The sequence below is a fragment of the Callospermophilus lateralis genome, unplaced genomic scaffold (assembly GCF_048772815.1).
Source record: "Callospermophilus lateralis isolate mCalLat2 unplaced genomic scaffold, mCalLat2.hap1 Scaffold_281, whole genome shotgun sequence".
Taxonomy (NCBI): Eukaryota; Metazoa; Chordata; class Mammalia; order Rodentia; family Sciuridae; genus Callospermophilus; species Callospermophilus lateralis.
The window spans coordinates 8227-152405 of record NW_027513510.1 but is presented as its reverse complement, the minus strand read 5'-3'; the positions used below and the strand labels follow the sequence as shown (position 1 = coordinate 152405).

The 144179-nt window shown below is 40.5% G+C and overlaps 1 protein-coding gene across 1 annotated transcript; it reads left to right on the top strand.

The window, feature by feature from the left end:
* Positions 1-81082: 81082 nt before the first annotated feature.
* Positions 81083-83277, top strand: LOC143640452 (uncharacterized). Its single transcript, XM_077108254.1, has 2 exons — positions 81083-81392; positions 82931-83277. The coding sequence occupies exons 1-2, from the start codon at positions 81090-81092 to the stop codon at positions 82973-82975; spliced, it is 348 nt and encodes a 115-aa protein (XP_076964369.1). The 5' UTR covers positions 81083-81089; the 3' UTR covers positions 82976-83277.
* Positions 83278-144179: the final 60902 nt, after the last annotated feature.

Genomic DNA, 144179 nt, shown 5'->3' with positions numbered 1-144179 from the left:
CATGTAATTTCATATGCACATATAGATTCCTACCTGGTATCACATGTACATTCTTTTGAGATGGCTGATTTGGCAGATACAAATTGTTAGCAGAGATCACTCCTACTAAACGCTGTTGGAACTGAAAATTCAAACTATTCGTGAATTTCCTAGTTGAACAACATTATACATAAATCATGTTGAGTAAAATAAATATATTTGGACCTGTGGATGATATATATTTCACAACAAATTTCGATTGTCATATATATTGCTACTTTTTAATGTCTGTGTGTTATATGTATATCCAAATATATGTGGATGATATATATTTCACAACAAATTTTGATTGTCATATGTATTGCTACTTTTTAATGTCTCTGTGTTATATGTATATATATATACATATATATACACACACACACACTCCAGATTTTTCAAAATATAAAATATATGTGTCTTACTGTACACTCTATCAATTCATTGATGCTCATGTATGTGGATTTATAATCAATATTTCACAAGATTATTCTCAAAAATATTCATCAACCCGAAATACATATTGTTTCCTAGTACTGACAACTAATTTCAGTGAATGGTGCATACAAATCCTAATATTTCTACAGTAACTCATCCTGTTTAACATCAATGCAAGTAGATTCCTATGGGATATGATGTGACTTTTGACATTCATTTTTATTTAACACTGGTACTTTACAATTTCTTCAGTTTATGCACATCATAGGATATATATTTCATCCACAAGTTCGCAAATTATAGGCATTTGTTTCACTTTCAATCACTTCCTGTTTTAGAACACATGTATTCCTCCAGGTTTCTTGACGGGTCTTTCAGTGAGACTTCTTTCCAAACACTTTATTTTCGATTTCCATAATCACTTTTGAAGCAAAACTCACACACCCTTCATGATAATCCATAACCCTAATGTTAACATTAGATGTACAACTGGTTGAAATGAATGAATGTATATCAATATAAGATTTCGTATATATTTTCAGATATTAATTCAATCCATTATTTAAAGTGGAATCAGTTATATTATTTATTCACAGTATCGTCTATTCATGCATTATCTCTATATTCATAGACACAGGATACACCTCATTGAACTCCAGTACTAATTAATACATCTTCAACATATTGCTCCCAGAAATGGTGGAAGAAATACCCATGTCACCTGATCTACATATACATTTTATCACAGTAATATTCAGGACACAAAAAACACAAACGTCACACTTATGATTGTACCAAACCTAAACGGAAATTGAACATGGATTACTAAAAACATCCATGTCCAGGTTGCCTAATGTGCTCAAATGAAAATCCTATTGGTGATTACATATTTGTTTTTTCCTAAGATTATATATTCAAACTCAAGCCTGTTGAAAATGTCTAATCCTATTACTCACTTTATACTTTGTCTCATTTCGTAATGTCTCTATTGATATCTGTTTTCCTACATATTTTCCCCAGCTCATTATTGTAACTCATTCTTTACATGTGCTTACATTGACATTCACTTTCTAACTAAAACCCTATTGCTAAAAATATTTTGGTCCGAATCCTATACTCACGCTTTTTTCTAAACCTACTGACTATCTTCTTAATCCTACCTACTGTCCCTTTTTGACTGGATGTTCTCTTCGACATTCAATCATCCAAGAAAAAAGGTCCTATGCCATTTTATATCGATTCAGCTGAGGCATGTGTGCAGAACATAATGCAAAACTAAGTCTCCCAATCAAGGGCCCAATGCCCTTCTGAGCTTCAAATCTTACCAGGATTCCTGTTTTCATACTTATATTTCACCTATATATTCTTGTAAATATCGCAGGTTTCCAATACCATTAATCATCCCGCAGAATTATTCCTAACACAAATCGAACATGTTTTTAACCCTAACCATACACTGTTCCCTCAATCTAACATTGCAGAAGAGCAGGGAAAGTGTTGGTCTTACAATACAGTAATGTAGAGGATCTTCCACCTGCTGAGAACCTCAAAGATACATGCAGAAATAATCCCTGGAGAAGATGTATGCAGCTATGAAGGACTTTTGAAAGTGAAAGTCATCTTCCATAGCAAACAACCTGGTCAGGATACAGGTTTGTGTCTGAATCAGCCTCTCTCTTTTTAATGTAGAGAAGATGGACCAAACCAGGCCTTTGTCGAGAGCTCTTCCCAGGTGCCTATGGTTTATATACCATTCTAACTTGTGAAAGTGTCACATGAAGTAGGGGCAGCCTCCATCTCAAGGGACTATAAGAAGAAACTGTTAGCACAAAGTGGTTGCCAAGTCAGTGACCTCATTCATTTCAGGAGGAAGTGACCTCACCTCACTTCCTTGTTTTTGGAAGTCTCTGAACTTGGAATCCAGGAAGGCAGGCACCCAGATCCAGTCCCAGTCCCACTCCCAGTGGTCTCACTTGTTTGGATTTACCAAGGTGAGAATCGGTCTTTCTTGGTGCCTACTAATGTGAAGATGACCAAATGCCAGAAGAGCTCAGAAGAGGGGCCTTTCCTGAGAAAGCCGGTAATGGCTCACTGCTGGCTCCTGTCAGCTTCATACAGTTGGCCAAGGATACTAGATCTGAGACAAGATAGTCCAATTCCGTGAAACATAGAATGGCCCACCAGTCAGAGAACACTCTGTATAGTCACAGACCTCCTTGGGGGAAGGAGGTGCCTTTCTGGGTGTGGGTGTGTGTTTGTGGTTTTGTCTCATGTTCTGAGAATAGGTAGGAAAGGCAGTTTGTTTGGTTTGGTGTGAACTGTTTTTGGTAAGTCATTTGACAAGGCGATTGTTTCTATTTCTGTGTATCCCACTGTGTCTGTGGTTGTAGAAATTAGAAAAGAGAATGCATCAATGGATGTTTCCTGTCTAGGAGAAAGCTTCCCAGGATTCATCTTGCCCCAGATATGTACAACCTCCAAGATCTTTGACAAGGCCATGTACTGGACAGCTGAATGGAATGGGAGCATCTCAGAAAACTCAGATATCAGTGTTACCAGGAAAGTCTCAGTGGAGAAACCCTGCAATGGGCCTTTTGCTTGCCTATTGTTATGTTGGCCTGAATGTCAGGAAGGTCTTTGCCTCAGGCCACCCCTTTGTGAAGCCTGAAGAAAACAGTTTTCAAATGGAAATGAGTGGACATCACCTGTGATTCTTTCCTTAATTGCTTTGGAAAGGGATGTGTCTGAATCAGGATTTTGGCCCTGTGTAAGGCTGTGGCTTAGATTCTCAGCACGTGATGGATCTAAAGAAAGATCCCTTGTGTGCATCCAAAACCAACATCTCCAAAAGAGCACTCATTGTGGATGAAGTCTAACCAACTCCACTAACCAACTCACAGTTATAGTAAATAACTTTTGAAGTTGAAGGGACCCCAGTAAACTTTGAAGTAGATACAGGGGCATTATACTCAGCCTTTAAGGCCCCATTGGACCCTCTATCAAATAAAAGGTCTCTAGTTCAAGGGGCTAATGGCAGTAAATATCCGGCTTGGACAACTAAGAGGTACATGGACCTGTGGAAAGGAAAAATCCATCACTCCTTCCTAGTAATCCCAGAGTTCCCGGCCCCATTGATGGGTGGAGATCTGCTCACCAAACTCTGGGCCATAATGACTTTTAACCCTGAAGGCCCCCAAGTGGAATTTCTAAATCCTTCAGTAAAAACTCCTATAGTCATGGCTTTAACAATGTCAGTAGAAAATGTACATCAACTCACTCACCTTGGTTCAAAGAAATTGCAGGCATTCCTGAAAGATCAAGAACAGAGTTTTCTACTAACCGACTCACAGCGAAAGGAAATAACTGAATGGGTATCAAAAGCGTCTCAGGTCAATCAATTGGTTAATGCTTACCCTTTTAAGCTTCCTGTAGGAAAACACCTTCGAAGAACCAGACCAGAAAAATTTTCAGAAGTGAACTTTACTGAAATTAAGCCAGCAAGGTATGGACTTAAATATCTCCTAGTCTTTGTAGATACATTTTCAGGATGGAATGAAACCTTCCCCCCCCCAAAAAAAAAAAAAAAAACAATGGCTCAAATCGTGGTCAAGATGATACTGAAGGATATTTTTCCAAGATACGGCCTGCCTAAGGTAATAGGGTCTGACAATGCACTGGTGTTCATGGCCCAGGTAAGTCATGGGTTAACCTGTACCCTGGTGATTAATTGGTAGTTACATTATGCTTATAGATCCCAGAGCTCAGGACAGGTAGAAAAAATAAATAGAACCATTAAAGAGACCTTAATGAAATTAAGCTTAGAAACCAGCTAAAAGATTGGACTATACTCCTGCCTTATGCACTGTATCATCTAAAAAATACTCCCTCTGTTTCTTTGTGTAACCTCTCCCCCTGTGAAATTCTCTATGTTGCCCCTCCTCCAGTAAGGGACCTAACCCCAACTCTAAGACCTAAGGATCCCTTCCACACCCCCTTGCTTGACACACTTAAAGCTCTTGAAAGAACTCAGCGATACCTTTTAAAACAGCTGGCCACGGCCTACCAACCTGGGGACAAGGAGACTCCACATCGATATCAAGTAAGAGACTTCATCTACATAAGATGACATCAGGTGTCATCCCTGGAACCCCGCTGGAAAGGAAATACCACGTGCTACTTATAACACCTACAGCAGTAAATGTAGACGGAATCCTTTCCTGTATCCATGCCTTCCATCTCAAGCCTGCGCCCTGTCCAGACTCTGGCTGGAAACTGGAAATGACTGGTAACCCTTTCAAATTGTGTATTTGGCATGTGTATAAGGCTATAGACTCTCCCCTTGGCAACCACTAGTCCTAACCCTCATCAGCGAATTCAGCAGCAATGGCTGATCACAAATCCTCATAGACCAGAAGAATGGTCTATCTCGCTTACAGCCCACATAGGAACCTGTTGGTCATCTCAACATTTGTCAGCTGTCTATAGGTTTTTCCTATTGGGATATCCCTGATAAAGCAGATCCCACTAAAATTTCATTAAATCCCTTTCGTATCATAGATAATGAAAACAAATATTATGGATGTAGGGACACGTGAGCCAGATGCAGGTTGGCTAGCCTAGATTACTATGTTTGCCTGGAAGACTATCAAAGCCACAAACAGCCACGGCTGTGTGGGGGGAAAGCCGACTTCTTCTGTAAGTCATGGGGATGTTAGCATACAGGGACTGCCTGGTGGAACCCAAACTGCTCATCAAATTCAATACACAGAATTGGCCATATTACCAATTAGACAACCAAAACCTGTGACCCCCAGAGGGGTCTCCAGATCCTCACATTCTGCATGACCTTTTTAACTTCTGCAAGTGCTCAAAAGGGTTAAAGGAGATTCCCCTATGTGGAGGTTTTTTCCCTCCTTTGCTCACATCCTGAACTATACTTCTCCAATAGTTCCTCAAACTCAGCCTTCTGCTCCAGACTCTCTGCTGGCACTCCCACCTCAGCAACCTGATTTCTCCCCTCCAATTACTAGATCAAAAATCAAAACCTCTGCCGGTTCTCAGACAATTGCCCCCTTGCTGAGGTATCCGGTACTGAGGTACCCCTCCACACACTCACTCCTCTCTTCTCCTGTCAGTGCCCACACTGCATCCCATAAGGTCCTCTTACCAGCTAACCCAAAGCTCAAACCAGCTGAGGAGATCCCTCAGACCCCTATCCAGGATGTAATTAAAATGGCCTTTAAAGTTGCTTTGTCATCACTGTAAACATGTGACTAAGAATTTAAAATACCTCACATGCTTTTTGGGATACTCACTCCCGTCGTCCCCTCTGCTCTACCTGTTCTACTGCTCAAGTTTTTGTTGCTAGGAAAATCCCAAACCCCTTTTCCAATATTCTTTTACATTTCTACTTCCTCATTCTCAGATCCATGAAACTGCTCTCAGCCTTGCCTTCCACGTCTTCCCCCTCTCTACGAGGCCCACAGAAAAGTCTTAAATGACCTTCTCCAGAAGTCTTCACCATGGCTGACTTTAGGACTTTCAGCAAAAGAGTTCCTTTAAAAGAGTTCACTGTAGATAAACTTCTTCTTTTCGTGTTGCCCTGGTCTACTTGGCAACTGGCGAAAAAAAATCAGCACTCCTGAGCTAGACACACCCATACTAATTTTTCACAAAATATGTGAACAAGGCCTCTGGCCTTGAGTGGGGGCTTCACAGAGATGGCTACATTTCTAAGATAAAGTAGTTACCAACTAGGCTCCATGGTAACAGCTGGCAGGGCGAAAAAAAAAGAGAAAAAATCTCTCCCCCTTTCAGGTGTCCTTGAAAAGTTAACTTGCCCAGAACAGAGGATAAAATAAAAGATAGAAAAACAGCTTTTTGTGAACTTCTGCCGACTTTGAACTTCTGAGCCCCTTCCCTTACATGTTGGGTACAAATTATGAAACTACCTAAACTTGGGGTTCAGGGGATTAATTGATTACAACAGAAGCAATGCCCTCTAAATCCGTTTGCAACCAAATAGGACTTTTTCCCTGTCTTCAGTGCTATCTTAGGTGCTTTGCCTCGTCCGTCCCTATAACAGAAAGATTCTATATACTTAAACATTGTTTATGTTTTCATGAAATAGTCAACAGATGTGATTAATTATGTAATGGTGCAGATGTTTCCCAGAGTGCTCTATGATGAGGCAGGTCCATTTAAAGATCAAATAGGAGGGCATGCAACTCAGTTCCGCTGGGAACCTGTATCTCTCACTTTAGCCATCCTATTAGGAATAGGAGTTGCTGCATGAGTGGGCACAGGAATCAATGCCCTAGTCCAAAGGACACAACCAATGCCCTAATTAGAAGCAGCAATAGACCAAAACTTAAAGATAATAAAACCTCCATCACAGCTTTACAGGAATGTTTAACCTCTGTCTATGAATCTGTTTTACAGAACAGGCGAGCGATAAAACCTCCTCTTCATGAGAGAAGGGGGAATTTGTAGTGCATTGAGGGAAGAATGATGTTTTTGTGCTGGCCACACTGGAGTTGAAAAGAATCTATGAGTAAATAATGAAAACGCATTGAAGAGCGTCAACGAGAAAGAGAGGCCCAAAAAGGGTGGTTTGAGTCTTGGTTCACACAGTCCGTCTGGTTAACTATGCTTTCATCAGCCCTGGCTGGTCCATTAATAATCCTCATATTATTGCGAACTGTAGGACCCTGTTGGCTAAACCATGGAGTTTCCTTTCTCCAAGCTCAAATTGGACTAGTTAAACTTATGGTAATCAGACAACAATATACCACACTAGAAGACATAAAATGTAACACCCATCAGTGATGACTTTTATGATTAAAAGTAACCAGAAAAAGAAGTGGGGAATGAAAGGTTAATGAAATAGGTACTTGTCACTTCCTGTTTTTCTGTACACTTAACAAAACACTGTTGAAATCTTGAGAACTGTTTGCTAATCTTGTTCCCAGAATGTGCTGTCCCCAACTGCCAAACTGCAGAATGTGCTCAGTCACGCAGTTGAAAGCAAACGGCCTACTCGCCCTGACCCATCAATAAACTTCCATCCCTGCCTTCTCCAAGAAAAGTACATAAGCTCTGCTTAAGCTGTTCTCAGGGCTCTCTGCTCTATTCAACTGAGCTCTGAGCCCCAGCATGCTGGACCCACAATGAACCCTTTGTAGTTGCATGAGACAGTCTCTTGGTCATCTCTTCCTCCTATACTCGCCTGACCATTACAATATTTCACCTCTATATTCTTAAAAATATCTCAGGTTCCCAACACCATTATTCATCCAGCAGAATGATTCCTAACACAAATCAAACATGTTATTAATCCTAACCATACCATCTACCCTCAATCTAACTTTACAGAAGAGCAGGCACAGAGTTGGTCTTACAATACAGGAATATAGGGGATCTTTCACCTCCTGAGAAATTCAAAGGTCTATGCAGAAATGATCCCTGGAGAAGATGTAGGCACCTATGAAGGACCTGAGAGAGCAGAAGTCATCTTCCATGGCAAACAACCTGGTCAGGATGAAGGGTTGTGTCTGAATCAGCCTCTCTCTTCTTAATGTAGAGAAGATGGACCAAACCAGGCCTGTGTGGAGAGTTGTTTCCTGGTGCCTATGGTTGATATACTATTCTAACTTGTGAAACTGTCACAGGTAGTAGGAGCAGCCTGCATCTGAAGGGACCCTTGGAAGCAACTGTTAGGACAAAGTGGTTGCCAAGGAAGTGACCTCATTCAGTTCCTGAATGAAGTGACCTCACCTCACTTCCTTGTTGATGGAACTCTCTGAACTTGGGATCCAGGAAGCCAGGCACACAGAGCCAGTCCCAGTCCCAGTCCCAGTGTTCTCACTTGTTTGGATGTACCAAGGACAGAATCAGTCTTTCTTGGTACCTACTGATGTGAGGAAGGCCAAATGCCAAGAGAGTTCTGAAGACGGGCCTTTCCTGGGAAAAAAGGTAGTTGCTCACAGCTTGCTCTTGACAACTTCACAGAGTTGGATAAGAAGAGGAGATCTGAGACAGGACATGCCATTTTGAGGGAACATAATATGGCCCACCAGTCAGAGGACACTCCAGATAGTCTCAGAATTACTTGGGGTAAGGAGGTGCCTCTGTGGGTGTGGTTGTAGGTTTGTGATTTTCCCTTGTTCTGAAAATAGGTAGGAAAAGTGGTTTGTTTGGATTTAGTGAACATTTTCTAGAAAGTCCCTTGACAAGACGAGTGTTTCTGTGTCTGTGTATCCCACTGTGTCCATAGTTGTAGACATTAGAAAAGAGAATGCATAAATGGATGTGTCCTGTCTAGTAGAAAGCTTCACAGCATTCATTTTGCCCAATTTATGAATGGACTGCGGCTTGCCTGATCGATGGGCTACAACTGATATCTTCCTAAGTTCCTGTTTTCTTCCTGAATTCTGGAGACTCTCCAGAATAGGCTCATGGTTTTTTGTCCAAGTTATTTACCACCTCCAAGTTCTTTGACATGGCCATGTACTGGATAGCTGAAGGGAATGGCGAGCATCTCAGAAAACTCAGAAATCACTGGGACCAGGAAAGTCTCAGTGGAGAAACCCTGCTTTGGGCCTTATGCTTACCTATTGTTCTGTTGCCCTGAATTTCAGGAAGGCCTTTGCCTCAGGCCACACCTTTTTGAAGCCTGAAAAGAAGAGTTTTGCAATGGAAATAAATGGGCATTACCTGTGGCTCTTTGCTTAATTTCTTTGAAAAGAATGTGTCTTATTCAGACTCTTGAGCCTGTGTGAGGTGGTGGCTTAGAGTCTCAGCACCTGATGGATCTAAAGAAAGATTCCATGTGTACATCCAAAACCAAAATGGCCAAAGAGCAGTCCTTGTGGATGAAGTCTCTCACCTTGCTCTGTAACTTTCTTGACCTCCATCAAGTGAGAATAGGGATTCTTTGGGTCAAATAAGTTCCTCAAACCCTGCAGAGGCTAGCCCATAGGTGCTTAGATTTTCTCATGACTCCAATTCACATAAAGAATCTAAAACCCACAGTCAGTAGGCCTCAAATTTGAGAAGCAGAGCAGTATTAATGGCAGGCCTTTTTGATCATTCCTGGTTCACAGGAAGGGTGTACAGGCCACCCTGACTTTAGGCAAATGAGATGCAAGGGAGATTTTTTGGACACTGTCTTGGGGTGAACACCTCATGGAAACCTCCAGCCAGAAGTTATGATGAGTGTCTAAATGGAAGAAGATGAGGTCATGTGGGATTGTTTTGGTTTGAATCGTGGTCATTTGTGTGGCGGTTGGAAGAGACGACTGGGTCCACCTTGGCTTGAACTCTGGTGTGATTACCCTAAGAGACTGCATTCTGGAACTGACGTCATCGAAGTATTTCCATGAATTGTGTTGGAATTTTAGGAGGCCACGCATGAGATTTGCCCTTGGAAACTGAGATCTAGGCCCAGGGTGGCTTTCCGCAGAGCACTGGGAATCTCAGCCAAGATATCACATGATTTTATTCTGAACGACTTGGCAGCCATAGTTGAGAGTCAAAACACACATGGACCTCACGTTGTAGACCTCAATGCACCTTGCATCATGTGACCTTTTGGCTACTCTTTGGGAAGACTTGCCTCTGAGAGTTCTCCAAAGCTTTTATGGAAATGAGCATCCTCAACATTTAATTGTTCCTGAATGAATTGAAACCCACATTGCCTCCAACTTCATGCTTGAAAAATGGCTCGATAAATACCATGAAATTTTTTTTAAATTTTCATGAACAGGTGGCACTGGAGGACCTTTGGATATCCTGTTGATGATTATGAGTATACCAGACAGTGCCTTGATTGACTGGGTTTCAAGAAAATGGTGTAGAACAGAGATGCCAGTAAGCTGGAGTCTGCTGACTAGTGGGCTTATAGCCGTGGTGGGCAGGTGTGTGATGGAATATCTGTGGTGGGGCCATGTGGATCTGCCATTGGCTTCCAAATGGCTTGTGGCTGACATGGTGCAGCCAACAGACCCTTACAAGTAAAGGGACCTTGTTATATGGAGAGGTTTCAGGGGAATGTTCAGAATCAGGTTGCTATGGTCAAGGGGCAAGCTATGAGGGATAGAACCTTGGTTGGTGCATTCTCCTACAGACCCTGACCCACCACATATGACAGAACTCCCTTGAGCACTGTTTTTCAGTTGAACTCCTTGTATTTCGTGAAGCAAATACTAAACACCCAGTGCAGCAGCAATAAACACCATAAAATGTGGAGGATGACCCAATGACTTCACAGTCCACAAGGGGAGACACTTAGCCCCCAGTGACCCCAGTTTACCGACTAGGATTGAATTCAGCACTGCTACAGCATGTTCATTGGAAAATATTAAACCATGTCCTCCAGGTAACATAGATGCAGACCCAGCTGTAATGGTCTCACTACAAGGAAGGTAAAGCTCCTGACAACAACATATATTTCAAGTGCTCAAACTCAGAGGCAGTTTCTCAAGAAGTCTTTATGCCAGCACAGCTCCATGTTTGTGGAGTGTTTACCCTGTCCCTTACTTTTGGAAACTACTCTACCACCTCCCAGGTTGTAAACTTTTGAGCATATTCCATTCCAGATATTTATTCCCAGATTTTCTAACTCTTGACTTTTAATGATGTATTACTTGGGACGAGGGTAATGTCAAGGCATTGTTCTGGATGAGAGTGGGAAAATTTTTGTGTAGCATATATTTGCATACACATTTGGTCCATTTTCCAATTTTCCATTCGAAATACTGAATACCGAACACTGACACCTAATCTACTAGACTCTGACTACTAATCCTAATAAGATGGAGAAAAACAACCCAAACAGAATAGAATTACAAGCATTTCAGAGGAGGCATGGTGTATAGTTGGACTTGCATTTTGCATTATATAAGGTAGGATTTATACATCTAGTCAATTTTGTGTTGAAATAGTTCCCCATGTGTTTTTCTTTCGATTATTTTATTTTATTTTATTTTATTAGTTGGTTGTTCAAAACATAACAAAGCTCTTGACATATCGTATTTTATACATTAGATTCAAGTGGGTTATGAACTCCCATTTTTACCCCAAATATGGATTGCAGAATCACATCGGTTACACATCCACATTTTACATAATGCCCTATTAGTAACTTGTATTCTGGTACTTTTCCTATCCTCTACTATCCCTGCTCCCCTCCACTCCCATCTTCTCTCTCTACCGAATCTACTGTAATTCATTTCTCTCTTTGTTTATTTTCCAATTCCCCTCACAACCTCTTATATGTAATTTTGTGTAACAATGAGGGTCTCCCTCCATTACCATGAAATTTACCTTTTTTCTACCTCCCCCCCCAACTCACGTCTCTGTTTAATGTTAATCTTTTCTTCCTGCTCTTCCTCCCTGCTCTGTTCTTAGTTGCTCTCATTATATCAAATAAGACATTTGGTATTTGTTTTCTACGATTGGCTAGCTTCACTAAGCATTATCTGCTCTAGTGCCATCCATTTCCCTGCAAATTCCATTTTTTTGTCATTTTTTAGTGCTGCATATTACTCCATGGTGTATAAATGCCACATTTTTTTAATCCATTCATCTATTGTAGGGCATCTGGGTTGGTTCCACAGTCTAGCAATTGTGAATTGTGCTGCTATGAACATCGATGTGGCAGTATCACTGTAATACGCTCTTTTAAGATTCAGGGAATAGTCCGAGAAGGGCAATAGCTTGGTCAAATGGTGCTTCCATTCCCAGCTTTCCCAGGATTCTCCATACTGCTTTCCAAATTGGCCGCACCAGTTTGCAGTCCCACCAGCAATGTACAAGAGTACCCTTTTCCCCACATCCTCAGCAGCACTTGTTGTTGTTTGACTTCCTAAAGGCTGTCAATCTTACTGGAGTGAGATGGTATCTTAGGGTGGTTTTGATTTGCATTTCTCTGACTGCTAGAGATGGTGAGCATTTTTTCATGTACTTATTGATTGACTGTATGTCCTCCTTTGAGAAGTGTCTTTTCAGGTCCTTGGCCCATTTGTTGATTGGGTTATTTGTTATCTTATTGTCTAATTGTTTGAGTTTTTTGTATACTCTGGATATTAGGGCTCTATCTGAAGTGTGATGAGTAAAAATTTGTTCCCATAATGTAGGCTTCCTATTTACCTCTCTTATTGTTTCTTTTGCTGAGAAAAAACTTTTTAATTTAAGTAAGTCCCATTTGTTGATTCTTGTTATTAACTCTTGTGCTATGGGTGTCCTATTAAGGAATTTGGAGCCCGACCCCACAATATGTAGACCAGAGCCAACTTTTTCTTCTAACACATGCAGAGTCTCTGATTTGATATCTAGCTCCATGATCCACTTTGAGCTAACTCTCTTGTGCATGGCGAGAGGAGGGGATTAAGTTCCATTTTGTTGCATATGGATTTTCAGTTTACCCAACACCATTTGTTGAAGATGCTATCCTTCCTCCATTGCATGCTTTTAGCTCCTTTATCAAATATAACATAGTTGTAGCTTTGTGGATTAGTCTCTTGTGTCCTGTATACCGTACCACTGGTCTACCCGCCTGTTTTGGTACCAGTACCATGCTATTTTTGTTACTATTGCTCTGTAATATAGTTTGAAATCTGGTATCACTATACCGCCTGATTCACACTTCCTGCTTAGAATTGCTTTTGTATTTCTGGGTCTTATATTTTTCCATATGAATTTCATGATTGCTTTCTCTATTTCTACAAGAAATGCCATTGGGATTTTGATTGGCATTGCATTAAACCTATAGATAACTTTTGGTAATATCGCCATTTTGATGATGTTAGTTCTGCCTATCCATGAACAGGGTATATTTTTCCATCTTCTAATATCTTCTTCTACTTCTTTTTTTAGGGTTCTATTGATTTATTGTATAAATCTTTCACCTCTTTTGTTAGGTTGATTCCCATGTATTTAATTTTTTTGAGGATGTTTTGAATGAACTGCTTTTCCTCATTTCCGTTTCAGAAGATTTGTTGCTGATATACAGAAAGGCCTTCGATTTATGCGTGTTGATTTTAGATCCTGCTACTTTGCTGAATTCATTTATTAGTTCTAGTAGTTTTTTTTGTAGACCCTTTTGGGTCTTCTATGATTCTATAGAATCATGTCACCAGCACATAGTGATAATTTACGTTCTTCTTTTCCTATTTTTATGGCTTTGATTTCTTTCGTCTAATTTCTCTGGCCAGTGTTTTGAGAACTATATTGAATTGAAGTGTGGATAGAGGGCATCCTTGTCTTGTTCCAGATTTTAGAGTGAATGCCTTCAATTTTTCTCCATTCAGAATGATCCTAGCCTGAGGCTTAGCATAGATAGCTTTTACAATGTCGAGGTAAGTTCCTGTTATCCCTAGTTTTTCTAATGTTTTGAACATAAAGGGATGCTGTACTTTGTCAACTGCTCTTTCTGCATCTATCAAGATGATCATATGGTTCTTATCTTTAAGTCAATTGATGTGGTGAATAATATTTATTGATTTCCATATATTAAAACATCCTTGCATCCCAGGGATGAATCCTACTTGATCGTGGTGCACAATTATTTTTTATGTGCCTTTCAATACGATTCTCCAGAATTTTACTGAGGATTCTTGCATCTAGCTTCATCAGAGATATTGGTCTGTACTTTTCTTTCTTTGAGGTGTCTTTGTCTTGTTTCAGAATAAGGGTGATGTTGGCCTCATAGAATGAATTTGGCAGAGCTCCCTCTTTATCTGTTTCTCGAAATAACTTGAAAAGTATTGGTATTAATTCTTCTTTAAAGGTTTTGTAAAATTCTGCTGTATACCCATCTGGTCCTGGGCTTTTCTTCGTTGGTAGTCTTTTGATTGCTTCCTCTAAATCATCCATTGATATTGGTATGTTTAAATTGTGTGTATCCTCCTGACTCAGTCTGGGCAAATCATGTAACTTAAGAAATTTACCGATGTCTTCATATTTTCTATTTTATTAGAATATAGGTTTTCAAAATAATTTCTAATTGTCTTCTGTATTTCTGTAGCATCTGTTGTGATATTGCCTTTTGCATCCTGTATGTTTGTAATTTGAGTTCTCTCTCTTCTTCTCTTCATTAGCATGGCTAAGAGTCTGTTGATCTTATTTATTTTTTCGAAGAACCAACTTTTATTTTTGTTAGTTTTTTCAATAGTTTCTTTTGTTTCAATTTCATTGGTTTCCACTCTGATTTTAATTATTTCTTGCCTTCTGCTACATTTGCTGTTGTTTTGCTCTTCCTTTTCTAGGGCTTTTAGATGAAGTGTGAGCTCATTTATTTGTTGGTTTTTGCTTTTTTTGATGAATGACCTCCAGGTGATGAATTTCCCTCTTAAAATTGCTTTCATTGTGTCCCATAGATTCCGAAATGTTGTGTCTGTATTTTCATTTATCTCTAAGAATTTTTTGATTCCCTCCTTTATGTCTTCTGTAACCCATGGATTATTCAGTAACATATTGTTTATTTTCCTAGTGATGTAGGATTTTTCCTTCCTTCTTTTATCATTGATTTACAGTTTCATTCCATTATGATCAGATAAAATGCATGGTATTATCTCCACCTCTTTATATTTACTGAGTGTTGCCCTATTGCATAATATATGCTCTATTTTTGAGAGGGATCCATGTGCTGCTGAAAAAAAAGTATATCCACTTGATGATGGTTGATATATTCTATATATGTCAGTTAAGTCTAGGATATTGATTGTGATATTGAGTTCTATATTTTCTTTATTCAACTTTTGTTTGGAGGATCTGTCTAATGGTGAGAGAGGTGTGTTGAAGTCACCCATAATTATTAGGTTGTGGTCTATTTGATTCTTGAACTTGAGAAGAATTTGTTTTATGAACATTGCAACACCATTATTTGGTGCATAAATATTGATAATTGTTATGTCTTGTTGGTGAATGGTTTCTTTTAACAGTATATAATGTCCTTCTTATCCCTTTTGATTAACTTAGTCTTGACTTCGATTTTATTCTATATGAGGATGGCCACCCCTGCTTGCTTACGAGGACCGTGTGCATGGTATAAATTTTCCCAACTTTTCACCTTCAGCCTGTGTATGTCTTTTCCATTCAGATGTGTCTCCTGGAGGCAACATATTGTTGGATTTGTTTTATTAATCCAAGTTACCAGCCTATGTTGCTTTATTGGAGATTTTAAGCCATAAACGTTTAGAGCTACTATTGATGTATGGTTTGTACTTCCAGCCATGTTTAATTATTTATCTTTGTTTTTAATTTACTTTGTTTCTCCATGATTAGCTTTCCCCCTGCACTCTGTCATTACCCAGTCACTTCCCACTGATGGTTTTGGTTGTTGTTTTTTATTTCTTCCTCATGTAGTGTTTTTCTCAAGATGCTTTGCAATGCTGGTTTTCTGGCTGCAAATTCTTTTAGCTTTTGTTAATCATGAAAGATTTTTATTTCATTTTCGTACCTGAAGGTTAATTTTGCTGGATTCAGAATTCTTGGTTGGCATCCATTGTCATTCAGTGTTTAAAATACGTTGTTCCAAGATCTTCTCGCTTTCATCAACTGTGATGAAACATCCTTTGTTAACCTTATTGATTTACCCCTGAATGTAGTCTGCCTCCTTTTTCTTGTAGCTTTTAATATTTTCTCTTTGTTCTGTATATTAGATATGTTTATAACAAATGTCTTGGTGTTGGTCTACTGTGATTTTTTGTGCTCAGTGTCCTCTAAGAATCTACAAATTTATATCCATTTCTTTTTTTATTTCTGGAAAGTTTTCAGTAATTATTTCATTCAGTAGGTTACTCATTCCCGTGGTTTGAATCTCTGGACCTTCCTCTATCCAGATGACTCATAAATTTGGTTTTGATATGTTATCCCATATCTCTTGGATGATTTTCTCGTGATTTTTTACCAGCCTTTCTGAGTTGGCTAGACTCTTTTCAAGATGATATATTTTGTCTTCATTATGTGACATTCTGTCTTCTACTTGCTCCACTCTTTTAGTAATTCTCTCAATTGAGTTTTTAATTTGGTTTATCGTTTCCTTCATTTCTAGAATTATTGTATGATTTTTTTTATTATCTCTATCTCCATATAAAGATGCTTAACTTCTTTTTTTTAATCTGTTCATGTAATTCATTTTCAATGTGTTCTTTCACTGTTTGGATTTGCTGTCTCATATCTTCTTTAAGGTTCCATTCGATCTGTCTAAGGTATTCCTTGAGTTCTTTATTTGATCATTTTTCTGATGACTCTAGGTCCTCCTGAGTATTTAGGCTGTCCTTCATTGTTTGTACTCTTTTTCTTTCTTGCTTTCTTATGCTGCTCATGTTACTTCTTGTTCTGTTTGAGTGCTGAGTTACTGATTAGTCTTATAAATTTATTTCATGCTTGGGAGGAAAGATATTAGAAGGGAAGGGAAGAAGTCAATAAGAGAATGAGAGTAGGCAGGTAGAATTCAAGGAAGGGGGAAAAAGAAAATTGAAAAGAAATGAAAAGACAAAAGAAAAAAACAGAAAATAAAGAATGAAAGAAAAATTAAAAAAATAATAATGATAATAAAAAAATGAAAATTACAATTTAATAATAATAATAATAATTAATAATAAAATAAAGAAATTTAAAAACTTAAAAACATTAAAAAAGTTAAAGAAAAACAACAACAACAAGAATGAAAATGAAAGAAAAAGAAAAAAAAAAAAACCCCAAATTTAAAAAATAAATAAATAATGATAATAATAAATGCAGTCATAGAGTTTGATTAACTTCTCTTCCAATAGGTGGTGCTGTGCCCACTGGGCCGAGGTTCTCCTCTCAGTAGGTGGGAACCAATCACTATGCAGCTGCTCTTCCTTCCAGACTGGGCGGGTGTCCAATCCTGACACCCTAGGGCCTTCTCTTGTGTTTCCTCAAGCCATGCCCTGCTCACCTGCGACGCTCACCACAATACTGGCAACACGCCAGGTCTGCTGCTCCTGGGAGACCTGTTTTTATGAATACCTGGGCACACTCTCCCGGTTTGCTTCCCTCAGACCCTAAGTTTGTAGAGCTTGGGGCTGAGATCCCCAAGCGAATTTGTTTGCCCTCCGGGAGCCACGCCCCAGTAGCTGGTGCAAGAGACCTCAGTTGTCAGCACTGGTGGGAGCGGTAGCCTGGAGTTCTGTGCCACAAGTCCCGCGCCACTCCTGATTTTCTCGGTCTGGCTATCGCGCTCATGGTAGAGCTGAGAGGGACCCTTACGGGAGAGCTGGGAGGGGCCCTTAAGGATTCCCTGCTGTGTGGAGAGAGATGGCTAGGGAATTACAAACCTGTCGCGCTGGTTTCAATGAAGTTATCTCCTCCATCCTTGACGTCAGTTCTATGCCATGGTGGTATCCCATGCAAATGGTGATCATTCGTTCCCTTTGCCGGGTGACCGATGCAACTGGTGGGTCCTGACTGTCTCTCCCATGCCCCGTTTCAATCCTTTGGCCACTGCCTATGAAGGCTAGGTTGGCTTCTACCTCTGTAAGTTCAGAAGGGCAGACCAGTTATTTCAGCTGGATCGTTAGTGCTGAGTCACGAAACGCAGGCAAACCAGAGGTTGAATGCAACCGATCCGGGCTCGGTGTGTGTTCTGCGTGGCCCAGACTGTTCACCCCAGATTCATGTCAGTGCATCATTGCCTAGTGATCCTGAGCAAACAGTATTTAGACAGTTTATGACTCCCTATTCCAGCGCAGCTGAAGAGGTCAGAGACTTGATCTCTCCATACCCGCCGCCATTTTGGATATCTCTCCATGTGTTTTAAAGTTAACAAATATGTGAATTCCTATCTCCCTTTCTCTGTAGCCTATTCAGCAGATGTGTTTTGATATGCACATATAGAATCCTAACTTGTATCACATGTACATTCTTGTGAGGTGGCTGACTTGGCAGACACAAATTGTGGGAAGAGATCACTATCCTAAACACTGCTGGAACTAAAAATTCAACCAATGGGTGAGCTTCCTAGTTGAACAACATTATACATAAATCCATGTTCAGTAAATTGAATATTTTTGGATCTGTGGATGATATATATATCTCGATCAATTACGATTGGCATATCTATTGCTACTTTTGAATGTCTGTGTGTGTGTTTTGTTATATATATATATATATATATATATATATATATATATATATATATATATATATACAATCTCCAGATTTTTAAAATATGAAATATATGTGTCTTATATACACTCCCTAAATTCATTCATGTTCACGTATGTGGATTTATAATCAACTTTTCACAATATTATTCTCAGAAATATTCATCCACCTGAAATACATATTTGTTTTCTAGTACTGAAAACTAACTTCAGTGAATGGTACATACATATCCTAATATTTCTAGAGTTACTGTCCCAGTTTAACATCAAGGCAAGTAGATTCCTATGGTACATGATTTGTATTTTTACGTTCATTTTTATTCAAAACTGGTACATTACTATTTCTTAAGTTTATGCACATCATAGGATATATATTTTATCCACAAGTTCGCAAATTTATACGAATTTGTTTCACTTTCAATCACTTCCTGCTTCAGGACACATGTATTCTTCCATCTTTCTTGACTGGTCTCTTCCTGAGACCTCTTTCAAAACACATTATTTTCGATTTCCATAATCACTTTTGAAGCAAAACTCACATCCCCTTCATGATAAATTATAACTCTGATATTTCCAATGGATGTATAACTGGTTGGAATGAATGATGGTATACCAATATCAGATTTCTTATATATTTTCAGATATCAATTCAATCCATTATTTAGAGTAAAACCAGTTATATTATTTATTCACAGTATGGTCTATGCATGCTTTTTCTTTATATTCATAGACACAGTGTACACCTCTTTGTACCCCCAATACTAATTTATATGTCTTCAAAATATTGCTCCCAGAAATGGTGGAAGAAATACGCATGTCACCTTATCTACATATACATTTTATCACAGAAATATTCTGGACACAAAATGCAAAGATCACACTTATGATTGTACCAAAGCCTAAATGGAAAGTAAATATGGATTACTAAAATCATCCATGTCCAAGTTGCCTAATGCTCTCAAATGTCAATCCTATTGGTGACTACGTATTTGTTTCCTCTTAAGATTATATATTCAAACTCAACCCAATTGAAAATGTTTAATCCTATCCCTCACTTTATACATTGCCTGATTTCATAATGTCTCTATTGCCATCTGCTTTCTTACATATTTTCCACAGTTCACCACTGTGACTGAACCTTCACATGTGCTGACATTTGCTTTCACACTCTAATTGATAACTTATTGCTGAAGAACTTTTTTTCCAAATCCTATACTCACTCTTCTTCCTAAACCTACTGACTATCTTCCTAATCCTACTGACTATCCCTTTTTGACTGGATATTCTCTTCTACATTCAATCATCCAACGTACAAGGTCTTATGCCATTGTATATCGATTTATCTGAGACATCTGTGAGAACGTAATTCAATGGTAAGTATCCCAATCAAGGGCCCAATGATTTTCTGAGCTTCAAATCTTACTTAGATTTATTTTTTCATACATGTATTTCACCTCTATATTCTTATAAATATCGCATGTTCCCAATACCATTAATCATCCAGCAGAATGATTCCTAAGCCAAATGGAAAATGTTATTCACCCTAACCATACACTGTTCCCTCAATCTCATTTTACAGAAGAGCAGGGACAGTGTTGGTCTTACAATACAGAAATGTAGTGGATCTTCCATCTGCTGAGAACCTCAAAGCTCCATGCAGAAATGATCCCTGGAGAAGATGTAGGCAGCTATGAAAGACCTGAGAGAGCAAAAATCATCTTCCATGGCAAACAACCTGGTCAGGATGAAGGGTTGCATCAGAATCAGCCAATCTCCCTTAATGTAGAGAAGATGGACAAAACCATGCCTGTGTGGAGAGCTGTTACCATTTGCCTACAGGTGATATACCATTCTACCATGTGAAAGTGTGACAGGAAGTAGGGGCAGCCTCCATCTCATGGTACCGTTGGAAGCAATTGTTATGATAAAGTGGTTGCTAAGGCAGTGATCTCATTCAGTTCCTGAAGAAAGTGATCTCATCTCACTTCCTTGGTGATGGAACTCTCTGAACTTGGGATACAGAAAGCCAGGCACCCAGAGCAAGTCCCAGTCCTAGTCCCAGTGGTCTCACTTTTTTGGATTAACCAAGGACAGAGTCAGTCTTTCTTGGTACCTACTGATGTGAGGATGGCCAAATGCCAGGAAAGCTCGGAAGAGGGGCTCTTCCTGAGAAAGCAGGTAGTGGCTCAATCCTGGCTCCTGACAACTTCACAGAGTTGGCCAAGAAGACCAGATCTGAGACAGGACAGGCCATTTTGGGGGATCATAGTATGACCCATCAGTCAGAGCACACACCGGACAGTCACAGACCTATTTGAGGGAAGGAGGTGCCATTGTGGGTGTGGGTGTGGGTTTGTGGTTTTGTCTCATGTTCTGAGAATAGGTAAGAAAGGCGGTTTGTTTGATTTGGAGTGAACAGTTTCTAGTAAGTCGTTTGACAGTGCAAGTGTTTCTATGTCTGTGTATCCCACTGTGTTTGTACTTGTACACATTAGAAAAGAGAATGCATTAATTGATGTGTCCTGTCTCGTAGAAAGCTTCCCAGCATTCATCCAGCCCAATTTATGAATTGACTATGGCTTGCCTTATTGATGGGCAATAACTGCTACCTTCCTAAGTTGCTGTTTTCTTCCTGAATTATGGCCACTTTCCAGAATAGGCTCATGGTTTTGTGTCCAAGATATGTACTACCTCCAAGCTCGGTGACATGGCCATGTACTGGATAGCTGAAGGGAATGGCGAGCATCTCAGAAAACTCAGATATCAGTGTGACCAGTAAAGTCTCAGTGGAGAATCCCTGCTTTGGGCCATTTGCTTACCTATTGTTCTGTTGCCCTGAGAGTCAGGAAGGTTTTTGTCTCAGGCCACAGCTTTTTGAATCCTGAAGAAAAAATTTTTCAAATGGAAATTAATAGGATTCACCTTTGGCTCTTTTCTTAATTGATTTGGAAAGAGGTGTGTCTGAATCAGCCTCTTGGCCCAGTGTGATTCTTTGACTTAGATACTCAGCACCTGATGGATCTAAAGAAAGATCCCATGTGTGCATCCAAATCCAAAATGGCAAAAAAGAGCAGTCATTGTGGATGAAGTCTTTTGCCTTCCTCTGTAAGGTTTCTGAATTCCATCAAGTGAGAATAGGGATCATTTGGGTCAAATGATTTCTTCAAATTAATTCAGAAGCTTTCCAATAGGTGCTTGGGTTTTCTCATCTCTCCAATTTACATAAAGAATGTGTACCCGACACTCGGTAGGCCTCAAATTGGTGAAGCAGAGCAATATTAAGGTCAGGCCTATTTGATCACTCCTGGTACACAGGAAGGATGTACAGGCCACCGGGAATTTAGGCAAATGAGGGCAACGGAGCTTATTTTGGACACTGTCTTGGGCTATGCTAATGCTCTCAAATGTCAATCCTATTGTTGACTTCATCTTTGTTTCTTCCTAAGCTCATACATTCAACCTCAACCCTGTAGAAAATATCTAATCCCATAACTCACTTTATTCTTTTCCTGATTTCCTAATGTCTCTATTGATATCTGCTTTTCTACATATTTTCCCCTGTTCATCATTGTGACTGACTCTTCACTTGTGTTGATATTTACATTGACTCTCTAACCAAAACCCTATTGGCAAAGAACTTTTGTTCCAAATCCTATACTCACTTTTCTTCCTAAACCTACCAACTATCTTCCTAATCCTACTGACTATAACTTTTTGAATAGATGTTCTCTTCTACATTCAATCATCCAAGTAAAGTTTGGGCGAGTGCCGGAGAAAGAGACCACCAAGAGACTATCTCATGCAACAGCAAAGGTTTTATTGGGGGTCCAGCATGCTGGGGCTCAGAGCTCACTTGAATAGAGCAGAGAGACCTGACAACAGCTTAAGCAGAGCTTATATACTTTCCTTGCAGAGGGCAGGGATGGAAGTTCATTGATGGGTCAGGGAGAGTGGATGGTTTGTATTCAACTGGGTGAGGGAGTACATTCTGCAGTTTGGTAATTGGGGACAGCATATTCTGGGAACAAGATTAGCAAACAGTTCTCAAGATTTCAACAGTGTTTTGTTACGCATACAGAAAAACAGGAAGTGACAAGTACATATTTTATTAACCTTTCATTCCCCACTTCTTCTTCTGGCTACTTTTAATCATAAAAGTGATCATTGTGGGGTGTCACATTCTATGTCTGCTAGTGGGGTATTACCATAAGTTTAATTTGTCCAATTTGAGCTTGGAGAAAAGAAATTACACGGTTGATAAAACAGGGTTTTATAGTTAGCAATAATATGAGGATTATTATTGGACTGGCTAGGGTTGATAAAACGTAGTTAACCAGGGGGACTGTGTAAAAAAAGACTCAAACTACCATTCTTGGGCCTCTCTCTCTCTCGTTGTCGCTCTTCAAGGCATCTTTTTAATTTACTCATAGATTTTTTTTACAACTCCAGTATTGTAGACATAAAAACAACATTCTTCCCTCAATGAAGCACAAAGGCCCCCTTCTCTCATGAAAAGGAGGTCCAACCCTCGACTGTTCTGTAAAACAACTTCAGAGAGAGAGGTTAAAGATTCGTTCAAAGCTGTGATGGAGGTTTCTAATATCTTTAATTTTTGATCTATTGCTGCTTTGGGTCATTTGTTGTGTCCCATGGGGCAGAGCAATGGTTCCCGTGCCCTACCCTGCAGTAACTACTATTCGTAATAGAATGGCTAAGGTGAGGGACATATGTTTTCAGCAGAACCGTGTTCTATGCCCCCCTCTTTGATCTTCAAATGAACCTGCATCATGATAGAGCACTCTGGGAAACATCTGCACCATTACACAATTAATCACATCTGTTGACCATTTCATGAAAACATAAACAGTGTTTAAGTATATAGAATTATACTGTTGTAGGGACGGACAAGGCAAGGCACCTAAGATAGCACCAAAGACAGGAAAACAGTCTTTTTTGGTTGCAACCAGATTCAGGGGGCATTGCTTCTGTTGTAATCAATTAATCCCCTGAAACCCAAGTTTAGGTAGTTTCAGAATTTTGTACACAACACGTAAGGAAAGGGGCTCAGAAGTTCACAGTCTGCAGAAGTTCGCAAAAAGCAGTTTTCGTTTCTGTTTTTTCCTCAGTTTGGGGCAAGTTAACTTTTCAAGGACACCTATGTGGGGGAGAGCTTTTTCTTCCCTTTCTTTTTTTTCAACCTGCCAGCTGTTTCCATGCAGCCCAGTTTGTAACTTCTTTATCTTAGAAATGTAGCCATCTCTGTGAAGCCCCAGCTCAAGGCCAGAGGCCTTTTTTTCACATATTTTGTGAAAAACTATTAAGGGTGTGTCTAGATTAGGAGTGCTGGGTTTTTTTAGCCATTTTCCAAGGAGACCAGGGCAACACGAAAATAGGAAGTTTATCTACAGTGATCTCTTTTATAGGGACTCTTTTGCTGAAAGTCGTAAATCAGCCATGGTGAAGACTTCTGGAGAAGGTTAATTAAGACTTTTCTGTGGACCTGGTACAGAGGGGGACGACTTGGAAGGCAGGGATGAGAGCAACTTCCGTGGATCTGAGAATGAGGAAGGAGAGATGTAAAAGAATATTGGGAGAGGGCTTTGGGATCTTAATAGCAAGAAAAATTTGAGCAGTAGAACAGATAGAACAGAGGGGGAAACGGGAGTGAGTATCCCAAAAAGCCTGTGAGGGACTTTAAATTTTTAGTAACCTGTTTTCAGTGATGACAAAGCAACATTAAAGGCCATTTTCATTACATTTTGGATAAGGGTCTGAGGGTTCTCCTCAGTGGGTTTGAGCTTTGCATTAGCTGGTAAGAGGACCTGGAGGGACCCAGTGCGGGCACTGACAGGAGAAGAGAGTAGTGAGTGAGTGGAGTGGTACCTCAGTACCTGCTACCTCAGCAAGGGGGCAATGGTCTGAGAACTGGCGGAGATTTGGGTTTTTGATCTAGATATTGGAGGGCAGAAATCAAGTTGCTGAGGTGGGAGTGACAGCAGAGAGTCTGGAGCAGAAGGCTGAGGGTAAGCATCTATTGGAGAAGCATAGTTCAGGATGTGAGCAAAGGAGGGAGAAGGCCTCCACATAGGGGAATCTCCTTTTACTCTTTTGAGCACTTTCAGAAGTTTAAAAGGTCACGCAGAATTTGAGGATATAGAGACCCCTCTTGGGGCCATCGGTTTTGGTTATCTAATTGGTAATATGGCCAATGCTGTTTACAGAATTTCATGAGGAGTTTGGGTTCCATCTGGCAGTCCCTGTATGCTCACAGCCCCATGACTTACAGAAGAAGTCTGCTCTCCCCCCCGCACAGCCGTGACTGTTTGTGGCTTTGATACTCCGCAGGGCAAACATAGTAATCTAGGCTAGCCAACCTGCATCTGGCTCACGTGTCCCTACATCCATAATGTTTGTTTCCATTTTCTATGGTACCGAAGGGATTTAATGGAATTTTAGTGGGATCCTCTTCATCAGGGATATCTCAATAGGAAAGACCTATAGCCAGCTGACAAATGTCTGGGTGGAGAGATGGCCACCAGGTCCATAAGGGGGCTGTATGTGAGATAGACCATACTTCTTTTCCAGTAGGATTTGTGATCAGCCATCGCTGCTTAAGGGGCTGATGAGGGTTAAGACTACTGGTCGTCAAGGGGAGAATAAATGTCTTCCAGGATCTTCTTGACAACCATTTGCTCTGTTTCTTTTTTTTTCCTTTTCTCTTTCTTTTTTTTTGTGGGGAAGGCTTCAATCCGTCCTGAAAATGTATCTTCAAAGACTAGAAGATATTTAAGTCCATAGCTTGCTGGCTTAATTTCAGTAAAGTCCACTTCCCAGAATTTTCCTGGTATGGTTCCTCGTAGGTGCTTTCCTGCAGGAAGCTTGGAAGGGTAAGTATTAACCAATTGATGGACCTGGCAGGCTTTAGTTACCCATTCAGTTATTTTCTTTCACTGTGAGTCGGTTAGTGGAAAACTCTGTTCTTGATCTTTCAGGAATGAATGCAGTTTCTTTGAACAAAGATGAGTGAGTTGATGAACATTTGCTACTGACATAGTTAGAGCCATGATTATAGGAGTATTTACTGAAGGATTTAGAAATTCCACTTGGGGGCCTTCAGGGTTAAAATTTATTTTGGCCCAGAGCTTGGTGAGCAGATCTCTGCCCATCAATGGGGCCGGGCATTCTGGGATTACTAGGAAGGAGTGATGGATTTATCCTTTCCCCTGGTCCATGGTCCCCTTAGTTGTCAAAGTCTGATATTTACTGCATTTAGACCCTGGAATTAGAGACCTTTTATTTGATAGAGGGCCCAATGGGGCCTTAAGGGCTGAGTATATTGCCCCTGTATCTACTTCAAAGTTTACTGGGGTCCCCTCCACTTCAAAAGTTACCCTGAGGTCGGGGAGAGGATCTGAGCCCCGACTTTCTTAGTCATCCTCCAGAGTCAGAATGTCTGGCTGGCGTGGCTGTCTCTTTCTAGGGCACTCTTTGGCCCAGTGTCCTTTTTCTTTAGAGTAGGCACATTGATCTGAGGCCAGGGGTGGCCTCTAGTGTGGGCCCAGGTATCCCTTTCTGTCTCTCTGTTTCTTAATTTCTGGCCTGTTTGTTGTTGTGACCAGGGCCTTAGTCAATGCCTTAGTCTGTCTTTTGCTTCTCTCATCCTCCCTTTGCTCCCTTCTCTTCCTCAGTTTCACTCTTATAGTATACCTTGTTGGCTTCTCTAACTAAATCTCTCAAAATCATATCTTGTAATCCATCTAAGCATTTTAACTTTCTTTTAATATCTAGGGCAGCTTGCCCAATAAAGGCCATTGTGACAGATGCCTTTTGATCCTCTGCCTGAGGATCGAAAGTAGTATATCTCCTATATGCCTCCATAGTTCTCTCTAGGAACATAGAGGTAGATTCACCAGGCCCTTGAATAATCTCTCTTACCTTGGCCAAATTAGTTGGTCGCCTAGCGGCCACTAAGATACCCACTATTAGAGCCCGGTGATAAGTGGACAGATGCTCCCTACCTTCAAATGTGTTGGGGTCCCACTTGGGTCGTTTCAAGAGAAAGCCGGCTTTGATTATGTTGGGAAGTTGTGTTGGTCACCCATCTAGTCCGAGGATATTGTTTTCTAGCATCCAGGAGGATTCTCTTTTGTTCCTCTGTCATGAAGAGAGTCCCTATGAGTTGTTGGCAGTCATCCCAAGTAGGCTGGTGTGAAAACATCAATGACTCAACCAGACCTGAGAGCCAGGTTGGGTCCTCGGTAAAAGGAGGATTGTTATTTTTCCATTTATATAGGTCTGAAGAGGAGAAGGCCAATACTGGTAGGCTTGCATTTTTCCTCCATGGCCGTTGTCAATCATTGGCCCATAGGAATGGAGGGGGAGCAACACGGGAGTTTCAGGGTTTTAAATCATTTGACGCTGTCGAGTTCCTTTAGCCAGGCCAGCTTCCTCCAGGGGAGGAGGGGCTGTGTGTGCTGCAGGGGAGTTATCTGGAGTGCGCTGGGCTGGCTTATCTTTCTCCAATGGCGGAGAGGCTGAGTCAGCAGCAGGGGAATCACTTAGAGGGTGTTGGGGGTTGTGGGATGAGGGTAGAAGATAAGGAGGGGGATGAGAGTCCAGTAGAGTCAAATCTTGTGACTCAGGGAGAACAGAGGGTGGAGGAGGAGGATGAGCAGAGGGTTTGAGAGATCGTGGGGAAAAGAGTAGGAGCGGGGACATGGCAAGGAAAGGCTTCACCCATGGAGGAGGAGATTTGCAGAGGTCCTGCCAAGTTAAGATATATGGCTGTTGATCGGGATGGCTATGTGGCCCTGGCTGTAAGACAATATCTCTCTCTTATTAAATTAGTGCGAAGTAGAAAGATCCTTCTAGGGGCCATCCGAATGCAAAGGTGGGCCATTCTGAGGCACAGAGAGTCTGCCAGGTCCAGCGTTTTACTGAAAAAGAAAGATTCTGAGCCCTTAAGCGGACTTTGGTCCAGTGATCAAGGTCAGAGACAGAGGCATTGAAGTGACCTGTCCCATAATGAAAGATACACAAACAGTAAAAGCAACTCTCACGACACAGACAAGACAAGATAATAAAGACAGGCAATGAACGTCCAACACTGAGACCAAGACTGAGCAGCCGGCAAAACCCAATGGGCTGGCAATACCGAATCTGAAACAAAACATCACTGAGTCGAGGAGACTATTGTTCCTTGATTCCCGAGTCCTCTGTGGCGTCCCCCAGAGCCTGTGGCTCTGTGACACATCTGCCAGCCACCGTCAAAGAGAGCTCATGCAACTTCATCAACAGCCATTTTGCCAAGCCCTAACCTGAAACCTGAAACCAGAAAGAGGTGCCTTACTTTCCCTGAGAGTAGCCCATTGAGGTCTCTCTTCCGCCCCTGCCGGATCTCGAAGGAACCTCCATATATAAAGGTCGGGAGAGCGTTGGGGGAAGAGACCACCAAAAGACTCTCTCATGCAAAACCAAAGGGTTTATTGGGGGTCCAGCATGCTGGGGCTCAGAGCTAATTTGAATAGAGCAGAGCTCATATACTTTCCTTGAAGTGGGCAGGGAGGGAAGTTTATTGATGAGTCTGGGCGAGTGAGCAGTTTGCGTGCAACTGGGTGAGAGAGTACATTCTGCAGTTTGGCAGTTGGGGACAGCACATTCTGGGAAAAAGATTAGAAAACAGTTCTCAAGATTTCAACAGTGTTTTATTAAGCATACAGAAAAACAGGAAGTGACAAGTACCTATTTTATTAACATTTCACAACCAACTATACTTTGCCAGATTTCCTAAAGTCTCTATTGATATCTGCATTCCTACATATTTTCCCCAGTTCTGCATTGTGACTGATTCTTCACATGTTCTGACATTTACATTCACTGTATACCCGAAACCCTATAGCTAAAGAACTTTTGGTCCAAATCCTATACTCACTCTCCTATATAAACCTACCGACTATCTTCCTAATACTACCGATTACTCCTTTTTGACTGGAAGTTCTCTTTTACAATCAATCATCCAAGTTACAAGGTCCTATGCAATTATATATCAATTTATCTGAGACATCTTTGCAGAACATAATTCAAAGCAAAGTATCCCATCTGTGCAGAAAATAAATCAAAGCTTAATACCGAAATCAAGGGCTCAATGCTTTTCTGGACTTCAAATCTTACCTAGATTTCTGTTTTCATACTCATATATTTCACCTATATATTCTTGTAAATATTGCAGGTTTCCAATACCATTATTCATCCAGCAGAATGATTTCTATTCAAAATCGAACCTGTTATTAACCCTAACCATACACAGTTCCCTCAATCTAACATAAGAGAAGAGCAAGGACAGAGTTGGTCTTAAAATACAGGAATGAAGGAAATCTTCCAACTGCTGAGAAACTAAAAGGTCCATGCACAAATGATCTCTAGAGAAGATGTAGGTAGCTATGAAGTAACTGAGAGAGCAAAAGTCATCTTCCTTTGCAAACAACATGGTCAGCATGAAGTGATGTGTCTGAATCAGCCTCTCTCTTCTTTATGTAGAGAAGAAGGACCAAACCAGGCCTGTGTGGAGAGCTGTTCCCAGTTACCAATGGTTGATATACCATCCTAACTTGTGAAAGTGTCACATAAAGTAGGGGAAGCCTCCATTTCATGGGACCTTTGGAAGTAAATGTTAAGACAATGTGGTTGCCAAGGCAGTGACCTCATTCTTTTCCTGAAGGAAGTGACCTCACCTCACATCCTTGGTGATGGAACTCTCTGAACTTGGGATCTAGGAAGCCAGGCACACAAATCTAGTCCCAGTCCCAGTCCCAGTGGTCTCACTTCTTTTGATTTACCAAGGACAGAGTCAGTCTTTCTTGCTACCTACTGATGTGAGGATAGCCAAATGACAGGAAAGATCTTAAGAGTGGCCTTTCCTGAGAAAGCAGTAAGTGGCTCACCGCTGTCTCCTGACAACTTCACAGAGTTGGCCACGGAAACCAGATCTGAGACAAGACAGGCCATTTGATGGGAACATAGTATGGCCCAGCAGTCAGAGGACACACACGATAGTCAGAGACCTACTTTGAGGAAAGAGGTGCCTTTGTGGGTGTGGGTGTGTGTTTGTGATTTTGTCTAATGTTCTGAGAATAGGTAGGAAAGGCGGTTTGTTTGGTTTGGAGTGGACGGTTTCTAATAAGGGTTTTGACAAGGCGAAGGTTTCTATGTCTGTGTATCCCACTGTGTCCATGGTTGTAGACATTAGAAAAAAGGAATGCAGCAATTGATGTGTCCAGTCTAGTAGAAAGCTTACCAGCATTCTTCCTTCCCAATTTATGAATGGAATGCGGCTTGCCGTATGGATGGGTAACACCTGCTATCTTCCTAAGTTCCTGATTTCTTCCTGAATTCAGGCCACTCTCCAGAATTGGCTCATGGTTTTGTGTCCAAGATATGTACCACCTCCAAGCTCTGTGACATGGCCATGTACAGGATAGCTGAAGGGAATGGCGAGCATCTCAGAAAACTCAGATATCAGTGTGACCAGGAAAGTCTCAGTGGAGAAACCCTGCTTTTGGCCTATTGCTAACCTATTGTTCTGTTGCCCTGAATGTCAGGAAGGTCTTTGCCTCATGCCACCCCTTTGTGAAGACTGAAGAAAAAGTTTTCAAATGGAAATGAATGGGCATCTCCTGTGGCTCTTTGCTTAATTGCTTTGGAAAGGGATGTGTCTGAATCAGCCTCTTGGCCCTATGTGAGGTTGTGGCTCAGATTCTCAGCACCTGATGGATGTAAAGAGAGATCCCATGTGTGCATCCAAAACCAAATTGGTCAAAAGAGCAGTCATTGTGGATGAAGTCTCTCGCCTTTATCTTTAAAGTTCTTGAACTCGATCAAGTGAGAATAGGGATCCTTTGGGTCAAATGAGTTCTTCAAAGACCTGCAGAGGTGCTTGTGTTTTCTCATGACGGCAAATCACATAAAACTATATACCTGATACTCAGTTTTCCACAAATTGGAGAAGCATAGAAGTATTAACGTCTAGCATATTTGATCAATCCTGGTTCACATGAAGGGTGTCCAGACCACCCTGATGTTACACCAATGAGGGCAAGGGAGTTATTTTGGCCACTCTCCTGGACTCCGTCACTCATGGAAACCTACAGCCAGAGGTTATGATTAGTGTCTATATGGAAGAAGATGAGGGCCATATGGGAGTGTTTTGGTTTTAATTTTGGTCATTTGTGTCCGGTTGGAAGACATGACTGAGAAAACCTGGGCTTGAACTCTGGTGTGATTCCCCTTATAGACTGAGTTCTGGAACTGACTTCAGAGAAGTATTGCCATGAATTTTGTTGGGATTTTAGGAGGCCACCTATGAGAATCACCCTTGGAAACAGAGATCTAGGCCCAGGGTGGCTTTCCAAAGAGCCCGGGAAATATCAGCCAGGATATCACATGATTTTATTCTGAAAGACTTGGCATCCATAGTTGAGAGTCACAACACCCATGGACGTCACATTGTAGACCTCAATGGGCCTGGCTTCATGTGACCTTTTGGCCACTCTTTGGGAAGCCTTGCCTGTGAGAGTTCTCCAGAGCATTCATTGAAATGAGCTTCCTCACCATTTAATGGTTCCTGAATGAATTGAAACCCACAGTGCCTCCAACGTCATCTTTGAAAAATGCCTTGATAAATACCATGAAATTTTTGAAATTTCCATGACCAGGTGGCACTGGAGAACCTTTGGATGTTGCTGATCATGAGTGTACCAGACAGTGCCTTGATTGACTGGGCTTCATGAAAATGGTGTAGAACAGAGATGCCAGTAAGTTGGAACCTGCTGAGTAATGTGCCGAGAGCAGTGGTGGGAAGGTGTGTGATAAAAAATTTTATTTTGGGCCATGTGGATCTGCCATTGGCTTCCAAATGGCTTGTGACTGACATGGTGCAGCCAGCAGACCCTTACATGAAAAGGCATCTTGTTATATGGAGATGTTTCCGGGCAATGTTCAGAATCAGGTTGCTATGGACATGGGGCCAAGCTATGTGCGTTAGAAGCCTGGTTGGTGCATTCTCCTGCAGACGCTGACTCACCACACATGACAGATTTGCCTCCAGAACTGTGTCCCAGTTGAACTCCTTTAATTTCATGAAGCAATTGCCAAAGTCCCAGTGCAGCAGCAAGAAACACCACGAAAATAGAAGATGACCAAATGGCTTCACAGTCCACATGAAAAGACACTTATCCCCCAATGGTCACCGTTTACTTACAAAGAGAGAATTCAGCACTGCTGCCTCATGTTTCTTTGGAAAATAAGAAACCATTTCCTCCAGGTCACATAGATGCAGACACAGATTTGATGGTCTCACTAGAAAGCAGCTAAAGCTCCTGACAACAACATATATTTCAAGTGCCCAACCTCAGAGGCAGTTTCTCAAGAAGTATTTAGGCCAGCAGAGCTCCATGTTTATGGAGTTTTTACCCTGTCCCATACTTTTGGAAACTCCTCTACCACTGCCAAGGTTGTAAACCCCTGAGCATATTCCATTCCATATATATATTCACAGATTTTCTAACTCTTCTCCTCTAATTGTGTCTTACTTTGGGCGAAGGTAATGTCAAGGAATTGTTCTGGATGAGAGTGGGAAGATTTTGTTTAGCACATATTTGTATACACATTGGATTCCTTTTTCTATTTTACATTTGAAATACTGAATCCCTGACACTAACACATACCCTAATAGATTCTGAGTACTAATCATAATATGATGGAGAAAAATAACCGAAACAGAATAGAAATACAAGCAGTTCAGAGGAGGCATGTTGTATTTTTGGACTTGCGTTTTGCATTATATAGGGTAGGAGTTATAAATCTAGTCCATTTTTAATTGAAATAGTTCTCCATGTTCTTTTAATGTTAACAAATATGTGAATTCCTGTCTCCCTTTCTCTGTAGTCTATTCAGCACATGTATTTTTATATGCACATATAGAATCCTACCTGGTATCACACGCAAATTTTCATGAGTTACATGACTTGGCAGATACAAACTGTGAGAAGAGATCACTCCTCCTAAACGATGTAGGAACTGAAAATTCAACCTATGGGGGAGCTTCCTAGTTAAAAAAAGTTATACATAAATCCATATCGGCTAAAATGAATATTTTTGGATCTGTGGATGATATATATTTCACTGTGTAATTAGATTGGCATATATATATATATATATATATATATATATATATATATATATATATATATACACTCTCCAGATATTTCATAATATTTAACATATGTGTCTTATTATACACTCCCTAAATTTATTCTTGTTCATATATGTGGATTTATAATCAAATTTTCACAAGATTATTCTCAGAAATATTCATTCACCTGAAATACATATTTGTTTCCTAGTATTGAAAACTAACTTCAGTGAATAGTGCATATAAATCCTAATATTTCTACAGTAACTAACCCAGTTTAATATCAATGCAAGTAGATTCCTATGGGACATGACATTTATTTTGAAGTTCATTTTTATTCAACACTGGTACATTTCTATTTCTTGAGTTTATGCACATTATAGCATATATATTTCATCCACACGTTCACAAATTTATAGGCATTTATTTCACTTTCAATCACTTTCTGCTTCAGAAACATGTATTCCTCCATGTGTCTGACTGGTCTTTTCATGAGACTTCTTTCCAAACACATTATTTTCGATTTCCATAATCACTTTTGAAGCAAAACTCACACACTCTTCATGATAAACCATAACACTAAGATTACAATTAGACGTATAACTAGTTGTTATGAATGATTCTATATCAATATATGATTTCTTATATATTTTCAGATATCAATTCAATCCATTATTTAAAGTGGAACCAGTTATATTATTTATTAACTGTATGATCTATTCATGCATTATCTCTATATTTATAGACACAGGGTACACCTCGTTGTACCCCCAATACTAATTTATACATATTTTAAATATTGCTGCCAGAAATGGTCGAAGAAATACTCATGTCATCTGATCTACATATACATTTTATCACAGTAATATTCTGGACCAAAAAAGCAAAGGTCACTCTTAAGATTGTACCAAAGCCTAAATGAAAAGTGAGCATGGATTACTAAAACCTTCCATGTCCAGGTTTCCTAATGCTCTGAAATGTCAATCGTATTGGTGACTACATATTTGTTTCTTCCTAAGATTATATATTCAACCTCAAGCCTGTTGAAAATGTCTAATCCTATCACTCACTTTATACTTTGCCTGATTTAGTAATGTCTCTATTTATGTCTGTATTCCTACATATTTTCCCCTGTTCATCATTGTGACTGACTCTTCACATATGCTGACTTTTACATTCACTGTCTACCCGAAACCCTATTGCTTAAGATCTTTTGGTCTAAATCCTATACTCACTCTTCTTTCTAAACCTACCGACTATCTTCCTAATCCTACCGACTATCTCTTTTTGAGTGGATGTTCTCTTCGACATTCAATCATCCAAGGTACAAGCTCCTATGCCATTGTATATAGATTTATCTGAGACATTTTTGCAGAACATCATTCAAAGCTATGTGTACCAATTAAGGGTCCAATGCCCTTCTGGGCTACATATCTTCCCTAGATTTCTATTTTTATACTTATATTTCACCTATAAATTTTTGTAAATATCATAGTTTCCCAATACCATTATTTGTCATGCAGAAATATTCCTAACCCAAATTGAACATGTTATTATACCAAACCATACACTGTTCTCTCAATCAAACTTTACAGAAGAGCAGGGACAGGGTTAGTTTTACAATACAGGAATGTAGGGCATCTTCCACCTGTTGAGAACATCAAAGGTCCATGCAGAAATGATCTTTTGAGAAGATGTAGGCAGCTATGAAAGACTGAGAGAGAAAAGTCATCTTCTATGGCAAACAACCTCGTCAGCATGAAGGGATGTGTATGAATCAGCCTCTCTCTTCTTAATGTAGAGAAGATGGACCAAACCAGTCCTAGGTGGAGAGCAGTTCCCGAGTGCCCATGGTTTATATACCATTCTAAGTTATGAAAATGTCACAGGAAGTAGGGGCAGCCTCCATCTCATGGGACCCTTGAAAGCAACTGTTCGTACAAAGTGGTTTTCAAGGCAGTGACCTCATTCAGTTCCTGAAGAAGTGATCTACCTCACTTTCTTGGTGATGGAACTCTCTGAACTTCGGATCCAGGAAGCCAGGCACCTGGAGCCAGTCCAGTCCAATACCCATTGGCTCATTTTTTTGGATTTACCAAGGAGAGTGTCAGTCTTTCTTGGTACCTACAGATGTGAGGATGGCCAAATACCAGGAGAGCTCTGAATAGGGTCCTTTCCTGAGAAAGCAGGTGGTGGTTCACTGCTGGCTCCTGACAACTTCACAGAGTTGGCCAAGGAGACCAGATCTGAGATAGGACAGGCCATTTTTGGGGAACATAGTTTGGCCCACCACTCAAAGGACACTCCGAATAGTCACAGAGTTACATGGGGGAAGGATGTGCCTTTGTGGGTGTGATTCAGGTTTTGTCTCATGATCTGAGAATAGGTAGGAAAGGTGGTTTGTTTGATTTGGAGTGGACTTCTTCTAGTAAGTAGTTTGACAAGGCGAGTGTTTCTATGTCTGTGTATCCACTGTGTCCGTGGTTGTAGATATTAGAAAAGAGAATGCAACAATTGATGTGTCCTGTATAGTAGAAAGATTCCCAGCATTCATCTTGCCCAACTTATGAATGAACTGAGGCTTGCCTTATCCATGGGCAACATCTGCTATCTTCCTAAGTTTCTGTTTCCTTCCGGAATTCTAGCCACTCTCCAGAATAGGCTCATGGTTTTGTGTCCAAGATATGTACCACCTCCAAGATCTGTGACATGGCCATGTACTGGATAGCTGAAGTGAATGGCGAGCATCTCAGAAAACTCAGATATCAGTGTGACCAAGAAAGTCTCAGTGGAGAAACCCTGCTTTGGGCCTTTTGCTTATCAATTGTTCTGTTGCCCTGAATGTCAGGAAGGTCTTTGCCTAAGGCCACCCCATTGTGAAGCCTGAAGAAAACAGTTTTCAAATGCAAATAAATGGGCATCACCTGTTGCTCTTTGCTTAATTGCTTTGGAAAGGAATGTGTCTGAATAAACCTCGTGGCCCTGTGTGAGGTTGTGGCTTAGATTCTCAGCACCTGATTTATGTAAAGAGATATGCCATGAGTGCACCCAAAACCACAATGGCCAAAAGAGCAGTTATTGTGAATGAAGTTTCTCACATTCATTTGTAAGTTTCCTGACCCCCATCAAGTGTTAATAGGGATCCTTTGGGTCAAATTATTTATTCAAAGCCCTGCAGAGGCTAGCCCATAGGTTTTTGGGTTTTCTCATGACTCCAAATCATATAAAGAATCTATACCTGACAGTCAGTAGGCCTCAAATTGGAGATGCAGAGCAGTATTAACACCTGGCCTATTTGATAACTCCTGGTTCACAGGATGGGTGTCCAGGCCACCGTGAATTTAGGCAAATGAGGGGCAAGAGAGCTTATTTTTGAGACTGTCTTGGGCTGCACCCCTCATGGAAAACTCCAGCCAGAGTTTATGATTAGTGTCTATATGGAAGAAGATGATGGCCATGTGGGAGTGTTTTGGTTTTAATTGTGGTCATTTGTGTAGCGGTTGAAAGAGATGACTGGATCCACCTGGGCTTGAACTCTGGTGTGATTCCTCTTAGAGACTGAGTTCTGAAACTGACCTCAGAGAAGTATTGCCATGAAATGTGTTGGGATTTTAGGAGGCCACGCATGAGAATCGCCCTTGGAAACTGAGGTCGAGGGCCAGGATGGCTTTCCAGATTGCACTGGGAATCTCAGCCAGGATATCACATGATTTTATTCTGAAAGACTTGGCAGCCATAGTTGAGAGTCTAAACACACATGGAACTCACATTGTAGACCTCAATGATCCTGGCTTCATGTGACCTTTTGGCCACTCTTTGGGAAGGCTTGCCTGTGAGTGTTCTCCAGAGATTTCATTGAAATGAGCTTCCTTACCATATAATGGTTCCTGCATGAATTGAAACCCACAGTGCCTCCAACATCATCCTTCAAAAATGGCTAAATAAATACCAAAAAATTTCTGAAATTTCCATGACCAGGTGGCACTGGAGAACCTTTGGATGTCATGTTGCTGATCATGAGTGAAATAATTCCCCACGCAAAGACACTTCAAAGGGAGAATTCCAATTTTATTGCAAAAAAGCTGTGTGATTTTATAGAACTAAGGGGGAGATGGTAGGGCTTAGATAAATGGCAGCAACCCGTTTATTGAAAGCAAGTTCTTTCAGATATCATCTCCAGAACCCAGGAATTAGTTCTCATTGGGGCTAAGGTTCTCCACCAGTGATATTTGAAATTGGCGCTGGCGGGAGAGTTCACAAGGGCGGGAACTTTTCGCACCACTGCAGAAATGAAGAAGGTAGGAAGAAGAAGTCCTTAGGCACCATGTTGGGGTTTTTCTCTGGGGTATGGCTGCCATTTATACTTTTCCCAACATTCCTCCCTTTTTGTTTTCTTAGGAAGTGGGGCGTCGTTTTTAGATCCGGCTGCTTCCTGCTGTATGGGGGTGCTGTGAGGCCTAGAAAGGGAAGGGGAGGAATGCTCGGGGGGCAGGTCTGGGAATATCATGGCAGCAAGAAATAAAACCCAGTGGCTATAGACAGCTACTTCCGTAGGGGTGAAGTCAATGAAAGTTCCCTGAAGCCACAAGTTGTCGATGGCATGGAACCAGTCCCGGATGGAGGAGATTGTTGGTATCAGCCACTGGTCCTGTAACAGAGACTCTAGAAAATACTGGAAGCGTTGCCTGGACAAGGTGCCACAGGACCTGAAGAAGATCAGAGTGAATAAAAACAGAATGAAGATAAAAATTAAAGCAAAGGTCAATTTTTGGCAGAAGTTCCATGTTGGGGGAGTGACATAGAAGAGGCCAAGGGCCATGAGGAAGCTTAGAAGGTCATAAAGATTCAAGAATCCAGGATGGCAGATTAAGAGGTTTTCCGAGCTTGTTGTCTCCCACTGTCTGATGTCCATTGCATTCCATCGTGCCTGGTAGTGAGCTTCATCACGGAGTGAACTGTTCTCTTGGAGATGTTGGGGGTTCGTCGGTCATCAGAGGCTGGTAGTGCCTAAGCAAAAGCTGGTTGAAAGTTTGATTACGAATTTTTTGCAGTTGGGTTTGAAGGAACTTCATTATGCAGGGCAAGAGAGCACAAAAAAGGAGCATCCCAATAAGGGGCCCAGAGAGAGGTAGTAAGTACATGGCAAGATAGGATTGGAAGAACCTCGTTATGGGATTGGAGGAGGTAGGTTTGAGCAATTCGGTCGATAATTCCTGCAATTTAACAACTTTTTTTTTTATTAGCCCAGATTCATTAACATAATAGCAACATTCTCTCTGAGGAATAGGCATGTACCCCCTTTTTCTGCAGTGAGAAGATCAATTGCCCTTCGGTTCTGTAAAGCCACTTGTGCCAATGAAGTAACCTGCCACTGCAAGGAGCCAAGAGACTCAGCAGTGGTATCGAGTGCTTCCTGCAGTTTTTGTTGCACGTCATTGGATGCCCATAGAGCATGACCTATAGCTCCACCAGAGAGACCGAGACTCGCCACTGAGGTTGTTAAAGTGAGGCCTACCAGAACCGGCAGAAAGACTGCCCTACGGGTGCGGGAAGGTAGGGCCAACTGTCGGAATTCAGTGGGAGTATACAAAGAAAGCAGAGGAACTACAGTAACCAAGATACAGGTGCCAGAGACATTGATCGTTGAGGTACTTAAAGACCAATTACACCAGATGAAATGTCCAGGTTGCATAAATGCAGGGCTCTATGGGGTGCTATAGCTCAAGGAACAAATGGGTAAAGGATTCATTATTGGCAGGTGGATACAGATGAAAGGAAATAAAGTATTGTTGGAATAACTTTCCCACAGTGGGATATGTGTCACATGTAGGGGTTGTCCTTACTTAGAGAAATTGTAGGTTTTTGCTGAAATATTTCCTGCCGCTAATGGGACCGCTGCTAGAAGTGGACGACTAAGTGAAGCACAGAGAAAGCACTGAGAAGTAGGCACCAAAAGAATGGAGGAGTTTAATAATCGAAGAGTTTGGTGTAGCAAACTGAGCCATGTGGAAGGGGGACCTTAGGGGGTTGAAGGCTCTGAATCCTCTTTGGATGAGCTATGGATAAGATCTCGAAGTTTTGATTCTGACTCCTTAATGTGTTCGACTACCTGGATGGTTGCCTTAGGTGGCGTAATCAGGGTGCGGCCAACAGTCATCCACCATGTGGGTCTGGCTGAGGTTGTCCGAGCATAGACAGGAAACTCAACATAGCCCCAACGTTTGGCCTTGGGGTCAGGTGTATCTGAAGTATATGATCCATTGTTATCGGATGAAGAGCCTTTATGCCACTTTAGGTAACTAGAAGTCCACCCTTCAGGGTAGCCAAGTGAGTGGTAAGAACAGCTACCACGTTCATCATGGAACCTGCATGACCAATAGGGACACCCATTATATATCTCAGGCCACCAATGACAATAGTCTTTGGTTTGATTAAAAAGGAAGTAAATGAAAGGCCAGTTCCAGCTACCAGGGACGAAGGTCTTTGAAGGTGACAATTTTAGGGGAATAGAGGTGCAGTTGTGGATGAAGCAAGTAGTTGCATCCACTGCGCGGACCTTCTGCATGCCATGTTCTGAGTATCGTTCCCGAAGAGTGAATAAATACATGGTAGGTTAGGAGGGTAAAGACAAGTCCCAACAGCGCACAGAAAAGAAGCAGAGCACAAAAAACAAGCAGTTAGAGAAGACTAGGGTGTTGGGAGAGCTCATTGTGCCTTCTTTAAGAGGAATTGGGCTGCAGGGAACACCGTGTGAGCCGCAACTTAAATGGGTGAGATGGGTGTGGAAAGCAGGAGTAAAGGGGAGGTTCAGGAGGTGATTCTTGGAGTTCCTCTGGGGTGGTCCTGTCGTCAGCAGGTGGGGCCTCCTGGTGATATGGCTTCAACCTAGAAATGGGAATCCAGGGAGTGAGATGGTTGTCTGATAAGGAGAGTTTGGCGGCGGTGGGGTTACAGAGAATGACAGGATAGGGGCCTTCCCATTTTGGTGCAAGAGTCCCTTTCTCCTCTGGGGTATTATAATAGACTAGACTCCCAGGTGTTAAGGGAGGAGTGTTTCGAGAGGAGACTGGGTCTGGAAGAAGCCAGTACTGATATTTCCAGTGTTCCGAGCGGAGATGAAACAAGAGAGGCAAAGACAAATCTCGGGTGAGAGGTCCTTGTGAAATGACCAACCCAGGGGGTATAAGAGGTCTTCCATACATTATCTCAAAGGGAGACAGTAAAGATGGTTTCTTAGGGAGAGCTCTGATTCGAAGCAAAGCCAAGGGAAGGATTTTGACCCAGTCTAAGTTTAATTCCATTGTCAATTTGGTAAGGACTTCCTTTAGAGTACGATTTACCCTTTACACTTTCCCTGAAGCCTGGGGTAATATGGACAGTGGAAATGCCACTTGAAAGAGAGGGCTTGAGAGGCCTTTTTTGTGATCCTAGAAATAATCTCAGGGCCATTGTCATATTGTAGGGAAGTCGGCATACAAAACCTGGGGATGATGTCTGTCAGTTAGATTGAAGCTACAGTGGAAGCCTTTTTATTGGAAGTGGGAAATGCCTCAACCCAAACAGAGAAAGTGTCCACAAAGACAAGGAGGTATTTAGTGTGCCATACTGTGGGCATGTTGGTGAAGTCTACTTGCCAGTCAGCAGCGGGAATGTGTCTCCGGGCTTGGTGGAAAGGGAAAGGTTTGGGCCTTAAAGGAGTATGAGGGTTGGTCCGCTGACATATCTGACAATTAGAGGCTATATTCTCTAGCATGGCTATGTCTGAAGGGTTGAGGGAGAAGAAGCTCTGTAAAAAAAGGGTCAAAGACTGAGAATTGGAATGGTGTAGAGTATGAAGGAACTTGAAAATATTTTTGTTCTTACTGGAAGAAGTAGGGGCTTCAGATGAGCTGTCTAAAGTGGCCATAATATGTCCCCCATGGGGGCCATAATTGGAAGTGGTAGCAGCCATTCGTGCCGCCTGGTCAGCTTTGGCATTGCCCTCAGTGATAAGAGAGCCGTCCTTCTGATGTGACCTACAATGGACAACTCCCAACTGGGTGGGTAAGTGGGAGGCCTCTATCAGATTGGTTAAAAGAGCCGAATTAGTGATCGCATTACCTTTGGTGGTAAGTAGGCCTCGCTCCTTTCATATTGAAGCATGGGATAATAAGATCTGGAAGACATATTTTGAATCAGTATAGAGGGTGAGGGATTTGCCTTGTGCTAGTAGGCAGGCACGAGTGGCTGCTATAAGTTCAATCTGCTGGTTGGTAGTTCCTGAAGGCATAGCTTTGGCCTCTATAATCTCAATGGCTGAAACTACAGCGTATCCAGAGTAATGAGTGCCGTTCTGCCTAAAGGAACTGCTGTCAGTAAACCAGATAAGGTCAGGCTTGGTGAGTGGTTCCTCAGAAATGGAACAATGACAGCGGAGGAAATCATCTAAGGTTTCCAAGCAATTATGAGTTGGTGTGTTAGACGTGAGAGTCATTGGGAGCAGTGAGGCAGGGTTCAGTGCAGAGCATGGGAGGAAAGTAATATTAGGGTTTTCCTGAAAGAAAGTGAGGAACGACAGAACTCTGGATGGAGGAAGGGTTTGAAGGCCCTTATAAGCTGAAAGATCTTTCAAGTGATGTGGGGAGTGGATAGTTCAAGGTGCCCCAAAAGTCAGCTTAGAGGCTTCTTTGTGTAAAATTTGTCCAGCAACCAGAGCTCTTAAGCAAGGGGCCCACCCACGAATGGTAGAGTCTAGTTTCTTGGAAAATATGCCACAGGTGCAAATGTAGGCCCATAGTTTTGACCTAAGACCCTAAGTGCTTGCCCCCCTTTTTCATGGACATATAGATGAAATGGTCTTGAAAGATCAGGAAGGTGAAGGGCAGGTGCCTTTAAGAGGAGTTGCTGAAGCCTGTGGAAGTGGTAGATGGGGGAGAAGACAAGAGATTCACTAGGGGGTCCATTTGCTAGGTCATACAGGGGTTTGGATAGAAGAGAATAATTTGGGATCCAGGCCCTAAAATAACCTGCTACTTCTAGGAATTATAGTATTTTGGCTTTCATATGGGGCACTGGAAGATCAGAGAGGAGTTGCCTCCTATCCAGTGTTATTTCCTTTTTCCCGTGTGTAAGGCAAAAACCAAGAGATGTGACAGAAGACTGGGAAACCTGTGCCTTGTGGGGAGACTCCCTATATCCCTTGTCTGCTAGGAAATTAAGAAGCTGAGCGGTGTGGGATTGAGAGTGTTCCCAGAGGGACTACATAGAAGAAGGTCATTGACATATTGAAGGAGAATAGAGTCAGGACAGGTCGGGTGAAAGGATGTGAGGTCCTGGGCAAGAACTTGGCAAAAGAGATGGGGGCTGAATCCCCGTGGGAGGACAGTCCAGGAAAGCTGATGAGAATGGTGGATGTGAGAGTCAGTCCACATAAAAGCAAAGATATTCTGAGATTCTGAGAACAAGGGAATAGAAAAGAATGCATCTTTTAAATCTAGGACCGAGAAGTGGGTAGTAGTGGCAGGAATCTGAGAGAGGAGGGTGTAAGGGTTGGGCACTAGTGGGTGGATGGGGACCACAGAGGAGTTGACAAGGAGAAGGTCTTGAACCAGCCTGTAGGACACGTTAGGTTTCTTAAGTGACAAAATGGGGGTGTTGAAAGGAGAGTGTGTAGGCCTATGATACCCCTTTCGTAATAAATCCTGGATGATGGGTTCTAATTCGAGGAGGGCTGTGGTTGTGAGTGGATATTGTGGTTGACTAATATATCTTGAAGGGTCCCGTAAGACAATATGAATAGGACTGCATTTAGCCATAAAGGGTGTAGTTGTGTCCCAAACCTCAGGCTTAACTAGTTTAGAGAGTCATGGAGGAGTGCATGAAGGAGGTGTATCTGCCCCTAGGAACATCATGAGGAAATGAGAGGTAGGAGAGGTATGGGGTGATATGTGAATGGTGACTTTTCATAGTGAGAGTATGTCCCTTCCCAGAAGGGGAATGGGGCAATGGCTCATAACGAAAAAGAAGTGAGTGAAGGACAAAAGGGATCCCTGCATATAACATGATGGGGGGGTTTGAGGGAAAATCTGTTTAACTCCTACCCTGACAATAGGAGTTTTTGAGGGTGTGGTAGAACCCCAATACTCCCTTAAGACTGATAAAGCGGCACCAGTATCCAAGAGGAAGGTAATGAAGCATCCATCCACCAGGAAGGTAACCCTAGGCTCTTGATTCTTGATGGTAATAGTCTGGAGGGAAAGCCCAGGACTCCGTCAATCCTCCTCTGCCAAGCCCAAGAGAGGCTGTGGTTGCCGGGCGGCTGACCAATCTCCCTTTTGGGTTGTTGGGCAGTCTGCCCCCCAGTGTCCCCTTAGATGGCATTTTGGGCAGGGGTTGTACGGTGTCCTCAGTGAAGGACAATCCCTGGCCCAATGTCTCTCCTTACCACATTTGAAGCAAGCTCCCGGGGGTGTCATATTGGGATGGCGTGGTGATGGCCTTCTCTGAATGACCTGGGCCAACGTTTGGAATTTGGCATTTTCAGCCCTCTGCCTACGGCATTCACTTTCATCCTCTCTATCATAAAAAACCTTGAAAATGAAGATTTTGGTCTAAGGAGTAGCAGGGCCCTGTTCAAGCTTTTTAAGCTTGGCTTTAATGTCAAGGTAGCTTTGGGCCAGAACATATGTCATTAAGACATGACGGCCATCAGGGGTTTCTGGGTTGAGGTTTGTGTACTGTTGAAGGGCCTTGGTTAGTCTATCCAGGAATTCTGAAGGTGTTTCCTCCTTCCTTTGAATGACCTCCTGCACCTTTTTAAAGTTAACAGCCTTACGGATGGCCTTTTTCAGGCCCGCCAAGAGGCAGGATGTAAAAAGGTCACGAGACTGTAAGCCTTCAGGGGTGTTGTAATCCCATAGAGAATCCTGCTCTGGGACAGCATGAGGGCCTGTGGGGTGGTTAGGATTGGTCCTATGATTTTCATCAGCATGGGCTTGGGCTAGCTCCCAGACCCATTGCCTTTCCTCAGGGAGAAGTGTATTGGCCAAGAGCATGTAGATGTCATGTTGAGTGAGGCTATATGCTTGCAGGACCCATTGAAACTCGTGAATGTAAGTGGTGGGGTCAGTGGTGAATGAGCCTAACTTCCTCTCTAGCTGAGTAATGTCCGACATGGAGAAGGGCACGTGGACTCTGATGACACCCTCAGGACCAGCTACCTCACGAAGGGGTGCGATGGTCTTGGGGGTGGGAAGGAGTCCCTTAGACCTGGTAACAGGAGGACTGAAAGAGGCAGGAGGCGGACAGGAAGGAGAGGGAGGGGAAGGGAGTGTCTCTTTGGAAGAGGAGGAGGTGGAGCAGGCAGAAGAGGGCGGAGGGGAGGAGGATGAAATGGAAGGCTGAGGATCCTTGGAATCAGGCAGAGGAAGAGGAGGGTATAGCGGGAGAGAAGGGGCAGATAGGACTGGGGGATAAGGTGGGGGTTAATCTGCTGGGCTGAATGAGGAAGAATCTGTGAAGTCAGGAGTAGAAGTAGGGGAAGAGAAGGGTTTGCAAACAAGGAGGACCTGAGAGGGAGGGCAGGAGGAGCAGCGACAGGGTGCTGTGTGAGAAGGCTAAAACCTTAAATGCAGGGAATCTCACTCCACTTTTTCAGATGCTGGCAGTAGTTAAAAAGATCCCAGAGAAGGTTTGGATGTAAGGAGCCTTCTGGAGGCCAATGATTTCCATTATCCAGTGGATATGTAGGCCAATCTTGGGTACAGAATTTGATTAGAAGTTTGGGCTTGATGTCTGGTGTGAGGGAGAGTGTGGCCAGATTTTTTATTAAACATTTGAGAGGTGAGGCTTCAGGTACAGATGAAGAGGTGCCCATTGTCACAGGGAGAGAAGGAAGAGAGAGAGAGAGAGAGAGAGAGAGAGAGAGAGAGAGAGAGAGAGAGAGAGAGAGAGAATAAGAGTAAGCGAGAGAGACAAAGAGAAAACCCGGGCTGGAACGGCTTCCAGGAAGCTCAGGGTGAATGGTGGTCAGGTGGGCGTCCCCAAAATGACCAGCCGTCATGAGGAAATACAGAGGGCACTACCTGGTCGTCACCAGTGAAGTGCGATCTGTGAGACCCAATGGGTTCGGAGCCACGGGCAACCTGACGTCAGGAAAGTTTTCGAACGCAGCAGAAAAAGTCAGTAATGAAAACAGAACTCTGGTTCCGGCAGAATGCAGTTCCAGGACGGGAGTTCAGTTTTCCCCGAGCAGAGAGGCAGCTTCAGCCAACACAGCAGCCCTGCAGCAAACATCAACTCTAGCCAGCAGCGGCAGCGGCAGCAGAGGAGAAAAACCAAAGAGCCTCTCATGTAAACTGAGAAGCCTCACGCCCCAAAGGAAAACGGATCACCAGAGGGTCCACTGCGACCAGTAAAGGTCTTAGTGGCAGGAATTTCCTGCCCCCTACAGGGCGTCTAGAGTGTGCCAGATGATCACGGTCACAAAACCAGCGGTAGCCTGAAGGGAGTTGGAGAGCCAGGGTCAGGGGAGGCTTACATATATCAGATCTGTTGTGAGTGCAGGAAGCCGGCATCTGAAAAGAGTGGACCAGGGCGGAGTGTCTTGGCGGGGCAGGGGACAGGGCTCTTGTTAGAAACAGCTCACCCATATTCTCACACGGGGCAACAGAATGAAAGAACTTCCCACGCAAAGGCACTTTGCTGGGAGAATTCCAATTTTATTGCAAAAAGCTGTGTGCTTATATAGAACTAAGGGGAAGATGGAAGGGCTTAGATAAATGGCAGGCAAAACGTTTATTGGTAAGTTCTTTCAGATATCAGCTCTGGAGCCCAGGAATTAGTTCTTATTGGGGCTAAGGTTTCCCACCAGCGAGATTTCAAATTGGCGCCAGCAAGAGAGTTCACACGGGTGGAAACATTTCGCACCACTGCAGAAAAAAGAAGGTAGGAAGAAGAAGTCCTTAGGCACCATGTTGGGGTTTTTTTCTGGGGTATGGCTGCCGTTTATACTTTTCCCAACAATGAGTATACCAGACAGTGCCTTGATTGACTCGTTTTCATGAAAATGGTGTTTACCAGAGATGCCAGAAAGTTGGGTCCTGCTGAGTAGTGGGCCTAGAGCAATGGTGGGCAGGTGTGTGATAAAACATCTGTGGTGGGGCCATGTAGATCTGTCATTGGATTCCAAATGGCTTGTGACTGACATGGTGAAGCCAGCAGACCCTTATATGTAAAGGCACCTTGTTACATAGAAAGGTTTCAGGACATTGTTCAGAATCAGGTTGCTATGGTCAAGGGGGCAAGCTATGTGGGATAGAAGCCTGGTTCTTGTATTCTTCTGCAGACCCTGACCCACCACACGTGACAGAAATCCCTCCCGCACTGTGTCCCCGTTGAACTCCTTGTATTTCATGAAGCAAATACCCAACTCCCAGTACAGCAGCAAGAAACACCACGAAAATAGAGGATGACCATATGGATTCAATGTCCACACAGGGAGACATTTAGCCCCCAGGGGCCACAGTTTACCTACAATGGAAAATTCAGCACTGCTGTCTCATGTTCATTGGAAAATAAGAAACCATGTCCTCCAGGTCACATTGATGCAGACCCAGCTTTTATGGTCTCACTATAAAGGAAGCTAAAGCTCCTGACAACAACATATATTTCAAGTGCCCAACCTCACAGGCAGTTTCTCAAGAAGTCTCTAGGCCAGCAGACCTTCATGTTTGTGGAGGGTTTACCCTGTCCCTTACTTTTGGAAACTCCTCTACCACTTCCAAGGTTGTGAACTCCTGATCATATTCCATTCTATATATGTATTCACGGATTTTCTAACTCTTCTCCTCTGATTGTGTCATACTTGGGCCGTAGGTGTTGTCAAGGCATTGTTCTGAATGAGAGTGGGAAGATTTTTGTGTAGCACATATTTACATACACATTGGATTCATTTTTCAATTTTCCATTCAAAATACTGAATCCCTGACACTAACACATACCCTACTAGACTCTGACTACTAATCCTAATATGATGGAGAAATATAACCCAAACAGAATAGAAATACAAGCAGTTGAGAGGAGGCATGGCGTATAGTTGGTCTTGCCTTTTGCATGATATAGGGTAGGAGTTATAAATCTTGTTAATTTTTTGTTGAAATAGTCCTCCATGTGTTTTTAAAGTTAACACATACGTGAATTTCTGTCTCCCTTTTTCTGTAGCCAATTTAGCACATGTATTTTTATATGCACATATAAAATCCTACCTGGTATCACACGTACATTTTTGTGAGGTGGCTAATTTGGGAGATACAAAGTATGAGAAGAGATCACTCCTCCTAAATATTTTTGGAACTGAAAATTCAAACTATGAGTGAGCTTCTTAGTTGAAAACATTATACATAAATCCATGTTTAGTAAAATTAATATTTTTGGATCTGTGAATGATATATATTTCATGATGAATTTTGATTGGCATATATATTGCTAATTTCTAATGTATCTGTGATATATATATATATATATATATATATATATATATATATATATATATATATATATATATTCAAAATATGAAATATATGCGTCTTATTATACACTCCCTAAATAATTCACTCATGTTCATGTATGTGGTTTTATAATCAACTTTTCATAAGATTGTTTTTAGAAATATTCATCCACCTGAAATACATATTTGTTTCCTAGAACTGAAAACTCACTTCAGTGAATGGTGCAAACAAAGCCTTATACTTCTACAGTAACTGACCCAATTTAACATCAATGAAAGTAGATTTCTATTGGACATGATGTGTATTTTGATGTTCATTTTAATTCAACACTGGTACATTACTATTTCTTCAGTTTTTATACATCGTAGAATATACATTTCATCCACAAGTTCACAAATTTAAAGACATTTGTAACACATTCAATCACTTCCTGCTTCAGAACACATGTATTCCTCCTTGTTTTTGACTGGTTATTTCATGAGACTTCTTTCCAAACACATTATTTTCGATTTCCATAATCAATTTGGAAGCAAAACTCACACACATTTTATGATAAACTACAACCCTAATATTACCATTAGATGTATAACTGGTTGGAATGAATGTATGTATATCAATGTAAGATTTCCTGTGTATTTTGGGATATCAATTTATTCCAATTTCTAAATTTGGAAACAATTATATTATTTATTCACAGTATGGTCTATTCATGCATTCTCTCTATATTCATACACACATGGTACACCTATTTGTGCCCCCAATACTAATTTATATCTCTTCAAAATATTGCTCTCAGAAATGGTGCAACAAATACTCATGTCACCTGATCTACATATACATTTTATCACAGTAATATTCTGGCCACAAAATGCAAAGTCACACTTACGACTGTACCAAAGCCTAAATGGAATGTGAGTATTGATTATGAACATCACCCATGTCCAGGTTGCCTAATGCTCTCAAATGTCAATCCTATTGGTGACTACATATTTGTTTCTTCCTAATATTATTTATTCAAACTCAAGCCTGTTGAAAATGTCTAATCCTATCAATCACTTTATCATTTGCCTGATTTTCTAATGTCTCTATTGATATCTGCTTTCATACATATTTTCCCCAGTTCATCATTGTGACTGAGTCTTCACATCTGATGACATTTACATTTTCTCTCTACCCGAAACCCTATTGCTAAAGAACTTTTTGTCCAAATCCTATACTCACTCTTTTTCCTAATCCTACCAACTATCTTCCTAATCCTACCAACTATCCTTTTTTGACTGGATGTTTTCTTTGACATTCAATCATCCAAGGTACAAGGTCCTATGCCATTGTGTATAGATTTATCTGAGACATATGTGCAGAACATAATTCAAACCTAAGTATCCCAATCAAGGATCCAATTCCCTTCTGGGCTTCAAATCTTACCTAGATTTCTGTTTTCATAAATATATTTCCCCTCTATATATTCTTATAAATATCGCAGGTTCCCAATAACATTATTCATCCAGCAGAATGATTCCTAAGCCAAATCAAACATGTTATTAACCCTAACCATACTCTGTTCCCTCAATCTAACTTTACAGAAAAGCAGGGACAGAGTTGGTCTTACAATACAGGAATGTAAGAAATCTTCCACCTGCTGAGAAACAAAAAGGTCCATGCAGAAAGGAACCCTGGGGAAGATATAGGAAGCTATGATGGACCTGAGAGAGCAAAAGTCATCTTCCACGACAAACAACCTGGTCAGGATGAAGGGGTGTGTCTGAAGCAGTCTCTCTTTTCTTAATGTAGAGAAGATGGACAATACCAGGCCTGTGTGGAGAGCTGTTCCCAGGTGCCTATGTTTGATATACCATTCAAACTTGTGAAAGTGTCACAGGAAGTAGGGGCAGACTCCATCAATTGGGACACTTGGAAGCAACTGTTAGGACAAAGTGGTTGCCAAGGCAGTGACCTCATTCAGTTCCTGAAGGAAGTGACCTACATCACTTTCTTGGTGATGGAACTCTCTGAACTAGGGATCCAGGAAGCCAGGCACCCAGAGGCAGTCCCAGTCCCAGTCCCAGTGGCCTCACATATTTGGATTTACCAAGGACAGCATCAGTCTTTCTTGGTAACTACTGATGTGAGGATGGCCAAATGCCAGGAAGGTCTGAAGAGGGGCCTTTAATGAGTAAGCAGGTAGTGTCTCACCACTGGTACCTGACAACATCACAGTGTTGGCCAAGGAGTCCAGATCTGACATAGGACAGTCCATTTTGGAGTAACATACTATGGCCCATCAGTCAGAGGACACTCCGGATAGCCATAGACCTACTTGGGGGAAGGAGGTGACTTTGTGGGTGTGTGTGTGAGTTTGTGGTTTTGTCTAATGATCTGAGAATAGGTAGGAAAGTCGGTTTGTTAGGATTGGAGTGGACTGTTTCTAGTAAGTCTTTTGACAATGTGAGTGTTTCTATGTCTGTTTATCCCACTGTGTCCGTGGTTGTAGACATTAGAAAAGAGAATGCATCAATGGATGTGTCCTGAATAGTAGAAAGCTTCACAACATTCATTCTGCCCAATTTATGAATGGATTTTGGCTTGCCTAATGGATGGGCAAAAACCACTGTCTTTCTAAATTCCTGTTTTCTTCTTGAATTCTGGCCACTCGCCAGAATAGGCTCATGGTTTTGTTTCCAAGACATGTACCACCTCCAAGCTCTGTGACATGGCTATGTACTGGATAGCTGAAGGGAATGGGATCATCTCGGAAAACTCAGATATCATTCCAGAAACCCTGCCTTGGGCCATTTGCTTACCTATTGTTCTGTTGCCCTGAATGTCAGAAAGGTCTTTGCCTCAGGCCACCCCTTTGTGAAGCCTGAAGAAAACGGTTTTCAATGGAAATTAATGGGCATCAGCTGTAGATCTTTGCTTAATTGCTTTGGAAAGGGATGTGTCTGCATCAGACTCTTGGCCATTTGTGAGGTTGTTGAATAGATTCTCAGCACCTGATGGATCTAACGAACAATTACATGTGTGCTTCCAAAACCAAAATGGCCAAAAAAGCAGTCATTGTGGACGAAGTCTCTCGATTTCCTCTGTAAGATTCCTGATCTCCATCAAGTGAAAATAGGGATCCTTTTTGTTAAATGAGTTCTTCAATCCCTGCAGAGGATAGCCCATAGGTGCTTGGGTTTTCTCATGATTCCAATTCACATAAAGAATCTATACCCGAGAGTCAGGAGGCCTCAAATTGGAGAATCAGAGCAGTATTTACGGCAGGCTTATTTGATCACTCCTGGTTCTCAGGAAGGGTGTCCAGGCAACCCTGACTTTAGGCAAATGACGGGCAAGGGAGGTTATTTTGTACACTGTCTTGGGCTGAGTCCCTCATGGAAACCTCCAGCCACAGGTTATGATGAGTGTCTATATGGAAGAAGATGAGGGCCTTGTGGGTGTGTTTTGGTTTTAATTGTGGTCATTTGTTTGGCGGTTGGAAGTGATGACTGGGTCTATCTGGGCTTGAACTCTGGTGTGATTCCCCTTAGAGTCTGAGTTCTGGAACTGATCTCAGAGAAATATTGCCATAAACTGCATTCAGATTTTAGGAGGCCACGCATGGGATTCGCCCTTGGAAACTGAGATCAAATACGAGGGTGGCTTTCCACAGAGCCTTGGAATATCAGCTAGGATATCACATGATTTTATTCTGAAAGATTTGGCAGCCATAGTTGACAGTCAGAACACCCATGGACGTCACATTAAAGACCTCAATGGGCCTGGCTTCATGTGACCTTTTGACCACTCTATGGGAAGACTTGCCTGTGAGATTTCTCCAGAGAATTTAATGAAAATAGATTCCTCACATTTAATAGTTCCTGAATAAACTGAAACCCACAGTGCCTCCAACTTCATCCAAGAAAAATGGCTAGATAAATACAATGAAATCTTTGAAATTCCCTTAACCAGGTGGCACTGGAGAACCTTTAGATGTCTTGTTGCTGATCATGAGTGTACCAGAGAATGCCATGATTGACCGGGTTTCATGAAAATGGTGTAGAACAAAGATGCCAGTAAGTTGGAGCCTGCTGAGTAGTGGGCCTATTGCAGTGGTGGGTAGGTGTGTGATAATACATATGTGGTGTGGCCATGAGGATTTGCCATTGCTTTCCAAATGGTTTGTGACTGACATGGTGCAGCCAGCAGACCCTTCTATGTAAAGGCATCATGTTATATGGAGAGGTTTCTGGGCTAAGTTCAGAGTCAGATTTCTAAGGACAAGGGGGCAAGTTCTGTGAGATAAAAGCCTGGTTGGTGCATTCTCCTTCAGACCCTGACCCACCACAAGTGACAGAACTCCCTCCAACACTGGGTTCCAGTTGAACTCGTTGTATTTCATAAAGCATATACCAAACTCCCAGTACAGCAGCAAGAAACACCACAAAAAGTGGAGGATGACCAAATGGCTTCACAGTCCACACGGGGAGACACTTAGCATCCAGTGGCCACAGTTTACCTACAAACAGAAAATTCAGCACTGCTGCCTCATGTTCATTAGAATACAAGAAACCATGTCCTCCAGGTCACATAGATGCAGACTCAGCTTTGATGGTATCACTAGAAAGGAAGCTAAAGCTCCTTACAACAACATATATTTCAAGTGCCCAAACTCAGAGGAAGTTTCTCAAGAAGTGTTTAGGCCAGCAGAGCTCCATGTTTTTGGAGTGATTACCTGTTAGACCAGGACACAAGAAAAGACCACTGACTCTAATTAAAATCAAATTAAATTAAGCTTATTATTTCCACCGGCTGTGCTGCCTCTCCCTCACAAAATGGCGGGAATAAGACAGCAACCCCAGCTTTCCTACAGGCAGCTTAATAGCCCAGAAAATTACACAAAAGGGCGTTTACAGATAACAGAACTCTGACAAACATCACACTAATGGCAGTCTACATTTTTTTTCTGTCCCTACATCAGAGTTCATGAAGACCATTAGAGCCTCAGAGAGGGTTGTTGTCTCGCCAGAGAAGGCAAATATTTATGATGTGTCACTAAAGTTTCAGAGAGGGCTGCTATCTGGTCAGAGAGCCGGGCATGGGTGAGTTCCAGGCGTGGGCAGGCATTCCAAGCAGGTTTAGAATTTGAAGTGATTTATGCTAAAGCCAAAATTATCTTTTCATGGCTTTTTGGCAAGATGGCTCCCAATTTTAATTAAAGATCAGGTTGGGTCTATCATTCCCCCCTTTTCTTTGTGTCCCTTTCAAATCTTTGATAGATTAAGGGAAGAGCACTGAGGAAATTTTAATCCCTCAGGTAAGAGTCTCCAAATTTTTAGAACTCACCCAAAACCGATCTCCCTGATTTTACCTGACTTAATTAATTACTTATATTGATAGTCTATTTATCTTTCTCTCCATTGTTTTAAGAAGAGTGGTGTCACTCATTTTTTCTTCTTCTGACCTGAGACAGGGTGACATGAGTGGGCATGGCATGAGGGACATGAGTTGCCTTTTAGAAGTCAGTTGAGGGACATGAGTTGCCTTTTAGAAGTCAGTTCGGTTTGAAGTCTGATCGGGGAAGAACAGGTTGTAAAGTCATCTGGGGATGGGTTCTTCTATGAGAGAAACAAAAACCATGATTACTGAAAAAATGTTGCAGCAGCTGGAACATGTCACTGTATAGAAGTTCCATCACCAGTCTTTAATATTCCCAGTTATCCGGACTGTCAACTTAACTTGTACTGTTACACTTGTCCCTCCCCATAAGATACAGTTTAATAATTTAATGTCATCTGATCTTGTAAAATCTTTTTACTAGTATGACCTCTGTGTGTCTTAGAGAAACCTTTAATTCTGTTACTCAGGGATGGATAATTGTACTAGCAAACACCAAGCCTACCTGTGTAGGTTAGGAATATCTGTAGGCCTTAAACTGAAAACTTATCCCTGTGGCAGGTCTTCTTGATAGTCTCTTTTTATAAGTATCAGGCATTCCTTTCTGAGAATTCTTCTTTGTAGCCACCAGTCTTACTTATTTTGGGAGGCAAACATAAAGTGCATACCTTAAAATTATATTATTATTATTATAATTTAAAATGCCCAGGAATGGATGTATTTTGTTCTTAACTGTCTTTGCTAAGTGTTTAAGATGAAGCAGTCAAACTGACTTTTGTTTCCATCTATTGTTAACAGTCAGATGAGCTTTTATGGGAGTCAATTCTGGGGAAACTTGAGAGCAGATTCTCAGTTCTGCTAGTGCCATTTGCGCTAGGTGGGTCCAGATCTTGCTTGACCATTTGGCTTCCCTCGGAAGCATCAGGGATGTCTCCTTTCTTTGATGACTCTCCTCTTCGTAACAAATACCCTGATTGGCTTTCTGTTCTCCAGTGGTCTCATTAATCTCCCTGATTAGGAGGAGGTTATGTGGCTCAGAGTTTCAAAGCTTTTTAGAGAAGTTCCCTGTTCCCTGGATTCAGACTGACTCAGAGGGCAAAAGCCAAATATTGGTTTTCTTGGCGCTTTTCATTTAACTTTAATTTTAAATCCTAATCTTAAACATCCAGCAAATAAATTTTAACAGCCTTATATTAAGAGTACTGGGCTTTAATGTCTATAACTATATCATTATCTTTTTATTAATTGGGATCTGTATTTTTCTGTCTGTATTGTAAGTAATGACTTATTATCTTGAATAAACCCATGTTGTGTTCTTAAGGCAACACGTTTGTAAAACAGTAACAGAGAATCTTTAGATCACTTATAAAATAATTTCAAAATAAAATTAACAAAAGTAAAAATACTTAGCTTGTGTAATAGCTACCCTGAATTTTTTGGCTGAGTTATACATTATATCCCCTGTTTGAGATCCTAGGAATATTGACCTTAAAAAAACCAACTTTTTAACATAACTTTAAAGAAATATTATCTGACCTACTGGTTTTGTAGTCATTCTCACATGTAGTAAGATGGGACACAGAGCCTTATCTCAGGTAAGGCAGGGCTCTTTATAAATCTTAAGTATTTTAGTTCTAAAGATAATCTTTATTTATAAATATCATTTGACAAAGTTTACATAAATTGTTTGAGGTCACATGAACATTAGCTAACACCATATGATATCACATTTAAAACATGAATTAAAGAAAGGCTGAAAGTTTTTAACCTTTACATCGATTAGGCTCTCATTAACTAAAAAATACATTTAAATTTTTCCCCAATGTAAAAAGTAACATAAAAGTTTACATATCTTATTGATAACAGGTAAATAAATCCCCAATATATTTTTTTACCATAAAACTTCAGAGCACCAGCTTGATATAATGCTCTTTTAAAGTTTCTACCTTACAGACTTGAATACATATAAGATATGAAAACATTGATAGCATCACAATTACATTGATGTTTCTACATTAACCAAGTTTAGCTTTTAAAGCAATGGCAGTACAGTGCTCTAAAATAACAGTTCTTATTTAATCAGTTGTTTAATTTTTATGGTTGCTTGCTCTAGAGAAAATAAAACTTAATAAACACAACGTTATGGGTAAACTTATGTTTTAAGAAATTTCTGTCTCATTAACACATGACTGATTTTTATATTCTTATACAGACTTTAATAAAAACTTATTCAGACCTTAGTAAATCAATCAGATATCTAACAAAAGTACTCATGAATGAGTAATCCCAATCAAATTTACTTTATTTATTTATCAAAATATTAGAGAAATGTATTGACAGTGTAAACCATTTTTATGTTGAAGGAAAGGTCCTAGTACCAAGGCATATTAGACATTTTGTAGATATTAATATTTTATTAGATTTTTGAACACCTAGAAAAATTTGTAAGCTTAAATTTAAAGACATTGATTTTTATCTGTTTATCCAATTTAAATTGAAACATTTAAATCACGTGAATTAAAGATCTTTGGATCTCCTATTTAAATTTGTTTTAATGAGCGCTTTTTTATGAGCGCTCCTTGTATATGTTAGTTTGTGTATCATATATATGATATACGGACATATGTATATATAGACATACAACACATAACAAAAGTGTGCACACATAATAATAGTAAAGGCCTTGTAGCTTTTCTCAGGTGAAATCTCCATTGCAATGTTTCAAAATGTCTACAGTTGGTCAAAGATAGAACTGATCTGAAAAACATTAACCTAGGTCTGTATGCTCAAAATCATGAGCTCAAAAAAAAAAGTATCTAAGGAAAAAAAAAGAGTCCTAGAAAAAGTGACTGGCTAGTAATTAGTAAATACCATACAATTTACCTTTTTTTCCCCCTTAGGCCTCAAATCAGTCTCCTACTAAGATTGCAGGCTTCTTTCATTTGCATTTCAACATAAGTCATGGCTGAGGTCTGGAAGGAGCAGGAAAAACTGCTATTCTGAGCAGACACCTCAGGCCTAAGGCATTTTAACCATAATTTTGAGGTTCGGATGTTGAAAATTATGATATAAATTTAAGATACAATTCACAAAATTTTATATCTTTACATATTGTTTTGTCAACAGATACCATTCTATGATTTACTATCCTTGTCCAAATTAATGCACTGGTACACACAGTGATATTTTCCCAGGCTATCCAATTCAAAATTGGTGAAAAAAAGACTGTATGATTGGGAATTTACTTGCCAACTTGGAAGTAGAGTTCTTCAGTTTTCCATCCTAAGTATTTAAGTTCTCTGGCATGAATTATCTGAAATCATAAACTAAACAATTACCTAAACCCGACTTTTAACTGCAAGATTGTGCAATGCTTCAAAAACCCATTCAGATACCAGATTGTTAAAATAAAACATCATCATTTAGACACACATTCAGCTAAGATCATTCCCAAGAAACAATTTATAATATCAACACATTATTGCACATGTCTTAAAGGGCCAGATACAAAGACACAAGACAGACAGAAAGGAGGTCCAGACTATGGCTGTCAGAGAGAACCCATTAAACCAGAGCAGATAAGAGAAAAATCTCCTACACCAGTGTGCACCATAGATATCCACAGGGGGGGGGGACCACATGTTTTAACAGAGGGGCAACCTGAAATGTAAAATAAAGTGTCTCCATGGTGACTTCACTGCATTTAGTGTCCCCTTTTTCTTTTTCTCTTTTTTAACAAGACAGAGGTGGCATAATTCTTACAGTGTGGAAAGGAAGGAGGTAATTCCCTGAATCAACAGGGCTTTGGCAGCTGCTGGGAGTCCCTCAGTCCTTCCTTTTACTTACAGGATTAGCTCCTCTTGTTCAGTTCCACACCAAGCATGCTTCATCTCCTAATATTCCAGTAGACAGCTCTCACAAAGTTCCGGGGAGGAGGGGGGGTACCAAATTTGTAAATTAAAGTTCGATTCCTGAACTTGAAGCCAATTAATACCAATTTAATAATGAGGACTTTGTTTTGAGAAAAAGAAAAAGGGAGGTTTATTGCTTTGTGAACAAAGGAGAAACACAGGGGACTCTGCCAAATGTTGTGACTCTCTTGATCTGGAGCGACAAGGGGTTTTAAAGGAGTTTCACTTGTTAACCTGGGAGATGCTCAGTTCTTAGGTCCCCAGCAAGCATTGCCCTCTGCAATGGGTGTGCTCCAGGCAGCCAGCTAGGAGCTTCTGTCATCCTGCTTAACAAAGGGGGGTAAAGTTCATCGCAGTTCCCTAAAACACAGTCCAAAGGGGTGTCAGGCTTACTCTCTTTATTACCCATTTTTACGTCCAAAATACTTAAGTTTTTACCACTGAAATCACACAACAAAACAAACAAAAACAAACAAACAATCAAAAAAATAGAAGACAAAACAAAACACAAAAAACAGAAAACCAGCGCCTAAACAGAAAAACAGTGGAACAGTGCAACATCTTGCTATAGCTCCAGGGTAGGAGCGCGTGCGTGCCTGTCGGCCCCTCTCTACAGTTCCAGAGGAATTCCCTACAGAACAGAACAGAGGACAGAAAGATTCTCGTTACTCTCCTGGAAAGGAGTATATGTGAGCCTCCCCAGGCCACATCTCTGTCATCAGAAAAGATCTCCCTTAACCGGATATCAGATGTTATAAAGGCACCACTTACCTATGGAGGACTCCTCCACCAGGTGCTTGCTAATAGTTTTAGTGCAGAGGTTCACTGCAGTGCTCCCCGGACTAAAGGCTCTCTTCCTAATATAGAGAAGATGGACCAAATCAGGCCTGTGTGGAGAGCTGTTTCTTGGTGCCTATGGTTGATATACCATTCTAATTTGTGAAAGTGCCACAGAAAGTAGGGTAAGCCTCCTTCTCATGGTACGCTTGAAAGCAACTGTTTGGACAAAGTGGTTGCCAAGGCAGTGACCTCATTCAGTTCCTGAAGGATGCAACCTCACCTCACTTCCTTGGTAATGGAACTCTCTGAACTTGGGATGCAGGAAGCCAGGCACACAGAGTCAGTCCCAGTCCCAGTCCTAGTGGTCTGACTTGATTCAATTTAGCAAGGACAGTGTCAGTCTTTCTTGTTACCTACTGATGTGAGGATGGCCAAATGCCAGGAGTACTCTGAAGAGGGGACTTTCCTAAAAAAGCAGGTAGTGGCTCACAGCTGGCTCCTGACCACTTCACAGAGTTGGACATGGAGTCCAGATCTGAGACAGGATAGGCCATATCGGGGGAACATAGTATGGCCCAGCAGTCAGAGGACACTCCGGATAGTGAGAGACCTATTTGGGGGAAGGAGGTGCCTTTGTGAGTGTGGATGTGTGTTTGTGGTTTTGTCCCATGTTCTGAGAATAGGTAGGAAAGTCGGTTTGTTTGGTTTGGAGTGAACTGTTTCTAGTAAGTTGTTTAACAAGGCGAGTGTTTCTATGTCTGTGTATCTCACTGTGTCCATGGTTGTAGACATTAGAAAAAGAGAATGCATCAATGGATGTTTCCTGTCTAGTAGAAAGTTTCCCAGCATTCATCCTGCCCAATTTATGAATGCACTAGGGCTTGCCATATCGATGGACAACACCTGCTATCTTCCTAAGTTCCTGTTTTCTTCCTGAAATCTAGCCACTCTCCAAAATAGGCTCATGCTTTTGAGTTCACGATATGTACCACCTCCAAGCACTGTGACATGGACATGTACTGGATAGCTGAAGGGAATGACAAGCATCTCAGAAAACTCAGATATCAATGTGACCAGGAAAGTCTCAGTGGAGAAACCCTGCAATGGGCCTTTTGATTGCCTCTTTTTCTGTTGCCCTGAATGTCAGTAAGTTCTTTGCCTGAGGCCACGCCTTTGTGAATCCTGAAGAAAACAGTTTTCAAACGGAAATGAATGGGCATCACCTGTGGCTCTTTGCTTAATTGCTTTGTAAAGGGATGTGTCTGAATCAGCCTCTTGGTCCTGTGTGAGCCTGTGGCTTAGATTCTCAGCACCTGATGGATCTAAAGAACGATCCCATGTGTGGATCCAAAATCAAAATGGCCAAAAATCAGTCACTCTGTATGAAGTCCCTCACATTCCTCTGTAAGATTCCTTACCTACATCAAGTGAGAATAGGGATCCTTTGGGTCAAATGAGTTCTTCAAAGCCCTGCAGATGCTAGCCCATAGGTTCTTGGGTTTTCTTATGAATCCAATTCAAATAAAGAATCTAAACCCCACAGTCAGTAGGCCTCAAATTGGAGAACAGAGCTGTATTAATGGCAGACCTGTTTGATAACTCCTGGTTCACAGGGAGGGTGTCCAGGCCACCCTGACTATTGGCAAATGAGGGGAAAGGGAGCTTATTTGGAACACTGTCTTGTGCTGCCCCTCTCATGGAATCCTCTTGCCAGAAGTTCTGGTGAGTGTCTATATGGAAGAAGATGAGTGGCATGTGGGAGTGTCTTGGTTTTAATTGTGGTCATTTGTGTGGCGGTTGGAAGAGATAATTGGGTCCACCTTGGCTTGAACTTTGATGTGATTCCCCTTAGAGTCTGTGTTTTGGAATTGACCACCGAGAATGTATAAGGTCCTATGACATTGTATATCCATATATCTGGGACATCACTACAGAATGTAATTCAACGCTAAGTATACCAATCAAGAGCCCAATGAACTTCTGGGCTTCAAATCTTACCTATATTTCTGTTTTCATACTTATATTGAAAGGTTAATAAAATAGGTACTTGTCACTTCTTGATTTTCTGTATGCTTAACAAAACACTGTTGAAATCTTGAGAACTGTTTGCTATTCTTGTTCCCAGTATGTGCTGTCCCCAACTGCCAAACTGCAGAATGTACTCGGTCAACCAGTTGCACGCAAACTGCCCACTCGCCCTTACCCATCAATAAACTTCCCTCCCTGCCCTCTCCAAGGAAAATATATAAGCACTTCTTAAGCTGTTCTCAGGGCTCTCTGCTCTATTCAAGAGAGCTCTGAGCCCTTGCATGCCGGACTCCCAATAAAGCCTTTGCTGTTGCATGAGACAGTCTCTTGGTGGTCTCTTCAACCGACCCTCGCCCGATCTTTACATCTCGTGGCCCCAGTGAGATCCGGCAGCCTCAGATGAAAGACCCCCAACGGGCTCCTCTGGGGGTAAATAAGGCCCCTCTTTCTGGTTTCAGGATTCAGGTTAGGGTTTCACAAAATGGCTATTGGTAAAGAGCGTGAGCTCTCTCCCACGGTGACTGACACACATGTCACAGAGCCACAGGCCATGTCCCTGGGGGATGAACTCATGAAATCGAGGAACAATAGTCTCCTTGATTCAGTGATATTTTGTTTCGGATTCGGTATTGCCAGCCCATCATGTTTTGCCGGCTACTCAGTCCTGGTCTCAGTATTGGACGTCCATTGCCTGTCTTTATTGTCTTGTCTTGTCTGTGTCATGTGTCATTGCTTTTATTGTCTGTGTATATTTCATTATGGGACAGAGCACTTCAATGCCTCTGTTCCTGACCCTTGATCACTAGACCAAAGTCTGCTTAAGGGCTCAGAATCTTTCTTTTTCAGTAAAATGCCGGATCTGGCAGATTCTGTGTCTCAGAATGACCCACCTTTGTAGTAGGATGGCCCCTAGAAGGATCTTTCTACTTCGCACTAATTTGAAAAGTTCGAGATATTGTCTTTTAGCAGGAGCCACGTAGACATCCAGATCAACAGCCATATATCTTAACTTGTCAGGACCTCTACAAATCTCCTCCTCCAAGGATGAAGCCTTTCTTTGTCCCTGCACCCGCTCCTACTCCTTCCCCCACGATTCTATCTCTTTAACTCTCTGCTCCTCCTCTTGCACCCTCTGTTCTCCATGAGTCTCAAGACTCTACTGGACTCTCCTCCCCCTCCTTATCCTCTGCCTTCATCCCCCAACTCCCAACACCCTCTAAGTGATTCCCCTGCTGCTGACTCAGCCTCTCCACCATTCAAAGAAGCTAGGATGGCCCAGCACCATCCAGATGACTGTCCCGTGGCACACAGAGCCCCTCCTTCCCTGGAGGAAGCTGGCCCGGCTAAAAGAACTCAGAGAACTCGCCAACGTTTTTACACCTGCCAACTTGGGATAACTGCCAACAACTCCTAGGGACTTTCTTTATGACAGAGGAATAAGAGAAAAACCTCCAAGAAACTAAAAAAAAAATCCTCGGACCTGATTGGCGACCAACACAACTTCCCAACATAATCAAAGCCAGCTTACCCTTAAACCAAACCAACTGGAACCCCAACACCTTTGAAGATAAAGAGCATCTGTCCAATTATTGCCTGGCTCTAATAGCGGGTCTCCAAGGGGCTACTAGGTGACCAACTAATTTGGCCATGGTAAGAGAAATTATTCAAAGGCCTGATGAATCTCCCTCTTTGTTTCTAGAAAGAATTATGGAGGCATATAAGAGATATACTCCTTTCGATCCTCAGGCAGCAGATCAAAATTCATCTGTAACGATGGCGTTAATTGGGCAAGCTGCCATGGATATTAAAAAAATTTAAAAGAAAGATTTAGTCAGAGAAGCCGAGAAAATATACTATAAGAGAGAAACAGGGAGAAAGAAAGGGAGCAAAGGAAGGATGAGAGAAGCAAAAGACAGACTAAGGGATTGACCAAGATCCTGGTCACAACAAGAAAGAGGCCAGAAATTAAGACGTAAGGTGACAGGAAGGGATACCTGGGGCCATGCCAGAGGCCACCCCTGGCCTCAGATCAATGTGCCTACTGTAAAAAAAAGGATACTGGGCCAAAGAGTGCCCTATAAAGAGACAGCCACGCCAGCCAGCCATTCTGACTTTGGAGCATGACTAAAAAAGTTGGGGCTCAGATCACTTCCCCTAGCTCAGGGTAACTTTTGAAGTGTAGCGGACCCCAGTAAACTTTGAAATGAAAACAGGAGCAGTATACTCAGCCCTTAAGGCCCCATTGGGCCCTCTATCAAATAAAAGGTCTGTAGTTCAAAGAACTAATGGCAGTAAATATCGGGCTTAGACTACTAAGAGGACCATGGACCTTGGGAAAGGAAAAATCTATCACTCCTTCCTAGTAATCCAGGAATGCCTGGACCCATTGATGGGCAGAGTTCTGCTCACCAAGCTCTTGGCCTAAATAACTTTTAACCCTGAAGGCCCCCAAATGAAATTTCTAAATTCTTCAGTAAAAACTCCTATAGTCACGGCTTTAACTATATTAGTAGAAGATGAACATCCACTCTTCACACCCCCCAAGACTGATCAAACAGGCAAGCTACACCAGAAATGGATAACAGATTATGCAGATGCCTGGGCAAAAACTGCTGGGTTAGGCCTGGCCGTGAAACAACCTCCAATAACAGTGGAGTTAAAAACCTCAGCCTCCCCAATCAATGTCAAATAATATCCTCTAAGCAAAAAAAGCTAAAGATGAGATAAGGCCCCATATTCAGAAATATCTGGACTTAGGGCTCCTAAGGCCCTGTCAATTGGCCTGGAACACTCCCCTGCTACTAGAAAAAAAAGCCAGGAACCGGGAACTATTGTCCTGTTAAAGACCTAAGAGAGATCAACAACAGAGTGCAGGACATTCACCACACGGTACCTAATCCGTACAATCTGCTTAGCACTCTGAACCCTGAGCGGAAATGGTATACTGTTCTGGACTTAAAAGATGCTTTCTTTTGCTTGCCTCTGCATAAAGATAGTCAGTTGCTGTTTGCTTTTGGGTGGGTAGACCCAGAAACCTGAACGTCTGGTCAACTATCTTTGACTAGACTCCCACTGGGGTTCAAAAACTCCCCCACTCTCTTTGATGAAGCCCTCCACAGAGATCTCAGCAATTTCAGAACTATGCACCCCAAATCACCCAGCTTCAATACGTGAATGACCTGCTACTGGCAGCCAACACCAAGGAAAACTGTGAGTCTGGGACCCAAGCACTATTATATGAGCTTGCTCAACTTGGGTATAGAATTTCGGCCAAAAAAGCCCAAATTTGCTAGCATGAAGTAATCTTCCTGGGCTGTTACCTTAGGGGCAGTAAACGATGGCTCACTGAGCCCAGAAAACAAACCATTGTGTAGATACCACCCCCATCTAACAGGAGACAACTCAGAGAGTTTCTTGGGACTGCTGGATTTTGCAGGTTATGGATACCTGGGTTTGCGTCTTTAGCTGCTCCTTTATACCCGGTGTTAATGGGAGATGCCCAATTCCAATGGACCCCTGATCACCAGGAAGTTTTTGATAACATCTATGGACACTGACACTGAACGCCTCAACTTCACTGAGCTCAGGCTGCAATTACAGAAAGCCCTACACTACGTTAAAAATGTACACCAACTCACTCACCTTGGTTCAATGAAACTGCAGGCATTCCTGTAGGATTAAGAACAGAGTTTTCCACTAACCGACTCACAGCGAAAGGAAATAACTGAACGGGTAACAAAAGCCTGTCGAGTCCGTCAATTGGTTAATGCTTACCCTTCCAGTTTCCTAGAGGAAAGCACCTACGAGGAACCAGAAAACGACAATTTTGGGAAGTGGACAATAGTGAAATTAAGCCAGCAACGTATGGACTTAAATATCTCCTAGTCTTTGTAGATACATTTTCAGGATGGACTGAAGCCTTACACACAAACACACACACACACACAAAAACAACCAAACTGCACAAATGGTTTTCAAGAAGATCCTGAAAGATATTTCCCCAAGATACGGTCTGCCTAAGGCAATAGGGTCTGATAATGGACTGGTGTTCATGGCTCAGGTAAGTCAGGTGTTCACTGGGACCCTGTGGATTAATTTGAAGTTACATTATGCTTATATACCCCAGAGCTCAGGACAGGTAGAAAAAATAAATAGAACCATTAAAGAGACCTTAACGAAATTAAGCTTAGAGCCCGGCATAAAAGATTGGATTATGCTCCTGCCTTATGCACTGTTTCATGCGAGAAATACTCCCTCTCTTTCTTTGTGTAACCTCACCCCCTATGAAATTCTCTATGATGCCCATCATCCAGTAAGTTACCTAACCCCAACTCTAAGGCCTAACGATCACTTCCACACCCCCTTGCTTGACAGACTTAAAGTCATTGAAAGAACTCAGCGATACCTGTGGAAACAGCTGGCCACTGCCTACCAACCTTGGGAGGAGGGGACTCTAAGTCAATATCAAGTAAGAGACTTCGTCTACATAAGACAACATCAGGTGTCATCCCTGGAACCCCACTGGAAAGGAACATACCAGGTGCTACTTATAAAACCTAAAGCGGTAAAAGTAGACGGAATCACTTTTTGGATCCATGCCTCTCATCTCAAGCCTTCGCTGTGTCCAGACTCTTGTTGGAAACTGGAAAAGCCTGCTAACCATTTCAAATTGCGTATTCGCTATGTGGATAAGACTATAGACTCTCCCCTTGGCCACCAGTAGTTCTAACCCTCATCATTCCGTTCAGCAGCAATGGCTGATCACAAATCCTACTAGACAAGAAATATGGTCTATCTCGCATACAGCCCCCTTAGAGACCTGGTGGCCATCTATCCACCCAGACATTTGTCAGCTCGGTATAGGTCTTTCCTATTGAGATATCCCTGATGAAGAGGATCCCACTAAAATTCCATTAAATCTCTTCTGTACCATAGATAATGGAAACAAACATTATGGATGCAGGGACACGCGAGACAGATTCAGGTTGGCTAGCCTAGATTACTATGTTTGCCTAGCGGACTATCAAAGGCACAAACAGCCACAGCTGTGTCGGGAAGAAGCCGACTTCTTGTGTAAGTCAAGTGAATGTGAGCATACAGGGGCTGCCTGGTGGAACCCAAACTCCTCATCAAATTCAGTACACAGCATTGGCCATATTACCAATTAGACAACCAAATACTATGGCCCCCAGAGAGTTCTCTAGATCCTCAAATTCTGCGTGACATTTTTAACTTTGGCAAGTTCTCAAAAGGGGGAAATTTCCCTATGTGGAATCCTTTTCCCTCCTTTGCTCACATCCTGTATTATGCTTCTCCAATAGTTCCTCACCCTCAGCCTTCTGCTCTAGACTCTCTGCTATCACTCCCATCTTAGCAACCTGATTTCTCCTCTCCAATTACTAAATCAAAAACCCAAACCTCCGCTGGTTCTCAGAACATTGCCCCCTTGCTGAGGTTGCAGGTACCAAGGTACCCCTTCACCCACTCACTCCTCTCTTTTCCTGTCAGTGCCTGCACTAGGTCCCAGCAAGTCCTCTTGCAAGCTAACCCAAAGCTCAAACCAGCTGATAAGAGGCCTCAGACCCCTATACAAGATGTAATGAAAATGGCCTTTAAAGTTGCTTTGTCATCACTGAAAACAGGTTTCTAAGAATTTAAAGTCCCTCAAAGGCTTTTTGGAATATTTACTCCCATCTTCCCCTCTGCTCTACCTGTTCTACTGCTCAAGTTTTGTTTTAGGAAAATCCCAAACCCCTTTCCCATTTTTCTTTTACATCTCTCTTTCCTCATTCTTAGATCCACGGAGCTGCTCTCAGCCTCGACTACCCCGTCTTCCCCCTCTGTACTAGGTCCATAGAAATGTCTTAAATGACCTTCTCCAGAAGTCTTCACCAAGGCTTACTTTAGGTCTTTCAGCAAAAGAGTCCCTCTGAAAGAGTTCAATGTACATAAACTTGCACTTTTCGTGTTGCCCTGTTCTACTTGACCACTGGCTGGAAAAATCACCACCCCTAAGCTAGACACCTCCTTACCAGTTTTTCACAAAATATGTGAACGAGGCCTCTGGCCTTGAGCTGGGGCTTCACCGAGATGGCTACATTTCTAAGATAAAAATGTTAGCAACTGGGCTCCATGGTGACAGCTGGCAGGGAGAAAAAAAAGAGACAAAAAAGCTCTCCCCTTCCAAGGTGTCCTTGAAAAGTTAACTTGCCCAGAACAGAGGAAAAAAAAAACAGAAACAAAAACTAATTTTTGTGAATTTCTGCAGACTGTGAACTTCTGAGCCCCTTCCCTTACATGTTGGGTACAAACTCTAAAACTACCAAAACTTGGGTTTCAGGGGATTAATTGATTACAAAAGAAGCAATGCCCTCTAAATCCGGATGCAACCAAATAAGAATGTTTTCCTCACTTTGGTGCTATCTTAGGTGCATTTTCTTGTCCATCCATAAAACAGTATAATTCTATACACTTTAATATTATTTATGTTGTCATAAAATGGTCAATAGATGTGATTAATTATGTAATGATGTAGATGTTTTTCAGAGTGCTCTATCATGACGCAGGTTCATTTAAAGTTCAAATAGGGGGCCATACAACCCGGTTCCACCGGGAACCTGTATCCCTCACTTTAGCCATCCTATTAGGAATAATAATTGCTGAAGGCGTGGGCACAGGAAGAACTGCCCTAGTCCATGAGACACAACAAAGACACAATTAGAAGCAGAAATAGACCAAAGCTTAAAGACATTAAAAACCGACATCACAGCTTTACAGGAATTTTAACCTCTCTCTCTCTGAAGTTATTTTATAGAGCAGGCGAGTGTTGGACCTCCTCTTCATGAGAGAAAGGTGCCTTTTTGCTTGCATTGAGGGAAGAATGTTGTTTTTATGCCGACAATACTGGAGTTGTAAAAGAATCAATGAGTAAATTAAGAAAACGGCTTGAAGAGCGTCAAAGAGAGACAGAGGCCCCAGAAGGAAGTTTGAGTCTTTGTTCACATAGTCAACCTGGTTAACTACGCTTTTATCTGCCAGGGCCGTTCCATTAATAATCCTCATATTATTGCTAACGGTAGGACCCTGTTTGCTCAACCGTGTAGTTTCCTTTCTAAACCAAATCGAACATGTTATTAAACCTAACCATACACTGTTCTCTCAATCTAATTTTACAGAAAAGTGGGGACAGAGTTGGTCTTATAATACAGGAATATAGAGCATCTTCCACCTGCTGAGAAACTCAAGGGTCCATGCAGAAATGATCCCTGGAGAAGATGTAGGAAACTATGAAGGACCTGAGAGAGCAGAAGTCTTCCATGGCAAACAACCTGCTCAGGATGAAGGGATGTGTCTGAATCAGCCACTCTCTTCTTAATGTATAGAAGATGGACCAAAGCAGGCATGTGTTGAGCTGCTCCTGCATGCCTATGGTTGACATACCACTCTAACTGGTGAAAGTGTCACAGGAAGTAGGGGCAGCCTCCTTCTCATGGGAACCTTGGAAGCAACTGTTAGGACAAAGTTGTTGCCAAGGCAGTGACCTCATTCAGTTGCTAAAGGAAGTGACCTCACCTAACTTCCTTGGTGATGGAACTCTCTGAACTTGGAATCCAGGAATCCAGGCACCAAGAGCCAGTCCCAGTCCCAGTCCCAGTGGTCAAACTTATTTTGATTTACCAAGGACAGACTCAGTCTTTCTTGGAATCTACTGATGTGAGGATGGCCAAATGCAAGTAAAGCTATGAATAGGGGCCTTTCCTGAGAAAGCAGGCAGTGGCTCACCGCTGGCTCCTGACAACTTCACAGAGTTGGCCAAGGAGACCAGATTTGAGACAGAACAGGCCATTTCCAGAGAACATAGTATGGCCCACCAGTCAGAGGACACTCCGGATAGTCACAGACCTACATGGGGGAAGGAGGTGCCTTTGTGGTGTGGGTGTGGGTTTCTGGTTTTGTCTCATGTTCTGAGAATAGGTATGAAAGGCGGTTTGTTTTGTTTGGAGTGAACTGTTTCTAGTAAGTCGTTTGACAAGGTGAGTGTTTCTATGTCTATGTATCCCACTATGTCCGTGGTTGTAGACATTAGAAAAGAGAATGCATCAATGAATATGTCCTATCTAGTAGAAAGCTTCCCAGCATTCATCCTGCCCTATTTATGAATGGACTGCAGCTTGCCTTATTGATGTGAAACACCTGCTCTCTACCTAAGTTCCTGTTTTCTTCCTGAATTCTCGCCACTCTCCAGAATAGGCTCATGGTTTTGTGTTTGAGATATGTACAACCTTGAAGCTCTGTGACATGACCATGTACGGAATAGCTGAAGGGAATGGCGAGCATCTAAGAAAACTCAGATATCAGTTTGACCAAGAAAGTCTCAGTGAAGAAACCCTGCTTGGGGCCTTTTGTTTACCAATTCTTCTGTTGCCCTGAATGTCAGGAAGGTCTTTTCCTCAGTCCACCACTTTGTGAAGACTGAAGAAAGCAGTTTTCAAATGGAAATGAATGGGAATTACCTGTGGCGCTTTGCTTAATTGCTTTGGAAAGGATGTGTCTGAATCAGCCTATTTGCCTTGTGTGAGGGTGTGGCTTAGATTCTCAGCTCCTGATGGATCTAAAGAAAGATCCCATGTGTACATCCAAAACCAAAATGGCCAAAAGAGCAGTCCTTGTGGATGAAGTCTCTCGCCTCTTCTGTAACTTTCCTGACCTCCATCAAGCCAGAATAGGGATCCTTTGGGTCAAATGAGTTCTTCAAAGCCCTGCAGAGGCTAGCCCATAGTTTCTTGGGTTTTCTCAAGACTCCAATTCACATAAGGAATCCAAACTCCACAGTCAGTTGGCCTCAAATTGAAAAAGCAAAGCAGTATTAATGGGAGGCCTATTTGATCTCTCCTGGTTCACAAGAAGGGTGTCCAGGCCACCCTGACTTTAGGCAAATTAGGTACAAGAGAGCTTATTTTGGACACGGTCTTGGGCTGTGCCCCTCATGGAAAACTTTTGCCAGAGGTCATTATGAGTGTCTATATGGAAAAAGATGAGCGCCACATTGGAGTGTTTTGTTTTAAATTGTGGTCATTTGGGTGGCGGTTGGAAGAGATGACTTGGTCCACATGTTCTTGAACTCTGGTGTGGTTCCCTTAGAAACTGAGTTCTCAAACTGACCTCAGAGAAGTATTGCCATGAATAGTGATGAGATTTTATGAAGCCAGGCATGAGTGTCGCCCTTGGAAACTAAGTTCTAGGCCCAGGATGGCTTTCCACAGAGCACTAGGCCTCTCAGCCAGGATACCACATGATTTTATTCTGAAAGATTTGGCACTCATAGTTGAGAGTCAAAACTCATATGGACCTCACATTGTAGACTTCAATGGGCATAATATCATGTGATCTTTTGGCCACTCTTTGGGAAGCCTTACCTGTGAGTGTTCTCCAGAACTTTCATTGAAATGAGCTTCCTAACCATTTAATGGTTTCTGAAAGAATTGAAACTCACAGTGCCTCCAACTTCATCCTTGAAAAATGGCTAGAAAAATACCATAAAATTTTTGAAATTCCCATCACCAGGTGGCACTGGAGAACCTTTGGATGTCCTGTTACTGATCATGAATATACCAGACAGTGCCTTGATTGACTGGGTTTCATGTAAATGGTGTAGAACAGAGATGCCAGTAAGTTGGACTCTTTTGAGTAGTTGTACTAGAGCAGTGGTGGGCAGGTATGTGATAAAACATCTGTGGTGGGGCCATGTGGATCTTCCATTGGCTTCAAAATGGCTTGTGACTGACATGGTGCAGACAACAGAACCTTCCATGTAAAGGCAACTTGTTATATGGAGAGTTTTCAGGACATTGTTCAGAATCAAGTTGCTATGGTCAAGGGGGCAAGCTATGTGGGATAGAATCCTGGTTCTTGTATCCTCCTGCAGAACCTGACCCACCATACATGACAGAACTCCCTCTTGCACTGAGACCCAATTGAACTCCTTGTATTTCGTGAAGCAAATATCAAACTCCCAGTGCAGCAGGAAGAAACAAAACGAAAATGGAGGATGACCATATGGCTTCAAAGTGCACATGGAAAGACATTTAGCCCCCAGTGGCCACAGTTTACCTAAAAAGAGAATTTAGCACTGCTGCCTCATGTTCATTGGGAAATAAGAAAGCATGTCCTCCAGGTCTCATAGATGCAGACCAAGCTTTTATGGTCTCACTAGAAAGGAAGCTAAAGCTCCTGACAACAACATATTTTTCAAGTGCCCAACCTCACAGGCAGTTTCTCAAGAAGTGTCTATTCCAGCAGACCTCCATGTTTGTGGAGGGTTTACCCTGTCCCTTACCTTTGGAAACTCCTCTGCCACTTCCAAGGTGTGGGCTCCTGAGCATATTCCATTCCAGATATTTGTTCACAGATTTTCTAAATCTTCTCCTCTAATTGTGTCTTACTTGGGGCGAAGGTATTGTCAAGGCATTGTTCTGGATGAGAGTGGGAAGATTTTTGTGTAGCACATATTTACATACACATTGGATTCATTTTTCAATTTTCCACTTGAAATACTGAATCCTTGACACTAACCTATACCCTACTAGATTCTGACAACTAATTCTAATATAATGGAGAAAAATAACCCAAACAGAATAGAAATACTAGCACTTCAGAGGAGCCATGGTGTATAGTTGGTCTTCCCTTTTGCATGATATAGGGTAGGAGTTATAAATCTTGTCAATTTTTTGTTGAAAGAGTTCTGCATGTGTTTTTAAAGTTAACACATATGTGAATTCCTGTCTCCCTTTTTCTGTAGCCAATTCAGCACATGTATTTTTATATGAACATGTAGAATCCTACCTGGTATCACACCTATATTCTTGAGAGGTGGCTAACTTGGCAGAGACAAAGTGTGAGAAGAAATCACTCCTCCTAAATGCTTTTGGAACTGATAATTCAAATTATGAGTGAGCTTCTTAGTTGAAAAACATTATACATAAATCCATGTTCAGTAAAATTAATATTTTTGGATCTGTGGATGATATATATTTCACGATGAATTTTAATTGGCATATATATTGCTACTTTTTAATGTCTCTGTGTGTGTTTTGTATATATATATATATATATATATATATATATATATATATACTCTCTAGATTTTTCAAAATATGAAATATATGTGTCTTATTATACACTCCCTAAATTCATTCTTGTTCATGTATGTGGTTTTATATTCAAATTTTCATAAGATTATTTTCAGAAATATTCATCCACCTGAAATACATATTTGTTTTATAGTATTGAAAACTCACTTCAGTAAATGGTGCAAACAAATCCTTATATTTTTACAGTAACTGACCCACTTTAACATCAATGCAAGTAGATTCCTATGGGACATGATGTGTATTTTGACGTTCATTTTTATACAACACTGGTACATTACTATTTCTTCAGTTTTTGTACATCATAGAATATACATTTCATCCACAACTTCATAAATTTAAAGAAATTTGTAACACATTCTATCACTTCCTGCTTCAGAACATATGTATTCCTCTTTGTTTTTGACTGGTCATTTCATGAGACTTCTTTCCAAACACATTATTTTCGATTTCCATAATCAATTTTGAAGCAAAATTCACACACTCTTTATGATGAACCACACCCGTAATATTTCCATTGGATGTATAAATGGTTGGAATGAATGTATGTATATCAACATATGATTCCCTGTGTATATTCAGATATCAATTTATTCCAATTTCTAAAGTTCGAACCAGTTATATTATTTATTCGCACTATGGTCTATTCATGCATTATCTCTATATTCATACACACATGGTACACCTATATGTACCCCAAATACTAATTTATACCTCTTCAAAATATTGCTCCAAGAAATGGTGGTAGAAATACTCATGTCACCTGATCTACATATACATTTTATCACAGTAATATTCTGGCCACAAAATGCAAAGTCACACTTACGATTGTACAAAAGCCTAAATGGAATGTGAGTATGGATTATGAAAATCACCCATGTCCAGGTTGCCTAATGCTCTCAAATGTCAATCCTATTGGTGACTACATATTTGTTTCTTCCTAAGATTATATATTCAATCTCAAGCCTGTTGAAAATATCTATTGCTATCACTCATTTTATACTTTGCCTGATTTCCTTATGTCTCTATTGATATCTGCTTTCCTACATATTTTCCCCAGTTCATCATTGTGACTGACTCTTCACATGTGCTGACATTTACATTTTTTTGTGTACCTGAAACCCTATTGCTAAAGAACTTTTTGTCCAAATCCTGTACTCACACGTTTTTCTAATCTTACCAACTATCTTCGTAATCTTACCAACTCTCCCTTTTTGAATGGATGTTCTCCTCAACATTCAATCATCTAAGGTACAAGATCCTATGCCATTGTGTATACATTTATCTGAGACATCTGGGCAGAACATAATTCAAAGCTAACTATTCCAATCAAGGACCCAATGACCTTCTGGGCTTTAAATCTTACTGAGATTTCTGTTTTCATACATATATTTCACCTCTATAATCTTATAAATATCGCAGGTTCCCAATACCATTATTCATCCAGCAGAATGATCCTAACCCAAATAAAAAATGTTATTAACCCTAACCATACACGATTCCCTCAATCTACCTTTATAGAAGAGCAGGGACAGAGTTGGTCTTACAATACAGGAATGTAGGAGATCTTCAACCTGCAGAGAACCTCAAAGGTCCATGCAGAAATGATCCCTGGAGAAGATATAGGCAGCTATGAAGGACCTGAGAGAGCAAAAGTCATCTTCCATGACAAACAACCAGGTAAGGATGAAGGGATGTGTCTGAAGCAGTCTCTCTCTTCTTAATCTAGAGAAGATGGACCAAACCAGGCCTGTGTGGAGAGCTGTTCCCGGGTGCCTATGGTTGATATTCCATTTTAACTTGTAAAAGTGTCATAGGAAGTAGGGGCACGCTCTATTTCATGGACCCTTGGATGCAACTGTTAGGACAAAGTGGTTGCCAAGGCAGTGACCTCATTCAGTTCTAGAGGAAGTGACCTACGTCACTTTCTTGTTGATGTACCACTCTGAACTTTGGATCCAGGGAGACAGGCACCCTGAGGCAGGCCCAGTCCCAGTCCCAGTGGTCTCACATGTTTGGATTAACCAAGGACAGAGTCAGTCTTTCTTGGCAAATACTGAATTGAAGATGGACAAATGCCAGGAAAGCTCTGAAGAGGGGCTTTTTTTTTTTTGATAAAGCAGGCAGTGGCTCACCGCTGGCTCCTGACAACATCACAGTGTTGGCCAAGGAGACCAGATCTGACATACAACAGCCCATTTCAGGGGAACATAGTATGGCCCACCAGTCAGAGGATGCTCTGGATAGTCACAGACCTACTTGGGGAAAGAAGGTGCCTTTGTGGGTGTGTTTGTGTGTTAGTGATTTTGTCTCATGTTTTAAGAATATGTAGGAAAGTCGGTTTGTTTAATTTGGAGTGGCCTGTTTCTAGTAAGTCCTTTGAGAAGGTGAGTGTTTCTGTGTATCCCACTGTGTCCGTGGTTGTAGACAATAGAAAAGAGAATGCATCAAAGGATGTGTCCTGTCTAGTAGAAATCTTTGCAGCATTCATCTTGTCCAATTTATGAATGGACTGCATCTTACCTTATAGATGGGCAACACCTACTACCTTTCTACATTCCTGATTTCTTCCTGAATTCTGGCCACTCTCCCATAGGCTCATGGTTTTGTGTTCAAGATATGTATCTCCTCCACAATCTGGGACATGGCCATGTACTGGATAGCTGAAGGGAATGGTGAGTATCTCAGAAAACTCAGATATCAGTGTGACCAGGAAAGTCTCAGTGGAGAAACTCTGCTTTGGGAATTTGCTTTCCTATTGTTCTGATGCCCTGAATGTAAGGAAGGTCTTTGCCTAAGGCCACACCTTTCAAAAGCCTGAAAAAATCAGTTTTCAAATGGAAATAAATGGGCATCACCTGAGGATCTTTGCTTAATTGCTTTGCAAAGGGATATGTCTGAATCCGCCTCTTAGTGCAGAGTGAGTCCATGGCTCAGATTCTCAGCACCTGATGGATCTAAAGAAAGATCCCATGTGTGCATCCAATTCCAAAATGGCCAAAAGAGCAATCATTGTTGATGAAGTCTCTTGCTTTCCTCTGTAAGGTTCCTGATCTCCATCAAGTCAGAAGAGGGATCCTTTGGGTCAACTGAGTTCTTCAAGCCCTGCAGAGGCTAGCCCATAGGTGCTTGGGTTTTCTCATGACTCCAAATCACATTAAGAAACTATACCTGACAGTCAGTATGCCTCAAATTGGAGAAGCGGAACAGTATTAATGGCAGGCATCTTTGATCAGCCCTGGTTCACAGGAACGGTGTCCAGAAACACTGACTTTAGACAAATGAAGGGCAAGGGAGCTTATTTTGACATTGTCTTGTGCTGTGTGCCTCATGGAAACTTCCAGCCAAGGTTATGATTAGTGTCTATATGAAAGAAGATGAGGGGCATGTGTGAGTGTTTTGGTTTTAATTCTGGTCATTTGTGTGGCGGTTGGAAGAGTTGACTGGGTCACCAGGGATTGAACTCTGGTGTGTTTCCCCTTAGAGACTGAGTTCTGAAACTGACCTCAGAGAAGTATTGCCATGAATTGTGTTGGGATTTTAGGAGGCCACGCATGAGAGTCGCCCTTGGAACCTGAGATCTAGGACCAGGGTGGCTTTCCACAAAGAACTGGGAATCTCAGCCTGGATATCACATGATTTTATTCTGAAAGACTTTGCAGCCATAGTAGAGAGTCAAAACACATAGGACCTCACATTGTAGACCTCAATGGTCCTGGCTTCAAGTGACCTTTTGTCCACTTTTTGGAAAGCCTTGCCTGTGAGAGTTCTCCAGAATTTTCTTTGAATCGAGCTTTCTCAATATTTAATGGTTTCTGAATAACTGAAATTCACAGTGCATCCAATGTCATCCTTGAAAAATGGCTAGATAAATACCATGAAATTTTTGAAATTCCCATGACCCGGTGGCACTCAAGAAACATTGGATCTCCTATTGCTTATCATGAGTGTACCAGAGAGTGCCTTGATTGACAGGGTTTTCTGAAAATTGTTTAGAACAGACATGCCAGTAATTTGTAGCCTGCTGAGTACTGGGCGTAGAGCAGTGGTGGGCAGGTGTGTGATAAAGTATCATGGTGGGTCCATGTGGATCTGCCATTTACTTCCAAATGGCTTGTGACTGACATAGTGCAGACTTCAGACCCTTATATAAAATGGCATCTTGTTATATGGCGAGGTTTCAGGGCAATGTTCAGAATCAGGTTGCTATGAACAAGGGGGCAATCTTTGAGAGATAGAAACCTGGTTTGTGCATTTTCTTGCAGACCATAACCCACCACACGTGACAGAACTCTCTCCAGCACTGTTTCCCAGTTGAACTCCTTGTATTTCGTGAATCATGTACCAAACTCCAAGTGCAGCAGCAAGAAACACCACGAAAATTGGAGGATGACCAAATGGTTTCACAGTCCACACGGGGAGAAAATAAACCCCCAGGGGCCACAGTTTATCTACAAAGAGAGAATTCAGCACTGCTGCCTCGTGTTCATTGGAAAATAAGAAACTTTGTCCTCCAGGTCACATAGATGCAGACCCAGCTTTGAGGGTATCACTACAAAGGAAGCTTAACTCCTGACAAAAACCTATATATCAGTGCCCAACCTCTGTGGCAGTTTCTCAAAAAGATTTAGGCATGCAGAGCTCCATGCTTGTGGAGTGTGTACCCTGTCCTTACTTTTGAAAACTCCTATACCACCTCCAAGTTTGTGCACTCCTGACCATTTTCCATTACAGAAATGTAATCACAGATTTTGCAACTTTTCTTCTCTAATTGTGTCTTACTTGGGGCGAAGATAATTTCAAGGCATTGTTCTGGATGAGAGTCGGAAGATTTGTTTTAGCACATATTTGCATACACATTGGATTAATTTTCCTATTTTTCCATTCGCAATTCTGAATCCCTGACACTAACCCATATTCTAATAGACTCCGACTACTAATCCTAAAATGATGGAGAAAAATAACCCAAACAGTACGTAAATACATGCAGTTCAGGGTTGGACTTGCCTTTTGCATGATAAAGGGTAGGTATTATGAATCTAGTCAATTTTTAATTGAAATAGTTCTCCATGTGTTTTTAAAGTTAACAAATATGTGAATTACTGTCTCTCATTTTCTGGAGCCTATTCAGCACATGTATTTTTATATGCACAAATAGAATCCTACATGGTATCAAACGTACATTCTTTTGAGTTACATGACTTGGCAGATACAAATTGTGAGAAGTGATCACTCGTCCTAAACGCTGTTAGAACTGAAAATTCAACCTATGGGTGAGCTTCCCAGTGGAACAACATTATACATAAACCCATGTTCAGTAAAATGAATGTTTTTGCATCTTTATGATATATATTTCATGATGAATTTCGATTGGCATATATATTGCTACTTTTTAATTTCTGTGTTTGTGTGTGTGTGTGTGTCCATATATGTGTGTATATATATATATATATATATATATATATATATATATATATATATATATATACTGTCCAGATTTTTAAAAATATGAAAAATATGTGTCTTATATACACTCCCTAAATTCATAAATTCATTCATGTTCATGGATGTGGATTAATAATCAACTTTTCACAAGATTATTCTTAGAAATACTCATACACATGAAATACATAGTTGTTTCCTAGTACTGAGAGCTAACTTCAGTGAAAGGTGCATACAAATTCTAATATGTCTGCATTAACTGACCCAGTTTAACATCAATGCATGTTGGTTCCTATGGGACATGATGTGTATTTTGACGTTAATTTTTATTCCACACTGGTACATTACTATTTCTCCAGTTTATGCACATCATAGGATATATATTTCATTCACTAGTTAGCAAATTTATAGGCATTTGTTTCACTTTTAGTCACTTCCTGCTCCAGAACACATGTATTTCTCTATGTTTCTTGACTGGTCTATTCATGAGAATTTTTTTTCCAAATATATTGTTTTCGATTTCCATAATCAATTTTGAAGAAAAACCCACACACCCTTCATGATTAACCATAACCATAAGATAATCATTAGATATATAACTGGTTGGAATTAATGATTGTATATCAATATAACATTTCTTATATATTTTCAGATATCCATTCAATCCATTATTTAAAGTGGATCCAGTTATATTATTTATTCACAGTATGGTCTATTCATGCATTATGTCTATATTAATAGAAGCAGGGTACACCTATTTCTACCCCCATACTAATTTATAAATCTTCAAAATATTGCTCTCAGAAATGGTGGAAGAAGTACTCATGTCACCTGATCTACATACACATTTTATCACAGAAATATTCCGGACACAAAAAGCAAAGATCACACTTACAATTGTACCAAAGCCTAAATGGAAAGATAGCATGCATTACTAAAAACATCCATGTGCAGGTTGCCTAATGCTCTCAAATATCAATCCTATTGGTGACTACATATTTGTTTCTTCCTAAGATTATATATTCAACTTCAAACCTGTTGAAAATGTCTAACCCTATCACACACTTTATACTTTGCTTGATTTCCTAATATCTCTATTGATATCTGCTTTCCTACATGTTTTCCCCAGTTCATCATTGTGACTGACTCTTCACATGTGCTGACATTTACATACACTCTCTACCCGAAACCCTATTGTCGGAAGCCATTCTCACACGTGACTGGTTAGGGTCTGAGGCGCTCTGGCTGTGTCGGAGCTTTCCCGGCCCTCTCCTGATGAGAGAACCTGTCCGTGTGGGGGTGTAACTGACCACTGACCCCGGAGGCCCAATCACTGACCCTGACCTTGGAGTGCGGCCCCCCCTTCAACCTTCATTGGATGGAATTATCCCCTGAATTTCTTGCTCCCCAATAAAAGGCTACTCCCTGGCGTGCTCTCTCTCTCTCTCTCCTGCTAGCCCTGAGTAATCCTTGCTGCCCTGCCGGGCGGTTAGAGGAGGGAACCAGAGAGGGGAGCCGTCTCGGACCTGGTCATAGAAAAAGGTAACTGAGTCTGTGTGTTTATTTCGATCTCGCTAGCTAACTTTTATGCCAAGAACCTCATTAATGAAACCATTGCGCTGGCCGCGTGGTAGAATTGGCGCCCACGAGGGGGGCATTCTAGATTAGCTAGATTGAGTGGGAGCGCGCGCTATAAAGATAAAGAAAAAAGTAAAAGATAAAGGAAGTGGTGACAATTTGGGTCACAAAAGGAAGTGGTGACAATTTGGGTCACAAAAGTACCTTAAGATATTGAAGGAAAGAGACGTTAAATTAATTAAAATAAAAAATTCAACTTCTACCTATAGGAAATGTAACTATTTTAGACAGTATAATTAATCAGAAAGGAAAACAGATAAAGAAAGCTCAGTTATTACAATTCTTAGAGATTGTAGGTAAATATTGTCCTTGGTTTTGTGAACAAGAATCTCCAAATTTACTTAATTGGGAGAAATTAGGAAGAAAGTTACGAAAGGTCTGTCTTTCAAATGAATTACCTGGAGGCATAGATAATATTCAGAGAACCTGGACGGCCTTGGAAGTTTGTCTTTTTAAATATACGGGCCAGGATTCGTGGCCCCCTGAGGACCTGCTAAAAGACATTCAATGGGCTATCAAGTCTATTCAAATGGAAAATCCTATGTTAATTCCTTTTCCTTTAAGCCCCTTAAAAACGAAGGCCCTAGGGGCCAGGCCCAAAGTTAAAAATGTAAATTTAAACTTGCAAAATCAGGCTACTCCGCAGGAAGATTATGGTGAGCAATATCAGAGAGGAGATACCACCGAGGTCCTAGAGAGCCCTCCAAGGGAGGCAGAGGATCTTCCTGGAGAGGAAAATCTGGAAGAGGTTCCTAGAGGGGCTCAGAGTTCTTCTCAGCCACGTGACTTAAAAGCCCAATTTCAAAATGGCGACAGCACAGAACCTTTACCAGCTAATCTATGGGGGAGAGATATTTTAACCAAAATGAGATTGTTATTAGTTACTCCTAACTCTATGAGATCAGTTGAGGAAGTTAGTCAGAGATATTTTCCTGGAGATGATAGGGAGACCCTTCAGGAAGAGTATCTGTTTACAAACCAGTCTCCACGACAAAGATTAGTAAATGCTCCAAGCCAAAATTTTTATTAGGGGCCCTGAGTACTTCCCCGATCCCTAAGACAGCTGAAAAAATCACTTGGCTCACAGAGGAGCCTATATGGATTTCTCAGTGGCCCATCTCAGGGGAAAAGCTTAAAATAATTCACAGACTAGTTGAGGAACAACTTCAGGCTGGTCATATAGAACCAACGCTTAGTCTTGGAACACACCTATTTTTGTTATTAAGAAAAAGTCAGGAAATTGGAGATTGCTGCAGGATTTAAGGGCAATAAATCATGCAATTCAGCCTATGGGATCCTTACAGCCAGGACTTCCCTCTCCCACAGCCATTCCTTTAGATTATAGCTTGATGGTAATAGATTTAAAAGACTGTTTTTTCTCTATAAGGTTACATCCTGGAGATTGTGAGAGATTTGCTTTCACTGTCCCAACAATTAATTTTAAGGAACCTGTTAAGAGATATTGCTGGAAAGTACTCCCACAGGGAATGCGTAATAGTCCTACTCTGTGCCAAAAATACGTAGACCAGGCGATAGATCCCATAAGAAGTAGCTTTCCTGATGCATATATTATTCATTTTATGGATGATATATTATTGGCTCATGCTAATCCAGAGGTACTTTCAGAAATTTTTACTCAGTTAGAGACTTCGCTTGCAGCAATGGGTTTATGCATAGCTCCTCAAAAAATTCAAAAAGTGTCACCTTTTCAATATCTAGGTCAGATAATTCAAGGACGTACAATCCGTCCTCAAAATCTTCAGATAAGAATTAAGGAGTTACATACCCTTAATGATTTTCAAAAGCTATTAGGAGATATTAATTGGCTGAGGCCATCCTTAAAACTAACTACTTCTGAGTTAAGTCCTTTATTTCAGATATTACAAGGAAATCCTTCTCCAACCTCTCCACGTCAGCTAACTTTAGAGGCTAAAACAGCTTTAAGGAAAGTTGAAAATGCAATTAAAAATGCACAGCTTACTAGAGTTGATCCTAAGGAAATGGTGTATTTATTAATATTTCCAACTGAACATACACCAACAGGAGCCATATGGCAAAAATTAGGAGTTATTGAGTGGATTTATTTATCCCACTCCCCTCAAAAAACATTAATTCCTTTTCATGATTCTATAGCTCAATTAGTAATTAAGGGTAGAACTAGGATTTTACAATTAATTGGATCTGAACCTGATATCATAATTATTCCATTTTCTGTTCAACAGATTAATTGGCTTTTTCAAACCTCTAGCCCATGGCAAATAGCTTTTGCTGATTTTCCTGGCCAGATAGATAGTCACTATCCTCGTGATAAAATTATACAATTTGCATCATTAACGTCACTTATTTTTCCAAAGATTGTACGTGCCCATCCTATAGATGAAGCCTTATCAGTGTTCACTGATGGATCAAGTTCAGGTAAAGCAGGATTTTATAGTCGTGTTCACACAGAGGTAATACAAACTTCTTATACTTCTGCCCAAAGAGCAGAGCTTCAAGCTCTGATTTGTGCCTTAACTTACTTTGCAAATGAGCCTATTAACATTTATTCTGACAGCTTATATGCAGTCGGAGTTACTAAAAATATTGAAACTTCAGTTATTGGGTATACTTCATCACAAGAGTTATTTAAATTATTTCATAATTTACAAAAGGCAGTGCTAATGCGGAAATATCCATGTTTCATAGGACATATACGAGCTCATACTAATCTTCCAGGACCTTTAGCTTCAGGTAATAACAAAATTGACAAGACAGTAGCTTTTTGTCAACAGATGTCTTCATATGACTGTGCACTAGCTTCCCATTCGTTACATCATCAAAATGCTTTTAGCTTACGTAAAAAATTTAATATTACTAGAGAACAAGCTCCGTCAGATTGTAAGCCAATGCCCTAAGTGTGTTATTCACACTCCATCTCTGCCATCAGGGGTAAATCCCCGTGGATTAAAACCAAATCAAATCTGGCAAATGGACGTAACTCATATTCCTCAATTTGGTAAGCAGTGTTATGTGCATGTCATAGTGGACACTTATTCTAGATTTATTTTTGCCACAGCACGTACTAAGGAAAATTCTCAAAATGTAATTTCTCATTGCCTAGCAGCTTTTTCTGTTTTAGGATGCCCTATGCAGATTAAAACAGATAATGCTCCAGCTTATGTGAGCTCTTCTTTTCAACAATTTTGTCAAGAGTTTAAAATTAATCATAAAACAGGAATTCCTTATAACCCCCAAGGTCAAGCCATTGTAGAACGAGCTCATTTATCTATTAAACTTCAATTACAAAAATTAAAAAGGGGGGATAATCTTATGACTCCCAAAATAGCCTTAATCATGCCTTGTTTGTTCTAAATTTTTTAAACTGTGACGCAGAAGGTCACACTGCTGCTGAGAGACAAATGTCTCCCTCAGTAACAGGCCCTTTAGGCAGAGTTTTGTGGAAAGATTTACAGACCGGTCAGTGGAAGGGCCCAGACCCAGTGCTTTATGGGGCAGAGGGCATGCTTGTATTTTCCCAGAAAATTCTTCTCGTCCTATTTGGGTGCCTGAACGTGCTATCAGACATGGAAGAGATAGAACCCAGATTGAAGCGACTGAAGATCAACCCAGAGGAGCCCCCATCCAGAAGGAGGAGATATCGGAAAAGGATGAAGAAAGACCAGATTGACCCAGCCAAAAAGCTGATTTCATGGAAAGACGTGAAGAAGCTAACAACCCAGGCTTCCCGAATACTTCGAGACCTAGGAGAAAACAGGACCCCAATGATGATGGTAGCAACAGTAATTGCCCTACTGGGCTGTCAGGTAAAGGGGGATCAAGTAGACACTTACTGGACATATTTCCCAGATCCACCCCTGGTACACCCAGCTGTGTGGACTGGAGAATCTATTCCAGTATTTACTAATGACTCATTCATGATGGGAGGATTTACAGATACTCATATTACTCCCAATCATGTGACTAGATTTAATTATTCTGGCTATAGTGCCCAATTACCCTTGTGTTGGTCCCACGATAAACATGCTGGCTGTCTGAAAGTATCATTCGAAGAAAAGACAGCGATTGGTAGACCTAGACTGACAAATAATTCTATTTATGGAGATTTAAAACCTAATACTAGATCAGTAATTAAGATGGGACTTTCCCATAATAAGCCAGTCATTTCTGCCAAACCTCCACGGATACACCACTGTCCAAATAGTTCTACAATTGAGATTGGCACCTTTCCTAAATGGATGGATTGTATAAATCCCTTTCCTGTACAACATAAGGTGTCTAAAGATAGTGGGTATATTTTAGACTGGTCTCCAAAAATTGATAAGAGACAATTACGAAGAAATTCTGCTATGACACCTGCAGGATTTGTTAGTAATATTTTGACTTATAGTAAAGGTGGTGTTCAAAAAGATATTTGGCGTTTAATTGCTGCCTCAGAATTCTTACATTTTACAGACAAACCCTTACCAAGATTTATTGACAAGAACTGTAAAGAGGGATCTTGCTATGGCTTTACGAGCTTGTGTCCAATCTCCTTATGTTTTAATTATTGGAAATGTAAAAGTTAAATGGATAGATGACAGATATATTGTTACTTGTAAAAAATGTAACCTAACCAATTGCATTACTAGGTATAATGGAGGAAAAGGAGTGCTGATACTTCATCAGCCCTCTTTTGTTTTATTACCTGCTAATATTTCAGAGCCATGGTATGCTGATGCTGGTTTACAAGTCTTACAGCAAATTCATGCCCAGCTGGCAAGACCTAAACGTGCTATTGGAGTTATAATTGTTGGTGTTTTGGCGCTAGTCTCTTTTATTGCCTCAACTGTCTCTGCGTCTCTGACATTGTCTCAGAATATTCAGCATGCAAAATTTCTTAATAATTTAGCTCAAAATACTTCCAAGGCTCTGCGTAATCAAGTAAATATTGATGAAAAGATTGAAACTAAATTAAACGCCTTAGAGGCAACTGTTATTGACATAGGTAATAAACTTTCAGCCTTAAAATTTAAAGAAAGGCTTAAATGCCATGCTAATTATAAGTATGTGTGTGTTACAGCTGCCAAGTACAATGCTTCTCTCTGGGATTGGGAGAAGGTTAAAAACCATTTGTTAGGTATTTGGCAAAATAGTAATAATAGCTTGGATATTCTGGAACTTCATCACCATATCCAAGACATTCAAAATAATAGAGCTGATTTTTCAGATCCTTCTTCTTTGGCTAACCAAATATTGAAGGAGTTAAATGGATTCAACCCTGGAAATATTCTCAAACACTCGGCCTGGTACATTATTGGATTATTCTCTTTGCTGCTAATTCTTTATTGCATTGTAATTGTAGGATGGCGAGTCTTCAGAACAAGAATGCAGAAGCTCCAGAGAGTGAACTGCCGCCTCATTTTTGCGAAAAGAAAGGGGGAATATGTCGGAAGCCATTCTCACACGTGACTGGGTGACTCCCGGTTAGGGTCTGAGGCGCTCTGGCTGTGTCGGAGCTTTCCCGGCCCTCTCCTGATGAGAGAACCTGTCCGTGTGGGGGTGTAACTGACCACTGACCCCGGAGGCCCAATCACTGACCCTGACCTTGGAGTGCGGCCCCCCTTCAACCTTCATTGGATGGAATTATCCCCTGAATTTCTTGCTCCCCAATAAAAGGCTACTCCCTGGCGTGCTCTCTCTCTCTCTCTCCTGCTAGCCCTGAGTAATCCTTGCTGCCCTGCCGGGCGGTTAGAGGAGGGAACCAGAGAGGGGAGCCGTCTCGGACCTGGTCATAGAAAAAGGTAACTGAGTCTGTGTGTTTATTTCGATCTCGCTAGCTAACTTTTATGCCAAGAACCTCATTAATGAAACCATTGCGCTGGCCGCGTGGTAGACCCTATTGCTGAAGAACTTTTGGTCCAAATCCTATACTCACTCTTCTTTCTAAACCTACCAACTTCCTTCCTAATCCTACCGAATATCGGTTTTTGACTGGATGTTCTCTTCAGCATTCAATCATCCAAGGTACAAGGTCCGATGTATATTGATTTATCTGAGACATCTGTGCAGCACATTACTCAAAGTTAGGTATCCCACTCAAGTCCCCAATGCCCTTCTGGGCTTCAAATCTTACCTAGATTTCTGCTTTCATACTTATATTTCACATGAATACTCTTGTAAATATCACAGGTTGCCAATACCATTATTCATCCTGCAGAATGATTCGTAACCCAAATCGAACATGTTATTAACCCTAACCATACACTGTTCCCTCAATATAACTAACTTAAGAGCAGCGACAGAGTGGGTCTTACAATATAGGAATGTAGAAGATCTTCCACCTGCTGAGAACCTCAAAGATCCATGAAGAAATGATCCTTGGAGAATATGTAGGCAGCTATGTAGGACCTGAGAGAGCAATAGTCATCTTCCATGGCAAACAACCTGGTCAGGATGAATTGATGTGTCTGAGTCAGCCTCTCTCTTCTTAATGTAGAGAAGATGGACCAAACCAGGCCTCTGTGGAGAGCTGTTCCAGGGTGCCTATGGTTGATATATCATTCTAACTTCTGAATGTGTCACAGGATGTTGGGGCAGCCTCTATCTCATGGGAACATTGGAAGCAACTGTTAGGACAAAGTGGTTACCAAGGCAGTGACCATATTCAGTTCCTGAAAGAAGTGACCTCACTTCACTTCCTTGGTGATGGAATTCTCTGAACTTGGGATCAAGGAAGCCAGGCACCAAGAGCCAGTCCCACTCCAGACCCAGTGGGCTAACTTGTTTGCTTTTCCCAAAGACATAGTCAGTCTTTCTTGGTACCTGCTGATATGAGGATGGCCAAATGCCAGCAGAGCTCTGAAGAGGGGCCTTTCCTGAGAAAGCAGGTAGTGGCTCACCGCTGGCTCCTTACAACTTCACAGAGTTGGACAAGGAGACCAGATGTGAAAAAGGACAGGCCATTTTGGGGGAACATAATATGGCCCACCAGTCAGAAGACACTTCGGATAGTCACAGACCTATTTAGGGGAAGAAAGTGCCTTTGCCGTTGTAGGTGTGAGTTTGTGGTTTTTTCTCATGTTCTGAGAATAGGTAGGAAAGGTGGTTTGTTTGGTTTGGAGTGGACTGTTTCTAGTAAGTCGTTTGACATTGTGAGTGTTTCTATGTCTGTGTATCCCACTGTATCCATGGTTGTAGACATTAGAAAACAGAATGCATCAATGGATGTGTTGTCTCTAGTTGAAAGCTTCCGCGATTCATACTGCACAATTGATGAATGGACTGCAGCTTGCCTTATGGATGGGCAACATCTATTATCTTCTAAAGTTCCACTTTTCTTCGTGAATTCTGGCCACTCTCCAGAATAGACTCATGGTTTTGTTTCCCAGATATGTAACACCACAAGGCTCTGTGACATGGCCATGTTCTGGATAGCTGAAGGGAATGAGAGCATCTCAGAAAACTCAGATATCAGTGTGACCAGTAAAGTCTCAGTGGAGAAACCCTTCTTTGGGCCATTTGCTTAAATCTATTTCTATTACCCTGAATGTCAGAAAGGTCTTTGCCTCAGGCCACCCCTTTGTGTAGCCTGAAGAACACTGTTTTCATATGGAAATGAATGGACACCACCTGTGGCTCTTTGCTTAATTGCTTTGGAATGGGATGTGTCTGAATCAGCCTCTTGTCCTTGTATGAGGTTGTGGCTTAGATTCTCAGCACCTGATGGATTTAAAGAAAGATCCCATGTGCTTTCAAAACTAAAATGTCCAAAAGAGCAGTCATTGTGGATGAATATTTTTGCCTTCTTGTTTTAGGTTCCTGAACTCCATCAAGTGAGAATAGGGATCATTTGGGTCAAATGAGTTCTTGAAATCCGTGCAGAGGCTACCCCATATGTGCTTGGGTTTTCTCATGACTCCAAATCACATAAAGAATTATACCCTACAGCCAGTAGGCTGAAATTGGAGAAGTGGAACACTTTAACAGCAGGAATATTTGATCACTCCTGGTTCACAGGAAGAGTGTCCAGGCCACCATGATTTTAGGCAAATAAGGGGCAAGTGAGCTTATTTTGGACACTACCTTGGGCTCATAGAAACCTCCAGCTAGAGGTTATGAGGAGTGTCTACATGGAAGAAGATGATGGGCCTGTGGGAGTGTTTTGATTTTAATTGTGGTAATTTTTGTGGCGGTTGGAAGGGATGACTGGATCCACCTGGGCTTGAACTCTGGTGTGATTCCCCTTAGAGACTGCATTCTGGAATTGACCTCAGAGAAGTATTGCCATGAATTGTGTTGGGATTTTAGGAGGACACACATAAGACTCACTCTTGGAAACTGAGATCTATGCCCAGGGTGACTTTCCACAGAGGCCTGGGAATCTCAGGCAGGATATCACATGATTTTATTATGAAAGACATGGCAGCCATAGATGAGAGTCAAAACACACATGGACCTTACATTGTAGACGTCAATTGGCCTGGCTTTATGTGACCATTTGGTAATTCTTTGAGAAGCCTTGACTGTGAGAGTTCTCTAGAGCTTTCATTGAAATGAACTTTCTCAACACTTAATGGTTCCTGAATGAATTGAGACGCACAGTGCCTCTAACTTCATTTTTGAAAAATTGCTAAATAAATACCATGAAATTTTTGAAATTCCCATGACCAGGTGGAACTGCAGAAAATTTGATGTCCTGTTGCTTATCATGTGTATACCAGACAGTGCCTTGTTTGACTGGGTTTCATGAAAATGATGTAGAACACGAGATGCCAGTAATTTGGAGCCTTCTGAGTAGTGCGCCTAGAACAGTGGTGGGAAGGAGTGTGATAAAACATCATGGAGGGGCTATGTGGATCTGCCACTGGCTTCCAAATGGCTTGTGACTGATATAGTGCAGACATGAGACCCTTATATGTAAAGGCATCCTGTTATATCGAGAGTTTTAAGGGCAATGTTCAGAATAAGGTTGCTATGGTTATTGGGGCAAGCTCTGTGTGATAGAAGCCTGGTTGGTGCATTCTCCTGCAGACCCTGACCCACCACAAGTGACAGAACTCCCTCCAGCACTGTATCCCAGATGAACTTCTTATATTTTGTGAAGCAAATACCAAATTCCCAGTGCAGCAGCAAAAAACACCATGAAAAGTGGAGGATGACCAAATGTCTTCACAGTCCCCACTGGGAGACACTTAGCCTCCAGTGGCCACAGTTTACCTACAAAGAGAGAATTGAGCACTGCTGCCTCATGTTCATTGGAATATAAGAAACCATCTCTTCCCGGTAACATAGATGCAGACCCAGCTTTGATGGTCTCACTACAAAGGAAGCTAAAGCTCATGACAGCAACATATATTTCAGGATCCCAACCTCAGAGGCCATTTCCCAAGAATTCTTAGGCCAGCAGAGCTCCTTGTTTGTGGAGTGTTTATCCTTTCCTTTCCTTTTGGAAACTCCTCTACCACCTCCAAGGTTGTGAACTCCCGAGCATATTCCATTCCATATATGTATTCCTAGATTTTTACACTTTTCTACTCTAATTGTGTCTTACTTGGGGCAAAGGTATTGTCAAGGCATTGCTCTGGATGTGAGTGGGAAGATTTTTGTGTAGCACATATTTACATACACATTGGATTCATTTTCCAATTTTCCATTTGAAATACTTAACCCCTGACACTAACCCGTACCCTACTAGTCTCTGACTAATAATCCTAAAATGATGGTGAAAAATAACCCAAAAAGAATAGAAATACAAACAGTTCAGAGGAGGCATGGTGTATAGTTGGAATTGCCTTTTGCATTATATAATGTAGGAGTTTTAAATCTAGTCAATTTTTTTTGTTGAAATAGTTCTACATGTGTTTTTAAAATTAACAAATATGTGAATCCCTGTCTCCCTTTCTCTGTAGCCTATTCAGCACATGTATTTTTATATGCACATATAGAATCCTACCTGATATCACTTGTACACACATGTGAGGTGGCTGAATTGGCAGATGCAAATTGTGAGAAGAGATCACTCCTCCTAAACGCTGTTGGAACTGAAAATTCAACCTACGGGTGAGCTTCCTAGTTGAATAACATTATACATAAATCCATGTTCAGTAAAATGAATATTTTTCGATCTTTGGATTATATATATTTCATGATGAATTTCGATTGGCATATATATTGCTACTTTTTTTTCTTTTATTGGTTGCTCAAAACATTACAAAGCTCTTGACATATCATATTTCATACATTAAATTCAAGTGGGTTTTGAACTCCAATTTTTACTCCAAATACAGAATGCAGAATCACATCAGTTACACATCCATATTTTTACATAATGTCTTATTAGTTACTGTTGTATTCTGCTACCTTTCCTATGCTCTACTATCCCCCCTCCCCTCTCTTCCCATCTTCTCTCTCTACCCTACCTACTGTCATTCATTTCTCTTATTGTTTATTTTCCCATTACACTCACAACCTCTTATATGTAATTTTTTTGTAACAATAAGGGTCTCCCTCCATTACCATGCAATTTCTCTTTTCTCTCCCTTTCCCTGCCACCTCATGTCTCTGCTTAATGTTAATCTTTTCTTCATGCTCTTCCTCTCTGCTCTGTTCTTAGTTGCTCTCATTATATCAAATAAGTCATTTGGTATTTGTTTTTTGGGATTGGCTAGCTTCACTAAGCATTATCTGCTCTAGTGCCATGCATTTCCCTGCAAATTCCATGATTTTGTCATTTTTTAGTGCTGCGTAATCCTCCATAGTATATAAAAAAAAAACATTTTTTTTTTATCCATTCATCTATTGAAGGGAATCTGGGTTGGTTCCACAGTGTAGCAATTGTGAATTGTGCTGCTATGAACATCGATGTGGCAGTATCCCTGTACTACGCTCTTTTAAGGTCTTCAGGGAATAGTCCGAGAAGGGCAATAGCTGGTTCAAATGGTGCTTCCATTCCCGGCTTTCCCAGGAATCTCCATACTGCTTTCCAAATTGGCTGCACCAGTTTCAGTCCCATCAGCAATGTACAAGAGTACCCTTTTCCCCACATCGTCGCCAGCACTTGTTGTTGTTTGACTTCATAATGGCTACCAATCTCACTGGATTGAGATGGTATTTTAGGGTGGTTTTGATTTGCATTTCTCTGACTGCAAGAAATGGAGAGAATTTTTTCATGTACTTATTGATTGATTCTATGTCCTCCTCTGAGAAGTGTCTGTTCAGGTCCTTGGCCCATTGGGTTATTTGTTATCTTATTGTCTTATTATTTGAGTTCTTTGTATACTTTGTATACTCTGGATATTAGGGCTCCATCTGAAGGGTGAGGAGTAAAAATTTGTTCCCATGATCTAGGCTCCATATTTACCTCTCTTATTGTTTCTCTTTCTGAGAAAAAAAATTTTCAGTTTAAGTAACTCCCATTTGTTGATTCTTGTTATTAACTCTTGTGCTATGGGTGTCCTATTAAGGAATTTGGAGCCTGACCATACAATATGTAGATCGGAACCAACTTTTTCTTCTATCAAATGCAGAGTCTCTGATTTGAATCTAGCTCCTTGATCCACTTTGAGTTAACTTTTGTGCATGGCGAGAGAAAGGGATTCAGTTTCATTTTGTTGCATGTGGATTTCCAGTTTTCCCAACACGATTGGTTGAAGATGGTATCCTTCCTCAATTGCATGCTTATAGCTCCTTTATCAAATATAAGATAGTTGTAGCTTTTTGGATTAGTCTCTGTGTCCTCCATTCTGTACCATTGGTCCACCCGCCTGTTTTGGTACCAGTACCATGCTGTTTTTGTTATTATTGCTCTGTAATATAGTTTGAAATCTGGTATCGCTATACCGCCTGATTCACACTTCCTGGTTAGAATTGCTTTTGCTATTCTGGGTCGTTTATTTTTCCATATGAATTTCATGATTGGTTTATTTATTTCTACAAAAAATTCCTTTGGGATTTAGATTGGCATTTCATGAAACCTATGGAGAACTTTTTAGTAATATCGCCATTTTGATGATGTTCATTCTGCCTATCCATGAACAGGGTATATTTTTCCATCTTCTAAGATCTTATTCTACTTCTCTTTTTAGGGTTCTGTAGTTTGCATTGTATAAATCTTTCACCTCTTTTGTTAGGTTGATTCCCAAGTATTTAATTTTTTATGAGGATATTGTGAATGCAATGTTTTTCCTCATTTTCTTTTCAGAAGTTTTGTCGCTGATATACAGAAATGCCTTTGATTTATGCATGTTGATTTCATTTCCTGCCACATTGCTGAATTCATTTATTAGTTCTAGTAGTTTTTTCTGTAGACCCTTTTGGGTCTTCTATGTATAGAATCATGTCATCTTCAAATAGTGATAATTTAAGTTCTTTTTTTCCTATTTTTATGTCTTTAATGTCTTTCATCTTTCTAATTGCTCTGGCCAGTTTTTCGAGAACTATATTGAATAGAAGTGGTGATAGAGGACATCCCTGTCTTGTTCCAGATTTTAGAAAGAATGCCTTCAATTTTTCTCCATTCAGAATGATGCTAGCCTGAGGCTTAACATAGATAGCTTTTACAATGTCGAGGTATGTTCCTGTTATCCCTAGTTTTTCTAATGTTTTGAACATAAAGGAATGCTCTACTTTGTCTAATGGTTTTTCTGCATCTATCAAGATGATCTTATGGTTCTTATTTTTAAGTCTAGTGATGTTGTGAATAACATTTATTGATTTCCATATATTGAACCCTCCTTGCATCCCAGGGATGAATCCTAGTTGATCATGGTGCACAATTTTTTTGATGTGCCTTTGTATCCAAACCACCAGAATTTTAATGAAAATTTTTGCATCTAGGTTCATCAGAGATATTGGTCTGTAGTTTTCTTTCATTGAGGTGTCTTTGTCTGGTTTCAGAATCAGGGTGATGTTGGCCTCATAGAATGAACTTGGCAGAGCTCCCTGTTTTTCTATTTCCTGAATAACTTGAAAAGTATTGGTATTAAATCTTCTTTAAAGGTTTTGTAAAACTCCGCTGTATACCCATCCGGTCCTGGGCTTTTCTTGGTTGGTAGTCGTTTGATTGCTTCTTCTATTTCATCGATTGATATTGGTCTGTTTAAATTGTGTGTATCCTCCTGACTCCGTCTAGGCAAATCATATGACTTAACAAATGTATCGATGTCTTCACTATTTTCTATTTTATTGGAATATAGGTTTTCAAAATAATTTCTAATTGTCTTTCGTATTTATGTAGCTTCTGTTGTGATATTGCCTTTTTCATCCCGTATGTTAGTAATTTGAGTTCTCTCTCTTCTTCTCCTCGTTAGCATGGCTAAGGGTCTGTCCATCTTATTTATTTTTTCGAAGAACCAACTTTTAGTTTTGTTAATTTTTTAATAGTTTCTTTTGTTTCAATTTCGTGATTTACGCTCTGATTTTAATTATTTCTTGCCTTCTGCTACATTTGCTGTTGTTTTGCTCTTCCTTTTCTAGGGCTTTGAGATGAAGTGAGAGCTCATTTATTTGTTCTTTTTGTTTTTTTTTCTTTTTTTGAGGAATGACCTCCAGGCGATGAATTTGCCTCTTGAATCTTGTTTCATTGTGTCCCATTGAATCTGATATGTTGTGTCTGTATTTTCATTTATCTCTAAGAATTTTTTGATTTCCTCTTTTATGTCTTCTGTAACCCATTGATCATTCAGTAATATATTGTTCATTTTCCATGTGATGTAGGATTTTTCCTTCCTTCTTTTACCATTGGTTTCCAGTTTCATTCCATTGTGATCAGAAAAAAATTCATGGTATTATCTCCACCCCTTTATATTTACTGAGTGTTGCCCTACGGCATAATATATGGTCTATTTTTGAGAAGGATCCATGTGCTGGTGAGAAAAAAGTATATCCACTTGATGATGGTTGATATATTCTATATATGTCAGTTAAGTCTAGGGTATTGATTGTGATATTGAATTCTATATTTTTTTTATTCAACTTTTGTTTGGAGGATCTGTCCAATGGTGAGAGAGGTGAGTTGAAGTCTCCCTTAATTATTGTGTTGTGGTCTATTTGATTCTTGAAATTGAGGAGAATTTGTTTTATAAATGTCGCAGCACCATTATTTTCTGCGTAAATATTGATAATTGTTATGTCTTGTTGGTGAATGGTTTCTTTTAACAGTATATAATGTCCTTCCTTATCCCTTTTGATTAAATTAGTCTTGAAGTCGATTTTATTCCGTATGAGGATGGCCACCCCTGCTTGCTTACAAGGACCGTGTGCATGGTATAAATTTTCCCAACCTTTCACCTTCAGCCTGTGTATGTCTTTTCCATTCAGATGTGTCTCCTGGAAGCAACATATTGTTGGATTTGTTTTTTTTAATCCACGTTACAAGCCTATGTCACTTTATTGGAGAGTTTAAGCCATTAACGATTAGAGTTACTATTGATATATGGTTTGTATTGCCACCCGTCTTTGATTATTTATCTTTTTTTTAAAATTTAGTTTGTTGATCCATGATTAGCTTTTCCCCCTCCCTCTGTCATTACTGAGGCAATTCCCACTGATGGTTTTCGTTGTTGATATTCATTTTTTCCTCGTGTAGTGTTTTCCTTAAGATGCTTTGCAATGCTGGTTTTCTGGCTGCAAATTCTTTTAGCTTTTGTTTATCACAAAATATTTTTATTTAGTTGTCTTACCTGAAACTTAATTTTTCTGAATACAGATTTCTTGGTTGTCATCCATTGTTTTTAAGTGTTTGAAATACGTTGTTCCAGGATCTTCTCACTTTCAGCATCTGTGATGAAAAATCTGTTGTTAACATTTTTGGTTTACCCCTGATTGTTATCTGCCTCCTTTCTCTTGTAGCTTTTAATATTTTCTCTTTGTTTTGTACATTGGATATCTTCATAACAATGTTTCCTGGCATTGGTCTACTGTGATTTTTTTGTGCTCGGTGTCTTGTAAGCATCTACAATTTTTTTTATCCATTTCCATTTTTATTTCTGGAAAGTTTTCTGTAATTATTTCATTCAGCAGGTTACTCATTCCCTTGGTTTGAATCTCTGTACCTTACTCTATCCAGATGACTCATAAGTTTTTTTTTTTATGATATCCCATATCTCTTGGATGTTTTTCTCATGACTTTTTACCAGCATTTCTTTGTTGGCTAGACTTTTTTCAAGATGATATATTTTGTCTTCATTATCTGACATTCTGTCTTCTACTCGCTCCACTCTGTTAGTGATACTCTCAATTGAGTTTTTAATTTGGTTTATCATTTCCTTCATTTCTAGAATTATTGTTTGATTTTTTTATAATCTCTATCTCCTAATAAAGATGCTTAATTTCTTTTTATATCTGTTTATGTAATTCATTTTCAATGTGTTCTTTCACTGTTTGTTTTTGATGTCTCGTATCCTCTTTAAGGTTCCATTCCATCTGTCTAAGGTATTCCTTGAGTTCTTTATATGACCATTTTTCTGATGATTCCTTCTGAATATTTAGGCTGTCCATTGTTGTTTGTACTCCTTTTCTTCCTTGTTTTTTTATGCTGCTCATGTTACTTCTTGTTTTGTTTGACTGCTGAGTTACTGCTTACTCTTATAAATTTATTTGATGCTTCGGAGGAAAGATATTAGAAGGGAAGGGAAGAAGTCACTAAAGAGAATGAGAGTAGGCAGGTAGAATTCAAGGAAGGGGGAATAAGAAAATTGAAAAGAAATGAAAAGACAAAAGAAAAATAGAAAATAAATAAAAAAAAATTTAAATAATAATTATAATTAAAAGATGAAAATTAAAATTTAAAATAATATTAATAATAATAATGATAAAATAAAAAAATAAAAACATTAAAAAAAGTTAAAGAACAACAACAACAAAAATGAAAATGAAAGAAATAGAAAAAAATATAAATTAAAAAAATAATAATAATAAATGCAGTCATAGAGTTCAATTAACTTCTCTTTCAGTAGGTGGAGCTGTGTGCACTGGGCCAAGCTTCTCCTCTGAATAAGTGGGAACCAATCACTGTGCAGCAGCTCTTCCTCCCAGACTTGGCGGATCTCCAATCCTGAGTGCCTAGGGCCTTCTCTTGTGCTTCCTCAAGCCATGCCTTGCTCACCTGTGACGCTCACCACAATAGTGGTTACAAGCCAGAACTCTACTCCTGGCAGCCCTGTTTTCATGAATGCCTGGGCACACTCTCCCTGTTTGCCTCCCTCAGACCCTAGTTTTGTAGAGCTTGGGGCTGAGGACCCCCAGCGAATTTTCTTGCCCTCTGGGAGCCATGCCCCCGGTACGTGGTGTAAGAGACCTCAATTGTCAGCACTTGTGGGATCAGGAGCCGGGAATTCCACGCGCTAGTCCCGAGCCAATCCTGATTCCCTAGGTCTGGCTATCGTGCTCACGGGAGAGCTGGGAGAGGCCCTTAAGGCTGAGCTGGGAGGGGTCCTTAAGGTTTCCCCGCTGTGTTGAGAGAGATGGCTAGGGGATTACACACCTGTCACGCTGGTTTTAATGAAGTTATCTCCTCTGCCCGTGACGTCATTTCTATGCTATGGTGGTATCCCATGCAAATGGTGACCGTTTGTTCCCTTTGCAAGGTAACCAACGCAACGGGTGGGTCCTGACTGTCTCTCCCAAGCGCCGTTTCAATCCTGTGGCCACTGCTTTTGAAGGCTTGGTTGGCTTTTACCTCTGAAAGTTCAGAAGGGCCGAACAGTTATTTCAGTGGGATCTTAGTGCTGAGTCATGAGAACCAGGCAAACCGGAGGTTGAATGCAGCCCATCCAGGCTCGGTGTGTGTTCTGAGGGGCCCAGAATGTTCGCCCCAGATCCACATCAGGTCAACATTGCCTACTGATTCTGAGCAAACAGCATTTAGACAGTTTACGACTCCCTATGCCCGCTCAGCTGAAGAGGTCAGAGACTTGATTTTTCCATGCCTGCCTTCATGATGGATCTCCTGTATTGTTAATTTTTATATCTGTGCATGTGAGTGTGTATGTATGAGAGTGTATATATATATATATATATATATATATATATATATATATATATACACTCTCCAGATTTTTTAAAATATGAAATATATGTGTCTTATTATACACTCCCTAAATTCATTCATATTCATATATGTGTATTTGTAATCAACTTTCCACAAGATTATTCTCAGAAATAATCATCCACCTGAAATACATATTTGTTTTCTAGTACTGAAAACTAAATTCAGTGAAAGGTGCAAACAAAACCTAATATTTCTACAGTTACTGAGCTAGTTTAACATCAATGCAAGTATATTCTTAGGGGACATGATGTGTATTTTGACTTTCATTTTTATTCAACACTGGTACATTACTACTCCTTCAGTTAATGCACATCATAGGATATATATTTCGTTCACAAGTTAGAAAATTTATAGGCATTTGTTTCACGATCAATCACTTCCTGATTCAGAACACATGATTCTTCTATGTTTCTTGACTGGTCTTTTCATGAGACTTCTTTCCAAACACATTATTTTCGTTTAACATCATCACTTATAAAGCAAAACTCAAACACCCTTCATGATAAACCATAATCCTAATATTACCATTAGATATATAACTGGTTGGAATGAATGATTATATATCAATATAAGATTTCTTATATATTTTCAGATTTCAATTCAATCCATTATTTAAAGTGGAACCAGTTACATTATTTATTCATATTATCGTCTATTCATGCATTATCTCTATATTCATAGACACAGTGTACACCTCTTTGTACCCCTAATACTAATGTATATGTCTTCAAAATATTGCTCCCAGACATAGTGAAATAAATACTCATGTTACCTGATCTACATATACATTTTACCACAGTAATATTCTGAACAAAAAAAATGTAAAGGTCACACTTATGATTGTAACAAAGCCTAAAAGGAAAGTGAACATGGATAACTAATAACATCCGTGTCCAGGTTGCCTAATGCTCTCAAATGTAAATCCCATTGGTGACAACATATTTGTTTTTACCTATGATTATATATTCAAACTCAACCCTGTTGAAAATGTCTAATCCTATCACTCATTTATACTTTGCCTGATTTCGTTATGTCGCTATTGATACTTGCTTTTCTACATAATTTCCCCAGTTCATTATTGTGAATGACTCTTCACATGTACTGACATTTACATTCACTCTCTAAACGAAACCCTATTGCTAAATAAGCTTTTTATTCCAAATCATATTCTCACTCTTCTTCCTAAACCTACCGACTATCTTTCTAATCCTACCGACTATCACTTTTTGACTGGATGTTCTCTTCTACATTCAATCATCCAAGGTACACGGTCCTATGCCATTGTATATTGATTTAACTGAGACAATTGTACAGAACGTAATTCAACACTATGTATCCCAATCAAGGGCCCAATGCCCTTCTGGGCTTCAAATCTTTCTTAGATTTCCGTTTTCATACATATATTTCACTTATATATTCTTATAAATATCGCAGGTACCCAATCCCTTTATTCATCCTGCAGAATGATTCCTAACCCAAATCGAACATATAATTAACCCTAACCATACACTAACTTTACCGAAGAGCAGGGACAGAGTTGGTATTAAAATACAGGAATGTAGGGTATCTTCACCTGCTGAGAACCTCAAATGTTCATTTAGAAATGATCCCTGGTGAAGATGAAGGCAGCTATGAAAGACCTCAAAAAGCAAAAGTCATCTTCCATGGCAATCATCCTGGTCGGGTTGAAGGGTTGTGTCTGAATCATTCTCTCTCTTCTTAATGTATACAAGATGGACCAAACCAGTTCTGTGTGGAGAGCTGTTCCGGGTTGCTTATGATTGATATGACATCCTAACTTGTGAAAGTGTTACAGGAAAACTGGGGCAGCCTCCACCTCATGGGACTTTTGGAAGCAACTGTTAGGGCAAAGTGGTTGTCAAGGCAGTGACATAATTCAGATCCTGAAGAAAGTGACCTCACCTCACTTCCTTGGTGATAAAACTCTCTGAACTTGGGATCCAGGAAGCCAGGCACTCAGAGACACTCCCTGTCCCAGTCCCAGTGGTCTCACATGTTTGGATTTACCAAGGACAGAGTCAGTCTTTCTTGGAACCTACAGATGTGAGGATGACGAAATGCCAGGAAACCTTTGAAGAGGGGCTTTTCCTGAGAAAGCAGGTAGTGTCTCACCACTGGCTCTTGACAACTTCACAGAGTTGGCCATGCAGACCAGAACTGAGACAGGAGAGGTCATTTTGGGGAAACATAGTATGGCCCACCAGTCAGAGGACACTCCGGAGAGTCACAGACCTACTTGGGGGAAGGAGGTGCCTTTTTGGGTGTGGGTGTGATTTTGTGGTTTTGGCTCATGTTCTCAGAATAGGTAGGAAAGGCGGTTTGTTTGGTTTAGAGTGGACTATTTTTAGTAAGTCCTTTGACAATGCGAGTGTCTGTGTATCCCACTGTGTTCATGATTGTAGACATTAGAAGAGAGAATGGATCAATGGATGTTTCCTGTCTACTAGAAAGCTTGCCAGCATTCATTGTGCCCAATATATGAGTGGACTCAGGCTTGCCTTATAGATGGGCAACACCTATTAGCTTCATAATTTCCTGTTTTCTCCTTCAATTCTGGCAACACTCCAGAATAGTATCATGGTTTTGTGTCCAAGATATGTACCACCTCCAATATCTGTGACATGGCCATGTACTAGATAGTTGAAGGGAATGGCTCGCATCTCAGAAATCTCAGATATCAGTTGACCAGGAAAGTCTCAGTGGAGAAACCCTGCTTTGGTCCTTTTGCTTACCTATTGTTCTGTTGCCCTGAATGTCAGGAAGATCTTTGCCTCAAGCCACCACTTTGTGAAGCCTGAAGAAAACAGTTTTCAAATGCAAATGAATGGTCATCACGTGTGGATCCATGCTTAATTGCTTTGAAAAGGGATATGTCTGAATCAGTCTCTTGGCCCTGTGTGAGGCTGTGGCTTAGATTCTCAGCACCTGATGGATCTAAAGATAGATCCCATGCATGCATCCAAAACCAAAATGGCAAAAAGATCAGATATTGTTGATTAACTCTCTTGCCTTCCTCTGGTAGGTTCCTGAAATCCATCAAGTGAGAACAGGGATCCTTTGGGTCAAATAAGTTCTTCAAAACCCAGCAGAGGCTAGCCCATAGATGCTTGTTTTTTCTCGTGACTCCAATTCACTTAAAGAATCTAAACCTCAAAGTCAGTAGTCCTCAAGTTGGAGAAGCCAAACAGTATTAAAGGAAGGCCTATTTGATCACTCCTGGATTACAGGAAGGGTGTCCACGCCACCCTGACTTTAGGCAAATGAGGGGCAGGAAGCTTATTTTGGACACTGACGTGGGCTGCTCCCCTCATGGAAACCTCCAGCCACAGGTTATGATGAGTGTCTATATGGAAGAAGATTTGGGCCATGTGGGAGTGTTTTGGTTTTAATTGTGGACATTTGAATGGTGGTTGGAAGAGATGACTGGGTCCACCTGGGCTTGCACTCTGGTGTGATTCCCCTTAGAGACTGAGTTCTGGTACTGATCTCAGAGAAGTATTGCCATGAATTGTGTTGGGATTTTAGATGGCCATGCATGAGAGTTGCCCTTGGAAAGTGACATCTAGGCCCAAGTTGACTTTCCAAAGATCACAGGAAATCTCATCCAGGATATCACATGATTTTATTCTTAAAGACTTGGCAGCCATTTTTGAGAGTCAAAACACACATGGACCTCACATTGTAGACCTAAATGGGCCTGGCTTAATCTGACATTTTGGCCACTCTTTGGGAAGCCTTGCCTGTGAGAATTCTCCAGAGTTTTCATTGAAATGAGCTTAGTCACCATTTAATGGTTCCTGAATAAATTGAAACCCACAGTGCCTCCAACTTCTTTCTTGAAAATTGGCTAGATAAATACCATAAAAATTTTTGAAATTCCCATGACCGGGTGGCAGGAGAACATTTGGATGTCCTGTTGCTGATCATGAGTATGTAAGACAGTGCCCTGATTGACTTGGTTTTATGAAAATGGTGTAGAACAGAGATGCCAGTAAGTTGGATCCTGCTGAGTAGTTGTCCTAGAGCAGTGGTTGGCAGGTGGGTGATAAAACATCTGTGGTGGGCCATGTGGATCTGCCATTGGCTTGCAAATTGATTGTGACTGACATTTTGCAGCCAGTAGACTCTTATATGTAAAAGTATATTGTTATATGGAGAGGTTTCAGGGCAATGTTCAAAATCAGGTTGCTATGGTCAATGGGGCAAGCAATGTGGGATAGAAGCCTGGTTGGTGCATTCTCCTGTAGAACCCGACCCACCACAATTGACAGAACTCACTTCAGCACTGTGTCCCTGTTGAACTCTTTGTAATTCATGAAGCAAATTCCAAACTCCCAGTGCAGCAGCAAGAAACACCATGAATAGTGGAGGATGACCAAATGGATTTACTGTGCACACGGGGAGACACTTAGACCCCAGTGGCCACAAGTTACATACAAATAGAAAATTCAGCACTGCTGCCTCATGTTCATTGGAAAATAAGAAACAATGTCATCCATGTCACATAGATGAAGACCCAGCTTTGATGGTGTCACTCCAAATGAAGCTAATGCTCCTGACAACAGCATATATTTCATTGCCAAACCTTAGAGGCAGTTTCTCCAGATGTCAGGCTGGCAGAAATTCATGTTTGTGGAGTGTTTACCCTGTCCCTTACTTTTGGAACCTCTTCTACCACCTCCAAATTTGTGAACTCCTGAGCATTTTCCATTCCACATATGTATTCACAGATTTTCTAACTCCTCTCCTCTAATTGTGTCTTATGTGGGGCGAAGGTAATGTCAAGGCATTGTTCTGAATGAGAGTGGGAAGTTTTTTGTGTAGCACATATTTGCATACACATTGGATACATTTTCAAATTTTCCATTCGAAATACTGAATCCCTGACACTAACACATACCCTAATAGACTTTGAATTTTAATGCTAATATTATGGAGAAAAATAACCCAAACAGAATAGAAATACAAGAGGTTCACAGGAGGCATGGTGTATAGTTGGACTTGCCTTTCGTATGATAAATGGTAGGTGTTATAAATCTAGCAAATTTTAATTGAAATAGTTCTCCATGTGTTTTAAAAGTTAACAAATATGTGAATAACTGTCTCCCTTTCTCTGTAGCCTATTCATCACATGTATTTTTATATGCACATATCGAATTCTACCTGGTATCACTCGTACATTTTGTGAGGTGGCTGGCTTGGCAGATACAAATTGTGAGAAGAGATCACTCCTACTTAATGCTGTTGGAACTGAAAATTCAACATACGGGTGAGCTTCTTAGTTGAACGACATAAATCCATGTTCATTAAAATGAATATTTTTGGATCTGTGGATGATATATATTTCATGGTGAATTTCGATTGGCATACATAATGCTACTTTTTAATGTCTCTGTGTGTATGTATATACATATATTTTTTCACTCTGCAGATTTTTCAAAATATGAAGTATATTTTTCTTATTATACACTCCCTAAATTCATTCATATTCATGTATGTGGATTTATAATCAACTTTTCAAAAGATTATTCTCAGAAATATTCATCCACTTGAAATACTTATTTGTTTCCTAGTACTGAAAACTAACTTCAGGGGATCATATGATGGCTGCGAAGGGAGTGCATCACCCCATGTACTGCGTCACTGTGAGGGAGAATGACGAGTTAGAATGGCTAAAACCTATCTTGTTAGGAATTTTCAGCAAAATTGTGGTTCTCCAAAACCAAGTGTACATATTTCCATCTCAGGAGGATCAGCTACGGGGGCTCAAACGCGAGTGATTTGTCCTCACAGATGGTCATGCGACTTATTCAGGAAATCGCTCCGTGGCTAGAGTCTGTGGCGCGTGCTGGGAAACGACGAGATAGCAAGGCAAATATACAGCGGTGCAGGTACTGTGGGCTCCTGCCAGGTATGCAATCACTGTGCTCAGTGCTGAATTCTGGGTTTGAGACGGGAAAGCATGCAGTCCAACTCGTTTCTCCACACCCGTCAGACCACAGAGGAACCCAGCGGCCACCATCATGGAGAGGTGACTTCATCATCCCTGTTTTCGACTGATCGCAGCTTATTCAGCTATAGAACAGGTAATTTCAGGATGCCATTCACCTTTGTGTTGCAGACAAATTACTCAGGGTCAGTGCTAAAGAACCCGCAGAAACTGCGTCTTGGAGCCTGCTTCTATTAGAACATACAGCGAGCCCAGAGCGGCCGAATTCCGCCTCCAGGAACTGATCTGGCGCAGGGCTAAAGAACCGGCGGAAACTGCTTCTCGGTCCGGGTCTTGCTGAATATCAGTAAATATCAACCGAGCCTTCATAGGCAGTGGCAACAGGATTGAGACGGGGCTTGTGAATGCCGGTCAGGACTCACCGATTGCTTTAGTCACCCAGCAAAGGGAACGAAATGCTGCCTTTTGCATGGGATACCAACATGGCAGAGATCTGATGTCATCAGAAAGCAGCAGAGGAGATAACCTCATTGATACCAGCGGTGACAGAAACAGTTGGTCTCCTGGTAAAGAAAGTGAGTCACAAACACCCGGGTCTCTCTCACTTTGTCATCAAGCCAGAGGGGCAGAGCAGAGCCGCCGCCCACGCCCGGAACAGGCCCAGCGACACACCTGCATGGTAGTCACGTCACCCCAATTGGAATAGAATCAGAGCAGAGCCGCCGCCCTTGCCCAGAACAGGCCCAGCGACCCGCAGGCGTGGTAGTCACATCAACCGAATTGGAGTAGTTGCAGAGCAGAGCCTTCTCCCGCACCTAGTACAATCCCAGTGGCCCACCGGCATGGTAGTCAGGTCACCCCAATATTAGTAGGGGAAGAGCAGAGCCTTCGCCCGCACCCAGAACAGGCCCAGCAACCTGCCGGCATGGAGGTCACGACCCCCCAATTGGAGTAGGGGCAGAGCAGAGCCATCACCCGCGCCCGCAAGGTAGGCACACCTGCACCTGACTGGCAGAAGAGGCCCATCGCCCGGCCGGCACGGCAGACACTTCACCCCATTTGGAATAGGAGCAGAGCAGATCCATTGCCCGTGCCCGCAAGGCAGGCAGACCTGCGACAAACTTGCGGAACAGGCCCAGCAACACACCTGCATGGTAGTCACGTCACCCCAATTGGAATAGGGGCAGAGCAGAGCCGCCGCCAGCACCTACAAGGTAGGCAGACCTGCGACCGATCGGCAGAACTCCCCAGGGGTCCACGGGTAATAGCTGCAGCAGATGGAATGTCAGATAAAGAACTCAGGATATACATGCTTCAGATGATCTGGAGTCTCAAGGAAGACATTAGACAGCAAAATCAGACAATGAAAGATCACTTCGACAATGAATTACATAAACAAATCCAAGAAGCAAAAGATCAGCTATACAGAGAGATAGAGGTTGTAAAAAATAACAAACAGAAATCCTAGAAATGCAGAAAGCAATAAACCAACTAAAAAACTCAATTGAGAAGACTACCAGCAGAGTAGAACACTTAGAAGATAGAACATCAGACAATGAAGACAAAGTATTCCAACTTGAAAAGAACATAGACAGCTCAGCAAGACTGTTAAGAAACCATGAACAGAATATCCAAGAAATACGGGATAACATAAAGAGACCAAACATAAGAGTCATTGGAATACAGGAAGGTATAGAGGTTAAAACCAAACCAATGAGGAATGTATTCAATGAAATAATATGAGAAAACTTCCCAGACTTGAAGAATCAGACTGACTCCCAAGTCCTAGAAGCCTACAGGACGCCAAATGTGCAAAATCATAAGAGATCCACAACTAGACACATTATAATGAAGATGCCCAACGTACACAATAAGGAGAGAATTTTAAATGCTACAAGAGAAAAAAAGCAGATTACATTTAGGGGTAAAACAATCAGGATAACAGCTGATCTTTCAACACAGACTCTGAAAGCTAGAAAATCCTTGAATAACATTTTTCAAACACTGAAAGAAAATGGATTCCAACCAAGAATTGTGTATCCAGTGAAATTAAGCTTCAGGATGGAAGATAAAATTATAACCTTCCATGATAAAAAAAAAGTTAAAATAATTTGTAGCTATAAAACCATCTCTTCAAAACATCCTCGGAAAATATTACAGGAAGAAGAAAGGGAAATAACAATAAAAACCAACAGTGGGATGTAGTACAGTAAAAGTGGGAAATAATCAAAGAAGAAAACAATCCATGTTTAATAACATAAATAAACAAATAGGGCTAGAAGAACAACCATTATCTCAATAATAACTGTAAATGTTAATGCCTTAAACTCACCAATTAAGAGACAGAGGCTAGTAGAATGGATCACAAAACAAGACCCAATAATATGCTGCCTACAGGAGACGCATTTGATAGGAAAAGACATACATAGACTGAAGGGGAAAGGTTGGGAAAAATCATATCACTTATATGGATTTCGGAAACAAGTAGGAGTGTCCATACTCATATCAAATAAAATAGATTTCAAGCCAAAGTTAATCAAAAGGGATAAAGAGGGACACTATATACTGCTCAAGAGAACCATACAGCAACAAGACATAACCATTATAAATATATATATGCCCCAAAACAATGGTGCAGCTATGTCCATCAAACAAACTTTTCTCAAGATCAAGAGTCTAATAGACCACCATACAATAAGCATGGGAGACTTCAACACACCTCTCTCACCACTGGACAGGTCTTCCAAACAAAAGTTGAAATAGAAAACTATAGAACTCAATAACACAATTAATAACCTAGACTTAATTGACATATATAGAATATACTCCACAACATCAAGCAGTTACATTTTTCCTCAGCAGCACATGGATCCCTCTCAAAAATAGATCATATATTATGTCACAGGGCAATTCTTAGACAATATAAAGCAGTAGAGATAATACCATGCATCTTATCTGATCATAATGGAATATAAACTAAAAATCAATGATAAAAGAAGGAAGGAAAAATCATGCATCACTTGGAGAATGAACAACAGGTTACTGAATGAACAATGGGTTATAGAAGACATAAAGGAGGAAATTAAAAAATTCTTAGAGATAAATGAAAACACAGGCACAACATATCAGAATCTATGGGACACATTGAAATCCGTTCTAAGAGGAAAATTCATTGCTTGGATTTCATTCCTTAAAAAAAGAAAAAAACAACAGCAAATAAATGATCTCATACTTCATCTCAGAATCCTAGAAAAAGAAGAGGAAAACAACAGCAAAATAAGTAGAAGGTAAGATTTAATTAAAATCAAAGCTGAAATTAATGAAATCGAAACAAAAGAAACAATTGAAAAAATTGAGGAAACTAAAAGTTGGTTCTTTGAAAAAATAAATAAAATCGACAGACCCTTAGCCATGCTAATGAAAGAAGAAGAGAGAAAACTCAAATTACTAGCATACCGGATGAAAAAGTCAATATCACATGTTAAGGTCTATAAACAAGTCAGCATGGCACCTGGTATTTTGCCAGAGAAATGTTAGGGTCTGTAAACAAGTCTGGATGGCGCCTGGCCAAATGCCATAGGGAGTGGTTTTTGAAGTAACAAAAGCAAGCCATTAAGTGTGGAGATTCCTTATTGGTTGACTGCTGTATCTATTTTATGCTAATTAGATAAGCTTTATAAAATGTATAAATATCGCTCGGATTCTACAATAAACGGCTTCCACTCCTGCTGTATCAATCTACACAAGTTATTTGTCACCCCCTGGCAATCACAGCAGATATTTCTGAAATACAGAAGATAATAAGAAATTAATTTGATTCGTTATACTCCAATATAATAGAAGATAGTGAAGGCACCGAAAAATTTCTTAAGTCATATGATCTGTCCAGAATGAGTCAGGAGGATATAGACAACCTAAACAGACCAATATCAATTGAGGAAATAGAAGAAACCATCCAAAGATTACCAACTAAGAAAAGACCAGGACAGTATGGGTATACAGCAGAGTTTTACAAACCCTTAAATATGAACTAATACCAATACTTATCAAGCTATTTCAGGAAATTGAAAAAGAGGGAGATCTTCCAAATTCATTCTACCAGGCCAATATCACCCTAATTTCTACACCAGACATAAACACTTCAAACAAAGAAAACTACAGACCAATATGCCTAAAGAACCTAAATGCAAAAATCCCTAATTAAATTCTGGCGAATTAGATACAAAAACATATTAAAAAAATTGTGCACCATGATCAAGTAGGATTCATCCGTGGAATGCAAGGCTTGTTCAATAAACGAAAATCAATAAATGTTATTCACCACATCAATAGACTTAAAAATAAGAACCATATGATCATCTCGATAGATGCACAAAAAGCATTCGACAAAGTACAGCATCCCTTTATCTTCAAAACTCTAGAAAAACTAGGAATAACAGGAACATACCTCAATATTGTAAAAGCAATCTATGCTAAGCCTCAAGCTAGCATCATTCTGAATCTAGAAAAATTGAAGGCATTCCCTCTAAAATCTGGAACAAGAATGGGATGCCCTCTCTCACCACTTCTGTTCAATACAGTTCTCGAAACACTGGCCAGAGCAATTAGACAGACGGAAGAAATTAAAGGCATAAAAATAGGAAAAGAAGAACTTAAATTATTACTATTGCAGAAGACATGATTCTATACCTAGCAGACCCAAAAGGGTCTACAAAGAAACTAATAGAGCTAATAAATGAATTCAGCAAAGTGGCAGGATATAAAATCAACACACATAAATCAAAGGCATTCCTCTATATCAGCGACAAATCCTCTGAAATGGAAATGAGAACAACCACTCCATTCACAATATCCTAAAAAAAAAAAAAAGATGGGAATCAACCTAACAAAAGAGGTGAAAGTCTTATACAATGAAAACTACAGAACCCTAAAGAGAGAAATATAAGAAAATCTAGAAGATGTAAAAATATATCCTGTTCATGGATAGGCAGAACTAACATCATCAAAATGGCGATATTACCAAAATTTCTCTATAGGTTTAATGCAATGCCAATCAAAATCCCAAAGGCATTTCTTGTAGAAATAAAGAAAGCAATCATGAAATACATATGGAAAAATAAAAGTTCCAGAATAGCAAAAACAATGCTAGGCAGGAAGTGTGAATCAGGCGGTAGAGTGATACCAGACTTCAAACTATACTACAGAGCAATAGTAACAACAATAGCATGGTACTGGTACCAATGTAGGCCGGTGGACCAATGGTACAGAATAGAGGACACAGAAACCAATCCACAAAACTACAACTATATTATATTTGATAAAGGGGCTAAAAGCATGCAATGGAGGAAGGATAGCATCTTCAACAAATGGTGTTTGGAAAACTGGAAATCCATATGTAACAAATTGAAACTGAATCCCTTTCTCTTGCCATGCACAAAAGTTAACTCAAAATGGATCAATGAGCTTGATATCAAATCAGAGACACAGTGTCTGATAGAAGAAAAATTTGCTTACGATGTGCATACTGTGGGGTCGGGCTCCAAATTCCTCAATAGGACACCCATAGCACAAGAGTTAATAACTAGAATCAACAAATGGGACATAAACTAAAAAGTTTTTTCGCAGCAAAAGAAGCAATAAGAGAGGTAAATAGGGAGCCTACATCCTGGGAAGAAATCTTTACTCCTCACACTTCAGATAGAGCCCTAATATCCAGAGTATACAAAAAACTCAAAAAATTTGACAATAAGATAACAAATAACCCAATCAACAAATGGGCTGAGGACCTCAACAGACACTTATCAGATGAGGACTTACAATCAATCAACAAGTACATGAAAAAATGCTCACCATCTCCAGCAGTCAGAGAAATGCTAATCAAAACCACCCTAAGATACCATCTCACTCGAGTAAGATTGGCAGACATTATGAAGTCAAACAACAACAAGTTCTGGCAAGGATGTGGGGAAAGAGGTACACTTGTACATTGCTGGTGGGACTGCAAATTGGTGCAGCCAATTTGGAAAGCAGTATGGAGATTTCTTGGAAAGCTGGGAATGGAACCACCATTTGACCCAGCTATTCCCCTACTCAGTCTATTCACTAAAGACCTAAAAAGAGCATGCTACAGGGACACTGCTACACCGATGTTCATAGCAGAACAATTCACAACAGGAAGACTGTGAAACCAACTTAGATGCCCTTCAATGAAAGAATGGAGAAAGTACTGTGGCATTTATACACAATGGAGTATTACTCTGCATTGAAAAATGAAAAAAAATCATAGAATTTGGAGGGAAATGGATGGCATTAGAGCAGATTATGCTAAGTGAAGCTACCCAATCCTTAAGAAACAAATGCCAAATGTCATCTTTGATATACGGAGAGTAACTAAGAACAGAGGAGAGACAAAGAGCATGACAAGATGATTAACATTAAACCGGGATGAGAGGTGGAAAGGAAAGGGAGAGAGAAGGAAAATTGCATGGAATTGGAAGGAGACCCTCAGGGTTATATAAAATTACATACAAGAGAAAGTGAGGGGAAAGGGAAAAATAATACAAGGGGGACAAATTTATTACAGTAGAGGGGGTAGAGAGAGAAGACGGGAGGGGCAGGGAGGGAAGGGGGGATAGTAGAGGATAGGAAATGCAGCAGAATTTAATAGACACTAGTATGGCAATATGTGAATCAATAGATGTGTAAATGATGTGATTCTGTAATCTGTACATGGGGTAAAAATGGGAGTTCATAATGCACTTGAATCAAAGTGTGAAATATGATATAACAACAACTATGTAATGTTTTGAACAATTATAAATAAAAATGAAAAAAAATAAAACTAACTACGGTGAATAATGCATGAAATCCTAATATTTCTACAGTAACTGAACCAGTTTAACATCAATGCAAGTAGATTCCTATGGGACATGATGTGTACTTTGACCTTCATTTTTATTCAACACTGGTACATTACTATTTCATCAGTTTATGCAGATCACAGGATATATATTTCATCCACAATTTAGCAAAGTTATAGGCATTTGTTTCACTTTCAATCAATTCCTGCTTTGAACACATGGATTCCTCCATATTTCTTGACTGGTCTTTTCATGAGACTTCCTTCCAAACACATTATTTTCGATTTCCATAAACACTTTTGAAACAAAACTCACACACACTTCATCATAAACAATAACCCTAAGATTACCATTATATGTGTAACTGGTTGGAGTGAATGATTGTATGTCAATATATGATTTCCTATATATTTTAAGATATCAATTCAATCCATTATTTAAAGTGAAAAAGTTATATTATTTATTCACACTAAGGTCTATTCATGCATTATCTCTATATTCGTAGACACAGGGTACACCACTTGGTACCCACAATACTAATTTATGTGTCCTCAAATATTGCTCCCAGAAATGGTGGAAGAAATACACATATCATATGATCTACATATATATTTGATCACAATAATTTTCTGGGCACAAAATGCAAAGGTCACACTTATGATTGTACCAAATCCTAAATGGAAAGTGAACATGGCTTACTAAAAACATCCATATCCAGGTTGCCTAATGCTTTCAAATGTCATTCCTATTGGTGACTACATATTTGTTTCTTCCTAAGATTATGTACTCAATCTCAACCCTTTTGAAAATGTCTAATCCTATCACTCACTATATAATTGCCTCATTTCGTAATGTCTCTATTGATATTTTCCTTCCTACATATTTTCCCCAGTTAATCATTGTGACTGACTCTTCACATGTGCTGACATTTACATTCACTCTATAACCGAAACCCTATTGCTACAGAAATTTTTGTCCAAATTTTATACTCACTCTTTTTTATAAACCTACCGACTATCTTCCTAATCCCACCGACTATCTCAATTTGAGTGGATGTTCTCTTCTAAAATCAAACATCCAAGGTATAAGGTCCTATGCCATTGATTATAAATTTATCTGAGACATCTGTGTAGAACGTAATTAAAAGCTAAGTATCCCAATCAAGGGCCTAATGCCCTTCTGGGCTTCAAATCTTACCAACATTTCTGTTTTCATACTTATATTTCACCTCTATAATCTTATAAATATCGCAGGTTCCCAATACTATTAATCATCCTGCAGGATGATTCGTAATCCAAATCGAACATGTTAATAACCCTAACCATACACTCTTCCCTCAATCTAACTTTACAGAAGAGCAGCGAGAGAGTTCATCTTACAATACAGGAATGTAGGGGATCTGCCTCCTGCTGAGAACCTCAAAGGTCCATGCAGATTTGATCCCTGGAGAAGATTAGGCATCTATGAAGGACCGGAGAGAGCAAAAGTCATCTTCCATCGCAAACAACCTTTCCAGAATGAAGGGTTTTGTCTGAATAAGCCTCTCTTCTTAATGTAGAGAAGATGGACCATACCAGGCATGTGTGGAGAGCTGTTCCTGGGTGCCTATGGTTGATATACCATTCTAACATATGAAAGTGTCACAGGAAGTAAGGGCTGCCTCCATCTCATAGGACTATTGGAAGCTACTGTTAGGACAAAGTGGTTGCCAAGGCAGTGACCTCATTAAATTCCTGAAGGAAGTAATCTCACCTCACTTCCTTGGTGATGAAACTCTCTGAACTTGGGATCCGGGAAGCCAGGCACGCAGAGCCAGTCCCATTCCCAGTCCCAGTGGTCTCACTTGTTTGGATTTAACAAGGACAGAGTCAGTCTTTCTTGGTACCTACTGATGTGAGGATGGACAAATGTCAGGAAAGCTCTGAAGAGAGGCCTTTCCTGAGAAAGCAGGTAGTGGCTCACAGCTGGCTAGTGACAACTTCACAGATTGGGCCAATGAGACCATATCTGACACAGGACAGGCGATTTCATCAGGACATAGTATGGCCCACCTGTCAGAGGACACTCCTGATAGTCACAGACCTACTTGGGGGAAGGAGCTGCCTTTGTGTGTGTGGGTGTGGGTTTGAGGTTTTGTCTCATGTTCTGAGAATAGGTAGGAAAGGCGGTTTGTTTGTTTTGGAGTGAACTGTTTCTGGTAAGTCGTTTGACAAGGCCAGTGTCTCTTTGTCTGTGTATCCCACTGTGTCCGTGGTTTTAGACATTAGAAAAGAGAATGAATCATTGTATGTGTCCTGACTAGTAGAAAGCTTCCCAAGATTCATCTTGCCCAATTTATGAATGGACTGTGGCTTGACTTATGGGTGGGCAACTCCTACAATCTTGCTAAGGTCCTGTTTTCTTCCTGAATTCTGGCCAATTTCCAGAATAGTCTCATTGTTTTGTGTCCAAAATATGTACCACCTCCAAGCTCTGAGACTTGGCCATGTACTGGATTGCTGAAAGGAATGGGAGCATCTAAGAAAACTCAGATATGAGTGTGACCAGAAAATTCTAATGGAGAAACCCTGCTTTGGGCCTTTTGCTTACCAATTGTTCTGTTGCCCTGAATGTCAGAACGTCTTTGCCTCAGGCCACACCTTTGTAGAGTCAAAAGAAATAGTTTTCAAATAGAAATGAATGGGCATCACCTGTGGCTCTTTGCTTAATTGCTTTGGAAAGGGATGTGTCTGAATCAGCTTTTTGGCCCTGTGTGAGGCTGTGGCTTAGATTCTTAGCACCTGATGGATCTAAAGAAAAATCCCATGTGTGCATCCAAAACCAAAATGGACAAAAGAGCATTCATTTTGGATGAAGTCTCTCGCATTCCTCTGTAAGGTTCCTGACCTTCATCAAGTGAGAATAGTGATCATTTGGTTTAAATGTGTTCCTCAAAACCCTGCAGAGGATAGCCCATAAGTGCTTGATTTTTCTCATGACTCCAAATCACATAAAGACTCTAAACCCCACAGTCAGTAGGCCTCAAATTGGAGAAGCAGTGCCATCTTAATGGCCGGCCAATTTGATCACTCCTGGTTCACTGGAAGGATGTCCAGGCCACCCTGATTTTAGGCAAATGAGGGGCAAGGGTGGTTATTTTGGACACTGTCTTGGGCAGCACGCCTCATGGAAACCTCCAGCCAGAGGTTATGATGAGTGGGTATATAGAAAAGATGAGTGACATGTGGGAGTGTTTTGGATTTAATTGTGGATATTTGTGTGGCAGTTGGAAGACATAACTAGGTCTACCTGGGCTTGAATTTTGGTGTGATTCCCCTTAGAGACTGAGTTCAGAAACTGACCTCAGAAAAGTATTGCCATGTATTGTGTTGGGATTAAAGAGGCCATGTATGAGAGTCACCCTTGGAAACTGAGATCTAGCCCCAGAGTGGCTTTGCACAGAGCACTGGGAATCTCAGCCAAGGTATCACATGATTTCATTCGAAAGACTTGGCAGCCATATTTGAGAGTCAAAACACACATGGAACTCACATTGTAGACCTCAATGGGCCTGGCTTAATGTGACCTTTTGTCCACTCTTTGAGAAGCCTTGCCTGTGAGGGTTCTTCAGAGCTTTCATTGAAATAATCTTCCTCACCATTTAATGGTTCCTGAAAAAATTGAAACCCACAGTGCTTCCAACTTCATCCTTGTAAAATGTCTAGATAAATACCATGAAATTTTTGAAATTCCCATGACTAGGTTGTACTAGAGAACCTTTGGATATCCTGCTGCTGATCATGGATGTACCTGACAGTGCCTTGCTTGACTGGGTTTTATGAAAATGGTGTACAACAGAGGTCCCAGTAAGTTTCAGGCTACTAAGAAGTGGGCCTAGAGTTGTGGTGGGCAGGAGTGTGATAAAACTTCTGTGTTGGAGCAATTTGGATCTTCCATTGGCTTAAAAATGGCTTGTGGCTTACATGGTGCAGCCAGCAGACCCTTATAAGTAAAGGCATCTTGTTATATGGAGAGAATTCAGGGCAATGTTCAGAATCAGGTTGCTATGGACAAGGATGCAATGGGGCAAGCTTTGAGGGATAGAAGATTGGTTGGTGCATTTTCCTGCAGACCCTGGCCCACCACACGTGACAGAACTCCCTCCAGCACTGTGTCCCAGTTGAACTCCTTCTATTTTATGAAGCAAATACCAAACTACCAGTGCAGCAGCAAAAACCCCACAAAAAGTGTAGGAGGGCCAAATGGCTTCACAGTTCAACGGGGAGACACTTAGACCCCAGAGGCCACAGTTTACCTAAAAAGAAAAATATCAGCACTGCTGCCTCATGTTCATTGAAACATCAGAAACAATGTCCTCCAGGTCTCATAGATGCAGACCCAGCTTTGATGGTCTCACTACAAAGGAAGCCAAATCTCCTGAAAACAACATATATTTAAGTGCCCTATCTCAAGGCAGTTTCTCAAAAAGTTTTTAGGCCAGCAGAGCTCCATGTTTGTGGAGTGTTTACCCTGTCCCTTGCTTTTGGAAACTCCTCTACCACCTCCAAGGTTGTGAACTCCTGAGCATTTTCCATTCCAGATATGTGTTCACTGATTTTCTAACTCTTCTCCTCTAATTGTGTCTTACTTGGGGTGAAGGTAATGTCAAGGCATTGTTCTGGATGAGAGTGGGAGGATATTTGTGCAGCATATATATGCATACAAATTGGATTCATTTTCCAATTTTCATTTTGAAATATTGAATCCCTGACACTAACCCATACCTACTAGACTCAAACAACTCATCCTAATATGATTGAGAAAAATAACCCAAACCTATAGAAATACAAGCAGTTCATTGGAGGCATGTTGTATAGTTGGACTTGCCTTTTGCATTATATAAGGTAAAAGTTATAAATTTAGTCAATTTTTAATCGAAGAAATTCTCCATAAGTTTTTAAACTTAAAAAATACGAGAATTCTTGTTTCCCTTTCTCTTTAGCCTATTCACACTTGTATATTTATATGCATATATAGAATCCTACCAGGTATCACACGTACATTTTGAGGTGACTGACTTGGCATATACAAACTGTGAGAAGAGTTCAAACCTCCTAAACGCTGTTGGAACTGAAAATTCAACCTATAGGGGAGCTTCCTAGTAGAAGAACATTATACATAAATTCATGTTCAGTAAAATAAATATTTTTGCATCTGTGGGTGATATATGTTTACTGATGAATTTCTATTGCCATTTATATTGCTTCTTTAAATGTCTGTCAGTGTTTTGTGTGTGTGTGTGTGTGTGTGTGTGTGTGTGTAATATATCTGTACACTCTGCAGATTTTTCAAAATATGAAATATATGTGTCTAATGTAAACTCTCAAAATTCATTCATGTTCATGTATGTGGATTTATAATCAACTTTTCACTTTTGAACTCTGGTGTGATTCCCCTTAGAGACTGGGTTTTGGAAGTGAACTCAGGGAAGCATTGCCATGAATTTTGTTGGGATTTTAAGAGGTCAAGCATGAAAGTCACTCTTGGAAACTGAGACCTAGACAACGGGTGGATTTCCACAGAGTTCTGGGAATCTCAGCAAGGATATTACATTATTTTATTCTTAAAGAAATGGCAGCCATAGTTGAGAGTCAAAACACACATGGACATCACATTGTAGACCTCAATGTGCCTGGCCTAATGTGACCTTTTGTCCACTCTTTGGGAAGCCTTGCCTGTGAGAGTTCTCCAGAGATTTCATTGAAATGAGCTTCCTCAACATTTAATGTTTGCTGAATGAATTGAAACCCACAGTGCCTCCAACTTCATGCTTGAAAAATGGCTAGATAAATACCATGAAATTTTTGAAATTGCTATGACCAGGTGGCACTGGAGAAACATTGGATGTCCTGTTGCTGATCATGAGTATACCAGACAGTGCCTTGATTTACTGAGTTTCATGAAAATGGTGTAGAACAGAGATGCCAGTATGTTGGAGCCTGCTGAGTAGTGGGTCTAGAGCAGTGGTGGGGAGGTGTTTGATAAAACATCTGTGGTAGGGCCATGTGGATCTACCATTGGATTCCAAATGGCTTGTAACTGACATGGTGCAGCCAGCAGACCCTTATATGTAAAGTCATCTTGTTATATGGAGAGTTAGCAGAGGAAAATTAAGAATCAGGTTGATATGGACAAGGGGACAATGGGGCAAGCTGTGAGAGATAGAAGCATAGTTGGTGCATTCTCTTGCAGACCCTGACCCACCACACATGACAGAACTCCCTCCAGCACTGTGTCCCAGTTTATCTCCTAGTATTTCGTGAAACAAATACCAAACTCACAGTGCAGCAGCAAAAACACCACAAAAAGAGGAGAAGGAACAAATGGCTTCACAGTCCACACGGGGAGACACTTAGTCCCCAGTGGCCTCAGTTTACCTACAAAAAGAGGATTCAGCACTGCTTCATCTTGTTCACTGGAAAATAAGAAACCATGTCCTCCAGGTCACATAGATGCAGACCCATCTTTGATGGTCTCACTACAAAGGAAGCCAAATCTCATGAAAACAACATATATTTCAAGTGTGGAAGCTCAGAGGCAGTTTCTCAAACAGTTTTTAGGCCAGCAGAGTTACATGTTTGTGGAGTGTTTACCATGTCCCTTACTTTTGGAAACTCCTAAACCACCTCCAAGGTTGTGAACTCCTGAGCATTTTCCATTCCAGATATGTATTCACTGATTGTGTAACTCTTCTCCTCTAATTGTGTCTTACTTGGGGTGAAGGTAATGTCAAGGCATTGTTTTGGATGAGAGCGGGAGGATATTTGTGCAGCATATATTTACATACACATTGGATTCATTTTCCAATTTTTCATTCGAAGTACTGAATCCCTGACACTAACCCATACCTAGTAGACTCAGACTATTCATCCTAATATAATGGGGAAAATTAACTAAACACAATAGAAATACAAGCACTTCAGAGGAGACATGTTCTATAGTTGGACTTGACATTTGCATTATATAAGGTAGGAGTTATACATCTAGTCAAATTTTAATTGAAATATTCTCCATGTGTTTTTAAACTTAACAAATATGTGAATACTTGTTTCCAATTTCTGTAGCCTATTCACACATGTATATTTATATGCATATATAGAATCCTACCAGGTATCACACGTACATTTTTGTAAGGTGGATGTCTTGGAAGATACAAATTGTGAGAAGTGTTCACTCCTCCTAAATGCTGGTGGAAATGAAAATTCAACCTATAAGAGAGCGTCCTAGAAGAACAACATTATACATAAACTCATGTTCAGAAACATAAATATTTTTGCATCTGTGGATGATATATATTTACTGATGATTTTCGATTGGCATTTATATTGGTATTTTTAATGTCTGTGAATGTTGTGTGTGTGTGTGTGTGTGTGTGTGTGTGTGTGTGTAAAGATATAGATATAGATATACTCTCCAAAGTTTTTCAAATATGAAATATATGTGTCTAGTATACACTCTCTAAATTCATTCATGTTCATGTATGTTGATTTATAATCAACTTTTCACAAGATTATAATCAGAAATATTCATCCACCTGAAATACATATTTGTTTCCTCGTACTGACTACTAACTTCAGTGAAGGGTGCATACAAATCCTAATTATTCTACAGTATCTGACCCAGTCTAACATCAATGCAAGTAGACTCCTATGGGACATGATATGTAATTTGTCATTCATTTGTATTCGACACTGGTACATTATTGTTTCTTCAGTTTTTGCACATCATAGGATATACATTTCATCCACAAGTTCACAAATTAATAGGCATTTGTTTCAACATTAATCACTTCTTGCTTCAGAACACATGTATTGTCAGGGTTTCTTGACTGGTCTTTTCATGAGATTTCTTTCCAAACACATTATTTTGAATTTCCATAATCATTTTGAAGCAAAACTCACACACTCTTCATGATAAACCAAAACACTAATATTTCCATTAGATATATAAATGGTTGGAATGAATGATTGTATATCAATATACAATTTCCTTTTATTTTTCAGATATCAGTTCAATTCATTATTTAAAGTTCAAAAAAGTTATATTATTTATTAACAGTATGGTCTATTCGTGATTTTTCTCTATGTTCATAGAAACAGGGTACACCTATTTGTACCCCCGATTCTAATTTTACATCTTCAATATATTGCTCCCAGAAATGGTGAAAGAAATACTCATGTCACCTCATTATCACAGTAATATTCTGGACAAAAAATGGAAAGGTCACACTTATGATTGTACCAAAGCCTAAATGGAAAGTGAACGTGGATTTCTAAAAACATCCATGTCCAGGTTGCCTAATGCTGTCAATTGTCACTCCTATTGGTGACTACATATTTGTTTTTTCCTAATTTATATATTGAAACTCAACCCTGTTGAAAATGTCTAATTCTATCCCTCACTTTATACTTTGCCTGATTTCGTAATGTTTCCATTGATATCTGCTTTTCTACATATTTTCCCCAGTTCAACATAGTGTCTGACTCTTCATATGTGCTGACATTTACATTCACTCTATAACCAAAAGTCTATTGCTAAAGAACTTTTGGTCCAAATCCAATACTCAATCGTCTTCCTAAACCTACCGACTATCTTCCTAATCCTACTGAATATCCCTTTTTGACTGGATGTTCTCTTCTAAATTCAATCATCCAATGAACAAGGTCCTATGCCATTGTATATCAAATTATCTGAGACAACTTTGCAGAACATAATTCAAAGCTAAGTATCCCAATCAAGGGCAAAACCCTTCTGGGCTTCAAAGCATACCTAGATTTCTTTTTTCATACTTATATTTCACCTCTATATTCTTGTAAATATTGCAGGTTCCCAATCCCATTATTCATCGCACAGAATCATTCGTCACCAAATCAAACCTGTTTTTAACCCCAAGTATACACTGTTCCCTCAATCATTTTACAGAAGAGCAGGGACAGAGGGGTTCTTAAAATACAGGAAAGTTGGGGATCTTCCACCAGATGAGAACCTCAAATGTCCATGCACAAATGATACCTGGAGAAGTTGTAGGCAGGTATGAAGCACCTGAGAGAGCAAAAGTCATCTTCCATGGCAAACAACCTGGTCAGGATGAAGGGATATGTCTGAATCTGCCTCTCTCTTCTTATTGTAGACAAGGTGGAACAATCCAGGCCTGAGTGGAGAGCTGTTCCCGGGTGCCAATGGTTGATATATATTCTACCTTATGAAAGTGTCAAAGGAAGTAGGGGAAATCTCCATCTTATGTAACCCTTGGAAGCAACTGTTAGGACAAAGTGGTTGCCAAGGCAGTGACCTCATTCAGTTCCAAAGAATGTGACATACCTCATTTCCTTGGTGATGGAACTCTCTGAACTTGGTATCCAAGAAGCCAGGCACCCAGAGGCAGTCCCAGTCCCAGGCCCAGTGGGCTCACTTGTTTGGATTTACCAAGGACAGAGTCAGTTTTCTTGGTACCTAATGATGTGAGGATGGCCAAATGCCAGGAGAGCTCTGAAGATGGACCTTTCCTGAGAAAACAGGTAGTGGCTAACCACTTTTTCCTGACATCTTCACAGAGTTGGTCAAGGAAACAAGATCTGAGAGAAGACAGGCCATTTCGGGGGAACATAGTATGGCCCACCAGTCAGAGGACACTCCGGATAGTCACAGACCTACTTGGGGGAAGGAGGTGCCTTTGTGGGAGTGGGAGTGGGTTTGTTGTTTTGTCTCATGTTCTGAGAATAGATCGAAAAGGCGGTTTGTTTGGTTTGGAGCAGACAGTTTCTAGTAAGTCATTTGACAAGGCGAGTGTTTCTGTTTATGTGTATCCCACTGTGTCCGTTGTTGTAGACATTAGAAAAGAGAATGCATTAATGGATGTGTCCTGTCTAGTATAAATCTTCCCATAATTCATCCTGCCCAACATATGAATGGACTGCAGCTTGTCTTATGGATGTGCAACACCTGCTATCTTTCTAAGTTGTTGTTTTCTTCCTGAATTCTGGCCACTCTCCAGAATAGGCTCAGGGATTTGTGTCCAAAATATGTACCACCTCCAAGCTCTGTGACATGGCCATGTACTGGATAGCTGAAGAGAATGGCGAGCATCTCAGAAAACTCAGATTTCTGTGTGACCAGGAAAGTCTCAGTGCAGAAACCCTGCTTTGGGCCTTTTGCTTACTTATTGTTGTGTTGCACTGAATGTCAGGAAGGTCTTTGCCTCAGGACACCCCTTTGTGAAGCTTGAAGAAAACAGTTTTCAAATGGAAATGAATGGGCCTCACCTGTGGCTCTTTGTTTAATTGCTTTGGAAAGGGATGTGTCTTTATCAGCCTCTTGGACCTGTGTGTGGCTGTGACTTAGATTCTCAGCACCTGATGGATCTTAAGAATGATCCCATGTGAGCTTCCAAAACCAAAATGGCAAAAAAATATCATTCATTGTGGATGAAGTCTCTTGCCTTCCTCTGTTAGGTTCCTGCACTCCAACAAATGAGAATAGGGATTCTTTGGATCAAATGAGTTCTTAAAGCCCTGCAGAGGTGCTTGTGTTTTCGCATGACTCTAAATCACCTAAAGAATCCATACCTAAAATCAGTAGGCCTCAAATTGGAGAAACACAGAAGTATTAACGGCAGGCTTATTTGTTCACTCCTGGTTCACAGCAACGGTGTCCAGGCTACCCTGACTATAGGCAAATGAGGGGCAAACGAGCTGATTTTGGACACTGTCTTGGGCTGCGTCCCTCATGGAAACCTCCAGCCAGAGGTTAAGATGATTGACTATATGGTCTAAGGTGAGGGCCATGTGGGAGTGTTTTGGTTTTAATGTTGGTCATTTGTGTGGCATTGGAAAAAATGACTGGGTCCACGTGGGCTTGAACTATGGTGTGATTCCCCTTAGACACTGGGTTTTGGAACTGAACTCAGAGAAGCATTGCCATGAATTTTGTTGGGATTTTAAGAGGCCACGCATGAAAGTCGCTCTTGGAAACTGAGACCTAGGCCCCGGGTAGATTTCCACTGGGGCCTGGGAATCTCAGCAAGGATATCACATGATTTTATTCTTAAAGAAATGGCAGCCATAATTGAGAGTCAAAACACACATGGACCTCACATTGTTGACCTCAATGGGCCTGGCCTAATGTGACGTTTTGTCCATTCTTTGGGAAGCCTTGCCTGTGACAGTTCTCCAGAGATTTCATTGAAATGAGCTTCCTAACCAATTAATGTTTGCCTAATGAATTGAAACCCACAGTGCCTCCAACTTCATGTTTGAAAAATGGCTAGATAAATACCATGAAATTTTTGAAATTCCTATGACCAGGTGGCACTGGAGAAACATTGGATGTCCTGCTGCTGATCATGAGTATACCAGACAGTGCCTTGATTTACTGAGTTTCATGAAAATGGTGTAGAACAGAGATGCCAGTAATTTGGAGCCTGCTGAGTAGTGGGTCTAGAGCAGTGGTAGGGAGGCGTTTGATAAAACATCCGTGGTAGGACCATGTGCATCTACCATTGGATTCCAAATGGCTTGTAACTGACATGGTGCTGCCAGCAGACCCTTATATGTAAAGGCATCTTGTTATATGGAGAGTTTTAATAGGAAAATTAAGAATCAGGTTGATATGGACAAGGGGGCAATGGGGCAAGCTGTGAGAGATAGAAGCCTAGTTGGTGCATTCTCTTGCAGACCCTGACCCACCACACGTGACAGAACTCCCTCCAGCACTGTGTCCCAGTTTAGCTGCTAGTATTTCGTGAAACAAATACCAAACTCACAGTGCAGCAGCCTAAACACCACAAAAAGTGGAGGAGGACCAAATGGCTTCACAGTCCACACGGGGAGACGGGGAGACACTTAGTCCCCAGTGGCCTCAGTTTACCTATAAAGAGAGGATTCAGCACTGCTTCATCTTGTTCATTGGAAAATAAGAAACCATGTCCTCCAGGTCACATAGATGCAGACCCAGCTTTGATGGTCTCACTACAAAGGAAGCCAAATCTCATGAAAACAACATATATTTCAAGTGCGGAAACTCAGAGGCAGTTTCTCAAACAGTTTTTAGGCCAGCAGAGTTACATGTTTGTGGAGTGTTTACCATGTCCCTTACTTTTGGAAACTCCTAAACCACCTCCAAGGTTGTGAACTCCTGAGCATTTTCCATTCCAGATATGTATTCACTGATTGTATAACTCTTCTCCTCTAATTGTGTCTTACTTGGGGTGAAGGTAATGTCAAGGCATTGTTTTGGATGAGAGCGGGAGGATATTTGTGCAGCATATATTTACATACACATTGGATTCATTTTCCAATTTTTCATTCGAAGTACTGAATCCCTGACACTAACCCATACCTAGTAGACTCAGACTATTCATCCTAATATAATGGGGAAAATTAACCCAACACAATAGAAATACAAGCACTTCAGAGGAGACATGTTCTATAGTTGGACTTGACATTTGCATTTTATAAGGTAGGAGTTATACATCTAGTCAAGTTTTAATTGAAATATTCTCCATGTGTTTTTAAACTTAACAAATATGTGAATACTTGTTTCCAATTTCTGTAGCCTATTCACACATGTATATTTATATGCATATATAGAATCCTACCAGGTATCACACGTACATTTTTGTAAGGTGGATGTCTTGGCAGATACAAATTGTGAGAAGTGTTCACTCCTCCTAAATGCTGTTGGAAATGAAAATTCAACCTATAAGAGAGCGTCCTAGAAGAACAACATTATACATAAACTCATGTTCAGAAACATAAATATTTTTGCATCTGTGGATGATATATATTTACTGATGAATTTCGATTGGTATTTATATTGGTACTTTTTAATGTCTGTGAGTGTTGTGTGTGTGTGTCTGTGTGTGTGTGTGTGTGTATTGATATAGATGTAGATATACTCTCCAAAGTTTTCCAAATATGAAATATATGTGTCTAGTATACACTCTCTAAATTCATTCATGTTCATGTATGTTGATTTATAATCAACTTTTCACAAGATTATAATCAGAAATATTCATCCACCTGAAATACATATTTGTTTCCTAGTACTGACTACTAACTTCAGTGAAGGGTGCATACAAATCCTAATTATTCTACAGTATCTGACCCAGTCTAACATCAATGCAAGTAGACTCCTATGTAATTTGTCATTCATTTGTATTCGACACTGGTACATTATTGTTTCTTCAGTTTTTGCACATCATAGGATATACATTTCATCCACAAGTTCACAAATTAATAGGCATTTGTTTCAACATTAATCACTTCTTGCTTCAGAACACATGTATTGTCAGGGTTTCTTGACTGGTCTTTTCATGAGACTTCATTCCAAACACATTATTTTGAATTTCCATAATCATTTTGAAGCAAAACTCAAACACTCTTCATGATAAACCAAAACACTAATATTTCCATTAGATATATAACTGGTTGGAATGAATGATTGTATATCAATATACAATTTCCTTTTATTTTTCAGATATCAGTTCAATTCATTATTTAAAGTTCAAAAAAGTTATATTATTTATTCACAGTATGGTCTATTCGTGGTTTTTCTCTATGTTCATAGAAACAGGGTACACCTATTTGTACCCCCGATTCTAATTTTACATCTTCAATATATTGCTCCCAGAAATGGTGAAAGAAATACTCATGTCACCTCATTATCACAGTAATATTCTGGACAAAAAATGGAAAGGTCACACTTATGATTGTACCAAAGCCTAAATGGAAAGTGAACATGGATTTCTAAAAACATGCATGTCCAGGTTGCCTAATGCTGTCAATTGTCACTCCTATTGGTGACTACATATTTGTTTTTTCCTAATTTACATATTGAAACTCAACCCTGTTGAAAATGTCTAATTCTATCCCTCACTTTATACTTTGCCTGATTACGTAATGTTTCCATTGATATCTGCTTTTCTACATATTTTCCCCAGTTCAACATAGTGTCTGACTCTTCATATGTGCTGACATTTACATTCACTCTATAACCAAAAGTCTATTGCTAAAGAACTTTTGGTCCAAATCCTATACTCACTCGTCTTCCTAAACCTACCGACTATCTTCCTAATCCTACTGAATATCCCTTTTTGACTGGATGTTCTCTTCTAAATTCAATCATCCAATGAACAAGGTCCTATGCCATTGTATATCAAATTATCTGAGACATCTTTGCAGAACATAATTCAAAGCTAAGTATCCCAATCAAGGGCAAAACCCTTCTGGGCTTCAAAGCAAACCTAGATTTCTTTTTTCATACTTATATTTCACCTCTATATTCTTGTAAATATTGCAGGTTCCCAATCCCATTATTCATCGCACAGAATCATTCGTCACCAAATCAAACCTGTTTTGAACCCCAAGTATACACTGTTCCCTCAATCATTTTACAGAAGAGCAGGGACAGAGGGGTTCTTACAATACAGGAAAGTTGGGGATCTTCCACCAGATGAGAACATCAAATGTCCATGCACAAATGATACCTGGAGAAGTTGTAGGCAGGTATGAAGCACCTGAGAGAGCAAAAGTCATCTTCCATGGCAAACAACCTGGTCAGGATGAAGGGATGTGTCTGAATCTGCCTCTCTCTTCTTATTGTAGACAAGGTGGAACAATCCAGGCCTGAGTGGAGAGCTGTTCCCGGGTGCCAATGGTTGATATACATTCTACCTTATGAAAGTGTCACAGGAAGTAGGGGAAAACTCCATCTTATGTAATCCTTGGAAGCAACTGTTAGGACAAAGTGGTTGCCAAGGCAGTGACCTCATTCAGTTCCAAAGAATGTGACATACCTCATTTCCTTGGTGATGGAACTCTCTGAACTTGGTATCCAAGAAGCCAGGCACCCAGAGGCAGTCCCAGTCCCAGGCCCAGTGGGCTCACTTGTTTGGATTTACCAAGGACAGAGTCAGTTTTCTTGGTACCTAATGATGTGAGGATGGCCAAATGCCAGGAGAGCTCTGAAGATGGACCTTTCCTGAGAAAACAGGTAGTGGCTAACCACTTTTTCCTGACATCTTCACAGAGTTGGTCAAGGAAACAAGATCTGAGAGAAGACAGGCCATTTCGGGGGAACATAGTATGGCCCACCAGTCAGAGGACACTCCGGATAGTCACAGACCTACTTGGGGGAAGGAGGTGCCTTTGTGGGAGTGGGAGTGGGTTTGTTGTTTTGTCTCATGTTCTGAGAATAGATCGAAAAGGCGGTTTGTTTGGTTTGGAGCAGACAGTTTCTAGTAAGTCATTTGACAAGGCGAGTGTTTCTGTTTATGTGTATCCCACTGTGTCCGTTGTTGTAGACATTAGAAAAGAGAATGCATTAATGGATGTGTCCTGTCTAGTATAAATCTTCCCATAATTCATCCTGCCCAACATATGAATGGACTGCAGCTTGTCTTATGGATGTGCAACACCTGCTATCTTTCTAAGTTGTTGTTTTCTTCCTGAATTCTGGCCACTCTCCAGAATAGGCTCAGGGATTTGTGTCCAAAATATGTACCACCTCCAAGCTCTGTGACATGGCCATGTACTGGATAGCTGAAGAGAGGGCGAGCATCTCAGAAAACTCAGATTTCTGTGTGACCAGGAAAGTCTCAGTGCAGAAACCCTGCTTTGGGCCTTTTGCTTACTTATTGTTGTGTTGCACTGAATGTCAGGAAGGTCTTTGCCTCAGGCCACCCCTTTGTGATGCTTGAAGAAAACAGTTTTCAAATGGAAATGAATGGGCCTCACCTGTGGCTCTTTGTTTAATTGCTTTGGAAAGGGATGTGTCTTTATCAGCCTCTTGGACCTGTGTGTGGCTGTGACTTAGATTCTCAGCACCTGATGGATCTTAAGAATGATCCCATGTGAGCTTCCAAAACCAAAATGGCAAAAAAATATCATTCATTGTGGATGAAGTCTCTTGCCTTCCTCTGTTAGGTTCCTGCACTCCAACAAATGAGAATAGGGATTCTTTGGATCAAATGAGTTCTTAAAGCCCTGCAGAGGTGCTTGTGTTTTCGCATGACTCTAAATCACCTAAAGAATCCATACCTAAAATCAGTAGGCCTCAAATTGGAGAAACACAGAAGTATTAACGGCAGGCTTATTTGTTCACTCCTGGTTCACAGCAACGGTGTCCAGGCTACCCTGACTTTAGGCAAATGAGGGGCAAACGAGCTGATTTTGGACACTGTCTTGGGCTGCGTCCCTCATGGAAACCTCCAGCCAGAGGTTAAGATGATTGACTATATGGACTAAGGTGAGGGCCATGTGGGAGTGTTTTGGTTTTAATGTTGGTCATTTGTGTGGCATTGGAAAAAATGACTGGGTCCACGTGGGCTTGAACTCTGGTGTGATTCCCCTTAGACACTGGGTTTTGGAACTGACCTCAGAGAAGCATTGCCATGAATTTTGTTGGGATTTTAAGAGGCCACGCATGAAAGTCGCTCTTGGAAACTGAGACCTAGGCCCCGGGTAGATTTCCACTGAGGCCTGGGAATCTCAGCAAGGATATCACATGATTTTATTCTTAAAGAAATGGCAGCCATAATTGAGAGTCAAAACACACATGGACCTCACATTGTTGACCTCAATGGGCCTGGCCTAATGTGACGTTTTGTCCATTCTTTGGGAAGCCTTGCCTGTGACAGTTCTCCAGAGATTTCATTGAAATGAGCTTCCTAACCAATTAATGTTTGCCTAATGAATTGAAACCCACAGTGCCTCCAACTTCATGTTTGAAAAATGGCTATATAAATACCATGAAATTTTTGAAATTCCTATGACCAGGTGGCACTGGAGAAACATTGGATGTCCTGCTGCTGATCATGAGTATACCAGACAGTGCCTTGATTTACTGAGTTTCATGAAAATGGTGTAGAACAGAGATGCCAGTAATTTGGAGCCTGCTGAGTAGTGTGTCTAGAGCAGTGGTGGGGAGGCGTTTGATAAAACATCCGTGGTAGGACCATGTGCATCTACCATTGGATTCCAAATGGCTTGTAACTGACATGGTGCTGCCAGCAGACCCTTATATGTAAAGGCATCTTGTTATATGGAGAGTTTTAAGAGGAAAATTAAGAATCAGGTTGATATGGACAAGGGGGCAATGGGGCAAGCTGTGAGAGATAGAAGCCTAGTTGGTGCATTCTCTTGCAGACCCTGACCCACCACACGTGACAGAACTCCCTCCAGCACTGTGTCCCAGTTTAGCTGCTAGTATTTCGTGAAACAAATACCAAACTCACAGTGCAGCAGCCTAAACACCACAAAAAGTGGAGGAGGACCAAATGGCTTCACAGTCCACACGGGGAGACGGGGAGACACTTAGTCCCCAGTGGCCTCAGTTTACCTATAAAGAGAGGATTCAGCACTGCTTCATCTTGTTCATTGGAAAATAAGAAACCATGTCCTCCAGGTCACATAGATGCAGACCCAGCTTTGATGGTCTCACTACAAAGGAAGCCAAATCTCATGAAAACAACATATATTTCAAGTGCGGAAGCTCAGAGGCAGTTTCTCAAACAGTTTTTAGGCCAGCAGAGTTACATGTTTGTGGAGTGTTTACCATGTCCCTTACTTTTGGAAACTCCTAAACCACCTCCAAGGTTGTGAACTCCTGAGCATTTTCCATTCCAGATATGTATTCACTGATTGTATAACTCTTCTCCTCTAATTGTGTCTTACTTGGGCTGAAGGTAATGTCAAGGCATTGTTTTGGATGAGAGCGGGAGGATATTTGTGCAGCATATATTTACATACACATTGGATTCATTTTCCAATTTTTCATTCGAAGTACTGAATCCCTGACACTAACCCATACCTAGTAGACTCAGACTATTCATCCAAATATAATGGGGAAAATTAACCCAACACAATAGAAATACAAGCACTTCAGAGGAGACATGTTCTATAGTTGGACTTGACATTTGCATTATATAAGGTAGGAGTTATACATCTAGTCAAATTTTAATTGAAATATTCTCCATGTGTTTTTAAACTTAACAAATATGTGAATACTTGTTTCCAATTTCTGTAGCCTATTCACACATGTATATTTATATGCATATATTGAATCCTACCAGGTATCACACGTACATTTTTGTAAGGTGGATGTCTTGGCAGATACAAATTGTGAGAAGTGTTCACTCCTCCTAAATGCTGTTGGAAATGAAAATTCAACCTATAAGAGAGCGTCCTAGAAGAACAACATTATACATAAACTCATGTTCAGAAACATAAATATTTTTGCATCTGTGGATGATATATATTTACTGATGAATTTCGATTGGTATTTATATTGGTACTTTTTAATGTCTGTGAGTGTTGTGTGTGTGTGTGTGTGTGTGTGTGTGTGTGTATAGATATAGATGTAGATATACTCTCCAAAGTTTTCCAAATATGAAATATATGTGTCTAGTATACACTCTCTAAATTCATTCATGTTCATGTATGTTGATTTATAATCAACTTTTCACAAGATTATAATCAGAAATATTCATCCACCTGAAATACATATTTATTTCCTAGTACTGACTACTAACTTCAGTGAAGGGTGCATACAAATCCTAATTATTCTACAGTATCTGACCCAGTCTAACATCAATGCAAGTAGACTCCTATGTAATTTGTCACTCATTTGTATTCGACACTGGTACATTATTGTTTCTTCAGTTTTTGCACATCATAGGATATACATTTCATCCACAAGTTCACAAATTAATAGGCATTTGTTTCAACATTAATCACTTCTTGCTTCAGAACACATGTATTGTCAGGGTTTCTTGACTGGCCTTTTCATGAGACTTCTTTCCAAACACATTATTTTGAATTTCCATAATCATTTTGAAGCAAAACTCACACACTCTTCATGATAAACCAAAACACTAATATTTCCATTAGATATATAACTGGTTGGAATGAATGATTGTATATCAATATACAATTTCCTTTTATTTTTCAGATATCAGTTCAATTCATTATTTAAAGTTCAAAAAAGTTATATTATTTATTCACAGTATGGTCTATTCGTGGTTTTTCTCTATGTTCATAGAAACAGGGTACACCTATTTGTACCCCCGATTCTAATTTTACATCTTCAATATATTGCTCCCAGAAATGGTGAAAGAAATACTCATGTCACCTCATTATCACAGTAATATTCTGGACAAAAAATGGAAAGGTCACACTTATGATTGTACCAAAGCCTAAATGGAAAGTGAACATGGATTTCTAAAAACATCCATGTCCAGGTTGCCTAATGCTGTCAATTGTCACTCCTATTGGTGACTACATATTTGTTTTTTCCTAATTTATATATTGAAACTCAACCCTGTTGAAAATGTCTAATTCTATCCCTCACTTTATACTTTGCCTGATTTCGTAATGTTTCCATTGATATCTGCTTTTCTACATATTTTCCCCAGTTCAACATAGTGTCTGACTCTTCATATGTGCTGACATTTACATTCACTCTATAACCAAAAGTCTATTGCTAAAGAACTTTTGGTCCAAATCCTATACTCACTCGTCTTCCTAAACCTACCGACTATCTTCCTAATCCTACTGAATATCCCTTTTTGACTGGATGTTCTCTTCTAAATTCAATCATCCAATGAACAAGGTCCTATGCCATTGTATATCAAATTATCTGAGACATCTTTGCAGAACATAATTCAAAGCTAAGTATCCCAATCAAGGGCAAAACCCTTCTGGGCTTCAAAGCATACCTAGATTTCTTTTTTCATACTTATATTTCACCTCTATATTCTTGTAAATATTGCAGGTTCCCAATCCCATTATTCATCGCACAGAATCATTCGTCACCAAATCAAACCTGTTTTTAACCCCAAGAATACACTGTTCCCTCAATCATTTTACAGAAGAGCAGGGACAGAGGGGTTCTTACAATACAGGAAAGTTGGGGATCTTCCACCTGATGAGAACCTCAAATGTCCATGCACAAATGATACCTGGAGAAGTTGTAGGCAGGTATGAAGCACCTGAGAGAGCAAAAGTCATCTTCCATGGCAAACAACCTGGTCAGGATGAAGGGATGTGTCTGAATCTGCCTCTCTCTTCTTATTGTAGACAAGGTGGAAAAATCCAGGCCTGAGTGGAGAGCTGTTCCCGGGTGCCAATGGTTGATATACATTCTACCTTATGAAAGTGTCACAGGAAGTAGGGGAAACCTCCATCTTATGTAACCCTTGGAAGCAACTGTTAGGACAAAGTGGTTGCCAAGGCAGTGACCTCATTCAGTTCCAAAGAATGTGACATACCTCATTTCCTTGGTGATGGAACTCTCTGAACTTGGTATCCAAGAAGCCAGGCACCCAGAGGCAGTCCCAGTCCCAGGCCCAGTGGGCTCACTTGTTTGGATTTACCAAGGACAGAGTCAGTTTTCTTGGTACCTAATGATGTGAGGATGGCCAAATGCCAGGAGAGTTCTGAAGATGGACCTTTCCTGAGAAAACAGGTAGTGGCAAACCACTTTTTCCTGACATCTTCACAGAGTTGGTCAAGGAAACAAGATCTGAGAGAAGACAGGCCATTTCGGGGGAACATAGTATGGCCCACCAGTCAGAGGACACTCCGGATAGTCACAGACCTACTTGGGGGAAGGAGGTGCCTTTGTGGGAGTGGGAGTGGGTTTGTTGTTTTGTCTCATGTTCTGAGAATAGATCGAAAAGGCGGTTTGTTTGGTTTGGAGCAGACAGTTTCTAGTAAGTCATTTGACAAGGCGAGTGTTTCTGTTTATGTGTATCCCACTGTGTCCGTTGTTGTAGACATTAGAAAAGAGAATGCATTAATGGATGTGTCCTGTCTAGTATAAATCTTCCCATAATTCATCCTGCCCAACATATGAATGGACTGCAGCTTGTCTTATCGATGTGCAACACCTGCTATCTTTCTAAGTTGTTGTTTTCTTCCTGAATTCTGGCCACTCTCCAGAATAGGCTCAGGGATTTGTGTCCAAAATATGTACCACCTCCAAGCTCTGTGACATGGCCATGTACTGGATAGCTGAAGAGAATGGCGAGCATCTCAGAAAACTCAGATTTCTGTGTGACCAGGAAAGTCTCAGTGCAGAAACCCTGCTTTGGGCCTTTTGCTTACTTATTGTTGTGTTGCACTGAATGTCAGGAAGGTCTTTGCCTCAGGCCACCCCTTTGTGATGCTTGAAGAAAACAGTTTTCAAATGGAAATGAATGGGCCTCACCTGTGGCTCTTTGTTTAATTGCTTTGGAAAGGGATGTGTCTTTATCAGCCTCTTGGACCTCTGTGTGGCTGTGACTTAGATTCTCAGCACCTGATGGATCTTAAGAATGATCCCATGTGAGCTTCCAAAACCAAAATGGCAAAAAAATATCATTCATTGTGGATGAAGTCTCTTGCCTTCCTCTGTTAGGTTCCTGCACTCCAACAAATGAGAATAGGGATTCTTTGGATCAAATGAGTTCTTAAAGCCCTGCAGAGGTGCTTGTGTTTTCGCATGACTCTAAATCACCTAAAGAATCCATACCTAAAATCAGTAGGCCTCAAATTGGAGAAACACAGAAGTATTAACGGCAGGCTTATTTGTTCACTCCTGGTTCACAGCAACGGTGTCCAGGCTACCCTGACTTTAGGCAAATGAGGGGCAAACGAGCTGATTTTGGACACTGTCTTGGGCTGCGTCCCTCATGGAAACCTCCAGCCAGAGGTTAAGATGATTGACTATATGGACTAAGGTGAGGGCCATGTGGGAGTGTTTTGGTTTTAATGTTGGTCATTTGTGTGGCATTGGAAAAAATGACTGGGTCCACGTGGGCTTGACCTCTGGTGTGATTCCCCTTAGACACTGGGTTTTGGAACTGAACTCAGAGAAGCATTGCCATGAATTTTGTTGGGATTTTAAGAGGCCACGCATGAAAGTAGCTCTTGGAAACTGAGACCTAGGCCCCGGGTAGATTTCCACTGAGGCCTGGGAATCTCAGCAAGGATATCACATGATTTTATTCTTAAAGAAATGGCAGCCATAATTGAGAGTCAAAACACACATGGACCTCACATTGTTGACCTCAATGGGCCTGGCCTAATGTGACGTTTTGTCCATTCTTTGGGAAGCCTTGCCTGTGACAGTTCTCCAGAGATTTCATTGAAATGAGCTTCCTAACCAATTAATGTTTGCCTAATGAATTGAAACCCACAGTGCCTCCAACTTCATGTTTGAAAAATGGCTATATAAATACAATGAAATTTTTGAAATTCCTATGACCAGGTGGCACTGGAGAAACATTGGATGTCCTGCTGCTGATCATGAGTATACCAGACAGTGCCTTGATTTACTGAGTTTCATGAAAATGGTGTAGAACAGAGATGCCAGTAATTTGGAGCCTGCTGAGTAGTGGGTCTAGAGCAGTGGTGGGGAGGCGTTTGATAAAACATCCGTGGTAGGACCATGTGCATCTACCATTGGATTCCAAATGGCTTGGAACTGACATGGTGCTGCCAGCAGACCCTTATATGTAAAGGCATCTTGTTATATGGAGAGTTTTAAGAGGAAAATTAAGAATCAGGTTGATATGGACAAGGGGGCAATGGGGCAAGCTGTGAGAGATAGAAGCCTAGTTGGTGCATTCTCTTGCAGACCCTGACCCACCACACGTGACAGAACTCCCTCCAGCACTGTGTCCCAGTTTAGCTGCTAGTATTTCGTGAAACAAATACCAAACTCACAGTGCAGCAGCCTAAACACCACAAAAAGTGGAGGAGGACCAAATGGCTTCACAGTCCACACGGGGAGACGGGGAGACACTTAGTCCCCAGTGGCCTCAGTTTACCTATAAAGAGAGGATTCAGCACTGCTTCATCTTGTTCATTGGAAAATAAGAAACCATGTCCTCCAGGTCACATAGATGCAGACCCAGCTTTGATGGTCTCACTACAAAGGAAGCCAAATCTCATGAAAACAACATATATTTCAAGTGCGGAAGCTCAGAGGCAGTTTCTCAAACAGTTTTTAGGCCAGCAGAGTTACATGTTTGTGGAGTGTTTACCATGTCCCTTACTTTTGGAAACTCCTAAACCACCTCCAAGGTTGTGAACTCCTGAGCATTTTCCATTCCAGATATGTATTCACTGATTGTATAACTCTTCTCCTCTAATTGTGTCTTACTTGGGCTGAAGGTAATGTCAAGGCATTGTTTTGGATGAGAGCGGGAGGATATTTGTGCAGCATATATTTACATACACATTGGATTCATTTTCCAATTTTTCATTCGAAGTACTGAATCCCTGACACTAACCCATACCTAGTAGACTCAGACTATTCATCCAAATATAATGGGGAAAATTAACCCAACACAATAGAAATACAAGCACTTCAGAGGAGACATGTTCTATAGTTGGACTTGACATTTGCATTATATAAGGTAGGAGTTATACATCTAGTCAAATTTTAATTGAAATATTCTCCATGTGTTTTTAAACTTAACAAATATGTGAATACTTGTTTCCAATTTCTGTAGCCTATTCACACATGTATATTTATATGCATATATTGAATCCTACCAGGTATCACACGTACATTTTTGTAAGGTGGATGTCTTGGCAGATACAAATTGTGAGAAGTGTTCACTCCTCCTAAATGCTGTTGGAAATGAAAATTCAACCTATAAGAGAGCGTCCTAGAAGAACAACATTATACATAAACTCATGTTCAGAAACATAAATATTTTTGCATCTGTGGATGATATATATTTACTGATGAATTTCGATTGGTATTTATATTGGTACTTTTTAATGTCTGTGAGTGTTGTGTGTGTGTGTGTGTGTGTGTGTGTGTGTGTATAGATATAGATGTAGATATACTCTCCAAAGTTTTCCAAATATGAAATATATGTGTCTAGTATACACTCTCTAAATTCATTCATGTTCATGTATGTTGATTTATAATCAACTTTTCACAAGATTATAATCAGAAATATTCATCCACCTGAAATACATATTTATTTCCTAGTACTGACTACTAACTTCAGTGAAGGGTGCATACAAATCCTAATTATTCTACAGTATCTGACCCAGTCTAACATCAATGCAAGTAGACTCCTATGTAATTTGTCACTCATTTGTATTCGACACTGGTACATTATTGTTTCTTCAGTTTTTGCACATCATAGGATATACATTTCATCCACAAGTTCACAAATTAATAGGCATTTGTTTCAACATTAATCACTTCTTGCTTCAGAACACATGTATTGTCAGGGTTTCTTGACTGGCCTTTTCATGAGACTTCTTTCCAAACACATTATTTTGAATTTCCATAATCATTTTGAAGCAAAACTCACACACTCTTCATGATAAACCAAAACACTAATATTTCCATTAGATATATAACTGGTTGGAATGAATGATTGTATATCAATATACAATTTCCTTTTATTTTTCAGATATCAGTTCAATTCATTATTTAAAGTTCAAAAAAGTTATATTATTTATTCACAGTATGGTCTATTCGTGGTTTTTCTCTATGTTCATAGAAACAGGGTACACCTATTTGTACCCCCGATTCTAATTTTACATCTTCAATATATTGCTCCCAGAAATGGTGAAAGAAATACTCATGTCACCTCATTATCACAGTAATATTCTGGACAAAAAATGGAAAGGTCACACTTATGATTGTACCAAAGCCTAAATGGAAAGTGAACATGGATTTCTAAAAACATCCATGTCCAGGTTGCCTAATGCTGTCAATTGTCACTCCTATTGGTGACTACATATTTGTTTTTTCCTAATTTATATATTGAAACTCAACCCTGTTGAAAATGTCTAATTCTATCCCTCACTTTATACTTTGCCTGATTTCGTAATGTTTCCATTGATATCTGCTTTTCTACATATTTCCCCAGTTCAACATAGTGTCTGACTCTTCATATGTGCTGACATTTACATTCACTCTATAACCAAAAGTCTATTGCTAAAGAACTTTTGGTCCAAATCCTATACTCACTCGTCTTCCTAAACCTACCGACTATCTTCCTAATCCTACTGAATATCCCTTTTTGACTGGATGTTCTCTTCTAAATTCAATCATCCAATGAACAAGGTCCTATGCCATTGTATATCAAATTATCTGAGACATCTTTGCAGAACATAATTCAAAGCTAAGTATCCCAATCAAGGGCAAAACCCTTCTGGGCTTCAAAGCATACCTAGATTTCTTTTTTCATACTTATATTTCACCTCTATATTCTTGTAAATATTGCAGGTTCCCAATCCCATTATTCATCGCACAGAATCATTCGTCACCAAATCAAACCTGTTTTTAACCCCAAGAATACACTGTTCCCTCAATCATTTTACAGAAGAGCAGGGACAGAGGGGTTCTTACAATACAGGAAAGTTGGGGATCTTCCACCTGATGAGAACCTCAAATGTCCATGCACAAATGATACCTGGAGAAGTTGTAGGCAGGTATGAAGCACCTGAGAGAGCAAAAGTCATCTTCCATGGCAAACAACCTGGTCAGGATGAAGGGATGTGTCTGAATCTGCCTCTCTCTTCTTATTGTAGACAAGGTGGAACAATCCAGGCCTGAGTGGAGAGCTGTTCCCGGGTGCCAATGGTTGATATACATTCTACCTTATGAAAGTGTCACAGGAAGTAGGGGAAACCTCCATCTTATGTAACCCTTGGAAGCAACTGTTAGGACAAAGTGGTTGCCAAGGCAGTGACCTCATTCAGTTCCAAAGAATGTGACATACCTCATTTCCTTGGTGATGGAACTCTCTGAACTTGGTATCCAAGAAGCCAGGCACCCAGAGGCAGTCCCAGTCCCAGGCCCAGTGGGCTCACTTGTTTGGATTTACCAAGGACAGAGTCAGTTTTCTTGGTACCTAATGATGTGAGGATGGCCAAATGCCAGGAGAGTTCTGAAGATGGACCTTTCCTGAGAAAACAGGTAGTGGCAAACCACTTTTTCCTGACATCTTCACAGAGTTGGTCAAGGAAACAAGATCTGAGAGAAGACAGGCCATTTCGGGGGAACATAGTATGGCCCACCAGTCAGAGGACACTCCGGATAGTCACAGACCTACTTGGGGGAAGGAGGTGCCTTTGTGGGAGTGGGAGTGGGTTTGTTGTTTTGTCTCATGTTCTGAGAATAGATCGAAAAGGCGGTTTGTTTGGTTTGGAGCAGACAGTTTCTAGTAAGTCATTTGACAAGGCGAGTGTTTCTGTTTATGTGTATCCCACTGTGTCCGTTGTTGTAGACATTAGAAAAGAGAATGCATTAATGGATGTGTCCTGTCTAGTATAAATCTTCCCATAATTCATCCTGCCCAACATATGAATGGACTGCAGCTTGTCTTATGGATGTGCAACACCTGCTATCTTTCTAAGTTGTTGTTTTCTTCCTGAATTCTGGCCACTCTCCAGAATAGGCTCAGGGATTTGTGTCCAAAATATGTACCACCTCCAAGCTCTGTGACATGGCCATGTACTGGATAGCTGAAGAGAATGGCGAGCATCTCAGAAAACTCAGATTTCTGTGTGACCAGGAAAGTCTCAGTGCAGAAACCCTGCTTTGGGCCTTTTGCTTACTTATTGTTGTGTTGCACTGAATGTCAGGAAGGTCTTTGCCTCAGGCCACCCCTTTGTGAAGCTTGAAGAAAACAGTTTTCAAATGGAAATGAATGGGCCTCACCTGTGGCTCTTTGTTTAATTGCTTTGGAAAGGGATGTGTCTTTATCAGCCTCTTGGACCTGTGTGTGGCTGTGACTTAGATTCTCAGCACCTGATGGATCTTAAGAATGATCCCATGTGAGCTTCCAAAACCAAAATGGCAAAAAAATATCATTCATTGTGGATGAAGTCTCTTGCCTTCCTCTGTTAGGTTCCTGCACTCCAACAAATGAGAATAGGGATTCTTTGGATCAAATGATTCTTAAAGCCCTGCAGAGGTGCTTGTGTTTTCGCATGACTCTAAATCACCTAAAGAATCCATACCTAAAATCAGTTGGCCTCAAATTGGAGAAACACAGAAGTATTAACGGCAGGCTTATTTGTTCACTCCTGGTTCACAGCAACGGTGTCCAGGCTACCCTGACTTTAGGCAAATGAGGGGCAAACAAACTGATTTTGGACACTGTCTTGGGCTGCGTCCCTCATGGAAACCTCCAGCCAGAGGTTAAGATGATTGACTATATGGACTAAGGTGAGGGCCATGTGGGAGTGTTTTGGTTTTAATGTTGGTCATTTGTGTGGCATTGGAAAAAATGACTGGGTCCACGTGGGCTTGAACTCTGGTGTGATTCCCCTTAGACACTGGGTTTTGGAACTGAACTCAGAGAAGCATTGCCATGAATTTTGTTGGGATTTTAAGAGGCCACGCATGAAAGTCGCTCTTGGAAACTGAGACCTAGGCCCCGGGTAGATTTCCACTGAGGCCTGGGAATCTCAGCAAGGATATCACATGATTTTATTCTTAAAGAAATGGCAGCCATAATTGAGAGTCAAAACACACATGGACCTCACATTGTTGACCTCAATGGGCCTGGCCTAATGTGACGTTTTGTCCATTCTTTGGGAAGCCTTGCCTGTGACAGTTCTCCAGAGATTTCATTGAAATGAGCTTCCTAACCAATTAATGTTTGCCTAATGAATTGAAACCCACAGTGCCTCCAACTTCATGCTTGAAAAATGGCTAGATAAATACCATGAAATTTTTGAAATTCCTATGACCAGGTGGCACTGGAGAAACATTGGATGTCCTGCTGCTGATCATGAGTATACCAGACAGTGCCTTGATTTACTGAGTTTCATGAAAATGGTGTAGAACAGAGATACCAGTAATTTAGAGCCTGCTGAGTAGTATGTCTAGAGCAGTGGTGGGGAGGCGTTTGATAAAACATCCGTGGTAGGACCATGTGCATCTACCATTGGATTCCAAATGGCTTGTAACTGACATGGTGCTGCCAGCAGACCCTTATATGTAAAGGCGTCTTGTTATATGGAGAGTTTTAAGAGGAAAATTAAGAATCAGGTTGATATGGACAAGGGGGCAATGGGGCAAGCTGTGAGAGATAGAAGCCTAGTTGGTGCATTCTCTTGCAGACCCTGACCCACCACACGTGACAGAACTCCCTCCAGCACTGTGTCCCAGTTTAGCTGCTAGTATTTCGTGAAACAAATACCAAACTCACAGTGCAGCAGCCTAAACACCACAAAAAGTGGAGGAGGACCAAATGGCTTCACAGTCCACACGGGGAGACGGGGAGACACTTAGTCCCCAGTGGCCTCAGTTTACCTATAAAGAGAGGATTCAGCACTGCTTCATCTTGTTCATTGGAAAATAAGAAACCATGTCCTCCAGGTCACATAGATGCAGACCCAGCTTTGATGGTCTCACTACAAAGGAAGCCAAATCTCATGAAAACAACATATATTTCAAGTGCGGAAGCTCAGAGGCAGTTTCTCAAACAGTTTTTAGGCCAGCAGAGTTACATGTTTGTGGAGTGTTTACCATGTCCCTTACTTTTGGAAACTCCTAAACCACCTCCAAGGTTGTGAACTCCTGAGCATTTTCCATTCCATATATGTATTCACTGATTGTGTAACTCTTCTCTAATTGTGTCCTACTTGGGGTGAAGGTAATGTCAAGGCATTGTTTTGGATGAGAGCGGGAGGATATTTGTGCAGCATATATTTACATACACATTGGATTCATTTTCCAATTTTTCATTCGAAGTACTGAATCCCTGACACTAACCCATACCTAGTAGACTCAGACTATTCATCCTAATATAATGGGGAAAATTAACCCAACACAATAGAAATACAAGCACTTCAGAGGAGACATATTCTATAGTTGGAATTGACATTTGCATTATATAAGGTAGGAGTTATACATCTAGTCAAATTTTAATTGAAATATTCTCCATGTGTTTTTAAACTTAACAAATATGTGAATACTTGTTTCCAATTTCTGTAGCCTATTCACACATGTATATTTATATGCATATATAGAATCCTACCAGGTATCACACGTACATTTTTGTAAGGTGGATGTCTTGGCAGATACAAATTGTGAGAAGTGTTCACTCCTCCTAAATGCTGGTGGAAATGAAAATTCAACCTATAAGAGAGCGTCCTAGAAGAACAACATAATACATAAACTCATGTTCAGAAACATAAATATTTTTGCATCTGTGGATGATATATATTTACTGATGAATTTCGATTGGCATTTATATTGGTATATTTAATGTCTGTGAATGTGTGTGTGTGTGTGTGTGTGTGTGTGTGTGTGTGTAAAGATATAGATATAGATATACTCTCCAAAGTTTTCAAAATATGAAATATATGTGTCTAGTATACACTCTCTAAATTCATTCATGTTCATGTATGTTGATTTATAATCAACTTTTCACAAGATTATAATCAGAAATATTCATCCACCTGAAATACATATTTTTTTCCTAGTACTGACTACTAACTTCAGTGAAGGGTGCATACAAATCCTAATTATTCTACAGTATCTGACCCAGTCTAACATCAATGCAAGTAGACTCCTATGGGACATGATATGTAATTTGTCATTCATTTGTATTCGACACTGGTACATTATTGTTTCTTCAGTTTTTGCACATCATAGGATATACATTTCATCCACAAGTTCACAAATTAATAGGCATTTGTTTCAACATTAATCACTTCTTGCTTCAGAACACATGTATTGTCAGGGTTTCTTGACTGGTCTTTTCATGAGACTTTTTTCCAAACACATTATTTTGAATTTCCATAATCATTTTGAAGCAAAACTCACACACTCTTCATGATAAACCAAAACACTAATATTTCCATTAGATATATAACTGGTTGGAATGAATGATTGTATATCAATATACAATTTCCTTTTATTTTTCAGATATCAGTTCAATTCATTATTTAAAGTTCAAAAAAGTTATATTATTTATTCACAGTATGGTCTATTCGTGGTTTTTCTCTATGTTCATAGAAACAGGGTACACCTATTTGTACCCCCAATTCTAATTTTACATCTTCAGTATATTGCTCCCAGAAATGGTGAAAGAAATACTCATGTCACCTCATTATCACAGTAATATTCTGGACAAAAAATGGAAAGGTCACACTTATGATTGTACCAAAGCCTAAATGGAAAGTGAACATGGATTTCTAAAAACATCCATGTCCAGGTTGCCTAATGCTGTCAATTGTCACTCCTATTGGTGACTACATATTTGTTTTTTCCTAATTTATATTTTGAAACTCAACCCTGTTGAAAATGTCTAATTCTATCCCTCACTTTATACTTTGCCTGATTTCGTAATGTTTCCATTGATATCTGCTTTTCTACATATTTTCCCCAGTTCAACATAGTGTCTGACTCTTCATATGTGCTGACATTTACATTCACTCTATAACCAAAAGTCTATTGCTAAAGAACTTTTGGTCCAAATCCTATACTCACTCGTCTTCCTAAACCTACCGACTATCTTCCTAATCCTACTGAATATCCCTTTTTGACTGGATGTTCTCTTCTAAATTCAATCATCCAATGAACAAGGTCCTATGCCATTGTATATCAAATTATCTGAGACATCTTTGCAGAACATAATTCAAAGCTAAGTATCCCAATCAAGGGCAAAACCCTTCTGGGCTTCAAAGCAAACCTAGATTTCTTTTTTCATACTTATATTTCACCTCTATATTCTTGTAAATATTGCAGGTTCCCAATCCCATTATTCATCGCACAGGATCATTTGTCACCAAATCAAACCTGTTTTTAACCCCAAGTATACACTGTTCCCTCAATCATTTTACAGAAGAGCATGGACAGAGGGGTTCTTACAATACAGGAAAGTTGGGGATCTTCCACCTGATGAGAACCTCAAATGTCCATGCACAAATGATACCTGGAGAAGTTGTAGGCAGGTATGAAGCACCTGAGAGAGCAAAAGTCATCTTCCATGGCAAACAACCTGGTCAGGATGAAGGGATGTGTCTGAATCTGCCTCTCTCTTCTTATTGTAGACAAGGTGGAACAATCCAGGCCTGAGTGGAGAGCTGTTCCCGGGTGCCAATGGTTGATATACATTCTACCTTATGAAAGTGTCACAGGAAGTAGGGGAAACCTCCATCTTATGTAACCCTTGGAAGCAACTGTTAGGACAAAGTGGTTGCCAAGCCAGTGACCTCATTCAGTTCCAAAGAATGTGACATACCTCATTTCCTTGGTGATGGAACTCTCTGAAGTTGGTATCCAAGAAGCCAGGCACCCAGAGGCAGTCCCAGTCCCAGGCCGAGTGGGCTCACTTGTTTGGATTTACCAAGGACAGAGTCAGTTTTCTTGGTACCTAATGATGTGAGGATGGCCGAATGCCAGGAGACCTCTGAAGATGGACCTTTCCTGAGAAAACAGGTAGTGGCTAACCACTTTTTCCTGACATCTTCACAGAGTTGGTAAAGGAAACAAGATCTGAGAGAAGACAGGCCATTTCGGGGGAACATAGTATGGCCCACCAGTCAGAGGACACTCCGGATAGTCACAGACCTACTTGGGGGAAGGAGGTGCCTTTGTGGGATTGGGAGTGGGTTTGTTGTTTTGTCTCATGTTCTGAAAATAGATCGAAAAGGCGGTTTGTTTGGTTTGGAGCAGACAGTTTCTAGTAAGTCATTTGACAAGGCGAGTGTTTCTGTTTATGTGTATCCCACTGTGTCCGTTGTTGTAGACATTAGAAAAGAGAATGCACTAATGGATGTGTCCTGTCTAGTATAAATCTTCCCATAATTCATCCTGCCCAACATATGAATGGACTGCAGCATGTCTTATGGATGTGCAACACCTGCTATCTTTCTAAGTTGTTGTTTTCTTCCTGAATTCTGGCCACTCTCCAGAATAGGCTCAGGGATTTGTGTCCAAAATATGTACCACCTCCAAGCTCTGTGACATGGCCATGTACTGGATAGCTGAAGAGAATGGCGAGCATCTCAGAAAACTCAGATTTCTGTGTGACCAGGAAAGTCTCAGTGCAGAAACCCTGCTTTGGGCCTTTTGCTTACTTATTGTTGTGTTGCACTGAATGTCAGGAAGGTCTTTGCCTCAGGCCACCCCTTTGTGAAGCTTGAAGAAAACAGTTTTCAAATGGAAATGAATGGGCCTCACCTGTGGCTCTTTGTTTAATTGCTTTGGAAAGGGATGTGTCTTTATCAGCCTCTTGGACCTGTGTGTGGCTGTGACTTAGATTCTCAGCACCTGATGGATCTTAAGAAAGATCCCATGTGAGCTTCCAAAACCAAAATGGCAAAAAAATATCATTCATTGTGGATGAAGTCTCTTGCCTTCCTCTGTTAGGTTCCTGCACTCCAACAAATGAGAATAGGGATTCTTTGGATCAAATGAGTTCTTAAAGCCCTGCAGAGGTGCTTGTGTTTTCGCATGACTCTAAATCACCTAAAGAATCCATACCTAAAATCAGTAGGCCTCAAATTGGAGAAACACAGAAGTATTAACGGCAGGCTTATTTGTTCACTCCTGGTTCACAGCAACGGTGTCCAGGCTACCCTGACTTTAGGCAAATGAGGGGCAAACGAGCTGATTTTGGACACTGTCTTGGGCTGCGTCCCTCATGGAAACCTCCAGCCAGAGGTTAAGATGATTGACTATATGGACTAAGGTGAGGGCCATGTGGGAGTGTTTTGGTTTTAATGTTGGTCATTTGTGTGGCATTGGAAAAAAATGACTGGGTCCACGTGGGCTTGAACTCTGGTGTGATTCCCCTTAGACACTGGGTTTTGGAACTGACCTCAGAGAAGCATTGCCATGAATTTTGTTGGGATTTTAAGAGGCCACGCATGAAAGTCGCTCTTGGAAACTGAGACCTAGGCCCCGGGTAGATTTCCACTGAGGCCTGGGAATCTCAGCAAGGATATCACATGATTTTATTCTTAAAAAAATGGCAGCCATAATTGAGAGTCAAAACACACATGGACCTCACATTGTTGACCTCAATGGGCCTGGCCTAATGTGACGTTTTGTCCATTCTTTGGGAAGCCTTGCCTGTGACAGTTCTCCAGAGATTTCAGTGAAATGAGCTTCCTAACCATTTAATGTTTGCCTAATGAATTGAAACCCACAGTGCCTCCAACTTCATGTTTGAAAAATGGCTAGATAAATACCATGAAATTTTTGAAATTCCTATGACCAGGTGGCACTGGAGAAACATTGGATGTCCTGCTGCTGATCATGAGTATACCAGACAGTGCCTTGATTTACTGAGTTTCATGAAAATGGTGTAGAACAGAGATGCCAGTAATTTGGAGCCTGCTGAGTAGTGGGTCTAGAGCAGTGGTGGGGAGGCGTTTGATAAAACTTCCGTAGTAGGACCATGTGCATCTACCATTGGATTCCAAATGGCTTGGAACTGACATGGTGCTGCCAGCAGACCCTTATATGTAAAGGCATCTTGTTATATGGAGAGTTTTAAGAGGAAAATTAAGAATCAGGTTGATATGGACAAGGGGGCAATGGGGCAAGCTGTGAGAGATAGAAGCCTAGTTGGTGCATTCTCTTGCAGACCCTGACCCACCACACGTGACAGAACTCCCTCCAGCACTGTGTCCCAGTTTAGCTGCTAGTATTTCGTGAAACAAATACCAAACTCACAGTGCAGCAGCCTAAACACCACAAAAAGTGGAGGAGGACCAAATGGCTTCATAGTCCACACGGGGAGACGGGGAGACACTTAGTCCCCAGTGGCCTCAGTTTACCTATAAAGAGAGGATTCAGCACTGCTTCATCTTGTTCATTGGAAAATAAGAAACCATGTCCTCCAGGTCACATAGATGCAGACCCAGCTTTGATGGTCTCACTACAAAGGAAGCCAAATCTCATGAAAACAACATATATTTCAAGTGCGGAAGCTCAGAGGCAGTTTCTCAAACAGTTTTTAGGCCAGCAGAGTTACATGTTTGTGGAGTGTTTACCATGTCCCTTACTCTTGGAAACTCCTAAACCACCTCCAAGGTTGTGAACTCCTGAGCATTTTCCATTCCAGATATGTATTCACTGATTGTGTAACTCTTCTCCTCTAATTGTGTCTTACTTAGGGTGAAGGTATTGTCAAGGCATTGTTTGGATGAGAGCGGGAGGATATTTGTGCAGCATATATTTACATACACATTGGATTCATTTTCCAATTTTTCATTCGAAGTACTGAATCCCTGACACTAACCCATACCTAGTAGACTCAGACTATTCATCCTAATATAATGGGGAAAATTAACCCAACACAATAGAAATACAAGCACTTCAGAGGAGACATGTTCTATTGTTGGACTTGACATTTGCATTATATAAGGTAGGAGTTATACATCTAGTCAAATTTTAATTGAAATATTCTCCATGTGTTTTTAAACTTAACAAATATGTGAATACTTGTTTCCAATTTCTGTAGCCTATTCACACATGTATATTTATATGCATATATAGAATCCTACCAGGTATCACACGTACATTTTTGTAAGGTGGATGTCTTGGCAGATACAAATTGTGAGAAGTGTTCACTCCTCCTAAATGCTGTTGGAAATGAAAATTCAACCTATAAGAGAGCGTCCAAGAAGAACAACATTATACATAAACTCATGTTCAGTAAAATAAATATTTTTGCATCTGTGGATGATATATATTTACTGATGAATTTAGATTGGCATTTATATTGGTACTTTTTAATGTCTGTGAGTGTGTGTGTGTGTGTGTGTGTGTGTGTGTGTGTGTGTGTAAATATATAGATATAGATATACTCTCCAAAGTTTTCCAAATATGAAATATATGTGTCTAGTATACACTCTCTAAATTCATTCATGTTCATGTATGTTGATTTATAATCAACTTTTCACAAGATTATAATCAGAAATATTCATCCACCTGAAATACATATTTGTTTCCTAGTACTGACTACTAACTTCAGTGAAGGGTGCATACAAATCCTAATTATTCTACAGTATCTGACCCAGTCTAACATCAATGCAAGTAGACTCCTATGGGACATGATATGTAATTTGTCATTCATTTGTATTCGACACTGGTACATTATTGTTTCTTCAGTTTTTGCACATCATAGGATATACATTTCATCCACAAGTTCACAAATTAATAGGCATTTGTTTCAACATTAATCACTTCTTGCTTCAGAACACATGTATTGTCAGGGTTTCTTGACTTGTCTTTTCATGAGACTTCTTTCCAAACACATTATTTTGAATTTCCATAATCATTTTGAAGCAAAACTCACACACTCTTCATAATAAACCAAAACACTAATATTTCCATTAGATATATAACTGGTTGGAATGAATGATTGTATATCAATATACAATTTCCTTTTATTTTTCAGATATCAGTTCAATTCATTATTTAAAGTTCAAAAAATTATATTATTTATTCACAGTATAGTCTATTCGTGGTTTTCTCTATGTTCATAGAAACAGGGTACACCTATTTGCACCCTCGATTCTAATTTTACATCTTCAATATATTCCTCCCAGAAATGGTGAAAGAAATACTCATGTCACCTCATTATCACAGTAATATTCTGGACAAAAAAAGGAAGGTCACACTTATGATTGTACCAAAGCCTAAATGGAAAGTGAACATGGATTTCTAAAAACATCCATGTCCAGGTTGCCTAAAGTTGTCAATTGTAAATCCTATTCGTGACTACATATTTGTTTTTTCCTAATTTATATATTGAAACTCAACCCTGTTGAAAATGTCTAATTCTATCCCTCACTTTATACTTTGCCTGATTTTGTAATGTTTCCATTGATATCTGCTTTTCTACATATTTTCCGCAGTTCAACATAGTGTCTGACTCTTCATATGTGCTGACATTTACATTCACTCTATAAACAAAAGTCTATTGCTAAAGAACTTTTGGTCCAAATCCTATACTCACTCGTCTTCCTAAACCTACCGACTATCTTCCTAATCCTACTGAATATCCCTTTTTGACTGGATGTTCTCTTCTAAATTCAATCATCCAATGTTCAAGGTCCTATGCCATTGTATATCAAATTATCTGAGACATCTTTGCAGAACATAATTCAAAGCTAAGTATCCCAATCAAGGGCAAAACCCTTCTGGGCTTCAAAGCATACCTAGATTTCTTTTTTCATACTTATATTTCACCTCTATATTCTTGTAAATATTGCAGGTTCCCAATCCCATTATTCATCGCACAGAATCATTCGTCACCAAATCAAACCTGTTTTTAACCCCAAGTATACACTGTTCCCTCAATCATTTTAGAGAAGAGCAGGGACAGAGGGGTTCTTACAATACAGGAAAGTTGGGGATCTTCCACCAGATGAGAACCTCAAATGTCCATGCACAAATGATACCTGGAGAAGTTGTAGGCAGGTATGAAGCACCTGAGAGAGCAAAAGTCATCTTCCATGGCAAACAACCTGGTCAGGATGAAGGGATGTGTCTGAATCTGCCTCTCTCTTCTTATTGTAGACAAGGTGGAACAATCCAGGCCTGAGTGGAGAGCTGTTCCCGGGTGCCAATGGTTGATATACATTCTACCTTATGAAAGTGTCACAGAAAGTAGGGGAAACCTCCATCTTATGTAACCCTTGGAAGCAACTGTTAGGACATAGTGGTTGCCAAGGCAGTGACCGCATTCAGTTCCAAAGAA

Bases quoted from the DNA above. Each gene is read 5' to 3' on its own strand.
- LOC143640452 (XM_077108254.1), top strand. From the start codon at position 81,090: ATGCTTGTATTTTCCCAGAAAATTCTTCTCGTCCTATTTGGGTGCCTG. The intron at 81,393-82,930 runs GTAAAGGGGGAT...TTGTAATTGTAG, and splicing joins TTGCCCTACTGGGCTGTCAG to GATGGCGAGTCTTCAGAACA.